The following is a 133475-nucleotide window of genomic DNA, read 5'->3' as shown; positions in this document are numbered from 1 at the left end:
AAAAGCCTCAGATTGCAGGGCTCTTAACTTGGGGGCCCTGGATCCTCAAGGGTCACGGATAGAGCTTTGTGGGTCTTAGGAGCAGGGATGGGGAAAACATTGCATCTTCATTTTCCCTGACCTTTACCTGAAACTTAGCATTTCCTTCAATTATGAATGCATACAACAATGTGTGATTTTGTTCCTTCTAGAAGTCACAGATATTTTCATATCACATAAGGCGGCTGGGGACATCTGAAAATACCATCTCTGCTTATCACTATTTCAAAATTATGGTAGTTAATAGATCTGTCACTAGATCTTGTTATTTATTAGGAAGCACATGCATCATTAGGACAGATTTGTAAAAACTATTTCAAAGTAAAGAGGGCAACAGAACTGCCATATATGGTAGGGTTTGCAATGCACATATGACAGCTCAGCTCAAAGCATCTTTGCACCTCACCTTCTTTTCTGTTCCAACTGGCTCCCGCAGCTCCTGCCCGCCCCCGGGGAGGGTACAGCTGGCTTCTTGCCCAGCCCTGGCGACCTCACTGCAGCATTGGGCTGACTGAGCGGCACGTCCATGCACTGGCAGCAACCGGGCTGGCCTTGTCCAGAGGGATGAGGCACAAGCTCTCTGCTGGGTGTGCTCCCAAACCTCTCCCCTGGAGAGTGAGGACCTTCCCAGCAAATCTTTTGCCCTGCTCTTCCTGCTCCCCTGTTGTCTGAGCTGGAAGGCTTTCCACATCATCATCTTAGTCTCTGGAGAGAAATTCCCTCATGTTCCAGCACTTGCCTTCTCTGCACTGTGGAATGCACCACTTTCTCTTCTTCTCACAGAGGAAAACAAGCACCCGCTAGGGCCAAACCCTCTTCGAGGCACCAGGGATTGATTCATCAGTGAATACCCATAGGGGCAGACGTGTCTCTTCCTTGTAAGGAGGCTGGCTTTAGTCCTCTGTGTCAGAAGGGATGATCTAGGAATTTAGGAACTTCTTTTCTCTCACGACAAAACCTATTTTCCACAATTGCTGCTGTGGAATTAAAAATCCAAGTGTGCCCATCAAAAGCTGAACACTAGGGCGGTGCAATGGTGGCTCAGTGGCAGAGTTCTCACCTGCCATGCCAGAGACCCAAGTTTGATTCCCAGAGCTTGCCCATGCAAAAAAAAAAAAAAAAAAAAAACTGGACACTGAGTGTTTTGCTTTTTCTCTGCATACCACTTACATCACTTCCAGTGCTCCCTGAGGTAAAGAGTGAGAAGGTCTCATACTGGGAAGCATGAAGAAGAAAACTGCATTGGTATTTTGAAGTGCATGTCCATGATCATGTGTGGTGTACGTTACCCTGGGCTAGTGGCTGTTCTCGGTGCTTCTACGGAAGATCTCTCTATTCCTCACAGTAGCCTGGTGACTGGTATGGCTGCCTCCATTTTTCAGACAGAGAATCTGAAATAATGCAGAGCCCTCATATCTTCTGGGCAGGTCTGTGATGAGACGTTAATGCATCTCAACCTGGAAGTCAGGAGATGGGCTTCAACTTGGGCGGGCCACTAAGTCAGAGTGACGTCGGGACGGCCGTCCTGACCGCTGCATCTCAGTTTTCTCGTTGTTCAGGGTTAGACCCCGAGGGGGCACTGCTGGTACCCTGCCCAGATCCCCTTTAAGGACAGGTGCCCCCTCTTCCAGCTGCTGGGAGTGTCGGCGGCTGAAGACTCATCTATGGACAGCTGCCCTTGAGTGGATGAATGGGAGCTGCTAGCCCTGAGGTAACCCCATCACACTCCTGGGTCAGCCTGTGGCCACTGACTGCTTGATATGGAGTATGAAAGCCTGGCCTCTGCCAAAAGGGAGGTGACGATGATTTGGTGTCATCCATGCTCCAGAGCTCCCTGTGGGATCAGGCAGAAGCTAAACTCTCCAGAGGAGACCACCACATCCTTGCTTAGCTCCTTCCTCTGCCCTGTCTTGCTTCTTTCGCTCCCTTCCTCCTCAGAGCCCTTCTCTAACAAATCATGTGCACCCAAATCCTCTTCCAGGAACCAGGCCAAATGCTGCTTTTTCTAGGCTAGAGGGCAAGGGGGCCCATCCTCTTGCCGTGGGCTGGGGCATGAACTGGGGAGCTAGGCTGCTGGAGATGAGGGTGAGGACATACACTCAGAAAAGGGGGTGTGAGAAGGGGATGGGATATGCCTGAGCTTCCCTGGCTGGCTCATTGGCTTAACATGGAGTCCAAGTTGTATTTCTGGACCAAAACATAATGGTTCTATAGCATGCTGTGCTGGTTTGAAAGGGTGTATGGACCCTAGAAAAGTCATGTTTTAATCAAAATCTCTTTTCATAAAGGTAGAATAATCCCTGTTCAATACTATATTTTTAAAACTGTAATCAGATCATCTCCCTGGAGATGTGATTTAGTCAAGAGTGGTTGTTAAGCTGGATTAGGTGACGACATGTCTCCACCCATTTGGGTGGGTCTTGATAAGTTTCTGAAGTCCTATAAAAGAGGAAACATTTTGCAGAAAGTGAGAGATTCAGAGAGAGCGGAGCAGAATGACATAACCACGAGAAGCAGAGAGTCCACCAGCCAGTGACCTTTGGAGATAAAGAAGGAAAACGCCTCCCAGGGAGCTTCATGAAACAGGAAGCCAGGAGAGAAAGCTAGCAGATGATGCTGTGTTCGCCACATGCCCTTCCAGCTGAGAGAGGAACCCTGACCGTGTTCGCCATGGGCCTTCTCACTTGAGAGAGAAACCCTGAACTTCATTGGCCTTCTTGAACCAAGGTATCTTTCCCTGGATGGATGCCTTAGATTGGACATTTCTGTAGACTTGTTGTAATTGGGACATTTTCTCAGTCTTAGAACTTTAAACTAGCAACTTATTAAATTCCCCTTGTTAAAAGCCATTCTATTTCTGGTATTTCGCATTCTGGCAGCTGGCAAACTAGAACACATGCCTATCAGTGTAGGCTCTCATACCATACGGCAGGATTCTGTCGCCTTCTCCCCAGTTGTCATCCACTCTAGACTGTTAATAATGCAGGGAACAGGGCTGGTATGATTATGATTTGTGGGATCTAGTACAAAATGAAAATGTGGGTCCCCTTGATCAAAAATCAGGAAAAAAGTGCTGTTAGGTGTACTAAAATATAAAGTGTCCTTTAGGCTATTTAATGTCATTTTAAGAAAAATAAAGCACTTTATTAGCATGAATTTTACTGTTTACCTTTCTATTCAGCAATATGAGTTTTAAATGCAAGTGTGAGAGCATTTAACTCTGATGTGGACTCACTGAAATCACACAATTTGCATTTTGTAACTCATACACGCACTTGTATTTCATTCTTGTCAGAGCAGTGGAAACACTGCACAAAACTAATTCAACTATTTTTTATTTCACTCTTTATTCCTGCAAATTCTACCAATACTTCCTGCCCTCTGCTTACTCACAAGTAGGGACTGAAAAAAACAAAGGAACTGTGGGTTGCCCTAATTTTCCCTCTCCTTCTCTGTCATCATTTTCAGTCTAAGTGGTTGGCTAATTCAGGGAAGCAATGCAGATATGAAAGGATCTGATGGGGATTCTTTTTTTCTCACCATAAATATTTAATAATTTTCATATATCATAAAAATTCATATTTTCCATTTGTAAATTTTTTTACATTTAAAATATATTATGAAATATTTCAGACAAATGTTTTTTTATTTTTTTAAAAATATGACAACAAAGAAACACAAACATTCTTATATATGATTATATATTATCATTCCATTCTACAGTAATTCACAATATCATCACATAGTTGCATATTCATCATCATGATCATTTCTTAGAACATTTGCATTAATTCAGGAAAAGAAATAAAAAGACAACAGAAAAAAATACATACATACCATATCCCTTTCCTCTCCTTTTTTTTATTTTTAAATTGATGATACATAACCACATACAAACACAAACATTCTTATCATAGGATCATTCCATTCTTGTTATATAATCAACAACTCACACTATCATCACATAGTTGTATGTTCATCATCATGATCATTTCTTAGAACATCTGCATCAATTAAAAAAAAAGCAATAAAAAGAAAACAGAAAAAAACTCATACATACCATACCCCTTACCCCTCCCCTTTACCAATCTCCAGCATTTCAATCTACTAAATTTATTTTAACATTTGTTCCCACTATTATTTATTTATTTTTAATCCATATGTTTTACTTATCGTCAATAAGGTAGACAAAAGGAGCATCAGACACAAGGTTTTCACAACCACACAGTCACACTGTGACAGCCATATCATCATACAATTATCTTCAAGAAACATGGCCACTGGAGCACAGTTCCACATTTTCAGGCAGTTCCCTCCAGCCTCTCCATTACAACTTGACTAACAAGGTGATATCTATTTAATGCATAAGAATAACCTCCATGATAACCTCTCGACTCTTTGGAATGTCTCAGCCACTGACACTTTATTCTGTCAGACAGTGCTTTTTGTGAGTAATCATTTGTTATCTATCATTTCAACTAAAAAAATTTATTGCGCTATCTTCATACACCATACAGTCCATCCAAAGCATACAATCAGCGGCTCACGATGTCATATAGTTGTGTATTCATCACTGTGCTGGTTTGAAAGAATTATGTACCCTAGAAAAGCCATGTTTTAATCCTGATCCAATCTTGTGGGAGCAGCCCTTTCTTCTAATCCCTATTTAGCACTGGGTTTGGAGGCTTGATGAGATTATCTCCATAGAGATGTGACTCGCCCAATTGTGGGTATTAACCTTTCATTAGAGGGAGATGTGACCACCCATTCCGGGTGGGTTTGATTGGTTTACTGGAATCCTTTAGAGAAAGGAAGCATTTTGGAGAAAGCTTGAGAATAACGAGAATGATGAGACAGCCACGAGACCTACCAGAGTCCACCAGCCAGAGACCTTTGGAGATGAAGAAGGAAAACGCCCCCGGGAGAGCTTTATGAAATAAGAAGCCTAGAGAGACAGCTAGCAGATGACGCCATGTTTGCCATGTGCCTTTCTAGTTGAGAGAGAAAACCTGAACTTCATCGGCCTTTCTTGAGTAAAGGTAACCTCTTATTGGTGCCTTAATTTGGACATTTCTATAGACTTGCTTTAATTTGGACAATTAGAACAGTAAACCCACAACTTAATAAATTCCCCCTTTTGAAAACTGTTCCATTTCTGGTGTATTGCATTCTGTTTTTAGAACATTTGCATCACTCAGAAAAAGAAATTAGGAGAAAAACGGAAACAAAACCCATACCCCTTAGCCCTCCCTCTCACTGACCACTTGTATTACAATATACTCATTTTTTTTACCCCTTATCCCACTCATTTACAGATGAGTAAAAAATAAGGATTAAATAAATAAATAAAAAATAATAGAGTAGCCTCCAAGATAACCTGACAACTCTGTTTGAAATATCTCAGCCACTGAAACTTTATTCTGTTTCATTTCTCTTCCCACTTTTGGTCAAGAAGTCTTTCTCAATCCTATGATGCCAGATCCCGACTCATTCCCAGGAGTCATGTCCCACATTGCCAGGGAGATTCACACCCCTGGGAGTCATGTTCCACATAGGGGGGAGGGCAATGAGTTCACCTGCCAGTTGGCTGAGATAGGCCAATCTGAGCAACAAAAGAGGTTATCTGGGTGTGACTCTGAGGCATAGTTACAAGTAGGCTTAGCTTCTCCTTTGCAGGAATAAGTTTCAAAAGGCTGAGATCCAAAATTGATGGCTCGGCCTATTAATTCCCCAGAATACGAGATATCATGAATTCCCCAGGTGGGGAAGTTGTGAGAATGCTTGTGAGAATATCAGGAATTCCCCAGGTGGGGAAGTTGAATATTTCATTCTTTCTCCCCAGTTCATCCAGGGGGATTTCCAAGTACATTTTTTATTCTCTGCAAAATTACACTGGGATGTATCAGGGTACCACATAGTATAAACCAACAAGATCTCACTTACTATTCAAGAGTCTATGTAATTAATGGTGTTTGAATAAACTGACCATACAAGTTAAATTAGATAGTGTACTACTAAAAATACGAATTTTGCACCAAATAAACATCTCTCCCTTTGGTCTCACACAGAGGGTGAGGTTTTAAAATATGGACCATATCATCCTCTACCCTGTATTCTGATTTACCTTAGTCCTGTCCAGATCAACTTCATTCACATCTCTAGTTAAAGTCGGATCACTTTTTCAACTTTTTCTTAACAGTTGCTGTATGGGGTAATGCTGACTTTCATAGCTTTAGGGCTCTAACTCTGAGTCTCAGGTGTTTCACAAAGTTCCAGGGAATGACCACTTCTACACAAATAGTTCAGCATCTCAGGATCAAGAAATAACAGTTACAGCTCTGGAATAGATGCGACTGCTATGAGAGCTTACAACCTAGGAACCTTTGCAATAGGCCTTAACCTGATAACCTATGCTCTTGATTTCACTTCTTTGAGTTTGTATATTATATATAGTTAGTACATATGAATGAGGCATGATAATATCTTTCTTTTTGTTTTTGACATTTCATCCAATACTATCTTCAAAGTTAATTCATCTAGTTGCTTGCTTCACAACTTTATTCCTTCTTGCAGCTACTCAGTAGTCCATAGTATGTACACACCACAGTTTCCCCTTCCATTCCTTAGTTGATGCACCCTTAGGCCACCTTCTGACGGGGCTTCCTGACTGTGCATGTTTAGGGGAACACCGCTGCCTTCTTTCTGGGATCAAAATAACATTTATTTTGAACAGAAAACTTGACCTCTCAGGATTGTCAGCATCACTTAGGCGCAGACATAACTAACACGCTTACCTTGTACTTACTTTGAGTTTCACTGAGCTCCCATGCATCCTGGGTTCACTGGGATCATCTGCTCATGGGGCATCAAATATGGGATATGCCAATGGGATGGCATATTGCTCAGATCTCCTCTGCTCACCTGCCTGCTCCATTGTCCTATCGGACTTCATTTACAAAACACAAGTTCCAAGATAAAATGATTAAGACTTTCAAGACAGTGGCAGCACAGCTTTAAACCAAATGCTGAGTGTGGGACCATGAGCAACCATACACAACCACACAGGTTGCACACCCATGAAGCCCACCCGGAAAGATATCAACAAAAGTGGCGATTTATCCATCACTTCTGTTCTGCCAAGCACTTGGCAAGCCTGCTTGCTTTTCTCTCATTCTGCTTAACACAAGACTTTAATTAGCACTTGAATTAAATTTATGGGACATGCAATGCAACATAAACAAACCTTGCTGTGAAGGATAATAATATTGGAGTGGTGTGTTCTAATAGTTTATCAAGATGGTGATGCTTCTTTTGTTAGGGTGCATGGATGGTGAACTCTGCTGTAATTCTCTTTTGTGGGTATAGCTTGCTTAGAGAAAATAAAACACAGACAACAACAAAAATAACATATAGAATCCCAACCAAAAGTCAGAGTGACTAAATCCAGTTTGCTTTTGTCACAAAAGCACTTGTTAATGGGAAAGTAACTTGGACCAATTTTAAAAAGTAAATGTATATATATAATTAGCTGTGGGTATCTGCTTACAAAACATCCAGTATCACCCACAGAATGTTGTAAACCAGTACAATGGAGCAGATCCCGTTACGGTGAGGGTTACAGCCTATCTGGATAATGTGAACTGGAGCCATCTCAAGGTTGCAGCACTCCACCACTACCCGCCACCGAAGAGCTCACTGCTGGGGTGGTTTGTGGTGCAGGGCTGCAGAGAGGTCACGGAGATCTGGAGGGCAGGAATGGATCTCTGCAAGTTTTTTGGCATGTATGGTGAACAGGGTGGTTTCTAAGACTTCTTTGGGCTGGGGCTTATTCCCTCAACTTTTCTTGATCAGCACTGAAGGTGGGGCAGTGAGTCTCACCCGTGAAGAAGTAATGGGGCTGTTCCTGCCTTTTCTGAACTCTCGGTCAGGAAGTCAGACCTTATTCTAGTTTGCAAGCTGCCAGAATGTGATACAGAAACGGAACAGCTTTTAAAAAAGGAAATTAATTAGGTTGCAAGTTTACATGTTCTAAGGCTGTGAAAATGTCCAAATTAAAGCAAGGCTATAGAAATGTCCACTCTAAAGCCTCCAGGGAAAGATATCTTGGTTCAAGAAGGCCGATGACATTCAGGGTTTCTCTCTCAACTGATAAGGCACATGGTGAATATGGCAACATTTGCTAGCTTTCTCTCCAGGCTTCTTGTTTCATGAAACTCCCCGGGGGTGGGGGTTGGGGTTTCCTTTTTTCATCTCCAAAGGTCTCTGGCTGCGTGGGCTCTAAAGCTTTTTCCCAAATGGTTCCCTCTTAAAGGGCTCCAGTAAGCAAACCCCACTTGAATGGATAGAGACAGTTCTCCATAGAAACCATCTAATCAAAAGTTACCACCCACAATTGGGTGGGACACATCTCGAAGGATAATAAAAAAGCTCCCACCCAGCAATACTGAATGAGGATTAAAGGGCATGGCTTTTCTGGGGTACACAACAGATGAACCTATTCTGCACAGCTCAAGAGGGAAAAGCACAGCCAGCTGGTGTCATCAGAGCCATGGATTTTTTTTTGTCTTGTTCTGACTGCCTTCTTTTATTTATTTTTTTAATTTCCAAGTATATTTTAACAAGTAGTTATACAACAGATTTTAAAGTTGGATATGGGTTATAGGTCCACGATTTTTCTTTTTTTTCTTTTCTTCTAGCTGCTCCAAAGACATTGGAGACCAAAGGAAATATCAATATATGAATTCAGCAGTAATATTCATTTAAGTCCTACCTTCTCTAGCATACTCGTCCTTCTCTCTTTTGTGAGAAAAATAACATATATACCAAAACCCCAATAAATTTCAAAGTACATTGCAACAATTAGTTGCAGAACAGATTTCAGAGGCCAGTGTGTGTTACAATTCCACAGTCTCAGGCTTTTATTTCTAGCTAAGGTACTGGAGACTAAAAGAAATATCAACATACTGATTCAGTACTCATAGTCATTTGAAAACCCGAACTTCTCTGTATAACTCCACAATCACCTATGACTCTCTCTCACTCTTTGGTGGCATTTGGGCAGAGCCATGGATTTAAAAAAAATGTATTAGAGAAGTTATAGGTTTACAGAAAAGTAAGTTTGTGTTGTACAGTCTTATGTTTTTGTTTTTACTTTATTTTAGTAATATATATACAACCTAAAATTTCCCCTTCTAACCACATTCAAATATATAACTCAGTTCTGCTAATTACTTTCAAATGTTGCACTACTGTCACCACTATTCATTATCAAAATTTTTCCATCACCCCAAATAGAAACGTTGGTACAATTTAAGCTTTAATTCCCTATTTCTTACCTATAACCTGGCCCCTGACAAGCTATATTACAGTTTCTGACTCTGAATTGGCTTATTCCAATTATTTCATATGGGTGATATCATACAATATCTGTCCTTTTGTGTCTGGCTTATCCTATTCAACATGATGTCTTCAAGGCCCACCATGCTGTCGCATGTATCAGCGCCACATCCTTTTTTATGGCTGAATAATACTCCATTACATGTTTGTATATTTTGTTCATCCATTCATCAGTTGATGAACATTTTGGCAATTGTGAATAATGCCACTATGAACATCCGTGTGAAAACCACGGATTTTTTTTTCTTGCCTCTTTCCCTTACCATCCCAGGAGGCAGAGCCAGGAGAAGAGCTGTTGGACATTAGGATTCTGGAGCTCTGTTACTTCTTCCCATAGGAGAAAAGGAGCATTAATAATTGGAAATGCTTCTCACAAGTGAATTTGTTAAATGAGTAAGTCAAATTCTGCTTGTGGATGAAACCAGAGTCACACAGACGTGAACTTAAATCCCACTTCAGCTCCCCACTGGACCATGAGCAAGTTACTGAAGATTTCTATGTTTCTGTTTCTTCCTTTACAAGGTAGAGGTAATTCTGATATGACTCCTGCAAGAGTCCTTTGAGTGAAACAATGCTGTGGCTATAATCCAAATATCCTCAGGCCCTGAAGAGTGAAGAGGGGTATCTGGGTTACCATGGCTACCCTGCACTAGGCATTTTCACTCACTGCCACTTTGCTCACAGCCTCGGTGCTTCTTAGCCCCACTCTTATTAGTACACAGATCAGCCAGTTTTCTTCTGCTCCTCCATGCACCTACCTAAAAACCCCTCAGTGTATATAACTGCTTTACTGATAAGTGGCCAGCTGGTGGTAGGAGGGTCAGTCTTGCCTTGTTGGCTATCCATCTCTGGCCTCTGCTGTGCTCTCTCTGTTCCATTTGGTTCTAAGAGGGGAATGGCTTCTTTGCCTCCATTCCACAGAGCAGCACTAACCCCAGGTTGTGGTGTGTAAATCATCATCACCAACAATTTGCTAATAATCCAGCAGGGTTATTGGATAGCCCAGGGCAGAAAATCTCAAAGTGTGGACATGTAATCACTTTAAATTCCTTGGCCACTTCTGCTACACTCCCTCCCCTCTTTGGCTATTTTGAATCCCTTCTGCCCACCTGCCACTGTTTCTAGAGCTCCCTCTTCCTAGCAAGACACAGTTCATCTAAGAAACTAGATCAGAATATTCGTGTACAGAGGTTGAAGTGGAGAAGGTCTTTTCTGGGCCAGAGATTCCTCCTGCTTTGACATTCCTGGGAAACCACCAGCCCCGTGGTTGGAATGGTGAGTGCGGACCAGAGCAAAGAGAGGTAGAAAGGATGCAGTACATTTGTAAGCAAGCTAAAAATCAGATATTCCCTTCTTAAGAAATGTGAAGTGGCGAGACGGAGTAATATAAATGAATTAGAGCCAATTTACGTGACTCTATAAATAGTATTAAATAAGCTTGTAATCACACACTGTTCTGTAAACCTTATTTTTATGATATGACAAAATTTGGATGAATCTGTTTAAGTGACAACAATGTCAGAATCACATTCATACCTAAGGTAACTTCCTATGCTGACTCAGATCAAATATGTATGAAACTAAACAGAATAGTTGAAAACAGGCAGGAAACCACACTCTCACCCCAAGTGGAATGCTTCATTTAAGTTAGAAAACGTTTGGATGAAACTAAGCTGCTTATGTCAAATGAGCTCAAAATATATTCTTCTTAAACCTAACTATTAATAGGGAGAACAAATCGAGTCCACATTAGACGTTTTATGTGAATTCAAACTCAGTATCATTCATTCATTACAAAAGAAGTTTCCTACTTATCACTGGAGCTAATGCAAGCTCTCAATGATACCTGATTAAGATGAATTTGGGTCTAGCTAGTGAGGAGTGTAAGTGAAATCAAGCTCAGTATAGCTTCTCTAGGATTTTGGTCCTGCCCTGTGCCTTTACCATCGATCTGAAGCTTGCACTTCGGCATGGCACTAGCCATTAGCCCTCGGAACAGGGCGTCGACCTGAATTTTATGCCGGAACTGGGCGGGGCACGGGAGGGACCGGAACTCAGACCAAAACCTCAGATTTGGTCCTTAACCTTAAACCTGGACTTTGGAACTGGACTTAGACCTTGCATCTGGGATTTTGACCTGGACTTTGGACCTCTACCTGGTCTTCTGCCTTGGACCTTTATTTTAGTCTGCTGAGCTGCTCAAAGCAGATACAATGGGTTGGTTTTTAACAACGCAAGAGCCTGTTCTGAAACAGAAATCCCAGAGAAGAAAATACAAAAAAGACCAGGGGGCCAGGGGCCAGCGTGTAAGGCTTCCAACCTCCAGGGGCAGAGGGAGGGCTTCGAAAATGACTACAGAGGAAAGTGCTGGAGTTGAAGTAAGGCCTAAAGAAGACTGCTTTGTCTTCCCAGACTGTCTCCCAGTAATTAAAGAAGAAATGACCCCGGAAGTTCGCCGGCAGTGCAGCATTATGGAGTCTAAACCCAGGAAACTCAGCTTTCCCACAGCAGGAAAAACAAACAACAACAACAACAACACAAACAGTGCGAGAAGACGCCTAGCAGGCGGAACTGGGGACCAACGAGACACACCAACCGGAAGCGGGTTTTTCGTAATCGCCTGCACCGAGGGGCGGTACCGGAAACCGTCTGCGGAAGCTGCCGCTGAGGATTCTGGGGGAGTGTAGTTCTTGAGGCAGACCCGAACTTCTGTCCCGACCTACGGGATGTTTGCATGGGTATTTTTAGAAAAGAGAAGGGAGAGGCTGTCGTCACAATGGCCATTATCGGTGGCTGCCAATGGGAGGCGCGGGCAGCGAGGGTTCTGGGGACTGTAGTTCTGACATAGATCCGCGGTCGATGGCTGCCTAGATCTGTGCCACCGTCCTTAAGTGGCTCTTGTGAGTGAGGCCCACGCGGTTCCTTGGCCACAGGGTATTCTTCCCCGCGCGGGAGAGAGAGCCGGGAAAGCCTGGGCCTAGGATAAGGGACCCGGGTAGTGTACAACTGGTGGGGGAAGTGGGATGGTGAATGGGGTCCGGGGCCGGTTAGCGGTGTCACGCTGTGGTGGTGCGAGTTCGGAATTTTGGGTTTTTGGAGGAGGGACGCTCGACCTGTTCATTTGGGGCGGGGAAATGGGGTTAACTCAACGGGGAATCTCTGTGTTGCTGGGGGCCTACACGGGCCCCAGCAGCTTTTCATCCTGGTGTTGGATTCCTAGGGCTTTGCCAGCTGCTGTGAAAACAAAAAATGATGTTAGCTACCATTTATTGGGCAATTGTTCTGTGCCAGACACTGCACTTTACTATTACTTCAGTATTTTATTCTTTCAACCAATTTGGAAGTTAGAAATCAAAATGACAGAAGACGAAAAATTACAGAAGACGAAATAGTGTATTATAAAAGTTAATCTTCTATAATGTGGCTGGGATTAGGATTTGGAGCATCATCAGTTATCAACATTCTGCTGCTATTCTTGTTTCATCAATGCCCCACTCCCCTCATTTTCTGTTTAATCCCAGATATCTTTTCACGTATAAATACTATAGTGTATCTCCAACAGATAGCTGTTTCTTTGAAAATATAACCAAATATTATTATCATATTCAACAAAATTAACAATAATTCCTTAATGTCTTTTTATTACCCAGTTTGTTTAAAACATTTCCCATTTGCTCTGAAGATGTCATGTTACATTTCAAACCCTAACCATTCAGTAAGTGTGGGAGGGAGAAATCTGGAATTTAGCAAGGCAAATTCTACCTCTCCCTTCATTTTCTCTTTACCTTTGCTGGTGACTTCCACTCCTGGTCACAAACTGGAATGCTGAGGCCTTATCTCCTAGTTCTTTCTGAATTTCCTATCAATTTTATTATTACTGAGTCCTCTCAATTCTCCCTTGACATACTCCCTTTTCTTTTCCTTCCTGCTTCATCTTACCCTGTGCTACCCAGATTTTTTCTCTTTTTCTACTTTCTTCTCACCCCTCTCAGTTGTTCCTTTGAGGCAAAAAATAATGGGCTCCACCTATTGATTTGGTTGTCTCTACTGCTTGTGAGACTATCAGAAATTCTCCAAATGGGGAAGTTGAATATTTCCTTTCTCCTCAGTGCTCCAGGGAGACCTTGACCACTCATTGTTGAGTGAGATAAAATGTGTATTGTCTTAGAGAATACATATTTCATCATGAGCAGAATGTTGATAGAAAATACGGACGTTGAAGACACTTCTGGCAAGGCTTTAGAAGACAATGATGAATATGTCACTGGAAATTGAAAGAAAAGTGTTTTGGCTTACTAAAGCTGCTGGAATGCAATATTCCAGAAATGGGTTGGCTTTTACAAAGAGAGTTTATTAAGTTACAAGTTTACATAAAAATGTCCAAATAAAGGCATCAACAAGAAGATATCTTCACTCACGTGAGTGAAGATATCTTCTTGTTGATGTGGCAGAAAACTTGGCCAAGTTGAGTTCTGTTATTGGATGGAAGGCAGGACTTAGAAGTGATAAACTAGACTGTTTAGTTGAGGAGATTTCCAAGCAAAGTGTGGAAGGTGAAGCCTGGTTATTCCTTGTGGCTTATAGAGAAATGAGAGAAAGCCACAGAAAGAACCTGGAAGTCAAAGGAACCCAGAGGAGAAAGAAGACATTGCCATGTGACATAAAAGCAAAGGCCAGTCCAGCCCCAGAATACCACAGTTTTTGGGAAGAAATCAACTCCTTGTTGATGCCTCGATTATGGATGTCTTCCAACCTCAAAACTAAGAATCAGTAAATTCCCATTGGTTAAGTCAACCCATTGCATGGTATTTGTTTTAGTGGCAAGGAAACTGAGACACATAACATGCCTGGATTTCCTCTGGTGGAGTTATCCTCAGCCTCTTCTTTAGCACCGGCATACTTTATGCATCCATAGTCTGTTCTGTGCTACAGTAGCTTTCTGAGGGTCAGAGAATTCTTCTTGCTCATCTTGGGTCACTGACAGTGCCTGACACCTAGCTGGACTCAGTGGCTGACTATGAAGATAGAGGTGTCCCACTTTCTGGCTGGTTGATTCATGTGGGGGAGTCAGGAGAGTTCATATTCAGAAGAAGGTTAGGAGCATTATTAGGGAAGGCCCAAACTTCCAAGTTAGTGAATGTGAACTTCATTCTGTGGTCATTAGGAAACCTCTGAAAATTTCTGAGCTGCTTGAGCATGATTTTTCCCCTTCACTATTACTCCATTTCTCTGCTCACCTTTGAAGCAGAATACCTCAAAAGAGTTGTCCACACTTACTGCCCCCAATTTCTGCCCTCCCATTCTCTTTTAGAGCTACTCTGATAAGACTTTTGAAGCCCACCTTCCAGAATCTGTTCTTGTCAAGTTCACCAGTGACCTCCACAATTCTAAATCTAATAGTCATTTGGTGTCAGATGCTGTCATTTTTTGACAGCAGTTGCCACTATTGATCTCTTCTTCCTCCCTGAAACACATTTTACTCCTCCCACTCTTACCACTGGATTCCATTCCCCTCAGTATTTGTCACCATCTCATATACTGTGTATTTTATTTTCTCTGAAGAGCTAACAAAATCAATCCCCTTTTATTGAAAGCCAATCCGTCTCTGGTGTGTTGCATTCTGGCAGCTAGCAAACTAGAACAGATTTGGTACCAGCAGTGGGGTGCTGCTGCAGTTTGCAAGTACCAGATATGTTGGAATGTTTTTTTTGATGGCTAAGGGGAAGATTTTGGAGGAACTGTGAAGAGAATTATGGCGAAGTCCTGGAGTGTTGAAGAGACTGTTGGTGTAAATGGAACCACTGCCAATCTGGACAAAGGGGGACACAAAGGGGGCAAATTGGAGTTTCAGAGTGAGAATTGTGGAAGCTCGGATCTGAAGCCAAGAATCCTTGGCCAGGGGAGTGAACCCACCCATATACATGGAGAGGGTGAGTTTGCCCTGAGGGCAGAGAATGTCTCTCATCTTGTTGCAGTGGAAAAGTTGTGCAGCCTCAGGCCTTGGAAAAGGTACAGCATGCCCCTTGGGGACTGGGGAGAGCCTGGCTGCCACCACATGGCAGCCTGGAGAGGGTGGAGCTAAGAAAAAGGTGGTGTCAGTGTTCCCCGAGGTTGATTTGGAAAGAGGCGGGCCTCTGCATAGGTCCTTGGAAAGGGTGGGACTGCCACACTCTAAAGCTGAAGGATAAATGACTTTCAGACTTTGAAATCCAATGGTGTTTGCCCTGCAGGTTTTCCTTCCAATTTCTTCCTATAGATCCTGTGACTGTCCCTCCTTTGCATATTGGCACCAGACAATTTGTTTTGAGATTCACAGGTCCACAGCCAGAAGAGAATTTTTTTTTCACCTTAATATTGTTTAAGGTGATGTGTGTAGTTGCCAAGTTAACAAGGGGTGGACATGTGGTAGTTAGAGTCAGTTGTCAACTTGTCCAGCTGAAGGCACCTAGTTCTGTTGCTGTGGACATGAGCCAATGGTACGTGAACCTCATCTGTTGCTGATTACATCTGCAGTCGGCTAGGAGGCATGCCTGCTGCAATGAATGACGTTTGACTAAATTGGCTGGTGCTTAAATGAGAGAGTGCAACGTAGCACAGCCCAAGCAGCTCAGCATACCTCCTCTCAGCACTCGCAGCTCAGTCCAGGCCTTTGGAGATGCAGAAGGAAATCACCCCGGGGAAAGTTGTTGGAACCCAGAGGCCTGGAGAGAAGACCAGCAGAGACCATCCTGTGCCTTCCCACATAAGAAAACCTCAGTTGAAAATTAGCTGCCTTTCCTCTTAAGAACGAACAAAATAAATCCCCTTTTATTAAAAGCCAGTCTGTCTGTAGTATGTTGCATTCCGGCAGCTAGCAAATTAGAACAAATATATACTCTTTTTTGCTTTGGACTTCTTTAGAACATGTTTTTGAGATTCATGTATGTAGTTCTGTCTCTCCTGGTGTGGATGTTGGATTGTTTTCAGGTTTGGACTGCTCTGAACATTCTTGCCTGAGTCTTTTTGTGGACATTTATTTTAGGTTCGATAGCTAAATTGAACCTAATAGTGGGATTGCTGGGTCACAGGGTAAGTGTATATTTAACTTTATAAGAAACTGCCAGTTTTTCTCCAAATATTTACCATTTTACACTCTCAGTTCCTGATGTGCCCCATTTTTGCCACCATTTGATTTCATTCTTTTTGTTTCTAGTCATTCTAATGTGAATGTGAAATGGTATCTCACTGTGTTGTTGTTGTTTTGGCATGGGCAGGCTCCAGGAATCGAGCCTGGGTCTCCGGCATGACAGGCGAGAACTCTGCCTTGCACCACCGCTCACTGTGTTTTTAACTTGCCTTTCCCTAGTGATCAGCAATGTTGACCATCTTTTCATGTGCTTTTTGGTTGTTCATATTTCTTCTCTTCTGAAGTCTATTCAATTTTTTGCCCATTTTTAATGGATTATCTCTTTATATATATCTTGCAAATATTTTCTCCTAGTCACTGACTTGCCTTTTCATGTTCTTTATGGTATCTTTTGGAGAGCAAAATGAAATCTTTTATTTTTTTCTTTCACAGTTACTGGAATTTGTGTGTTGTTTAAGAATTCTTTGCCTACCCAAAGTCATGATTATCCTATGATTTTTCCTAAAAGCTTTAAAGTTTTAGCCTTTTTATTTAGATATATGCTCTATCTCAAATTAATTTTTGTGTGTGGTTTGAGGAGGAGCAGAGATTATGGATTAAGCTTGCTGTAGCACCATTTGTAAAACGACTCTCCTTTTACTAGTGAATTGCTTTGGTGCTTCTGTTGAAAACCTATTGACCATATAAGTGTGGTCCTGTTTTTGGACAGTCTTCTTTTCCATTAATTGTTTTGTTCATTCTTATACCCATACCACACTATTTTGACAACTGCGACTTTATTCTGTTTTGAAATCGCATGCAGCTTTGTTCTTTCTTTTCAAGGTTGTTTTTACTGTCCTAGGTCCTTTACCGTTTTCAAATAATTTTTTTGAATCAATTAGCTTATTTATACAAAAAACCCACAAATCTTTGAGACTTGGTTCTATACATCAATTTGGATAGAATTGACATTTCAAGAATATTAATTTTTTTTCACATTTTCCCTATCCACAAATTTGGAATATCTTCTGTTTATTTAGATCTTTACTTTTTCTAAATAATAATTTTTAGCTCTCCGTGTGGAAGTCTTGTGCATCTTTCTTTAAATTTATTCCTATGGATTTTTATGTTTTTTCCATGCTTTGAAAATGTCATTTTAAATTTAATTCTCTAATTGTTTGTGACATATTTAAAAATACAACTGATGTTTGTGTATTGACCCCTCATGTCCTGCCACCTTGCTAAATTCACTTATTTCTTCTTTTGTTTGCTTTGATGTTTTGGATTCTAAGGCAGTCATGTCAGTGCATGTAAAGACAAGTTTATTTCCAATAGGTACTTGGTTTAATTAGTTTTCTGTATACCCTTCCAGTATTTCTTTATAAATGCATGCATATACACATATCTATCCCCTTTTTTCTAATGGTGTATTTGGTTAAAGTGAAACTTTTAATTTATACGTAGTAAAATTTTAAATCCACATCTTTTCATTAATGGCTTCCGAACTTTGTATGTTCTGAAATAGGTCTGACCTTCCCTCAGGGTCCTGTTTATGTTCTACATGTTTCTGTTTTACTTTCCTGACTGCTAAAAAAACAAATACCATAAAATAGATTGGCTTAACAACAGGAATTTGTTGACTTTTGGTTTTTAAGCCTTGACAGCTTGCTTCCTTCTGGAATTGATATCTTCTGGCTAGCTGGCTGGCAGGCAATCTTTGGGATTCCTTGTCTCTTCTGACACATGGCAATGCATGGCAGCGTATTGTCTTCCAACTTCTCACTGCTCCCCATGGCTTCTCCTTCTGTGCCTCAATTTTTTGCTTATTAAGACTTCAGCCATATTGGATTAAGGCCCACCCTCATTGAGTTTGGGCGCAACTTCACTAATTACATCTTCAAAGGTCCTATTTATAAATGCGTTCATACCCACAGGACCAGGGCCTTTTGTTGGGGATGTGACTCAATCCCCAACAGTTTCTGAGTGTTTCTAGTTTTGTTTCTAATGTTTAGCTCTTATTCCACCTGGAATTTATTTTTAGGTAAGGGATGAGCTAAGAGTCTAACTTCCAATTGGATAGCAGCTTGTCTCAGCCCTTTATGAAGAGATCATCCTTTCCTCACTGTTTGAAATACTATTTTTACCAAAATCTCAAATATACATGGGGCCTTACTGGACTTTTTATTCTATTCTGCTCACCCAACTACTGCTGCAACTTTATTTTCTGTGACTTTATATATTTTTCCTTTTTGCTATAAAATAAAACAGATACATAAAACCACATACATAAAACTACAAACAGAGATACATAAAACCAGATAAAAGAGATGTATAGTGAATTAATATAAAGTGAACACCCAAGTCAAGAAATTGAACTTTGCTGGTTCCCTCACCAAATGCTCCTCCATTTTCCCCATCCCAATTACAGCTTTCCCCCCTCCCTTCTAAAAGTAACCTTTTCCTTGAGTTTCTTTAAGTTTCAATCACCTGAGTACACATTCTAAACATGTAGCGTAGTCTTACTTCTTTTTCTTCTTTTTTTTAAACTTAATTAAATGTATACCCAACTATATTTTAAGACTTTTAATCTACAGTTTCCTCTTACATTTTTTTTCCCCTCTCCTTACAGTTTATCTGTTGAAGAACCCAGGCCATTTGACATGTAGAACTTCCCACAGGCTGTATTTTGCTGATTATATACTATTAGTGCACATAACTATATACCTTTGTCTTTCCCCTAAATTGGCTGTTGGATGTAGTGCTTTATCAGACTTCGGTTCAAGCCCTTTAAAAAGACTGTAAGTGATGTGTTCTTTTATCAGGATGCATATTATGTCTGATTTTTTGCTTTTTCTTATATTAGCAGTTTTTTTATATTTAGCGCCTAGATTTAATAATTAATCTAGGAATACAAAATGATGATATGCTAATTCTACCATTTTCATATATTATCTGGAATAATATTATTCCAGATACTTCTACTCTTCTACTCTTTTCTTTCCCAGTGGCACAGTTCATATAGGGTAGGAGGTTGACTGCTTGAATCTTTTTTTTTTAAATTTATGTTGTTTTCAAGACAACGAATTGATTCCATGTCATTAGAAGGTGATTTTCTTTTAAAATATTATGAACTCATGGATATAAACACATTGATGGATTTCAGTCTATCACAAATCTTTTTCTTATTGAAGCTGAAGTTATCCCATCTTTGGTCGCTAAGAGCCTCTTCTAGTTAGTTCATAAATTCTTTTCATTTAACGCTTGAAGTTTTGTAACCATCCCTCCCCTCCCTTTCCCTTCCCTTCTCTCCTCTCCCATCTGCTTGATTAGACTATCTCTTTTTCCTAGAACATTTCTTCTTGCCTGAAAAAATGGGTTTACTTATCTCATCCTCTAATAGCAGCTTTCTTTTTATTTCTTTGAGTCTTCCGTGATAGCATCTTACTTTTTCTGTGCTGAGTTAGGTTTTTCCTGTCTGTATCCTGCCTGCAGGTGTAGGACCATATCCTTTATTTCTGTGTCATAGGCACAGCCACAAATCCTGGCACAGTGAAATTCCAATCAATAGTGGACACCTTAGCTGGGTGAGAATGGGTTCCCAGACTTGGGTATGCGTCTCTGACTATCCCATTGAGCTCAGGAGTGACCACGTGACTTGATTTGCTAATGAGCTATAGACAGAAGTGTTACTTTTTTTTGGGGGGGGGTGCATGATTCGGGAATTGAACCCAAGTCTCCTGCATGGAAGGTGAGCATTCTACCACTGAATAACCCTTGCACTCCAGAAGTGTTGCTTTGGGTAGAATTTTTAAGAGACTGCATGTGGTTCTCCACTTTTTATTTACCTCGGTTTGAAATACTTTGTATTCCACTGGCCATGTTCCATATAGAGGCTGTGCGGTTAGCCTCTATTTTGGAGTGAAGATGTTGTGGAACTCAATTACAGTTGATGCAAGATGGGCACAAATCCCGAGGGAGGAATAAACCTTCATTACTGAGGTTTGGGAGTGGGGTAGGGTGGTGTTTGTTACTGCACAATAACCCAGTCCATCCTGACCCGTGTAGACCCTGCCTCCACTTACTGAGGCTCCTGTTTTCTTCAGTATAAATTTTGTATCCTATGGACACCTGGTCACTTTTTTTTTCTTGTAATCATTTGTTCACTAGGCCTTATTTTAGGCACTAGTAAAAAAAAAATGGGTTGGAATGAGAACCTTGGATTGCAGGCTTGGCTCTCAGTAGCTGTGTGATCTTAGGGACAAATAAACTAACTTCTTTGTGTCTTGGTTTCTTCTTCTGTGAGGTGAAATTCATAGCAATATCTAACTCTTGGTTATATTGTGAAAATTAATAAAACTCTGTGCTTAGTGCAGTACCTGCTCTATAAATGTTAGCTTCAGATGCTAGTGTTCCTTAAGAGGAAGAGATCCATATATATCAGCTTAAGCTAAACTGTGTTGCAGTAACGTGTGACCCCAACATATCGGTGCTCCCTCAGCTATCTCACCTTAAACCCAATCTTATTCCTCCTTTGTAGGTCGACTCTGGCTTTGCACCATGAACTTCAGCAGCACCCCCTGTTGGGAACATGCACCTCTCTAGCAAGAGAAATGGAAGAGTCAATCAGTGCTTCAAAGTGGCACTAGCACTTTCCCTCACGTTTCATGGTCTAAGACAAGTCACAAAGCCAAGCCTGATGTCATGTGCAAGGAAATACAATCCTTTTATAAAGCAGCAGATAACTGGGAGAAATAAAATCTGCCACAAAGGCTGATTTTATTGTAATCACTGATTAGCAAAATGTCTGAGAAGCATTTCTTCTTGCAAGAAGCTCACATTCTAGTAAAAACAGTCATTTAAGTAGAAAAATTGCATTATGGAGTGATTAAGGTAAAATGCTCAGGTTGGACAGAAAGGTGTCTAAGTGACACAAAGTGTCACAAGCTTTGCCTGTGGTGTTGGGGGATGAGTCAGGAGGATTTCTTAGGGGAACCCCAGCTAGCTTTAAAGGAGTACTAGGCAGCAGTGGTCTATGGTCATTTGGGCTGAGATCCTGGCCCGTGGTGTCTGAGAAGTTTCTGAAGGTGGCATGGCTTCTGTCACCACCTGCCTCCTCTGGATCATATGATTGGAGGACTTTGGATTAGGTCCATGGGACACATATGCACGGCTCTTATAGGGACATGTGGCACAGACACACACACACACAAATGGAAAGAGGGGGCTATCTTTGCAGACATTATTTTTAGGCTTGGAGTGATAACTAAGAGACTCAGTTCAGACACCTCAGACTCCTCAGGGTACAGAGACATAAGGAATTGAATCTACCTGGAACTTTGGGCTAAGGACAAAAGAAGCTGGGGGCTCCATGCCCTATTTAGTCTGGAGGGAAACTTTCAAAGGCCTCTTCTCCACAGGCATTATGCTGTATTCTGTCTTTGCTCTGACTCGGGCTCCAGGTAGCAGAGACTGAACTGGGATATGGAGCTTGCATCTGAGGTGCTGGAGCAGTTGGGGGAGGGCTCTGAGTTTTGGGAGGTAAGGGACAGTGGCAGGGGACAGATTTGAGGGTCTGTAGTCTGTAAAGGAATGAAGTAGAAAATTCAGGGAACCCTTGTAGACTGAGACTCCATGTCTGATGAATGAGGTAGGTGTGAGGGGACAGGATCCTTAGAGAAGGGGCCGTAAGTTTAGGGCACACAATAAATGACATCAAGTTGCCTCTCCATCGCACGGGTCCTGGCTGCATGGAAACAAGATGGGCTTTTACAAGTAAGGTTCGAAGAAGTCACCCCAGGTAACAGAAGTCATCTGGAGATGACTTAATTTCCAACTGGACCTCTGGCAGAATTTCAGGGTGAACAGTGGGAGGACTCTGGGATCATAACGTTATCAGATCCTTCTGCCTTGAGAGAGCAGGACTGGGAGAAGATTTTGCCTTCAAAGAACAGGGAAGATGTGGAAACCATGAAGAAATGGACTCAAACGCGTAAGGCAAAAGGTGAGAGTTGTTGAGGTTCTAGAGAGGTGAAGAGGGGTATCAAAACTCTGGTTTTAGGTGGGCCATGGTGGCTCAGCAGGCAGAGTTCTTGCCTGCCATGCCAGAGACCCGGGTTTGATTCCCAGTGCCTGCCCCTGCAAACAAAAAGAAAAAACACCCCAGTTTCAAGTGAGAATACTTTAGTAGCCATAGCTGTGTGAAGTGGCTACTCCCTTCCAGCCTAAGGCTCAGAAAGCTACTGGGGAGCATTATGGGAAGCCTAGTTTCTCATGGCGTCTTTTTCTTCCCCTAGGTTTGCCTTCTAAGGATACCTACTGGTCCTGAGAGAAGAAGGAAAAGCCTGAAATATTAGTGAGTTGGGTTTACCTTATTTTTTTCTGGAATTCTGGCTCATTTCCCAGAGTATAGGCCTATATTTTCTTTCTTGAGGTGAGAAAATATGATCAGCCTTTAGGCAATTTGTGCCTCGTGTCAGGTTCTGTATTAGGTATTTTATAATGGTTACTGCATGCACACTTTTTAATTTTCCTTGTTGAAAAATATATCCAAAATTAACATTAAGAATCCAGAGAACTCTAAAACATAGGGAATATTTTTGAAAAACTGGAATTATTGGAAAATTTAAATGTATTGTTAAACTTCAGTCTATATCCACTTACACATACTATCTAATATCATCTTGTATACTGGATGTCTTTTTAGCCTTTTATTGTTGAACTTTTCAAACATGCATAGAAGAAGCGAGCATAGTAATAATAGATCCTCATCTACCATCATCTGATTTCTACTACCATCTGTAACGGCTAGTCCTGTTTCATCTCTACCCCTCACATTTCCTTCATTGGGTTATTTTAAACAGATTTCAGACATTATATTATTTTCTCCATAAATATCTTAATTACAGGTATATCCCTAGGAAATAAGTTACATAAAAGTGAACTTGAAGCCACCTACCAGGTGTCTCTGAGTCTGGTGGAAAGGATGTAGGACTTAACCCTTCACTCATGAGAAACATTGTCATACAAATAGATTATGTACATATGTCAATGTTTTATATAACTTGATAAGGAGCAATTAAGTATGAAGACCCCCAAAAGAGTTAGTTTGCCTAGTCCTTGAGGAATCTATGGATAGATAGATAGATAGATAGATAGATAAAAGATATGAATAGGAATGAATGAAGATGAAGATGAGAGAAAGCCTAATTTTTTCTGGTCTGTAACATGGGGTTGGGGCAGAAGTAAAGCAAGCTATCTGTACTGGCTTTCATCCAAACTTTGTTTAATTCTTTTCATCAAAGTGAAAAGAGTATAAACTCCCTAAGTATTTATAATGTGAAGACATTTGTGTGGATTAGAGTAAGCTGGGAGGTCTCCCTGAAAGTATTTAAATTTGAACTGGTCCTTAAGAATATGTAAATTTGAAATTGTCAGAAGAAGTAGGAATGATGTGTCCAGGTAGAAATTATCATGATTAAAACTGTGAAGTAGACCAAATATAGGGCATGTGCAGGCACCTTTGAAAACCCAGACCTGGATTGAGCAGGGAGACCAAATTTCAATAGGAAGAGGTAGGCTTTGCTAGTCAGGACGTGCCTAGTGTTGGCAGGCCTGGAGTGGTGATCTGAAGCATAGAGACAGGCTATAATGTTTTGTCAAAGGGGAAGGATGATAAATGTGATGGTCAGGTTCTGGTATCAACTTGGCCAAGTGATTATGTCCATTTGTTTGGTCAGGCAAGCATTGGCCTGATGGTTGCTGCAAGGATATTTTGTGGCTAGTTGATAAACTGGAAGGCCTGGTGTTTTAAATCATCAGTCAGTTGATTGCATCTGTGGCTGATTACATCTGTGATCAACTAAGCCATGCCTCCCACAATTATATAATCCAGTCAGTTGAGGACTTTTAAGGAAGAAGAGAGACTCTTCCATTGCTTTTTCAACGTGAGCCTCTCCCGTGGAGTTTGTCCACTCCCTTCATTGGAGCCGCCAGCTTCACAGCCTGCCCTACTGATTGTGGACTTCTCCATTGTCACGGTTGCATGAGACACCTTTATAAATCTCATATTTACAGATATCTCCTGTTGGTTCTATTTCTTTAGAGAACCCTAACACAGCTTGGTAGCAGGAGTGGTTCTTGAGAAACAGAACTTTAAAAATGGGTTTTTACAATTGGTTTAAAAACCAGTCTATGGTGCCCCTAGACTCAGAGGCACTAATAACTCTGTTTCCAATAATCAGGATGGCACTGACAGTCCATGCGGTGAGCTGGCAAAAGAGATATTCAAAATATCGCCATTAGATTCTGCTAATTGTACACTTATACAAGACAAGGCTCTGGGTGAGAATGTTTCGACACCTTTACAGAATTTTGTGGAATTAAGAGGTATGATGATGTTGGCTGGTTGTTGTTAGATACACTGGATACAGTGATGAGGGAAAGGGATGAGCTAAACACTTCAAATTTGCTCCTTAACTGCCGTCTGAACAATGTAAAAGTTCCCATGTATGCCCTGAAAGAAAATCTGATTTCCTGTGGTCACAGACTTGAGATCTCTGAAAACTAGACATCGCCTCATTGTGCGAGTAGCAGGTTTACAATGTAAACTAAAATCTCAACCTTGCAGGGTGTCTGCTGTTAAAGTAAGGGCTTTTATTGGGAAAGAATGGGATGCTGAAACATGGGTGGTGCTATATGGCTTGATAATGTTGGTGATAGGGAGACAAGATCCCTGGAATCTGCTGAGCCTTTACTAGATAGACTTGTATTGGACTACCCTGAGTAAAAAGCTTCTCAACCTCCAGCCTGCCTTGAGGAAACAGTTTCTTGGCCTCCAGTCTCCCCAGAGGAGTCTGCCATCCAAACTCCACCTAACAAGATTAATAATGCCTGCTAACCTCCTTTGGGGAAATAGCCCTCACTCTGTCTGGAGCAACTAATCCTGTTTCACCATATGAAACTGCAACAGGATGCCCTGAGATAATTGGCTTGAAAGACACTTCTATTTTTTTTTCATGACTCACACCTACCACCCCTCTTCAAGATCTATAACTAGGCTAAAGTTCCAACAGGCCCTGAAAGGTGAGGTACAAAGTGTGATCCATGAGGAGGTACATTATACTCCAAAAGAACTGCATGAGTTTTCCAATTTGTATAGAAAGAAATCAGGGGAATATGTGTGGGAATGGATATTATGGGTGTGGGATAATGGTAGAAGGAATCTAAAGTTGGATTAAGCTGAATTTGTTGATATGAGCCCAAATGCCCATGGTCCACACTCCTGCCACATTACTTTTTCTTTACCAGATCAGAGCTATGGCTTCTTGGGGAGTTCCTTATAGTCGACTGAGGAAGAGAAATCAGGCCTGGTTTATAAATGGTTCTGCATGATATGCAGGAGCCACCCCAAAGTGGACAGCTGCAGCACTACAACCCCATTCTGGGATAACTTTAAAGGATAGCAGTGAGGGAAAATCCTCCCAGGGGGCAGAACTTCAAGCAGTGCACCTGGTTGTTGATTTTGTTTGGAAGGAAAACTGGCCAGAGTTGTGTTTGTATACTGACTCATGGGCTGTTGCTAATGGTTTGACTGGATGGTCATGGACCTGGAAAGACCATAATTGGAAAATTGGTGACAAAGAGGTCTGGGGAAGGGGTATGTGGATAAACCTTTCTGAGTGGACAAAGAATGTGAAGATATTTGTGTCCCATGTGAATGCACACCAGAGGGTGACTTCAGCAGAGGAAGGTTTTAATAATCAGGTGGATAAGATGATTTGTCCTGTGTGTACATGTCATCCTCTTTCTTTCGCCATTCCTGCCATTGCCCAGTGGGCTGATGAACAAAGTGGGCATGGTGGTAAGGATGGAGATTATGCATCCTTGGATGCATGGACTTGGATACATGCAAGCAACATGGACTTCTACTCACCAAGGCTGACCTGGCTATGGCCACTGCTGAGTGCCCAGTCTGCCAGCAGCAGAGATGCACACTCAGTCCCCGATATGGCACCATTCCCCAAGGTGATCAGCCTGCTACCTGGTGGCAGGTTGATTATGTTGGACCACTTCCATCATGGAAGGGGCAGCGATTTGTTCTAACTGGGATAGACACATAGTCCAGATACAGGTTTGCATTCCCTGCACACAGTGCTTCCTCAAAAACTACCATCCATTGACTTACAGAAACCCTTATTCACTATCATGGTATTCCACACAGCATTGCTTCTGATCAAGGAACCCATTTCACAGCAAATGAAGTGTGGGAATCGGCACATGCTCATGAAATTCTCTGGTCTTACCATGTTCCCCATCATTCAGATGCAGCTCGGTTGATAGAATGGTGGAATGACATTTTGAAGACCCAATTACAGTGCCAGCTAGGTGGCAGTATCTTGCAGAGCTGGGGTAGTGTTCTCTGGAAGGCTGTGTAAGCTCTGAATCAGTGTCCACTTTGTGGTGCTGTTTCCCCCATAGCCAGGATTCACAGCTTGATAATGTAATCAACTGAAGGCTTTTAAGGAAGAAGAGAGACTCTTTTACTGCTTCAACCAGCAAGCCTCTCCTGTAGAATTTGTACAGACCCATCATTGGAACTGCCAGCTTTCCAGTCTGCCCTACAGATTTTGAACTCTTCTATTCCCATGGTTGCATGAGACACCTTTATAAATCTCATATTTACAGATATCTCCTGTTGGTTTTGTTTCTCTATAGAATCCTGACTAACACAATAGGAAATCTGGAAACATGATGTGGATGACAAAGGAGAAGCATCAAGGTAACTAGGGTTTCTGTGGCCCAGGAACCAGGCAAAATATCAGGTATAACAGTGCAGATTGTTGGGGGTTCCAGCTATTGGAGAACCATTTATTATCTAAATGGTCTTTCGAATACAGAATTATTTGCAAGATCAGTTACACTGAAATTGCTTAAAGATTTTGCTTATAATTTTGATTTATCTTAAAATATCCAACGCAAAGCCAATTGCCTTTAATTACCATTGACAGTTAAGGAAGCCCAGGCACATGTGTAATTACCCAGGCAACATGGCTAATAAGAAATAACTTTATAGGAATTAGAGAGTTAAAATTGTAGTTTTATTATTATTAGTTTCAGAAAAGATCTTCAGTGCAAAACTATTTATACTCTTATTGTGTTTAATTTCATCTATAATTTTTAGTTTTAAATATTAATCTGCTTTGTATAGCCCTCAGATGTTACTCTGATCAGGTCCTAATTCATGAGCTTTTCAGCCTGGGAGCTCTTCTAGTTAAATGTGGCCTGATTATTTTCAAGTTAAACCCTACAGAGTTTCTTGTTAGAAAGACTGAGAAGTGGATCATTAACTCACAGAGAATTAAAGTTTGTAAATCATATCATTTCCCCCTTATGCACTTTGACCTGCTATCATTATTCTCAAGATTGAGCATGCAAAGCTCAAGAAAGCCTTCCTCTCATACCACGACTTGTGTTACCCCCCACCCAACCAGGTGAAAGTTGTTGTTGTTTGCTTTTAATTTCATTGAGATATATTATACATATTGCCGAGTATGCAGTTCAAAAATATTTTCAGTTAACTTTCAGAAAGTGAACACAGCCTTATGACCAGCATGTAGGTTAAGAAGCAGGACATTGCCACTTGTGAGCATTACACAGGTGTAAACCCTTCTAGTTATCACTTGCCCAAGGATAACTCTGTTCTGACTTCTTACATCATAAATTAATCTTGCTATATATTTTTTAAAATAAATGCCATCACATAGTATGTATCTGCTCAACATTACAATTATGGGAATCACCCATATTGTGGTATGTATTTGTACTTCTTTCATTTTTCATTATAGTTTCTTTATATATGCAAATACAAGAGGCCCAAAATAGCCAAGGTGGGTGCCCTAGTAATTAGGATGGTGGAGTATTGGGACAAGGATAGATAAATAGACCAAAGGGACAGAGGAAAGAGTCTACAACTTGACTCACACATATATGGTGGCCTTATTTATAAAGAAAAATGAGTGTAGTGCAGTGTGGGGAGGATGGACTGTGAAAGAATTGATGTGATTGGTTACTGATCATGATCAAGTCTTAGTGATGTGTGGACTGAAGAGCTAGCAGCAAAGTTTGCGCATTATGCATTTACTCACAGTTATTATACCATGTAATTGAAATTTGAACTGTTTTGTTGGGGAATTGGTGTTATTTAACTAAACTATGGTAACTGAAATTTGTGCATGTCGGAACTGTGCAAAGTGAGGTGTGCCTGTACTTAGAGCAGTTTAATTTTAAGTGGTTCCTCGAGAAAAGTTTTGTTTTTAAGATTAAATTATCCATAAATTTCCCTTTTCTATAATATTACTAATGCCATTCCCTGCCAACTATTTTGCACCACTGAGGTACGACTCTGCATGATTAGTGAAGCATTAGGGGATTTGTAAAAATGGTTGTTAAAATACATAGACAAAGCTAGGGATTTTACAGATCTCACTTAGTAAACTGTACTCTTCAGAAATGCTCATTCCAGACCCTGTTCACTCCTACTTTTTTCTGTAGTTGATGCTTTCTTCCATTTTGTACTCTAAATCTTCATCTTCCTTATGCTCAGCACAAGCCCCACTTCCATGATGCTTTTTTTTTTTACCTTCTCCAGCCCATTCTCCACTGTCCTATCTATGAAATCCTCCATTCCCAAATCCTCAAGGCCTCTTTCCTGAATATTGCTTGATGTTTTCAGATTGATTTACAGATAATTTATCCAATGAAATCATAAGTGTTTGAGGGCCAGGCATGTGTTTTTGTGCATCAGTTGTGTTACTTAAAAAGCCAGGTATACATAGTCATGCCCAGAAGAACCTGATATGGAGCACCATGTACTCTGAAAAGAATTACATCAGCCTCTAACATATCCAGGCTCTCCATGCCTACCAGCTGCACTGCCCTCACTGGGTAAGTTGATGATGGATTGCTGTGCATCAATTTATTGTTTGTTCTAGGTACTAGTTACATTCTAGGATGTAACTGTGGTTTTTCACAGCGGCAGAATGGAAGAGACTGAGCTCAAAGCAGAGAAACTTATCCAAAGAAGTGATGCTGGACAATTATAGGAATCTGTTCTCATTAGGTAAGGATTCAAAAAAATAATAATAAATTCAGTAGATGATTGACCACTATGGGTTTATGGTGGTCATAACTAGCACTCTGGTTAGGATGGAATGAGTCTATATGAAAGATGCAGTTAATCTTGATGGTTTCAAAGCTCATTGGTCAGGCCAAAGTCTTCAGTTAGGTCCAGTAAAAGTCTGGGGCCAAATAAACATCATCATTTATCAGTGTCAACTGGATAGATCTAGTTTGATAAAATGCACCATCCAGTTTTTTTTTTTTACCTGGGCAGGTACTGGGGATCAAACCCGGGGTCTCTGGCATGGCAGGCGAGAACTCTGCCTGCTGAGCCACCATGGCCCACCCCACTGTCCAGTTTTGATATCTCTAGAAAGGTACTGTTATGAATAGAATATTTTCTTATACACTGATTTGGAAAAAACAGAAAGAGGAACAGGTTTTGGGTTGGTTTGGGGCATGAAGTGCCAGAATCCTGAAATCAGAATGTTTTTTTCTTGTCTACTGCTGAATTCACACTAGCTAATCAAGAACCTAGCATTTAGGCATTTTCTTATCAGTACTTGTTTATGGATGAGAAATCCAAAATGTAAGATTTATTTCTTATACAGTCTCTTTAACTACCAATTGAGAAATTATTCCCTACATTTGGAAGCCCTCCAGACTTGTAACTTTTTATGTCTTTCAGTCCTTTTCTATATTAAGAAAAGTCATGAAAGAGATTTCCATATAGGTCATAGAGACTATTATCTCTAAATAGTAGCAGAGAATTGTGGGCAGTATATATATCAGTGTAAGTGGTTTAGTTATATATCAGTCTGTGGTTGAGCTCATTTTAGTAGAAGGAAAAAGCTAACTATAACTGAAGCTGTTTGCAAAGCAGAATGTTTCCTTAACATTCTAGTCGGAGTGACATGTAAAATAGATTTTTGGTATGAATTTTCTGGATTGTAATAGAAAATTCAGTATAAAAATGGAATATAAGGGAATGACTGGTGGGAAACACTCTGTACTGTACATATGTTATCAATTACAAGTGTGGTAGTAGGACGCTATCTGTGATAAAACAAGGCAAAATAGCCTGGCAATCCCACTTACAACTTAACTGCTCAGACTAAAAACTTTCTCTTCAGCAGAACCAAAGTCAGAAATCTACCCTGTGCCTCCTGCCTTCTTGCCTTCTCCTATCAGCAATTCCTCAGTCATCATGTGCTTCAGCTTTTCCCAGGCTTATGTGCAGAAAATCACTTTTATCCAGATAACCACTTCCATCCAGAGGATTCCAGCCTGGTGTATCAGAAGCCACAGGAGAAGCAGTATTGTGATAAAAGCTGCTGGAGTAAAGACACAGAAGGTCAAGACAGAGAAAAAGGCTCCAAACCACTGTGTGGTGGGACCTCAGAACAAGAGACTTCAGGGACATTCTCCAGCCTACCCCCAAGGCCAGTCAACAAGTTCTAGAGAAAGCAGCATAGTGGAAGAAATACAGCCCACCTCAGCCCACAGGATAACAGCCTGTGGTAACAGACAGGGATTGAATGACTTAGAAACGTCAAAGAATTTTGAATCAACCAATCAGACTGTAGCTCTGTGTGAATTAGACTGTAGTTGAAAATCGAACTTCATTACAAATCAGGGGACCCTCTTAGAGGGAAGCCCTGTGTTTGCACTGAGTGTGGGTGAGGCTTTAAAGATAAGTCAGCCTTCATCAGACACTATCAGACCCACTCAGTGGAGAAACCTTATGTGTGCAGTGAGTGTGACTGAGGCTTTAGCCAGATGTCAATCCTTAATCACCAGAGGATACACTCAGGGGAGAAGCCATATGTGTGCAAGGAGTGTGGGCGAGGCTTTAGTCAGAAGTCAAACCTCAACAGACACAAGAGAATACATTCAGAAGAGAAGACTTATTTTGTGCAGGGAGTGTGGGCAAAGCTTTAGAAACAAGTCAATCCTCATGAGACATTAGTGGACTCACTCAGGGGAGAAGCCCTATGTTTGCAGTAAGTGTAGTCAAGGCTTTAGTGAAAAGTCATCCTTCATCAGACACCAGAGGACACACTCAAGGAAGAAACCTTATGTGTGCCGTGAGTGTGGACAAGGCTTTAGTGATAACCAAACCTCAGAAAACACCAGAAGGTACACTCAGGGAAGAAGCCTTATATGTGCAGGGAATATGGTGAGGCTTTAACCAGAAGTCAAGTCATCAGACATGAGAGGACACACTCAGATGAGAAGCCTTATGTGTGTAGGGAGTGTGGGCGAATCTTTTGTGATAGGTCGACTCTCATCATCCATGACAGGTCACACTCACGTGAGAAGCCTTATGTGTGCAGGGAGTGTGGGCAAAGCTTTAATCAGCAATTACTCCTTCTCATTCACCGGAGGACACACTCAGGGGAGAAGCATTATGTGCGCAGGGAGTGTGGATGAGGGTTTAGCCAGAAATCAAATCTCATCAGACACCAGAGGATGCACTAAGGGGAGAAGTCTTGCAAATGCAGGGATCGCGGACAAGGCTTTAGCAGGAAGTCACACTTCATCTTACACCAGACATCCAGGAGTAGTCTCTATTGTGTATAGAGCATGAGTGAAAAGTTCCAGAGGGTGTCAACCTTGGTCAGGCACCAGAGGACATATTTGGGAAAGGAGCCAAGTACAGAAAGTGTGGGTAACTCTAGCTCTAAGTCACCATCATTTCACAGAAGAGGACATACTTAGCTGAGATGTATGTAGGACTGTGGGTAAGGCTTTAGCAGTAACTCAGCACTCACCAAACATCCAACAACATACTTGAGGAAGAAGTGTCATGTGTTCAGGGAGTGTTGGTGAGACATTAGGCAAAAAAACAAATGTGATCAGTAACAGGTGGCTCACTCAGAGAGACGCTTTTGGTTTGCAGGGAGTGTGGGCAAGGCTTTTGTGATAAAGCAGCCTTCTTCACACACCATGGGATGAATTCTAATGTGAGGATGCTGTGGAGCTCTTCCCAGACAACATTTTCAGGGCCACCACGTCTGCTGCTGGAGACAACTGCTGAAGGCTTGCAGGTGAACTCCACCCTAGCAACAGCTACATGGAACTACATAATCTGGCACTATGCACCTTTCCAAGGAGTGGCTACTGGCCAATGACTGGTTGATATGGGGAGACAAAACCCTAACCCATGACTCAACTGGGACAACTCCAGGGGGTATTCCCAGTGGTTCAGAGCTCCCCATAGGACCGAATGTCTCTCCGTATTGCTGGCCAGCTTCTTCCTCCATCCAGTCCTGCCCTTCCTCTCCAATAAACTATTCAGTTCTCCATCTCATCAACTTTTCAACAAATCCAGTCCGTGACATCATAAGTGTACAAGGAGTGTGAGGTTTTGGTGATAAGTCATCCCTTGACAAACCCCAGAGAACACAGAAGAGAAGCTGTCTGTGTAGAGAGAGAATGAGCAAGGATTTAGGAAATTGGCCTCTTTATGCACCTCATTATACTTCAGAGAACAGCTTGATTGGGAGTTGTACCTAGGCAGGGAGAATGTGAGATGCTTTAGCAGTAAGTTATATCTCATTTTGCGCAAGAGGACATATTCAGGTAGAACCCATGTGGGCAGGACTGTGGGTGTAGGTTGACCCTGAAGTTCCTCCTCAACAGACATGAGAACAGTCTCATACCACAAATCACTACTTTACCCCCCTCTAAGGGGCTTCAGGGGTGGTCTCCTGCCCCTCCCCTACCTCTCCACTCAGCATGAGAGATAATTGCAGATAAATTGGCCACTTTGTAATTAAATTTAATAGAAACTGAAGTAGTAGGCTTTGTTTTGATCTAATATGGTATTTGTTTATTTTCGTGCACCTGTTCTTTCCCATATTTTGTTGTCCTTTAGTTTTAGTAAAATTTTCTTTAATAAGTTATAACTCAGGCTGTTTTCCTCATTCACCTATTCAGAAAGGTACAAGGAATTTAAATTTGCAACCTAGATTTCCTGAATTCATTCAACCCTTGAGAAAAAGAGTTCCAAATCAATCTAACATGTTTATTGGAGAATCTGATCATTTGTAGAGCGTAGAGGGAGAGGAGTGATCTAGGATCTGGAAACTGATGTTGGGGGAAGGGAGGCAACTCCCGAGGTCTCCGGGGGCTGGGTTGCCTCTTCTCCTCATCGATGACTTTTTGTTATTACCTTCTTCCTTTGACTTCTTTGGAAGCTTTCCTCCCTGGTTTTCCTTCCTACTTTCTAGTCTCTTGACAACTCTGCGTGTCTGGATTCTGACCTCCATGTCCTGGGACAATAATTGTACACTGGAGAAGGTCTGTGTGAATTCCAGTGATTTTGTTTGCTCTAATGGAGTTTGCCAGGTTTGTAAAATGGACTTTAGGCTTTGAGAATCAGAAAAAGGACAGTATTTTTTTAAAGCAGTTTTATTAAGATATATTTATACATGATATGGTTCATCTGAAGTGTACAGTCAGTGGCTCTCAGTATTATTATCACAGAGTTGTGTATTCATCACCACAATCAATTTTAGAAGACTTTCATTACTCCAGGAAGAAAAATCTATACCCCTTATAACCCCTTATTACTGACATGTGGCATTGGTGTTGTACATTTGTTACAATTGATGAAAAAATGTTAAAATGTTACTGTTAAGTATAGACTATAGTTTACATTAGGTGTATTTTTTTCCTCATATACCGCCTATTATTCACACCTTGTAATGGTGATGTACATTTGTTCTAGCTCATGAAAGAACAGTCTTATATTTGCACTATTAACCACAGTCATCATCCACAGCAGGGTTTGCTGTGTTTTACTGTCCCATGTTTTATCCTCTAGCTTTCCTTCAAGTAACATACACGACTCTCAACTTCCTTTTTTAACCACATTCACATGCATAATTCAGTGCTGTTAATTACACTCACCATAATGTGCTACCATCACTTCTATCCATTTCCAAACATTTACAATAAGCCTAACTAAAAATTGTGCACATACTAAGCATCAGCTCCCCATTCTCTGCTTTCATTCTATCTCCTGGTAACCTATTGTGCCCGTTTGAAAGTATTATGTACCCCAGAAAAGCCACGTTTTAATCTTGATTCAATCTTGTCAGGGCAACCTTTTCTTTTACTCCTGATTCAATACTGTAGGGTGGAAACTTTGATTAGATTATATCCTGGAGATGGTGGCACGCCCAATTGTGGGTGTGACCTTTTGATTAGATGGTGGGGTGACTCCACTAATTCCAGATGGTTCTTGATTATTTATTGGGATCCTTTAAAAGAGGAAACATTTTGGAGAGAATTAGAAATACAGAAGCCTCAGAGCCAACAGAGAGAAAGCTGACAAGAACTTCAGAGCAGAGCTGACACAGAAGCCAACATGTGGAGAACAGAGACATGGATGTTTAGAGATGCTTGAAGCCCAGCACATGTCACCATGAGATGTTAAGCAGGCTGTGAAGTGGACAACTCTGATGAAGGGTCTGGACGAACTCCACAGGAAAGGCTCACTGGCCAAAGCAGGAAGAGAGACTATCTCTTCTGAATCCTCCTTAAAAGCCTTCCAGTGATTAGATTAAATGTTACTTATTGTAGAAGACACGCCCCTTGGCTGATTACAAATGCATTCAGCTGTGGATGCAGATGACGTAATCATGATTTAATTCTATGAGATGTCCTCATAGCAACAGACACGCCAGCACTTGCCCAACCAGACAAACGGGCACCACTGCCTGGCCAAGTTGGCACATGAACCTGACCATGACAATAATGTACTCAAGGTTCATCCATTTATCACATACATAAGGACTTCATTCCTTCTTATAGCTGAATAATATCCTGTTGTGTGTATATACCATATTTTGTTTACCCATTCATCAGTTGAACTAGCACAATGTTGAATAACCTTCATGACGGTGGGCATCTTTATCTTGTTCCTGATCTTAGAGGGAAAGTTTTCAGTATTTCCCATTGAGTGCAATGTTAGCTGTGGGTTTTCATGTATGCCTTTTATCATGTTGAGGAAGTTTCCTTTGATTCCTATCTATCCAAGTGTTTTTATCAAGAAAGGATCAGATGCCTTTTCTGCATCAATCAAGATGATCATGTGGTTTTCTCCCTTCAGTTTGTTAATGTGATGTATTACATTAATTGGTTTTCTTGTGTTGAACTATCTTTGAATACCAGGGATAAAACCCACTTGATTCTAGTGTAGAATTCTTTTAAAGTGCTGTTGGATTCAATTTGCAAGTATTATCTTTATCTGGCTTTGGTATTAGGGTGATGTTGACTTCATGGAATGAGTAAGGTAGTGTTCCCTCCTCTTTAATTTTCTGGAAAAAATTCTGGAAGAGTTTGAGCAGGATTGCTATTAATTCTTCTTGGAATGATTGGTAGATTTCACCTGTGAAAGCCATCTGGTCCTTGGCTATTCTTTGTTGGGAGGTTTTTGATGACTGATTCAATCTCTTGTAATTGGGCTGTTGGGGTCTTCTCTTTCTTCTAGAGTCAGTGTAGGTTGTGTTTCTAGGAATTTGTGGATTTCATCTAAGTTGTCTAATTTGTTGGCATAGAGTTATTCATAGTATCCTTTTAAGATCCTTTTTTCCCTGTAGTATATCTCCCCTCTCATTTCTGATTTTATTTGCATCTTTTCTCTTTATGTCTTTGTCAGTCTAGCCAAGGGTTTGTCAATTTTGTTGATCTTAAAGAACTACCTTTGGTTTTGTTGATTCTGTCTCCCTTTTTAAATTCTTAATTTCATTAATTTCTGCTCAAATCTGTTATTTCTTTCCTTCTGCTTGCTTTGGGATTAGTTCACTATTATTTTTCTAGCTCCTCTAGGTGAAAGGTCTTTGATTTTAACTGTTTATTTTTTGTAAAATGTAGGCTGTTTTAGTTTGTAAGCTGCCAAAATGCAATATACCAGAAATAGAATAGCTTTTTAAAAGGGGAAATCATTAAGTTGCTAGTTTATAAATTCTAAGGCCATGAAAATGTTCAAATTAAAAGCTAGGCTATGAAAGTGTCCCATCTAAGGACTCCAGGGAAAGATACCTTGGTTCAAGAAGGCCAATGATGTTCAGGTTTTCTCTCTCCGCTGGGAAGGCACACTAGCTTTCTCTTCATTGGCTTCTCTGGGGCTCTGTCTGTTCTGTTATCTCTGCCAGTTCTGGTAGCTCTTGTGGTTCTCTAGCTTTTTTTCAAAATGGTTCCCTCTTAAAGGGCTCAAGTAAGGAACCTCACCTTGAATGAGTGGAGACGCATCTCCATGGAAACCATCTAATCAAAGGTTACCACCTACAGTTGGGTGGGTCACATCTCCATAGGAACAATAAAGAAGATTCCACCCAGCAATTGGACATGGCTTTTCTGGTGTACACAACATATACAAACCAGCACATAGGCATTTAGGGTTATAAATTTCCCTCTCAGAAATGTCTTCACCGTATCCCCATTCATCTTGAGATATTTACTGTTTTCTCTTGCAATTTTGTCTTTGACTCACTGATTGTTTAAGAATGTGTTGTTTAACCTCCATTTATTTGTGAATTTTCCAGTTCTCTGCCTGTTATTCATTTACAGCTTCATTCCATTATGGTCAGAGAAAGTGCTTTGTATAATTTCAACCTTTTGAAATTTATTGGACTTGTTCTGTGACCCAACATGTGGAAATTCATGAGCACTTGAGAAGAATGTATATCCTGCTGTTTGGGATTCAGTGTTCCTGTACATGTTTGTTAGATCTAGTCCATTTGTCATACTATTCAAGTTCTCTGTTTCCTTATTGATCCTCTGTCTATTGAGGAGTGGTGTATCGAAGCCTCCAACTATTATCATAGAGATGTCTATTTCTCCCTTCAGTTTTGCCTCATGTTTTTTGGGGGTACATTGGTTGGGTGCATAAGTATTTATAATTGTTATTTCTTCTTGGTGGATTGCCCTTTTATTAATATATAGTATCCTTCCTTGTCTCTTATAACAGTTTTACATTTGAAGTCAATTTTGTTCAATTACTATAACAACCCCAACTTCTTTATGGTTACTGTTTGCACAGAATATCTTTTTCCAACCTGTCATTTTTTCAACCTATTTGTGTCCTTGGATTTAAGTTGAGTCTCCTGTAGACAGTATGTAGATGGATCATGGTTTTTTATCCATTCTGCCAGTTTGTGTCTTTTGTTTGGCAAGTTTACTCCATTACCATTTTAATGATTATTACCATAGAGTCAGTACTTCAACATTGTATCCTGTGATTTCTATATGCCATTATCTTAATTTTCTTTCTCTTTTTTACCTTTTTAGTTACCCTTACTGATAATCTTCATTTCCACACTCTCTTCTAAACCTCTCTCCTGTCTTTTCCTTTCAGCCTGCAGAATTCCCTTTAGTATTTCTTGTAGAGCAGGTCTCTTGTTGATGAACTCTCTCAGTTCGTGTGACTATTTTAAACTCTCCTTTTTTTTTTGCTGTTCTTTCTCCAGTTCTTCCAAGTGGATAGTTAATTCCTGCATTTTTGCCTTTTCTTCTTTTCTGATATAGGCATTTAGGGCAATAAATTTCCCTCTTAGCATTGCCTTTGCTGCGTCCCATAAGTTTTGATATGTTGTGTTTTCATTTTCATTCGCCTCGAGGTATTTACTAATTTCTCTTGCAATTTCTTCTTTGACCCACTCGTTGCTTAAGAATGTGTTGTTGAGCCTCCATGTATTTGTGAATTTTCTGGCACTCCGCCTATTATTGATTTCCAACTTCATTCCTTTATGATCCGAGAAAGTGTTGTGTATGATTTCAATCTTTTTAAATTTGTTAAGACTTGCTTTGTGACCCAGCATATGGTCTATCTTTGAGAATGATCCATGAGCACTTGAGAAAAAGGTGTATCCTGCTGTTGTGGGATGTAATGTCCTATAAATGTCTGTTAAGTCTAGCTCATTTATAGTAATATTCAGATTCTCTATTTCTTTATTGATCCTCTGTCTAGATATTCTGTCCATTGATGAGAGTGGTGAATTGAAGTCTCCAACTATTATGGTATATGTGTCTATTTCCCTTTTCGGTGTTTGCAGTGTATTCCTCACGTATTTTGGGGCATTCTGGTTTGGTGCGTAAATATTTATGATTGCTATGTCTTCTTGTTTAATTGTTCCTTTTATTAGTATATAGTGTCCTTCTTTGTCTCTTTTAACTGTTTTACATTTGAAGTCTAATTTGTTGGATATTAGTATAGCCACTCCTGCTCTTTTCTGGTTGTTATTTGCATGAAATATCTTTTCACAACCTTTCACTTTCAACCTGTGTTTATCTTTGGGTCTAAGATGTGTTTCCTGTAGACAGCATATAGAAGGATCCTGTTTTTTAATCCATTCTGCCAGTCTATGTCTTTTGATTGGGGAATTCAGTCCATTAACATTTAGTGTTATTACTGTTTGGATAATATTTTCCTCTACCATTTTGCCTTTTGTATTATATATATCCTACCTGACTTTCCTTCTTTCTACACTCTTCTCCATACCTCTCTCTTCTGTCTTTTCGTATCTGACTCTAGTGCTCCCTTTAGTATTTCTTGCAGAGCTGGTCTCTTGGTCACAAATTCTCTCAGTGACTTTTTGTCTATAAATGTTTTAATTTCTCCCTCATTTTTGAAGGACAATTTTGCTGGATATAGGAGTCTTGGTTGGCAGTTTTTCTCTTTTAGTAATTTAAATATATCATCCCACTGTCTTCTAGCTTCCATGGTTTCTGCTGAGAAATCTACACATAGTCTTATTGGGTTTCCCTTGTATGTGATAGATTGTTTTTCTCTTGCTGCTTTCAAGATCCTCTCTTTCTCTTTGACCTCTGACATTCTAACTAGTAAGTGTCTTGGAGAATGCCTATTTGGGTCTAATCTCTTTGGGGTGCGCTGCACTTCTTGGATCTTCTTGGTAATTTTAGGTCTTTCATAAGAGTTGGGAAATTTTCAGTGATAATTTCTTCCATTAGTTTTTCTCCTCCTTTTCCCTTCTCTTCTCCTTCTGGGACACCCACAACACCTATATTTGTGTGGTTCATATTGTCCTTGAGTTCCCTGATACCCTGTTCAAATTTTTCCATTCTTTTCCCGATAGTTTCTGTTTCTTTTTGGAATTCAGATGTTCCATCCTCCAAATCACTAATTCTATCTTCTGTCTCTTTAAATCTATCATTGTAGGTATCCATTGTTTTTTCCATCTTTTCTACTTTATCCTTCACTTCCATAAGTTCTGTGATTTGTTTTTTCAGTTTTTCTATTTCTTCTTTTTGTTCAGCCCATGTCTTCTTCATGTCCTCCCTCAATTTATCGATTTCGTTTTTGAAGAGGTTTTCCATTTCTGTTTGTATATTCAGCATTAGTTGTCTCAGCTCCTGTATCTCATTTGAACTATTGGTTTGTTCCTTTGACTGGGCCATATTTTCAATTTTTTGAGCGTGATCCGTTATCTTCTGCTGGCGTCTGGGCATTTAGTCAGATTTCCCTGGGTGTTGGACCCAACAGGTTGAAAGATTTTTCTGTGAAATCTCTGGGTTCTGTTTTTCTTATCCTGCCCAGTAGGTGGCGCTCATGGCACACGTTTGTCTGCGGGTCCCACCAGTAAAAGGTGCTGTGGGTCCTTTAACTTTGGAAAACTCTTGCCGTGGGGGAGGTTCGCCAGCCGAAGCAGCTTGGGAGAGTGCCAGCCGGCCCAGGGGTCCGAACGCGGGGAGGGTCGCCAGCTGCCGCAGCCCGGGATAGCGCCCGTCCGAATTTCCTAGTCGGCCTGGGGCACCAAGTGTGGCGGGAGGGCGCCAGCCGCCGCGGCCCGGGAGAGTGCACCATTCCTAGCCAGACCGGGGAGTCATGTGTTTGGAATGGACCCCCCCGGTCACCCTTCTCCGCGGCCTGGGGATTTCCGATCCAATTCTCTCAGTTGGTCCGGGGGGCCACGCATGGTGGGAGCGCCAGCCGCCATGGCTTGAGGGGACCGCCTGCCCAATTCTGCCAGCTGGCCCGGGAAGGAGGAAGGGAGGGACTCCGGCCGATTGCCGCCCCGCCTGGGGAAGCCAGTGCCCCTCGGCGATCTCACCGGAGCAGGTTCTCTCAGCCAGTCAGCCGTTCCAGGATGGGGTACGCTGTCTTTTTTTATCTCTGTCATGGCTCTGGGAGCTGTTCTGTATCGTTTCTACTCGCCTAGTAGCTGTTCTGGAGGAGGAACTAAGATCCGCACATCTTACTAAGCCGCCATCTTCTCCGGAAGTTCTCTCCCTTATTTTTGAAGGACAGTTTTACTAGATAAATATTTATAGGCTAGCAGTTTTTCTCTTTCAGTACCTTAAATATATCACACCACTACCTTCTTACCTCTATAGTTTCTGATGAGAACTTGGAACTTAATCTTATTGCTGTTTCCTTGTATGTGACAAATTACTTTTCTCTTGCTGCTTTCAGGATTCTCTCTTTATCTTTGGCATTTGACATTTTGATTAGCAAATGTCTTGAAGTGGGTCTGTTAGGATTTATTCTGTTTGAAATATGTTATGTTTCCTGGATATATATATTATGTCCTTCATAATGTTGGGAAATTTTCAGCCATTATTCCTTAAATATCCTTCTGTCCCTTTCCTTTCTCATTCTGAGAAACCCATGACATGTATGTTTGTGTGCTCTGTGCTGTCATTTAAATCCCTGAGACTGTGCTCAGTTTTCTCCATTCTTTTCTCTATCTGTGAGATTTTCATTGTTCTGTCTTTTCTGTCTTCTAGTTCACCAATTTTTTCTTCTGTCTGTTCAAGTCGTTGTATGCCTCAAGTGCATTTTAATTTCTTCTTTCATCCCCACAACCTGTTTCTTTTTATACTCAAATTCTTTATGCTCATACATTGTCTTCTTAATATCTTCTCTTTCTTTAGTCATATTTTCCTTCATCTCCTTGAACTGATTTAGGAGATCTGTTTGAACATCTTTGATTAGTTGTCCCAAGTTTTGTGTCTCTTCTGGAGTTTTAAGTTGTTCTCTTGACTGCTTCTTATCTTCCTGCTTCTTAATATGACTTGTAATTTTTTCTGTAGTACAGGAACTGATTATCTTGTTGTGTTTACTCTGAAGGTCAGTTTTTTTTTTTTTTTGTTTTTGGCCTAGGGTTTTATTGTTGGTTGGCTTTGTATTAAGTTCAACTTCTTTGATGCTTAGTTCAACTTATTCTAGACTTTTAACATAGCCTGTATTTAACTGGTCATATTTTTTTTTCAGCTCTTCATCTGATTCTTGTTCTGTATATGTGGCACAATTTTTAAGATTGCATTTTTTGTGCAGTTGTTTTACCTCTAGGAGAAAGCTTCCTTTCCTCTGCTCCTTCTCTGGGGTCTTCTTCTGTTCTGTTTTTGTTTTGCCTCTATAGTTTTTTAAACTCCTTTCATTGTCTCTAGCTGCTTTTGCCTGGAGGGCAAATTCTGGGAGGAGAGTTACCCCAGAGAGGAATAGGGTCAGGGACCCACAAAAGGGGCACAGATGGGTCCAGAGTGCCTGGGGAGGGGATCAGAAAGGATAGCAAAATTCTTTTTGATGCCTCCCTGTCCATCAAAGAAGGGGGTAATTGAGGGAAGTCCCTAGTCCCCTCACCATGAAGTCAGCTTTCCAGTGGATTCTCAGTTAACTCTCGTAGGCAGAAAGTGTGTGCAAGTGCCTGGGAATGTGGCTCCCACCCCTTGCCACTTTTACACTCAAGTCCCTTTGCCAGAACTGTAACAGCAGTACTTTACTTCTAGTCAGAACTGGAGGCCATTCTTTAGTAGGACCGGATGGCTTATTTAGGACACTAGATCAATGATCTCAAACTCAAATGCCTGTGGCATCTGGACAAGACCTAGTAAGAGAGGACCCAGCCAGATTGGTTAGGAGAACCAATTGGTTTGGAGAACTGGGGAGTTCAAACTCAAGTAGTTTCATGTATTCTTCCTGATCTCATCACTCGTTCCACTCCAAAAAAGTCTCTGGGCCTACCCCTTCTTAGCCTTTTCATTTGACCATCCTGATACCCTGTCCCCTTCTTTGAGCTGTGACCTTTCACTCAGAGCTCACCATCATTCTTCCTCACCTTTAGTTTCAGAATTGTCTTTATCATTATGATTTTGCTGGGTTTTCTGAAAAGCAGCCGTGGATTGTGAAAAATTAATGTCAATTTTAGTATGGAAATGTTTGATTTAGTGATCTCAATGGTGTGGGGACCTGACAAAAGAGCTTGTCAAAATACTTCTACTGGAGGGTAGCAAGGCTGATACCTTGTGTAATGAGCCCTTTTGAGAGCCATCTGAGGGTCACAGAGCAGATGTGGGGAAGGGAGACAATAATCGTGAACAATCTGACATCAAGTGGTTGTGGAATCAGGTATGGTGATTCAGCTCTAACCTAAATTTAAATATTGGTGCATATTTTTCTTATATATGCAAAATAAGCATATATAAGTTTTGTATCCATTTTTTTCCTAAAAGAAAACAGGATTCTTGGCAAGCGCAAGATTCTTTCACAGTATAGTCTTTTTCTGTTAGTAAATGTCATACTGTGCTTTTTTAGTTCCTCTTCCTTCCAATATGCATAATATATATATATGGGATAAAATCCATATTCTCATTGTGTTTAGAGTGTTTTTATGTAGCCCTGTACCTTATTCTTTAATTTTAATACAGCAAATTGCTTTGGAGAATAGCCATTCTCAATCTTTTCACTTCTCCCACACAGAAGTAATGCATAAATTGACACCAGCTTTGGTTCTGAGAATTCCCTTATCTGAGGTTAGCTGAAACTGTCAGCTATTTCTTTACCACTCAAAGAGATATATAAGGAACCTTTTTAAACCAAATACAAGACCCATCTACAGACCCATTCCCAAACTTGAATATGCCCACCTAGGACCTGTCTGTATCTCCCCTCTACTCCTTGGAAATTACTGTTAAAAACCACTGCCCCTTCAAGTAGGCCAGCAGAAGAACCTGGAAACATGCCAATCTGAACTCAAATCCCACTACTTAACATTACTGTGTGAGAGTGCAAGTTTTTATAATTATTTTAAATTTCTTTTTGGTTTGCAAAGATGGTGGTACCAATCTCTCCCATCCCAGATGCTCTTCCTATCAAGACCTGGAGTATTTTTCCATTGTAACTGGTCTGGCTTTGGAATCTGATTTTATCATAAGAAGTGGCAGATGTTGCAGAATTTCTGAGGCTAGGCCTCTCTTGCTGCCCTGAGACCATCATGTGAGGATGCCTGGACCGTCTCACTGCTGGAGAATGAGAGGCCATCTGGAGAGAGAGGTTCAACTGATAGTTAGCACCAAACACCAGATGTGGGTGAGGCTACTAGGATTATCCAGCTCCAGTCAATCTGCCAAATAGTCACATGAGTGTCCCCAGGTAAGAGCAACAGAAGACTCACTATTCAACCACAGGATCATAAGATATAATTTTGTTTTAAGGCACCAGTTTGGGAAGGGGAAGTTGCTATACAGCAATAGACAACAATTTCATAGTAGTAGCTAATGGTTAATTGAATGCTTTCTCCATGCCAGACATGGCACTAGGTTTCTTAATTGCATTCTCTCATTTCATCCTTCCAGTATTGCCTGTCAAGTTGGTAATATTATCTTCATTTTACATAAGCATAAAGATGTTAATTAACACACGTAAGGTCACCCAGCACTGAGCCCATGCTTTAACTACTAGGCTATTTGCTAAACGTTTAATTCTGTTGTCCCAGACTATACTGCAACCCATCATTTTCACTTTCTATCTCCTAAGCAGCCACCATTTGACTAAATATCATACATTCAGTAGGATTTACTGCTGTCTCCTATGGACCAGAAATTGTGCTAGGGACTGAGTATAAAAGTGAATCACGGTGGTATCTTGGTATCCAAGTTAAGCTGAAAACACACATACACACTCACCCCTACCTGGAATACGGGTCAAAAACACTGAGTGCCAATACAGGGACCTCTGAGTTACTATTAAGAGCTATTTTGCCAAATACATGCTATTGCCAGGCACTCTTCTGAGCATTTAACTCTCACACCTTCTGTGGGAGGCATGTTGTTTTCTTGTGTCTGTCAACCTGTAGATGAAGAGATAAAGGCTCAGAGATGAAATGTCTTGCCCAAGGTTTCACAGCCACGAGGTGGCAGAGTCAGATCTGGAATCTAGGCCCTTCTGGCTCTTTAGCTGTTCTCTTGCCCAGAAGTCACCCTGTGTTAGAAGACATGCATCCATGCATGCATTCAAAAATATTTACTTAGCATATGCTAAGGCCAGGTAATGTTATTGGGATATAAAGCCTCCGCCCTCATGGAGCTTATCTTCTAGTGAGAAAGACAGACAATAAACCAAATAAATAAGTGTATAAAGTAACAGAGTGGTAAGTGTTGAAAGAAAAATAAAGCAGGACAAGGGAAAAGGTAGGGAAAGGCTCTCTGAGGAGGTGTGAGCAGAGACCTGAAGGAAGTGAAGACCCCAGCAATGGGAATATCTGAGGTGGGAGGGGGAGGGCAAAGCCCCTGAGACTCAAGATTTCCTTGCTGGGTTTGAGGAACAGCAGGGAGACCAGTGTGGCTGGAGCTTGATAAATGAGGGGAAAGTGGAAGGAGATGAAGTTGTAGAGCAAGGCAGCAGGATTTCATTGCACATGTACTGGGAAGTCATTTGGAAGTGGAGAGCAGGGCAATGAAATAATCTGATAGAATCCCAGTTTATCATAGAAGGATTCCTGAGGCTGCTGTGAAAGCAGAGAGACCAGTTAGGGGGGCTCATTCAGCGATCCAAGATTGATGATAATGGCTAGGGCTGTGGCGGTAGCAGTGGAGGGAGTGAGGAGAGTCAGATGCAAGACATTTCGAAGACAGAGCTCACAGGATTTGCTGATGGACTGATTATGAGGTGGGAGAGAAAGAGAGGAGTCAAAGATGCTTTCAAGTTTGTCATTTTGATTTTTTAACCTAAGCAATTGTGTGAATGGTGGTGTTGCCTCTTGTGAGATGGGAGGCATGTAAGAATTAAGAATTAGAATTCTTAATTCTAGGAAGAGAGGATAGAATTAAGAATTCAATTTTCAAAATTTTAAACTTAATATCCATATTAGGCATCCATATCAAACAAGAGGCTGGATATAAAAGACCCAAAGTTAAATGAAGGGACCAGCGTTAGAGGAATACACTTGAAAGTCATCAGTCTTGGGACTGCATGAGAGTCATTCATTCAACAACAGTTATTGAGCTCTTATTTTGTGCTAAGCAGTGCTCTAGGCACTGCCAAAGAGAACAATACACAAAGAAACCCCCTACCCTCACAGAGCTTATGTTCTAATGGGGGTGGGTAAGCTAAGTAACAAAAATATATAGTATGTTAGATGGCAATAAATGCTAAGGAGAAAAATAAGGCAGAGGTGATGGGTGGAAAGGTATTTTTAAACAGGTTGGCCCAGGAAGTCCTTACTGACAAAATTTTCTTTGAGCTTAAGCGTGAAGGATGTTTGGGCATGTGCTGACGTACATGCCCCCTACTAGGCCTGTGGGATGAGCATCCCTGGCAGCCGCAACAGCAAATGTAAAGGCAAGAGAACGTGAAGCAAATTCACGGAAAAGGCAGAGAAGGTGTGTCTGGAGAAGGGAGAGGTAGGAAGAATCTATTACGTAAAGAGAAGGGGAAGGCAGATCGAACAGGAACTTCTCAAAGGTTCTCCGAGAAGTCCAAAGCTTGAAGCCCCGCCCCCGTCCGGAACGCGCGGCGCAGCACGGGAGCCGGAACTCAGCCACCTGGTACCGGGACCGGAAGTGCATTTCTACCCGGCCGCATTTTAGTAACGGCTCCATTTCCTGTAGCGGCGGCGGGAATCGGATCGCTGTCGGGCGTCTAGGCCTCTGCAGAGGCCAATCCGGCGGGAATCGGGACCATCGGGAACCGCCACCATGGTGAGGGGGCGCGGGCCGGCGGCGCGAGAGTCTCCGAGTCTGTATTGGAGTGAGGGCCGCGGCTGCGCGGGGGGAAGAAGTCATGGGTTGGATCTGCTAATGGCGGTGAAGGCCCGAGCCGCGGCCGCTGGGACCGGGTAGAGGCGACCTGGAGCCTGCAGTTCGGCGTGGTGGGGAGTGGAAAGTTGGAACCCAGGAATGCAGGGTGGGGGGGAGCGTGTAACCGCTTCTCCCGAAACCGCTATAGCTACAGTGCCTGGGACTTGGTAGCCACTAAGTAAACTTGCTGCATAAGTATATGTCCGGGCTTTCGGCGCCGGCACCAGGAGCCGGAGGTGGGCCAGGGAGGACCGCGGAAAAGGCTCAGACTTGTGAAAGAGGGTGAGGGGCGGAGACCGAGTTGCGGCGTCCGGTGTGGGGTAGGGCGGGGAGTTGTGGCCCGAAACAAAAGATACTTCCCGGGAGACGTGGATGGGGAAGAGGGAACGGGAGAGTGAATGAGATTATTTGGAGGAGTTCAACTCACTTATTTAGTATATCTGTACTGAGTGTCTGACTTCTCAGGTTCTGGGGCTACAAATTGAAATGTGTCACCGAGTTCGCATATCCTTGGGGACACGGATAATAAATAATCATAACACAGTGTAACTAGTTCAGCGTTAGGCAAAAGTAACGGCGCAGGTTGATGCGGGGTAAGAATGCTTTCGGGAATGGATGATTCCTGAGCAGAGTCCTAAAAGATTTGTCAGAATCTTTTCCAGCAGAAGATGGAAGGAAATACTATATAGACTGGGAATTGCAAGAGCAAAGGCATGTAGGGTAGCATAGTTAAAAGTTACTGGGGGTTGGGGCGGGGCGGGAGAGGGGAGGAGGAAAAGGAAGGAAGAGGTAGAAGATGAGACTGGAGGACGTGGAAGGAGCCTGGTTACTAAAGGCCTTCGTGCTGCTTTATTCTGTTGGTGATGGGCATGTCATTGAAGGATTTTAACTAGCAAAATGACTAGACTCTGTGTTTAGAAAGATTACTCTAGCTGTTTTGTATTGGGTGAGATTTGGAAGCAGGGAAACCTGCTCGGTTACTGTTTGGAGAGTTGGTTAAATGAATAATCACTGGATTCAGGCCGACTGGGTTCTAACAGCTTCCCAGCTGTGAGACAAGGCAAGTTACCATAACCTCTCCTAGCCTCGATGGCCTCATCTGTAAAGTAGAAACAATAAGGGGATCATTTTGAGGATTAAATAAATTGACAGATATTTAGTGCTTATCAAGCATGTAATACACAGTGAACACCCAATAAGAATTAACTGTTAGAAGGCTGGTGAATGTTTCCATAAAGGTTTAGCTCCTTGTGATTAGAACCAGTTGAAAAGGTTATGTATGGGAGACAGACCCATATAACCAGGGGTCTCCCAGGTGGCACAGTACCTTGGTGGAGTCAAGGCTCTGAACCATGCATTTGTAAGAAGGTTCAGGACGTTGTCCTGGTGTGGGTTCAGGTAAACAGCAAGCACAGTGCCCACGACAAGAAGACACCCAATAAATAGGATGACTTCAGACTTGCCCCACATCAGACTGATGGGAGACAGATACCCAGATCAAATACCAGGTCATTTGTTTCTTGAAAGAAATCTGGAGGTCACGTTAAAAAGCAGAAATTTGTTGGGTTAATTTAGAAATAAAGTGTAGCAAGTTACATATTCTCAAAGGTCATTATGTGCTCAAATAGATTAGTGCTTTGGCTACCAGAAAATTTCCCTCTCTCAGAAGCACTTGGGGATTTCATACTCCTAACCTCCACGCTGATGAACTCCTTAGTGATAAGTTTCTTGTTGATTGGATTTCAGCCTTTTTATCACCAGTCCTATTCCAACTCTTTACTCTTTTTTTTTTTTTTTCTGGATGGGCAGGTTCCAGGAATTGCACCCGTGCCTCTAGCATGGTAGGCAAGAATTCTGCCACTGAGCCACTGTTACACTGCCCTCTCTGTCTTTTTAATCATATGGGTGTTCCATAGCACTTGGGTCAAGTCTATAATCTGCACAGTGGCAGATTATTAATCTCATGATGAGTAGATTTGATTGGTTTGGGCAATCCTGTACTCTAACTCCTGAAACTCTGATAACAATAATGCAGTATGAGAAAGATTAACTTTGAGGGGAGAATAGCAAAGCAGTGGGCATAGGTCAGGGCTGAAAACGGGGGTAAGATGGGAGAATTCAGGGAAAGGTCTATGAGTAGCTGGCAGCTGAGAATCTATTGAGAAACATAGGTGCATAGAAAAGAAGGCCTGACCCAGCTTCAGGAAGGACCAGGACCAAATGGGTGGAAAAGAGCTTGAATCTCATCCCCATTGATTTCTCCCTGCAGACTGTGGGCAAGAGCAGCAAGATGCTGCAGCACATCGACTACAGGATGAGGTGCATCCTACAAGATGGCCGCATCTTCATTGGCACCTTCAAGGCTTTTGACAAGCATATGAACTTGATTCTCTGTGACTGTGATGAGTTCAGGAAGATCAAGTAAGGAGGGGGCTGTGGGGCAGGGGGAGGTTGAGGCGGAGGACATTGGATGGGTGGGCCAAGTGACAGGTGCTGCTATAACTTGCCAGTTCCTCTCTTCCTGCGTTCACATTTTAGAGGGCAGACTTAAATGGGGTTATTGGACACTAAGAAATCTCCTTCCTTAGCGCCCAGCAAGCCTGAGTTCTAGTCTAGCAAAATAAAAGTTGTGAGGAGGGCTGCTAGGTTTTTGTTTCTCTGACCTTGTATGCCCCTGAGTACTGGGGTAAAGGGCTGTCGTGTTCTCCCTACAGGTGTGTAAGGGGGGAGAGCTTGATTTTCTGGCCTCATTGCCTATTTGTAAAGCTGTAGCCTAAAGGGCTCTCCCAATGCAGCCTGGTCTGAAACTGCTTTAAGAAGCCTCTGACCCTCTTCAGGGTAAGTGCTCAGCTCCCCATGTGGGTTTGGGGCCAGTGATTTTTGTTGACATTTTAGAAATAGTTGGAGACGTTTTCATCAGTTACTGGATGACTCCCTTTCCCGAAGAGGCATTGATCTTAAGCTTCAGGCCCATGAAAGGATTTGATCTAGTTTTCTGTCCTATTTTACATACAAGGCATCTAGAGGCCCAAAGAGATTATGTGACTTCCCTAGTCATCCAGCTCTCCAGTTGCATTCAGTGTCCAAACTATGTTGTCACCTGCCTGTGAATTCCCTTTGGATCTGTTGTTTTCTTTTGTGATAAGAGACCTAGAAGTGCAGGACAAAAACTGGTAGTGACTCCTACAGTTCCAGGCACATATTGGGGGTGGGTGGGGGTGGGGCCAGCATGGTTCCCTTTTGTTTTTTTAAGTAAAATTAATTTTATCCTAATAAAAAATATTTATTAGAAAAAAATATTTTTTAAATACAGAAAAGTATATGAGAAAAAGATTTAAATGCCCACAAGAGTTTTTTCTTCCCTCATGAAATAGTGATATATGCTTGCTATAAAAAAAATTAGAAAATATAGATAAACCAAAAAGAAAAAGGGAAAATTGCCCATCCAGAGAAAACAATTGTTAATTTGTAATCATTTTATAATCAGGCTATTTGGGATTCCTTTTATTTTTCAGTTATTGGGTGTTGTTTTTGTTTTGCTTATTTTGTTGTAGTTTTTATCCCAATTTACACTTATATTTTGTGTTCATCCTTTTCTTGTTGTGTTTGGAAATTGCTGTTTTTGCTTGTGCTTTTGAGAACCAGGTGTAATTTTTATGTAACGAACGCTTATCTTTTCCTTTATGGCTTCTATTTTGATGTGAGGCAAAGTACAGAATTAGAGGTCTGTGGGATTGAATTGGTACTAAAAGGATGCTGCATGGAAGTAAGTGGGTGGGTGGGACTCACCTGACTTGGGATTGTTGAGGCTACCTCCTGACGTGGGGGAAGCCTTAAGCTGAAGGAAGGAAACAATAGCCAAGAGGACTTCCCTGAAGGAGAGGCTTTCCCAGTTGCTATAGGATAGTATTTGAGCCAGGGCTGGGCTTTCTTGACTCTTGTCCTATTTCTTGGTGTGTACATCCTTTGGCATGGTAGGAAGCAGGCTGTGTCATGGGAAAGCATAATGTGCTATTTGTTAGGAGGTGTAGTATAAAGCAAATCTTGGAGGCCCCTAGGCAGGTGAACTTGAACTTAACCCTCTAATGCTTTTTTTGTTTTTGTTTGTTTCCTTGAAACCTTTCTTTAGGCCAAAGAACTCAAAACAGGCAGAAAGGGAAGAGAAGCGTGTCCTTGGTCTGGTGCTGCTGCGAGGGGAGAACCTGGTCTCAATGACAGTAGAAGGGCCTCCTCCCAAAGATGTAAGTCAGCGTGGGGTGCCGGGGAAAGGCCAGGAAGCCCTGAAGAAGGACCTGCCATGAGCCAGGCTCTGTGCTGGGTTGCATGTCTTCACAGTGCTCTTGGGCAGCCTCTGGTAAAAGGGTTTTCACCCTCTTTTTACAGATAAGAAATGGAATCTTAAAGAGGTTATCCTGCCAGTGAGAGTGGCGATAGGAAATTAAATTTAGATATTTCTAACTTTAATGCCCCTTTTCTACCTATCTGCTTCCTCAGTTGATAAACATAGTGAGTCAGCAGAGCAGGTGTCTAAGACCATGAGGGTCAGTTCTTAGGTGACAGTGAATTCTAGCTGGACTAGACTTTGGAGTTGGTCAAACTCCAGACAAAATGGAATTCATATATTTTGTTTCATACACTTAAAGAATAGCTAATATTTATTGGGCATCTGTGTGCAAGGTGTTGCCACACAAGTCAAGAATTTATTTAATCTTTATAACCATCTTTTGAGATAAATTACTCCTATTTTATAGTTAAAACAAACTGGTTTAGTTACTTGCCTAAGGCTTCACAACGGTAAGTGGCGAAGCTGGAATTTGATCCCAGGAAATCTTGGTTCCTTAAACACTATGCTTCTTTTAGAAATATATCAGGCTGTAGAGAATCTAGCCAAATTTGTTTTCCCTTACTCATTCTAAAATATTGTTAACCAAAATAATAATTCTCTTGCCATAACTTTTAATTTTTATCTATATATGTATATATTTATCTGTTGAATATATCCAACCATATAACATGTATACAATATTTTGTTCACTTAACATTTTAAACATTTTTCCAGTTGCTCTATAATTTTAAAAAATCATGTTAAGGACAAAGATATTTTGTCAAGTGAGTCATTTCCTTTTTAAAGACTCTTCATTGCAAGCATTTCAAATGGGCAGTGTCTGCAAGGGATGTTACCATGTTTTTTGGTTCCAATCATATACACATATTTATAACTCATGGTACTTATTTGCAGTGGAGTTGGCTACTTAAGCCTGCTGTAAACCTTCATAACCATGGCCAGTTTTATCATAACCTTATTTGCAGATAAAGAAACTGAGTGCTTGCATCTCAGGATTACTTGTCCATGGTCACCCAGCTAGTGAATCAGGGTTGGGACTGAATCTTATGTCTCTGATGTCAGAAGAAGTATTTTTATCTACCACCCCATTCTGAATGGAGCCCTGACCCTTTGCTCTAGATTTAATTTTCATAGGAGTACATATAGGTGCCTGAGTTCTGGCACGTTTCTGCTTCTTGGATGATAGCTAGGCACATAAATTTGGGTAAAGGAGGAATGGTGTTAGCTCATAAACATTGTCCCCCAGTATGTGTTGTTTTGATGCCTGTAAATCTCAGAGGTGCTCTTGGCAATGGTATTTCCAAAGTGTACTTAAATTCTTTAGGCCACTGAGCCATCTTAGCATGTTTCTTTGTTTTTCAGACTGGCATTGCCCGAGTGCCACTTGCTGGAGCTGCTGGAGGCCCAGGAATTGGCAGGGCAGCTGGCAGAGGTATTCCAGCTGGTGTTCCCATGCCCCAGGCTCCTGCAGGACTTGCAGGGCCAGTCCGTGGGGTTGGTGGGCCATCCCAACAGGTGAGGAGTTAGGGGAAGGACACCAGCTTCTGTTGGCTAAAATAGAGAATAAAGGGGGTCCTGAATGACCAGCCTATAATTGTTAGGCTATCGGTGTCTCTGTGCTTTGTATATGGCCCTAGGATCAAGCGAACAGGAAAATTTGGCATTGTAGAATATATTGGTACTATTAATTTAAAGAGCCAATGTTTTAGCTAATGGTATTCAAACAAATGTTTTCATAGCAACATTTGAAGTATATTCTCTTGTAACCCCTGGTCAGTCATATTTGAAAATACAGGTGACTTCTCTAAGTTGAATTGGGCATCATTGACTCAGGCCTAGAAGATGGGAAGTGGCACATGAGCTTGATCTTCCTGCAGATGGTTTTGGATAGGAAGTTTGAAGATGTGAGATGTAGCTTGAGGGCTTTGATGTTTGCTCTTTATTTTTTTTAAACTAAGTTGGGGAAGGATGGGGGCCATTGCACAGTGCCATTCTGCCTAACCCTGTCCCCTCCTGTGTCCTCTTAGGTGATGACTCCACAAGGAAGAGGCACTGTTGCAGCTGCTGCAGCTGCTGCCACAGCGAGTATTGCAGGGGCCCCGACCCAGTACCCACCTGGTCGTGGGGGTCCTCCCCCACCTATGGGCCGAGGAGCCCCCCCTCCAGGTGAGAAGCCCGTAATGGGACCAGTGCTAATTAATACAAGATGCCTTAGCTGGATTCATGATGACATGTAACCTTTACTGAAACCGATGATGAGTTTGTGTAATTAAGCAGGATTACTCTGAGATCCAGCTGGGTTGGTTGACCATGGAACTAGCTGAACAGGAGCCATTGGGAGCCTCAGCTCTTTGGCTCAAGTCCCAGTTAGCTGGAAGGGTGGGATGGTCCATCTGTCCCAACTTAGTGTGCAGTTATGATTCCTGCTACCTTGAAAAAATGGAGGCTGAGTTACTTCCTTGGGTTTTTTCTCTTATAGGCATGATGGGTCCACCTCCTGGAATGAGGCCTCCCATGGGTCCCCCAATGGGGATCCCTCCTGGACGAGGGACTCCAATGGGCATGCCCCCTCCGGGAATGCGGCCCCCTCCCCCAGGGATGCGGGGTAAGTGTCCATAGCAGTGACCTTTGCTTTCTTCCGTAGAGCCTTGTTGGGATGGGAAATGGGAGAGATTGGATTTTAGCCATATTCTTTGGGCTTTTAGGCCTGAAGCTTAGGGAGATGACCTCTTAGAGAGCAACTTTGGAAAGGAAAGAGGGAATGAGCAGTTTAAATTGGCCTTAGCTCCCTTCTTAGAACAGTTAGAGTATAGCCCTTTAGCCAGAGTGCTTTCCAGTATCCCATGCAGTGTCCTCAAGGCTCTGGAATAGTCTTTTCTGAAGGTCTCCAAGAAGTCTTAAAATTGCCTCATGCCCTTAGGTTTGATAGTGTAGTGATTAAGAGTGGGCTTTGAGTAGATGTGCATGTACATCTACTTTACTGTTTGTTATGTATTGTTTGAGAAGTGCTGACATAGATCAGCCCCTTCATTTTGTTGATGAGGTAACAGGCCCAGGGGGAGCTCATTATCCAGACTCCCAGCCCGGTGTTCTTCCTCCAAGCCATACTGGCCTCCAAGATAACCCATGGCCAAACTTGGTGACCCCTGTGTCTCTGGTTCAGGTTTTCCATTCATGGGGTTGATAAGCATAAGACCAGACCATCAGCCCCAGCTAAGTCTCTAGTTAGCGTTTATCCCATGTATATCCCTCTGATCATTTGATAACTGCAGGGTGTGGGAGGCTGGGGCAGGGCTGGGGATTTGAATTCTAGATCAGGCACTGACTAAACTTCTTACTCTTACTTCAGGCCTTCTTTGACCCTTGGCCACAGAGTTATGGAAGTAGCTCCACAGAGGCGTGGGCCCGATTCCCCAGGGCCACGTTACCACAGACCTGTTTGTTTGTTATGCTGTTGTTCGCGGAGTCTCACCGGATTGTCTGGTTTCCCTTACAGGGCCCCCTCCCCCGGGAATGCGCCCACCAAGGCCCTAGACTCATCTTGGCCCTCCTCAGCTCCCTGCCTGTTTCCTGTAAGGCTGTACATAGTCCTTTTATTTCCTTGTGGCCTGTGAAACTAGTTTATAATAAACTCTTAAGACAATATTGTAAGTGCACCTAGGTGTGTTTGTGGTGGTTTATTTTTAGGAAAAGCTTTGATATGTTGAGTGCTTAATGCACTCAAGAAGGGTTGCCTTGGTGGACCAATTAGCTGTAATCTCAGCTGCTTCCCTTAGAGAATATTTTACTCACACATTTGTAGAGATACAAAGTTGAACTACACTGGGACTTTCACCTGTCAAACTGGCAGACACCAAACAGCTTGATAATACTTCAAATCGGTTGAAATAAACACTCATATGCTGTTGGTAAGGGACGTGAATAGGTACAGCCTCTTTGGAAGGCAAGGTGAAAATACATTTACATTTTGACTGGCATTTTTATTTCAAGGAATTTATCTTGAATACAGTCACAAAAGTAAAGGAATGCTCAATAAATAAGGCACAATAAAATACAGAACGTTCAGCAAGATTAGTGTTTAGTATACTGCCATTTTTTTAAGGTTATCTGTACATACATTTAGATATATTGTATGTATAAAATATCAAAACAAAAACGGCTCTCAGTTTACAAGAGAAAAATAACTCATCAATTAGAAAATTACTGGTTCTTTGTAAGAAAAATAATAGTTCCTTGAGTAATACTATAGATTATTTTGTAGCTGAAAAAGTTTGAAGTGGATGTTAAAGATTATATTTAATCTTGTTGGGAGAGGAACGATTTTGGTATCTCCCAGTAAAACACATGTACAGATAACCAGACCGGTCTCAGTCTTTGGGTTGTGAGACTTCATGATTTCCACCTACAAGTCTATTTAGTTGATGAGGTGGTCACAGTGGTACTCTAAAACTTAGGACTTCAGACTTCAAGAGTACAGAAATAGGTGAAGTCACTGCTCTTTGGTTTACTGCGGTGGGAAGGCAATTCTAATGGTCTTAATGAAGGTTTAATTTGAAAGTTGGCAGCATATCACTGAGGTTCACGGAAATAGCTTGCCAAGACTTTTTGTGGTGGGAAGGATTTATGGGTGGAGTAAAAGGCTGAGCATGGATGAAAGGAGGTAGTGTGTTTAGTGGGATCAGGATATCAGTGAGGTGAGCTTGGCAGCTTTTGGCAGAAGTGTGTTTGGCTTAGATGTATAACTACCTTGAGTAACTGAAACTGCAGAGCAGGACTGAGCCAGTCCTCTGGCTAACCTCCCAATGATGTGATAAGACCTAAAATGGGTTTGTATTCTAAATCTGGCCTGGAAGGCAGGTATTCTTTTTAATCACAAATAACAAGCATATTAGGAAAAATAGTGGAGTCCTATTACCTAGTGGTTAGCAAAATGAAAACCCTATGGATCAAATTGTTTATCCTTTAAAACCTTTCCCTTAAAATCCTCTTGAAGAGTGGAATATATAAATAGAAAAATCTTAGACACATCTACTCTTGAGAACCACCGACTAAGAGGGAACATCAGACATCTGGCCATTCCAGTTTTTAAGGTAATGCTCAAATCTCTCTTGAAAGGGGTTTGGGTAGAGAATTCTGGTGTGCTCTGATCTGCTGTGGATTTTTTCCTTTCCAGTTTTCACATTAAGCCTCTATAACCTCAGTTCACGTTAGTAAACTGGTCTGTGGCTGTGGAGACTCAATGAGATAACAGGATAAAGGAATTGGCTCACTGCAGGTTTACTGCTGGATTTCGATTTAGATGCTGCTTGGCCATACCCCCCTGTATGCTATTATACTTTGTTCTTGTTCTTCTTAAAAGCATTTTAATATATAAACGTGCTTCTTAAAGAACTAGAAAGCAAGCTATCAGAGCCCTAAATACCCCAAACATTTGATACTAGCCTTTTGTCTCATTGGGTTTTGTGATCTTGCTATCTACTTAGTTTTCTATTTCTTTAATGTCGAAAACATACCTCCTCAATCTTTGCAAACATAATGACTAGTATTTCATCAAGTGGACATACCATTGTTTATTTAAGCAATCCCCAGTAGTTGGACATTTAGATTACTTAGTTTGATGTGATGTGTTTGTTACAGTGATGACCACATCTGTATATAAAGCATATTCTAAATAATTATAAATGGAACTTCTGAGTCAGAAGATACAAACATTTAAAAAATAATTTTCTTAAAACAAGTCAATTTTCCCTATTACAAATCAGGCACAACTACACTTCACTCCTCAGAATTGAGGATTATCATTAAGAGGTAAACTCTAGTTTGACAAGTGAAAAATGATTTATTACTGTATTTTTTGTGTTTCAAAGGAGGGAAACTTTAAAATGCTATTTCGTTTTTGTGTATTATTATTTTAACTTTTGTGATATTTTTCCATGTTGCTACATAACTCTCTGTCATGATTACTGGGTGTACATCTAGTAGGCATAATATAATATGGTCATTCACCCTATTTTGGGAATTCAGAAGAGTTTTCATTATTCTTTTTTAGTGCATGGTCTGGGAATCAAACCCAGGTCTCCTGTATGAAAGGCGAGCATTCTACCACTGAACCACTTGTGTACCTAAGAGTTTTCATTATTAAAAATCAGTCAATGATGAATATTTTGTGTGGACATATTTTTTCTTTGGATTTCTAAATTTTTAGGAGCAATATTCATGATTCAAAGGCAGGCTCTGAGGGAGAGGCTCATTTCCTGAACCCAGGCATGTGCGATAGACGAGGAACTGGCCAATTGGAATGTGAGGAAAGGAGCCTGGTTTGCAGGGGACAGGAATGGAAGGGAGAGTTTTTACTATGCCATTTAGAACCCTTTTAAATATTGAACTGTGTGGGTGCATTACCTACTTTTAAAATACATTAAAAAATTTTATATGCTGTAATAATGAATGTACTTTTAAAAAATCCACCAGGAGGCAGCATTACTCTGTCAGGAGGAAGGCAGCTGAGTCTGGGCTCACTCTTAGGCATGGGTGCTGGGATTGTGAATTGTGTTTTTTCTTCCTAATTTTCTATGTTGTCCTAATTTTCTACAAAGATCTATGCTGAAATAAAAAAACACTTTAAGTAAAGTAGGTAGTATCAAGTCTGCCCCTTTTTGGCTATATGGCTATATTTCTGTATATGTAAGTAAATCCTAAAAATAGAGTCACCAAGGAAGGAAGGGTTGCACTTAAAATGCTGGTAGATCTTGTTCAGTCTGGTAGTTAAAAAATTCCTTGGTTTAATTTGCACATATTTAGTTATAAGAGATCAATTATGTTTCATATATTTAAAAGCCATTTATATTTATTTGTCTGCAAACTGCTTCCCTTCCTCTAGGGAAGGAAGGGCAGGGAATCTATCCATGTTCTTTCCCACAGCTCTGTGCATTCAACCCATATTGTTGAATGAATGAATGAAAAAAAAAAAAGCAAACTTTTTTGAGTCCATCCGTTAAATGTTTCCTCTATAACATGGGATGTCTTATCGTTGCCCCATAGGGGGTGATATTGACACTCTCCATCCCCCCAAATTTGGCTGAGTTGTTTACACTGATGACTCCATCCACACCCCAAGAGACTATGAAAAATTTTTTATTGATATAACCAGGCTTTATTTTATTTTTCTAGTTCTTGAGGTGAGAGCTTAGATAAGTGACTTGAGACTTTTCCTTTTATCTAATGTAAACAGTGATATAAATTTCCCTTTCAGCACCGCTTTAGCTTTGCCCACAAATTTTGCTTTTCATTTCATCCAGTTCAGTCCTTGTTTGATTTCCCTTGAGATTACCTCTTTAACCCAGGGATTGTTTAGAAGTATGTTGTTTAGTTTCCAACTCTTTGGAGATTTTCCTGTTAACTTTCTGTTTTTGATTTCTAGTTCAATTCCCTTGGGCTAGAGAACACATCATGTATGATTTCAATTCTTAATATTTTTTTGTGTATTTTCTATCACGAAATTCAATGATTTTTCTTCCCCCATCCTCTCTGTTCTGCTGTTTATTTCATTCATTAAGGTTTTTTTGGGGGGTGGGGGTGGGGGGGGTGCATGGTCCAGGAATTGAACCTGGGTCTCCCACATGAAAGGCGAGCGTTCTGCCACAGAACCACCCGTGCACCCTTGAGTTTTAAAATATTAGCCGTTGTCTTGGGTCATTGTTTTAAAATGTCCATTTCTTTCTTTATATTTTCTATTTCTTTGCTGAGTGCTTACATATTTTTGCTGGGATTTTTCTTTATTTTCATTTGACTCATGTATATTTGTAGTTGCTCAGTGAAGCATTTTTGTGATGGTTGCTTTAAAATCTTTGTCAAATAATTCTAATATCTTTGTCACTTCAGTGTTAGCCTACTGATGGTCTTTTTCATTCTATTTGAAACCTTCCTCGTTCTTGGTAGTTACGATGATTTTCGATTGAAAAACAGATTTTTAAACTGTTTTGCCATAAGACTCTGGATCTTATTTAAAGCTTCTGTTTTAGCTGGCTTTGTACTGTTGATGGACATGTGGGTTGTTTCCAGTTTGACCTATTGCAAGTGGTATTGCTGTGAACAATCTTGTATATATATTTGATCCATTTCTTTGCTTATATCTGGGTATAAGATTACTGAGTTACTGAGTTTGAGAATTTTTAATTTTAGTAGTTGCAGGCAAACATTTTTCCAAAGGAGTTTTATTTAGACTCCCACCAGAAGTCTTTAAGACTTCTTATTGTTCCAAATCCTCATCAACATTTGGTATTGCCCAGTCTTTTGAGCTGAGCTATTCTGGTAGATACGTAGGGGTATCTTATTATACTTTAAATTTCATCTTTTTAAAGTAAAATTCAGTGGTTTTTAAAATTTATTCACAAAGTTGTACAATCATCATCACTATTGAATTCTAGAACGTTTTTATCACCCCCCAAAAATTCTGCTCAATTACCCCTCTTCCCCTACTCCTGGCAACTATGAATCTACTTTCTGTCTTTATAAATTAACCTATTCTGGACATTTCCTATAAATGAACTAATACAAAATGTGGCCTTTTGTGTCTGACTTCCTATGTTTAGCACGTTTTCAAGGTTCATCCATGTTGTAGCATATGAAAGTATTTCATCCTTTTTATGACTGAATAATATTCCTTTCTATGAAACTATAACATTTTGTTTATCCATTCATGAATTGGTGAACATGTTCATTGTTTCCATTTTTTGGCTATTATGAGTAGTGCTGTTATGAACATTAATTCACAAGTTTTTGTGTGGATATATGTTTTCGTTCTTTTGGGTATATACATAGGAGTGAAACTGCTGAGTGATACAGTAATTCTGTTTAACTTTTGAGGAATTTCACGATTGTTTTCCGAAGTGGCTGTACCATTTTACAATCCCATCAGCAATTTATGAGGGTTGTGATTTTTCCCCATCCTGGTCAATACTTGTTATTGTACATCTTTTGGATTCTAGCCATCCTGGTGGATGTGAGTGGAATCTTCTTGTGGTTTCGTTTGCATTTTCCTAATGACTAATGGTGTTGACCACATTTTTGTGTGCTTATTGGCTATTTGCATATCTTTGGAGAAATGTCTAGTCAAATCCTTTATACATTCTTAAATTGGGTTATCTTCTTTTTGTTGAATTTTAGTTCTTTATATCATCTAGATATTAAATTCTTATCAGATATGTGATTTGTAACTATTTTCTACCATTCTCTCTTTTCTCTTTGTTGATAATGTCCTTTGATGAACAAAATTTCTTATTTTGATTAAGTTCAGTTTATCTAATTTTTCTTTCATGGCTGGTGCTTTTGGTGTTGTATCTAGGAATCCTTTGGAGGTCCTTACCCTGCCATTCTGATGATGTTTTGGGAATGATGAAATTTTATATCCCCTTTTGTGATGTGTCTTTTAAAGTCTCTTGCCCATTTTTAAATTGAGTTATCCGTGTGTTTCTAATTGATTTTTAGACATCCTTTGGATGTAAGCCTCTGTCAGTTTTATGGGTTACAAATATCTTCTCTCACTTTATAGTTTGTCCTTTCATTTTCTTAGAGATTTTTTTTGATGAACACAATGTTTTAAATTTTAATGTAGTTCAAGATATTAATCTTTTCCTTTATGGTTAATGCTTTTTTGGTTTCCTAGTTAAGAAACATTTCCTACTCTATGGTAATACAATTTTTCAATATTATCTTCAGTGTCTTGCCTTTCACTGTTATATTTGCTGTCCCACCTGGAATTGATTTTTTGGTATGATTGGGATAGAGTTTGGATTTTCTGTTTTTCCATGGATCTTCAACTGACTCAAAATCATTTATTGAAATGACCTTGACTGATAGCTCTGAAATGCTTCCTTTATTATAAATCAAGTGTTCATAATGTAGGTCTGTTACTGCCTCAATTCTATTACACTGATCTTTTTGGGTCTGTAAGTACTTCAAGATATTAGTTACTATAGCTTTTTTTTTTTTTTTGGCATGGGCAGGCACTGGGAATTGAACCCGCGTCTCCAGCATGGCGGGCAAGAATCTGCCACTGAGCCACCGTCACACTGCGCTACTATAGCTTTTTAATAAACCCTGCTGTCCAGTAAGAGTAAGTCTTCCTACTTTGCTCTTTTTATTTAAAACTGTCTTGGCTGCTTTTGGCCTGTTACATTTCTATCTACATTTTAAAATAGATAGATACATGGACAGATACAGATTTTTACTGAGGTTGCGTTGCACCTAAAAATCACTTTGAAGTCTTGTAATCCATAAACACAGTATAGGTCATCTTTAGTTTTTCTCATTAATATTTTATAATTTTCTGGGTAGAGGTCTTGCACATCTTTTGTTTATTTCCAATTATTTTATGAAATGGTATCTTTTAAAATTTATTTTCTGATTTTTTGGTTGCTGGTATATTAGTCTTAAAAAAATGTTAGTCTTATATCCAGTAATCTTACTAAATTCATTTATTAATCCTAATAATTGTCTGTAGAATTCTTTTGGATTTTTTTTATAACATATATATAATCATATTGACTGTGAGAATAATGACTGTTTATTCTTTTCGCATCTTTATCCTTTTTTATTTCTTTTTATTGCCTTTTTGCACTAGGGGTCCAGTACAACAGAAGTAATGATAACGGTCATCCTCTCCTCATTCCCAGTCATTCTTTTTCCTTCCTGTCTCTAAGCACACAAGAAGTGATGCTGAAATGAAAACTGAAGTGCGTCACCACACCACCTCCTCATGTGCTAGGACATCTCTGAGGCCAGGAACTACCGGAGCCCAGTTCTTTTCTGGAGATAGAAAGTTCCGCATCCCCCCTGGGTCTGTATGGCTCAAAAGCTCGAGCCATTCCCCATGTGCAACTGGGCTGGCAACTCAGTTGGAGGGGGAATGAGGAAGGGCTGGTCTCCAGGCTGAGCTGCATTGCTTGACCTGGTCCTGACGCTGGTGAGGGGAGGGAGAATCCCCAAATTTGAAGGTTTCTTGGGAGGTCTTGTATCTTAAATTGGTTTCATTGCTGATACTTCATATTTCTCCTCTAATCAGGTTTAAGTATTGCCTTCTCCAGGTACACAGTCTGCAAGGCCTGTTTAGCCCCTGCATGCACACATGCACATGCATCTGAGCTTGTCATTGGCCATTCTAAATGATAAGGATGTTATGCCCACCCTGCCTTAGTGATCAGGGGAACTACCCTCTTTGTCATTCCATAGAGACACTGGGGAAGTGTCCCAGGCAAAGGTAAGGAAATTTACCCTTTGGTGGTTTTGCACATGGGCTCTGGGGCTAGATTGCCTGAATTTACCATCAGTTCTACATTACTAATTTATTAACCTGAGAAGATACTCAAACATCTCAGACTCAGTTTCCTGATTCATAAATTGGAGATACTAACACTATCACATGGCACATAATAAGCACTCATTAAGAATTATTATTGCTGTTATTATTATTATTAGATAATATTAACTCCCTGACTCATGCCTATTTTTGATGCAAACCATCTTGACAAATAGCAGTAGCCCATCCTAGACTTTCACTGCTTCCTGAGAGCCACTGAGTAGCTGACTTCATCACCGCATCACCACTACTACCTCTGCCTTGCTTCCTTCAATTTAAGAAACAGCCTTGTTACACACTCTGACCAGTGGATAGGGCAACAAGGACCTTTCCGAGACCCAGTCTTTTTGGCCTGCAGGAATTTCAAAGATGACTAGAGCTGGAAGCTATTGGAGTGGTCAGGGTTAAAGGTGTCTGGTGCCGAGGGCTCAAGCTGGAACTTCGTTTTAAATTTGGTCTGGGGCCTGCTCACGGCTTGGCCTGAGCTCAGATTTAGGCTTAATCCCAGACCACGATGTAATCTGGTGTCAGAGCACAGTCCTGGAGCAAGGAGCTGAGTCAGTTCTATGGGAAGGCCGGTAAATTACAACCAGTGGGCCAAATGTGGCCCACTGCCTGTTTTTTTTCTTAAAGGCTCTCATTCTTATTCTGGGCTCCCCTGTGTTTGGATTGTTTAAATGATCTATCCAGACAAGTTGAGTTGGATAATGTGCTCCAGAAAATTTAGGTTCTGGACAAAAGAAACCTTTCTTCCTTTGGTCTTAAAGAGTAGGTGATGTTCTAAAATACAGACAATGTATTCCTTACCCCTGTGTTCTGAATTACCTTGATGCTGACCTGGTTGGCTTCTTTCTTATCTCTAACTACCAGCTTATACATATATAAAACAGCCTCTCAAAATCCAGAAATAACAATGACTTCTCCAGACTAAATATGACTGCTATAAGAGCTTACAATCTAGGCCCCTATTCTCTTATATTTTCTAAATGAGATCATACAATAATTGCTCTGTTGTTTCTGGCTTATTTTGCCTCAACAAATGTGCCACAGGTTCATTCATGTTGTTGCATGCCTTACAACTTATTCCTTTTTGTAGCAGCACAATGTTTAAGCATATGTGTACACCATTGTTCTCCAGTCTACTCAGTCAGTGCATCCATCAGCCACCTCCATCCATTGGCATCATACATAACACCCAAAGTCAACAGTCCATCAACACTCTCAATTTTAGATAATTTCATTGTTCCCAAGAGAAAGAAAACCAATAAACATACCCTCACCAAATAGAAAATCCAAACCAACCCCTAACTCTTGTCCCTCCTCCTATTATGTACCCCTGGTATTCTGGTACTGTTGACATTTTCCTGGTAAGCATAGTCCAGAGCATGCAATTGCAGTTTCCCCCATACCCTGAAATTATACATTCTTTGTACAAGATTCATACCTTTGCAGTAGTTAATACAAAAACATACTTATATTTGCACTGTTAATCGATGGGACAAATGAGCCTATACAACTCCTTTTGATCATATTCACCTTAAATACAGTAATATTACTGACAGACCCACTAGTGAACCACATTCACTTCTATCTATTCCCTTACAATTAAGTTCAACCTCATAAGCTAACCATTTACCCATCTCTAGCTTCCATGTATCTCTTGGTCCCCTATATTCTATATTATCAGCCCCTGATTTTACCTTTACCATGGTCATAAAAGTGGAGTCAAACCGTATCTATCCTTTTGTGTCTGGCTTATTTCACTCAACATTATGTCCTCAAAGCTCATCCATCTTGTCATGTGGTTCAGGACATCATTTCATCTTATTGCTGCATAATATACCGTTGTATGTATATACCACATTTTGTTAATCCACTCATCTGTTCATAGGCACTTGGATTGTATCCATTTTTTGGCGATTGTGAATACTGCTGCTTTGAATATCAGTGTGCAAATTTCTGTGTCACTGCTCTCAGCTCGTCTGGGTATGTATCAAGTAGTGGTATTGGGGGGTCATAAACTCGATATAAACTCAATATTTAGTTTTCTGAGGAACCACCAGACTGTCTTCCATGGAGGCTATACAATTATACATTCCTACCAGCAATGTATAAGTGTCCCAATTTCTCCACATCCTCTCCAACATATGTAGTTTCCTGTTTGTTTAATAGCAGCCATTCTTATAGGTGTGAGGTAGTATCCCATTATAGTCTTGATCTGCGTTTCCCTTATCGCTAATGAAAATGAGCATCTCTTCATGTGCTTTTGAACCATCTGTATTTGCTCTTCAGAAAAATGTCTATTCATATCATTTTTTTCACATACTCTGGATGTTTACTATAAACATTTAAATGACAGAATTATTTAAGCATTTTTGAAAGAAATATGTCAGGTAGTTTCTTTGATCTGAACTGGAACAAAAGTGTGGTAACTCTTTTATATGTGTGTAACCTCGGTAATATTACCTATGTACTGGATAAAATAATATGATTTTCCCACAGACAGGCTTCACCAGGACACTATCAAAGCCAAACTCAACACTGTGTGATCAAGTTTTAAAGGCATCATTGTAAATGATAAAGTCCTTTCATACATGCCAAGTGTATTGTGGTTGAACCACTTACCAAGTAGCCTTCTGTAGTATAATTTGACATTAATCATATCAGACAGAGAAAAGAATCCACAGAATTATCTCCTTATTTCTCAATTGAAATACTTGACTTGGTTTAAATAATCTCAGTCGCTTTTTTTTCTAACTTTTTTTTTTTATTGTGTAGTATAACATATATACAAAGCAAAGAAATAAAAAAGCAACAGTTTTCAAAGCACTCTTCAATAGGTAGTTACAGGACAGATCCCAGAGTTTGTCATGGGCTACCATACGATCCTCTCAGATTTTTCCTTCTAGCTGCTCCAGAATATAGGAGGCTAGAGGGCTTAGATATTTTTTTATAATCACAATTGACTTTTTTCCTTTTTTTTTTTTGGTGAAAAATAACATATATACAAAAAAGCTATAAATTTCAAAGCACAGCACCACAATTAGTTGCAGAACATATTTCAGAGTTTGGTATGGGTTACAATTCCACAATTTTAGGTTTTTACTTCTAGCTGTGCTAAAATACTGGAGACTAAAAGAGATAACGATTTAATGACTCAGCATTAATATTCATTTGTTAAATCCTATATTCTCTGTATAGCTCCACCATCAACTTTGATCTTTCCATCCCTCTCTTTACGGGTGTTTAGACTATGGCAATTCTAAATTTTTCATATTAGAAGGGTCTGTCACTAATATGGGGTAGGGAGATAGAACTATCTGATATTCTGGAGAGGCTGGGCCCTCTAGGTTTCAGGACTTATCTGGATCAGGGACCCATCTGGAGGTTATAGGTTTCTGAAAAGTTACCCTAGTACATGGAAACCTTGTGGAATCCTATATATTGCCCTAGGTGTTCTTTAGGATTGGCTGGAATGGTCCTGGTTGGGGGTAGGCAGTTATGAAAGGTAGCAAGGTCTACCTGAAGCTTGCGTAAGAACAACCTCCAGAGTAGCCTCTTGACTCTATTTGAACTCTCTCTGCCACTGATACTTTATTAGTTACACTTCTTTTCCCCCTTTTGGTCAGAATGGGATTGTTGATCCCACAGTTGCCAGGTCTAGATTCATCCCTGGGAGTCATCTCCCATGTTGCCAGAGAGACTTTTACCCACGGATGTCATGTCCCATGTAGGGGGGAGGGCAATGATTTCACTTGCAGAGTTGGGCTTAGAGAGACTGAGGCCACATCTGTGCAACAACAGAGGTCCTCCAGGAGTAACTCTTAGGCATGCCTATAGGTAGTCTACGCTTCTCTGCTACCTACATAAGCTGCACAAGAGTAAGCCTCAGGATTGAGGGCATGGCCTATTGATTTGGGTGTCCCTAAAGTTTGACATAGTATCAGGGGGTTTTCTGATGATAAGGTTTAATAGTTCCATAGTCTTTCTCCCATCCTTCAGGGGACTTTGCCAATATTTTTTGATTATCTGGTTAATATACTCTAAGATATTCCCAGGCATTACAATAATCCATACAGGATTAAAGGACCTCTTTCTTATTCTGTGCTCTCTGTGTTTCAGTTGTTCAAATGAGATATACAGATAGGTTGAATTAGATTATACATTACAGAAAATTTCAGTTCCAGATCAAATAAACCTTTCTCCCATTGATCTCAAAGAGTATGTGTGGTTCTAAAATATAGACACTGTCTTCCTTACCCCTATGTTCTGAATTACTTTAACCCCCAGCTGTTCGGCTTCATTCTTATCTCTAAATATCAGGTTATATATATAAAACAGCCTCTCAAAATCCAGAAATAATAATCACCACTCCAGACTTAATGTGTCTGCTCTAAAAGCTTACAATCTAGGCCCATTTTCTTATAAGCATTTTCTGAAGGTGACCATACCATTGTTGTTCATTTGTTTCTGGCTTATTTTGCCTCACCAAATGTCCCACATGTTCATTCACATCGTTGCATGCCTCATGACATTGTTCCTTTTTGTAGCAGCACAACCTTTGTTCATAAATGTACACCATAATTGACCATTCTATTTCTCCATCAGTGCATCCTTCAGCCACCTGCATTCCTCGGGCATCAGGTAGAGGGCCCAAAGTCCACAGTCCATCAACATTCTCAATTTTAGATAATTTCATTGTCCCAAGAGACAGAAAACCAATAAACACACCCTCACCAAATAGGAGATCTAAACGTCCTCTTAATTCTTGTCCCTCTCCCCAGTATTTACCTCTGTTGTTGCTGTGGTAGTGCTGATGGTTTCCTTCTGAACATAGCTCATAGCATGCAATAGCAGTTTTCCCCTTGTACCCTGGACTTAAATAGTCTTTATACAAGAATCATATCTTTGAAGTAATTCTTACAAAAACTCATTCATATTTCTAGTGTGAGTCAGTGCGACATGTAGGTCTATACAACCCCTTCCAATCTCGTTCATCTTCGATATGATACAATTACTTCTAGACCCACTAGAGAATCACCTTTGCTCCTATCTATTCCCTTACATTGGAGATCAACCTCATTAGCTAGAACTAATTCTAGTCTCTCTGTATCTCTAAGACCTCTGTATTCTGTATTATGAGTCTCTGATTATACATTTATGCTGGTCATAAAAGTGGAATCATACAGTATCTGTCTTTTTGTGTCTGGCTGATTTCACTCAGCATTATGTCCTTAGGACTCATCCATCTTGTCACATACTTCAGGATGTCATTTTATCTTACTGCTGCATAGTATTCCATTGTATGTATATACCACATTTTGCTGATCCATTCATTTGTTGAGGGGGTTGTTTCCATCTTTTGGCAATTGTGAATAATGCTGCTATGAACATCGGTGTGCGAATTTCTGTTTGTGTCGTTGCTTTCAGCTCTTCCGGGTATATACCAAGTAGCTATTGCTGGGTCACAGGGCAGCTCGATATTTAGTTTCCCAGGGAACTGCCAAACAGTCTTCCATAGTGGCTGCACCATTGTACATTCCCACCAGCAGTGCACAAGTGTCCCAGTTTCTCCACATCCTCTCCAACATTTATAGTTTCCTGTTTGTTCAATAGCAGCCATTCTTATAGGTGTGATGTGCTACCTCATTATAGTCTTGATCTGCATTTCCCTTATAGCCAGTGAAAATGAGCATCTGTCTCTTCATGTGCTTTTGAGCCATCTGTATTAGCTCTTCAGAAAAATGCCTATTCATATCTTTAGCCCATTTTATAATTGGATTGGTTTTTTTTTGTTGCTGAGTTGTATGATTTCTTTGTATATACAGGAAATCAAACCTTAGTCTGACATATGATTTCCAAATATTTTCTCCCATTGAGTTGGCTGCTTCTTCACCTTTTTTGACAAAGTCTTTTGAGGTGGAGAAGCATTTGATTTTGAGGAGTTTCCATTTATCTATTTTTTCTTTTGTTGCTTGTGCTTTGGGTGTAATTTTAGGAAGCTACCTCCTATTACTAGGTCTTGAAGATGTTTCCCTACGTTTTCTTCTAGAAGCTTTATGGTGCTAGTTCTTATATTTAGATGTTTGATCCATTTTGAGTTAATTTTTGTGTAGGGTATAAGATAGGGGTTCGCTTTCATTCTCTTGGTTGATATCCAGTTCTTCCATGCCTAATTATTGAAAAGACTATTTTGTCCCAGTTCAGAGAATTTGAGGGCTTTGCCAAAAATCAGCTGATCATATATTTGGTGGCCTATTTCTGTACTCTCAATTCAATTCCATTGGTCAATGCTTCTGTCTTTGTGCCAGTACCATGCTGTTTTGACCATTGTGGCTTTATAATAGGTTTTAAAGTCAGGGAGTATTAATCCTCCCACTTCGTTCTCCTTTTTTAGGATGCTTTTAGCTATTCAGGGTCTCCTTCCCTTTCAGATCAATTTGGTAGTTAGCTTTTCCAAATCTTCAAAGCACATTGTTGGAATTTTGATTGGTACTGTGTTTAATCTGTAGATCAATTTGGGGAGAATTAACATCTTAACTATATTTAGCCTTCCTATCCATGAGCAGGGAATGTCTTTCCACCTATTTAGATCTCCTTTGATTTCTTTTAGCAATCTACATAACATTGTACAAGTCCTTTACATCCCTAGTTGAGTACATTCCTAAGTATTTGATTCTTTTAGTTGCTATTTTGAATGGAATTTTTTCCTTAACTGACTCTTCAGCTAGGTCATTGCTTGTGTATAGAAATATTACTGATTTTTGCACATTAATTCATAATCTACCACCTTGCTGAATTTGTTTATTAGCTCAAGTAACTTTGCTGTAGTTTTCTCAGGATCTTCCAAGTACAGTATCATGTCATCTATAAATAATGAGAGTTTTACTTCTTCTTTTCCAATTTGGATGCCTTTTATTTCTTTGTCCTGCCTATTGCCTAGCTAGAACTTCTAGCATAATGTTGAATAATAGTGGTGACAGTGGGCATCCTTGTCTTGTACCTGATCTTAGGGGGAAAGCTTTCAATCTCTCTCCCTTGAGTACGATGCTGGCTATCAGTTTTTTCATATATTCCCTTTATCATATTGAGGTAGTTACCTTTGATTCCTGTCTTTTGGAGTGTTTTTATCAGAAAAGGATGCTGAATTTTGTCAAATGTTTTTTCAGCATCAATCGAGATGATCATGTGATTTTTCCCTTTTGATTTGTTAATGCTGTATTACATTAATTGATTTTCTTGCATTGAACCATCCTTGCATTCCTGGTATAAACCCCACTTGGTCATGGTGTATAATTCTTTTAATGTGCTGTTGGATTTGATTTGCTAATATTTTATTGAGAATTTTTGCATCTATGTTCATTAGGGAGATTGGCCTGTAGTTTTCCTTTCTTATAGCATCTTCATCTGGTTTTGGTATTAAAATTATATTAGCTTCATAAAATGAGTTAGGCAGAGTTCCTTTTTCCTCAATTTTTTTGAAAAGTTTGAGTAGGATTGGTGTTAGTTCTTTCTGGAAAATTTGATGAAATTCCCTTTGAAACCATCTGGTCCTGGGCTTTTCTTTGCAGGAAGATTTTTGATGACTGATTCAATCTCTTTAATTGTGATTGGTTTGTTGAGATCTTCTATTTCTTCCTGAGTCAGTGTAGCTTGTTTGTGTATCTCCAGGAATTTGTCCATTTCATCTAAGTTGTCTAGTTTGTTGGCGTATAGTTGTTCATAGTATCCTCTTATGATTTATTTCTTCAGGGTCTGTGTTAATGCACCCCTTATCGTTTCTGATTTTGTTTATTTGCATACTCTCTCTTTTTTTCTTTGTCAGTCTTGCTAGTGGCCCATCAATTTTATTGATTTTCTCAAAGAACCAACTTTTGGTTTTATTGATTCTTTCTATTGTTCTTTTGTTCTCCCATTCATTTATCTCTGCTTTAATCTTTGTTATTTCTCTTCTATTTGCTTTGGGGTTAGTTTCCTGTTCTTTCTCAAGTTCCTCCAGGTTTATTGTTAAGTCCTTGATTTTTGCTCTTTCATGGTTTTTAATATAGGCATTTAAGGCAATAAATTTCCCTCTCAGCATAGCTTTTGCTGCATCCCATAAGTTCTGATAACTTGTATTCTCATTTTCATTCATCTCCAGATAGCTGCTGATTTCTCTAGCAATTTCTTCTTTGACCCGCTGGTTGTTTAAGAGTATGTTATTTATTCTCCACATATTTGTGAATGTTCTCATTCTCTGGTGGTTATTGAGATCCAGCTTCATCCCACTGTGATCAGAGAAAGTGCATTGAATAATTTCAATATTTTAAAATTTATAAGACCTGTTTTGTGCCCCAGCATATGATCTATCCTGGGGAATGTTCCATGAGCACTAGAGAAGAATTGTGCTTTGGGTTGCAATGACCTATATATGTCTGTTAGGTCTAATTAATTTATCAAGTTATTTAACTTCTCTATTTCCTTGTTGATCTTCTGTTTGGTTGTTCTATCTATAGAGGAGAGTGGTGTATTGAAGTCTCTTACTCTCATTGTTGAAACATCTATCACTTCCTTCTATTTTGCCAATGTCTGTCTCATGTACTTGGCACTCCTTGATTGGGAGCATAAACATTTATGATTGTTATATCTTCAATTCACCATTGATCCTTTAATTAGTATATAGTGTCCTTCTTTGTCTCTTATGATATCTTACATTTAAAGTCTATTTTGTCTGATAGTATAGCTACTTCTGCTTTCTTTTGGTTTCAACTTGCGTGGAAGATCTTTTTCCATCCTTTCACTTTCAATCTATTTGTATCCTTGTGTTTAAGATGAGTCTCTTGTAAGCAGCATATAGCTGGATTATGTTTCTTAATCCATTCTGCCAATCTGTATCTTTTAATTGGTAAGTTTAGTCTGTTAACATTCAAAGTAATCACTGAAAAGGCATTTCTTGATTTTACCATCTTATCTTTTAAATTTTATTTGTCAGATCTATATATTCTTTTCCCTCTTTCTCTTTGTATTCTTTAAATTACCCTTAGTGGTACTCTTCAATTCTATGCCCTCCTCCAGACCTCCCGCTCCTACATTTTTTTTTTTCAGCTGGCAGAACTCCTTTTAGTATTTCATGTAGAGCTGGTCTCTTGTTCACAAATTCTTTGCCTGTGAAATCTTTCATTTCTTCCTCAATTTTAAAGGACAATTTGGCAGGGTACTGAATTCTTGGCTGAAAGTCTTACTCTTTCAGGATCTTGAATATTTCATACCACTGCCTTCTCACCTCCAGGGTGCTAGTTGAGTAGTCTGAACTCAGTCTTTGTTCTAGTTTGCTAGCTGCCAGAATGCAATATACCAGAAACAGAATGGCTTTTAAAAAGGGGAATTTAATAAGTTGCTAGTTTACAGTTCTAAGGCCAAGAAAATGTCCCAATTAAAACAAGTCTATAGAAATGTCCAATCAAAGGCATCCATCCAGGGAAAGATACCTTGGTTCAAGAAGGCTGATGAAGTTCAGGGTCTCTCTCTCATCTGAGAAGGCACATGGTGAATGCAGTCATGTTTTTTTCTCAGCTGGAAGGGCACATGGCGAGCACAGCATCATCTGCTAGCTTTCTCTCCTGGCTTCCTGTTTCATGAAGCTCCCTGGGAGGCGTTTTCTGTCTTCATCTCCAAAGCACTGGCTGATGGACTCTCTGCTTCATGGTGCTGTAGCATTCTCTGCTCTCTCTGAATCTCCTCCATTCTCCAAAATGTTTTCTCTTTTATAGGACTCCAGAAACTTATCAAGACCCACCCGAATGGGTGGAGACACATCTCCCGTAATCCAATTTAACAACCATTCTTGATTGGGTTACATCTCCAGGGAGATGATCTAATTGCAGATTCAAACATGCAGTATTGAATAGGGATTATTCTGCCTTTACTCGAAATGGGATTTTGATTAAAATATGGCTTTTCTAGGGTCCGTACATCCTTTCAAACCAGCACAGTCTTATTTGATTTCCCTTGTATTTATTGGTTGTTTTTATCTTGCTGCTTTCAGGATTTTCTTCTTCTCTTCACTATTTGACAGATTAATTAGTATTTGCCTTGGGAAAGGCCTATTTGGATTTATTCTGTTTGGAGTTCTTTGGGTTTCTTTGACTTGTATATATATGTCCTTTATGAGGGTTGGGAAGTTTTCCCCAATATAGCCTCAACTACTCTTTCTAGCCCTTTATTCCTCTCTTCTCCTTCTGGGACACCAATGATTCTTATATTTGTGCACTTTTTTTGGTCTATCATTTTCCTGAGTTCCCATTCAATTTTTTCCATCTTTTTTGCCATTTGCTGTTTTGAGTCTTTGAAGTCAATTAGCCTGTCCTCTATGTCACTTATTCTTTTTTCTGTCTCTTCAGTTCTGGTGTTGTATGCCTCTAGTATGTTTTGTATTTGGCCAACAGAATCTTTAATCCTTGTAATTTCTGCTATTTTTCTATTTATTCTTTCAAATTCCTCTTTGAGCTCTTCTACTGTCTTCTTGATCTCCTTTATGTCATTTGCTATTCCACTTATTAAGCAGAGTTGTATGAATATCTTTAATTAGTTGTTCCAATGTCTGTGTCTCCTCTGGTGTTTTAATTTGGTCATTAGGCAGGGTTATGTCTGTCTGCATTGTGATATGATTAGTGATCTGCTGTCTTTGTTGCATGTAGATATCTTGATTGATTTTCTTTGGGAGTTGGTTTCTTTTAGTAGTCTAAGGCCTTGTGTTTGTGGGATGGTTGTATAGCAGGGAGCAGGGCATGGGGTGGGACACTCAGTACGGTGATTTGTTTCAGGGCAGGTATGGGTGCAGGTTGGAGATGTTACACTGGTGCTTGTGAACTTGGCGCCCAGTGGCCAGGGAGGATGTAGCTGTGCGGGTGCACCATTCTGGGGGGTGTAACCCTGGTGTGCACTGGTCTAAGGCATGGGCCCTTTGTGCGCAAGCATAGAGCTGTGGCAGCAAGTCAGCATTACGCCTTCCTGGTTTGGGGGCAGATGTGACCCAGCTGTGCAGGTCGGTACTTTCTCAGAGCTGGGAAGTGAGGCTGAGGGCTGTGTGCATGCGAGGTTCTAGGACTGCTGTAAAGTGCAGTTTCCAGAGCTGAATAACATGATTGGGGGCCCATGTGCACGCATGAGCCTGGGAGTGCCGTAAAGGGATCAGATGCACTGAGCTCAGGAAGGGCGGGGTGAGGCTGTGCGACACTGTGGAGGGGGGGGTAGCCTAGGTATGGAGATTAGTGCATGCAACCTTTATGCGCTGGTAACAGCCTTCAGGGAACAGGGAGAGGGAGGTAGTGCTCAGGAAGGGTGCAGGAGAGGTGGGTTGGGCTGCACTTGGGGTGGGGGTGGGGGCCAGGTATATGCAATGGGGGCTGGTGGGGTGGGGGTGCCTGGAGCACAGGGAATGGGGGCAGGTGACAGGGTTCAGGTGCATGGGCTGTGGGGTGAGTCACCGGTCACAGGGCTGCACTGGTGAGGGTCGTGCACCCAAGGAACACAGCCTGGCTTACTTCCTAGTCTCGTGTACCCGTCTGTGCACTCCCGCGGGCTCCACGGCTCCATGCCTTCATTCCAGGCTCCAGGTTTCTGCCTCTCAGTTCCTTGACCTCTGCAACCAGGGCTGCTGCATGTGGTGCAGAAGGCTCTTGCAAGTCAGCCACACTCCCGAATTGCTGCCTCAGTCACCCTCTTGTCCCTTCTCTAACTTTTCCGTGGAGCAGGGCTAACCTCAAGCTGCTCTATTTGGCCATCTTTCTGGAAGTGTATCAATACTTGATTCTTTTAGTTGCTACTTTGTATGGATTTTTTTCTTTACTTGACTCCTGGGTTAGCTTGTTGCATGTGTATAGAAACATTACTGATTTTTGCACATTAATTTTACAACCTGCCATCTTGCTGAATTTGTTTATTAGCTCAAGTAACTTTGATGTAGATTTCTTAGGATTTTCCAAATATCATGTCATCTGCAAATTATGAAAGTTTTACTTCCTCCTTTCCAATTTGGATGCCCTTATTTCTTTTTCCTGCCTGATTGCTCTTACTTCTAGTACAATGTTGAATAATAGTGGTGACCGAGGGCATCCTTGTCTCATTCCTGATCTTAGGGGGAAAGGTTTCATTGAGTACAATGCTGGCTATGTTTTTTTTTCATATATGGCCTCTATCATATTGAGGAAGTTACCTTTGATACCCACCTTTTGAAGTGTTTTTACCAGAAAAGGGTGTTGAATTTTGTCACATGCTTTTTCAGCATCAATCGAGATGATCCTACGATTTTTCCCTTTCAATTTGTTAATGTGCTGTATTACATTAACTGATTTTCTTGTATCAAACCATCCTTGAATTCCTGAATAAACCCCACTTGGTTGTGGTGTATAATTCTTTTAATGTGCTGTTGGACTTGATTTGCTAATATTTTGTTGAGAATTTTTACATCCATGTTCATTAGGGAGATTGTTTCTTTAGTTTCCTTTCTTGTAGCATCTTTACCTGGTTTTGGTGTTAGAGTGATGTTAGCTTCATACAATAACTTATATAGTGTTCCTTTTCCTCAGTTTTTTGGAAAAGTTTGAGCAGGATTGGTATTAGTTCTTTTTGGAATGTTTGATAAACAGCGGAACTGAGTAGTTGCAATAGAGTCCCTCTGACACACAAAGCTTAAAATATTTATTATCTGGTCCTTCACAGAAAAAGCCATGCTAAAGGCAAGGAAGCCCCTCTGGTTGTGGGAAAACCCGGATTCCTGAACTACATCAGTGTCAAGAGTCTCCCTTAAGGTCCAGGTGGAGTTTAAGAAACCAATAGACTTGTAATGGATGCAGTAGGGGTCCAAAATGATTGGAGTAAAGGGTTGTTTCTGGGTTCCCCAGGTCCACCTTTCTCAGTCTTAGACTCCCCCACTCTACTCTTCCTTTGTTAAAGGCACTGTCGGGGTATTACCCTAGCAAGTGACAGGAATCCTTACTTGCACATTTTTCTTGGCAGTTTCCAAAACCTCATTCCCACCCCCACTCTCCTTTGGGCCTCTGAGCTGTCCTCTCTCAATTCCCCACCACAGCTGTCTCTAACTGGCTGCGGGGGGGCCTCTGCTTCCGCCTGGAGCTGAAATAACCCGTGGGGCCAGTTTTGTCCTATTAAAGTGCTACCTCAACAGCTCAGAGGGCCTAAGGGCCAAGGAGATGCACTGGAAATAGCTACCGGGCAGCTGGCCCTCCTCACTCTTAGCTACTTTCCTCTCCCCAGACACACATGGAGAAGGGGCTTCTTCTGTTACTTCAGCCCCCAGGGACCTACCTGCTGGGTAACCCTGAGAAAATGTCTACCTGCTCTGTATCTCCAGCTACCCCTTTACATAGAATCAGCGTCAAAAAACCTAGGTTTATATAAATGATGCATAGGGATAAGAAAGAGAAAAAATTCTATAGTGTACAATAAAGGAAACCTAAGAATGAGGGTTACAAGTAGTAAAGAACCTTTTTTTTTTTTAATTAAAATTTTTTTTTATGTTTTCCCACATGATGGGGCCTTGTTTTGCATGCCGATAAAGAACTACATAAATGAAGCTAATATAGTTAAAATCGGCTTGCCTACCCATTGTAGAAGTAGGTTCTTGAAAGTTAAAATTTAAGGCACCCCCAAAGAAGAAGGAAATAAAATGAAACACATTTAAACAATGCAGCACCCTGTGAAATGTCAAATGAGTCACTCCTTTTACCTTGTGGGTGGGCAGGGAGGGAACAATAAATGGGGTTGGGCATATCAAACTGAAGTGTGACACCTTAATTTGCACTAAAACAATGTAGTGGGTATAATTTGATAGCTGTATTTCATTAGATTTAATTCCTAGGCCAAAAAAATTATTTTTATTGTGCAGGTTAAGGTTCAGGCATGCATTCTGGCTCAAAATGATTGAAAGTAATTTAAATTGGTGGGAGAGCAGCATGTTTGCATCACATAGACTGAGTCTGGTATTCATTAACTATGTTGCACCAGTTTGTGTTGCAGTTATCCAATTCGAAATGGCCCTGCATTTACGATTTCTTTCTTTTTTTTTTTTTTTGCATGGGCAGGCACCAGGAATCAAACCCAGGTCTCCGGCATGGCAGGCAAGAACTCTGCCTGCTGAGCCCCTGTGGCCCACCCTAAAATTCCTTTTTAAATTTATGGATAACATTTTTAAGAATATAAGATATAGATCTTCAACAATTGCAGAAAGTGAAGAAGACATGATTGCCATATTTCAATGTTTATTCCCAATCAACATATCACCTCCTAAACTTTCTTTTTTTTTTTTTTTGTTCAAAGCATGATCTTAAAGCTATGTTTAAGTGGAAGGATGTAATGCAGGGCTCCTACACTGTAATGGCACATGCTGGTGGCCCTCTGTGCCCCAGATACATGCACACAGGGTGCAAGTTCAAAGCTACAAAGTGAAAGCTGTTGTGCTGGTTTGAAAGGATGTATGTCCCCTAGAAAAGCCATGTTTTAATCTAAATCCCATTTCATAAAGGCAGAATAATCCTTATTTAATACTGTATGTTTGAAACTGTAATCAGATCATCTCCCTGGAGAAGTGATTTAATCAAGAGTGGTTTGTTAAGCTGGATTAGGTGACGACATGTCTCCATCCATTTGGGTGGGTCTTGATAAATTTCTGGAGTCCTATAAAAGAGGAAACATTTTGGAGAATGAAGGAGATTCAGAGAGAGCAGAGCAGAATGACATAACCACGAGAAACAGAGTCCATCAGCCAGTGACCTTTGGAGTTGAAGAAGGAAAATGTCTTCCGGGGAGCTTCATGAAACAGGAAGCCAGGAGAAGAAGCCAGCAGATGATGCCGTGTTCACCATGTGCCCTTCCAGATGAGAGAGAAACTGACTGTGTTCACCATGTGCCTTCTCAATTGGGAGAGAGACCGGGAACTTCACTGGCCTTCTTGAACCAAGGTATCTTTTCCTGGATACCTTAGATTGGACATTTCTATAGACTTATTTTAATTGGGACATTTTCTTGGCCTTAGAACTGTAAATTAGAAACTCATTAAATTCCCCTTTTTGAAAGCGATTCCATTTCTGGTATATTACATTCCAGCAGCTAGCAAACTAGAACAGTTGTCTTGGAGCCTCTTCATTTCATTTGTTTAGCTTTTCTGTTATTTTTCGCTACTTTACATGTATTCCTGTGAATCAATCCTTGTTAAATTAACCCGTTACTTTTCCTTCCATGTGTATTTTCTTACGTACTGTGAATGTGAAAATCTAACTGGTACACTTGATCTTGTGTCCATATGAAAGTACAAGTCATTATTATTTGGATTGCCTGAACAGTGTATCCCATGATGATGAAGGGAAATGGAGAGATTTTTTTCTTTTAACTCTACTGGTCAGAGATGATGCCATATCTCTCCATTTTTCAATGCTACATATTTAATCTGCAACAAAAATGTCAAGCCATAACAACCTTTTCATGTTTTAATTTATCACCTTTGCATTGCAGAATACTGAATAACTGTTTTTATTAAAAAACAAACAAACAAACAAATCTAGGTTTGTAAACAGAGCCCTAGGGCTAAGGAAGCCTAAAGGTCTGACTCATTAAATGCACCCCTTGTCTGCATTCTCCAGGTCTCCCCACATTGTGCAGATTCCTTAGAGAAACGACTTCACCAGCGCTGTTTAATGGACATCCCTTGGCCACGGGGTTCATCCATCAACACTGTGTGTTTACCTGACCCTCCTTTTGCAAAGACCCAATATGTAACTTATACCCGCTTGTGTTCAGGTCCAGGGATGTTTCCCCAGATAAGCCTGCTCTATTGCTGCTGTTCAGATTATTTAAAATATATGGTTAATTATATATCCTTTGGCTGCCTAGAAAATTTCAGAGCTGAATTCCAAGTTCAAGGCAGTTACCTTCAGAGCCTGGTGGTATGACACTAAGTGCATAATTGTACATAGAATAAGCTGCAGGGAATGCTTTGTGAAATCTGTACTGCACAGATCCTAAATAAAGAAGTAAACACTGGGGTTGCAGGGCGTAGCTGGGCTGGTCTCATGAAATCCCTGATGGCAGTAACTAGATCACAGTAACTAAATCTGAGGGGCTGCAGATTTTAGGGGAGGGCAATCAGGTTTAGTGGCCACTCCTTTATCTTCTTCAGCTTCTTCCAGGCAGCAGCAGCCCCTCAGGCCCTGGACCGGTCTTTACATTGAGGACTGTCCCCCATTGCTTTGACCCTAATGATTTATAGGAACACGTCTTTGGGGTAAGAGTCACATGATGTAAATGGCACATGGATGGGCTCCAAACCTGCCTCTAGCTTGCCATGGGACCTTGTGCAAGGGTCTCCCCTCTCTGTAAAAGGGGATGTTTGGGTTTCAGCGCCAATGATTTAGCATTCTCTGTTAGGGCTGAGGGAGGTTTCTTGGGTCTTGATATGGTCAAGGCATTTGAAGAGCTGAGAGAGAAGCAAGGAGAGGCCAGGGGTTCTGCCAGGGTGAGAGTGAACAGGCTGTGTAGAAGTCAGAGCCGGGGGAGCTGGTGTCAGCCCCTTAGCCCGGAGGGTATGAGATGCATGTGGTAGGGGTACCCCAGGTTGTTACATCATCCATACTTGTCAGGAAGTTTTAAAGGTTCCTAAGTCCAAATCCTCATTTTAAAGATGGGGAAACTGAGGCCCAGGAAGGGAAGGGGCTTGCCCAGGTTCGCAGCAAGGCAGAGGCTGGAGCAGGACTGGAAGCCAGGCATTCTTGCTCTCCCACGTGCAGGACAAAGAGGCGGGCAGGAGGGGGATGGAGCCCTCTCTCCCCCACCCCCCACTGGTCCTTCTGACCCTCACTTGGCTGTGGCCACCTGGATAATCACAAAGCCCTTGATGTCTGGGAAGTGGGAGCTGACGAGGTCCACCTGCAGCTGCCGGGGCCCGCTCTTGGAGGGGGTGATGTCGAACTGGACCGAGGCCCTCTCTTGGGGCTCCAGGTCGGGCACCCTGGAGGGTGGGGGACAGGGAGAAATGCACACCATCAGTCCTCTCTCCTTCCTGAGCCTTGGCATCCACATCTCAGCAGCCTGCGTCCAGCTTAATTCTCCCCACGTTCCACTTTGTGTCTTTCCATCCAGCCAGGCTAGTTTTCTCCTGTGCCCTAAACAGCCCTTAAGCTTCCCTCCTGTGAACTCCATCTGCTCCATTCCTCCCACTGAGGACTGCCCTTCCCATCTCAGTTACACCCAAGGCCCAGATCAAGTTTCTCTGCTCCCAGGAGACCCTTCTTGACTATGCCAGCCATAGAGACCTCTGACTGGGCAGCCCTCCGTCCTTCTTGATACCTAAAGAGCTTCTTTAGTCATCATTTAAGGATCAGTTCACACACCATCTTCATTGGGACTTCTCTCAACCCCCCATCCAAAGGGTGACGCTATTCCCCTGGGCCTTGGGCATCCATTCTTCTGTTTGCACAAGTCACAACATAGCTCTTTGAAGGAGACCATCTGCCTCTGGGAGCCCCTTTCCAGGAAGAACAATATCTAGCATTCCCAACAATTCACATGTGGTCCATAGCATAGGTCAGTATAATCAAGGGCCATATTAGAATGAATGAGTGAGTGTGTGAAAAATGGATAAAAGTTTGAGTGAGTGAATGAATGAATGTGGCAAATAAGTAAACGACTGAACAAAGGAATGAATGAAGGGATGAATGAACAAGTAAAAATGAGTTGGGTCAACAAATGAGTTAAGTAAATGAATGAGTGAGTAAATACATGAATAAAAGAGCGAATGAATGAGTGAAAGAATGAGCAAGAGAGTGGGGGATTGACTGAATGAATAAGTAAACAGATAAACGAGTGAAAATGTGAATGAGTGATAACTTCCAGGGATTCAGAATCTCTCCTGCATCACTCCACTCCATCCCAGCAGCTTCTCTCTGGCCCATCCCATCGGGAAAGCAGTTCTGCCCCAGGCCAGCACTTACTTGATGCTGAGCTGTCCCCGGAGAAGGCCACTGCCCTCCACCATCAGCACAGAGTCCTCCATTCTCTCCAAGAGAGGATTGACCACCATCACTTCCACCGCAACTGCCACCCCCACCACAGCCAGGCCCAGCACCTGGAGAGACAACACCCATGAGCCATGCCCTTCCTTGTACCCCAGGGAACCCACTGTCCTGGCTCCGTTAGAGGTTGGGACATTAATCACATCTATCCCCAGCCTCCACAAAACTCTATCCCTGAGCGCCATCATGTCCATCCCCCTGCCTCCACACAACTCCTCTCTACCCTCAAGCACTGCAGCTGGAGCTCAAAGCACAAAACCTCTCCCAGCTCTGAAGGGGACCTGCTAGGAACAAGGTGGTGGGTTGGGACAGGGGTCACCTTGATGGTGATGTAGTCCTCCAGAGTAATGTCCTTCTCTACCAGGAGCTTCTCTCCTTTGGTGACAAGGCACATGGCAGCCAAGAGGATCTTCTTGTCCTCTGTCAGTTCTTCCTTATACTGAGAGTAAGATATAGTGACTGGGATCTTTTTCTCTGGAAAGGAAAGCAGAGGTGGGAATTGGGGGTCCAGTGATCTTCTTCAACAGTATTCAGAAGGAGGAAGGGAACCCCCAACAGATAGTTTCTGGACCTTAAAACCATCCCGCAATAGGCATTATTACCCTCAGATCATAGGTGAAGAAACCTGAGGCCCAGAGAGGGTAGTTTTTTATCAAATTCATGTAACAAGTAAATCAAGGAGCCAAGATAAGGTGGGATTCAAATTCAGACCCGTCAGCAACCACAACACCAGAACGTATTTCCAAGGTGTCCTAGAAGTGTTTAAGTCTATCAATCATTCATCCTATCAGGAAGTCACCCACTAAGTGTTTACTGAGCATCTAGTATGTGCCAGGTGGAGCGAAGTGGGAAGCCAGAGGCCAGAGGAAGTTGGCTTCTTCCTCTCACCTTCTCCAAATCCCCCCTCTTCACTAAGACCCAGACTCAGTCAGACCACCCACTTTGGAAGGTCTTTGCCGATACGCCCTCCAGTGACCTCATGCCTTCTGTCCTCTAAGCTCCCAAGGCCTGGCCGTGTCCTCTCTCCCTCTCACCAGCCATGAATACCCCACCTGGGTATTCTCTTCCTGTGAGCATGGGTCACCACAGGCTTTATCTGGCTTCCAGTCATACTTGGCTTTTGTGACCACTACATTAAAAAAATATATTTGTGGCCTTGTAATGTAGCCTTTCTGGTTTGCCCCAGGCCCTATCATTCCCTACCCTCCTCCCACCACCGCTTCCTTTGTTTCCTTCTTGCTTTTCAAGGCATCTGAATTTGCACATTATAGAAAAGGTCCTAAAAAGACAAGGACTTGGCCCTACTCTCTGTTCCATGTAGCAAAGGTCTGCTTTTGATTTAAGGGTTCCTTTAGGCTGGTGGATCACTGTTGGGAGAATCCTTGCTACAACATCAGCAATAGTTAATAATTATAAAGCTAGCTTTCACCGAGGGCTTACAGGGTGCCAGGCTTTGGGAGCACTTTCATGGATCCACTCATTTAGACTCCACAAGCAGGTATTGTTATTACCTCCAGTTATAAGAATATTATAAATACATGCATTTATAATATATGTACATATATTCTTTATAAGAATGGAAAAATATTTGGAAGGACACAACAACCTAATCATGGTTGCTCTAAGGAGAGGAACTGGGTGACAGGAGGGCCCAAGGGAAAAGAATTAATTCATTAAACCAACGTTTGTACTTTGTGCATTTTTGTATCATGTGCATGGGTTGATTGCTCAAAAATAAATGATACGTTTTAATATTCATGCTGTTTGGCCCAGTAATCCCACTTCTGTGGATCTATTCTAAGAAAATAGTCTAAAAAACAAATGGAATTTTTTGCAACAAGATGTTTACTTTAGTGTTATTTTAATAACAATAAGCTTATAATTACCCCAAAGAAGAGAAAATATGAAATAAATTACCATATATTATTTCATTTAAGATTTCACATCTATTAAAATAATGTTCATGAACAATTTATAAAAACATATAAATTAAAATAAAATGTGAAAAGACCACGGCACTATTAAATATTTGCAATATAATTAAAACATGTTTTCAGAAAAAGCAAACATGCATAAAAATATGCGAAGGAAAACATATTAATATTTTGAAAGCGGGTGGTAGGGTCATGGTAGAAAAAAAGGACTTTTCTCTCTTTTTCCTTGTGTTTTCTTAATCTTTAATGAATATATATTTTCTTTATTTAAAGTGAAACAATTGCTACAAATCAAGGGAAGCATACGTTAATGAATATTTCATTATAAAGTGTTATGCTGTGATTTACATTTTGTGAGAAATAAATGACAAAAACACTAAAGATGTGTGTGACACTTCCTCTGCATGTTTTAACACCTTGTCAAAATACACAAGAATCTCTGATTAGCCAGAAATTTGCCCAGAGGAACAACTTCTCTGTTTAACTGAATCCTTAGAGTTCAGAAAGGTACATGAAAGAAGAGAGAAAAACGGAAGTAGGGGTAAAGGGGGGGGGGGGAGAGGAGGAGAAGGGAGGGGAGGGGAGGAGAGAACGGAGGGGGAAGAGAGAGAAGAGAAAGAAAACTAGAAGAGAAAGGAAGAATATCCAAATGGTATAAATTTAGTCATAGATGAAGTGTTATATACTCAAAGATCATGAGAAAAAAATCTTGAAATATTAGAAGGATAATAAATAATGGGAATAAGGTTGCTTAAAATGATGCAAAACCCTTAAAAAGGACTGAAGCCATCCCAAGTTGCGGGGATATACTATTGACGAATTTTAGGCAAATGTACCATTCCTCACGTTAAGCAAACTGGCATGTGCTGACCTGATCATTCCCGCCACAGCCTGCGGACAGGTGCTGAATCAGCTGAGTTCGTGTGCTTTGAACCCTGGTCTTGCGGCCTCCCTGCCTGTGCCAGGGGCTGGTGTGTGTGTGTGTGTCTGTGTGTGCGCACTGGAAGGGGTCCCGCCCCCCTTCACTGAGGCTTTGGACTGTACTTCACCTTTCCTGCAGAAGCCGGCTGTGGGTGGGCGCACCACCGCAGGTAAAATTCTCAAGATGGGGTCTGCCTGGCATACAAAAGCACTTAAAAAAAAACAACAACCAAACCGCCCTTACGGGTCCCCCCTTTCGCATAGTTCACCTGCAGCCAGATGGCTTCCAGAATGTTTTGGAGTTTTAGAAAGGTAACACAAGGCACATTCTATATAAATTATAAAAATATAACATTTCTTATAAATACGATAAAATACTTTATATATTATAACATATATAAACACCTGCTCCCAGCAAGCGCTTGTTTGACATGTAACCATTCATACCAATGGGGACAGAGTGTAGATGGCCTCACACATCAGGTTTGCCACCAGATGATTGTGGACTTTCACTTAGCCCCTCCGAGTCTCAGTTTTTGCATCCGTCCAGTGGGGACAAGAAGCCCACAAGCGAGGCACTGAGCACGATGCTCAAGGGTGCTCCCCCACCTCCCTTTCCTGGAAATGCAGGATCCCGGGCCGCCCTCTACCCCTCCGGGAGAAGGCCGCGCCGACCAGGGGCCGCTAGGCGGCGCTCTTCTTACCTTCCTCGGGTCCCAGCCTCACTGCGCGGGATTCGCGCAGGATCTCCGCCACTGGCTTGCGGGTGTAGAGGATGGTGGCGCCGCTCAGGTTCACTCGCACACGCTGGGCCCGGGAGGTGAGGTTGGCCAGGCACAGGGCCAGCTTCAGGTCGTGGCCCAGCACGGGCGGCTCCAGCACCTTGAACTTGCCGGCGATGCCGGGCTTCGCGGCGGGCCCCAGGAGCTCATCCCGCCCCAGCGCGCGCCCGCCGGCCCTGCGGCTCCGCGCCCTCCTCCCGCAGGCGTCCACGCTGAGCAGCCGCCGCACCGCCTTCCTGTACACCTGCCTCTCCTTGCGGGACCCTGCAGGGCATCCGGCACTGTCAGGAGGGCGCCCTCTTTATTCCCCGCCGCCTGCCCCTGCCCCGTGGCTGCTCTGTCCCCCTCTTTTCTCGGCACCCGGCTCCCCCTCTTCGATTTACCACCGCTGTCCGAATTGAGAGCCGGAGAGCCACGTGCAGACCTCGGAATACTGTATCTGGCTTTCAGACTATTTAAACAGTTTTAAAATCACTTGCCAACGTGCCCAAATCAGGGGGTTTCATATAAAGGTGCCCATTTCCAGCTTTTCTGGCGAGTAGGCCCGAGTCTCGCAATATAATAAACACTTTGATAGGTTCACCTGTGTTCCAGGCACCATAACTTGAAGCGCTACAGTTGAGGTAGCTATTATGATTCCCACTTCACAGATAAAGAACCGGAGGCACACACAAGTTAAGTAACTTGTCCATCACACAGCTGGTAAATGAGGGAGCCAGAGTCTAAACCCGGGCAGCCTGGCTCCAAGTGCCATGTTTTTATTCATGCTCTCCAAACATCTCTCTACATGGCAATAGTGGGCTGGAGCCCAGGGGCAGCTGCTTTCTCCGGACAGGGATGCACTCTCTGGTTCTCTGCCGTCCCGACCGACCCCTGCAATGCCTACCAGCCTGCTGCGCTCACAGGGTGCTATCTGCAAGGCTCTTGAAGATATGCTGAGAGACTTCAGGGTGCCCCTCTAGCTCAGGCCTCTCTTTACATCTCCAGAGTGGACAGGGTATACAACTGGACAGCCTCCCCAGGTATCCCATAGGTATCTCAAATTCAACCAAACATGCCACCTACTGCAGCATTCTCCATCTCTGCAAATGCCTACATCACTCATCTAACTGTACAAGCCAGAAACCTGGGTGTGTACTTCCACCTTTCCAATTTGGAATTTATTTCTTTTTCTTGCTTAATTGCCCTGGCTAGAACCTCCAGTACAATACTGAATCAAAGTGGCATGCATGAACATCCTTTTTTTTTTCTTTTGATCTTTGTGGGAAAGCAGTTCATTCATCTTTCACCATGCAGTATGATGTCTACTATGGGTTTTTAATAGATGCTATTTATCAGGTTGAGGAATTCCTAATTTTTTTGAGTATTTTTATCTGAAAGGGTGTTGGATTTTGTGAAAGGTTTTATTCTGTGCCAATTTAGATGATCATATGTTTTTTGTCCTTTAGTATATCAGTATAGTATATTACATTAATGGCTTTTCAGATAGCTAACCAACCTTGCATTCCTGGATAAATCCCACTTGGTTGTGGTGTGCCATCCTTTTGGTAAACGTGGTAGGATTTGCTTTGCTAGTATTCTGTTAAAGATTTTTCCATTTATATTCACAAGGGATAGTGGTCTGTAGTTTTATTTTCTGGTGATGTTATCTGGTTTTAATATCAAGGTTAGACTCATCTTATAGAATGAGTTGAGAGGTATTCCTTCCTCTTCTCCTCTTTGGGAAAGTTTCTGAGAGATTGGCAATAATTCTTCTTTTACAATCTTTGAAGGAATTCACCGGTGAAGTCATCTGAGCCTTGCCTTATCTTTGTGGGAAAGTTTTTTTATTACATATCAATCTCTTGTTATTGGCCTGTTCAGATTTTCTATTTCTTTTTGAGTCCATTTCAGTAGTTTGTGGCTTTATAAGAATTTGTCCATGTCATCTAAGATATCTTTTTTTTTTGGCATACAGTTGTTCATTGCATTTCCTTATAATCCTTTTTATTTATGTCAGGTCAGTAGTAATATATTTCTTTCATTACTGATTTTAGTAATTTGAGTCATTTCTCCTTTTTTTCTTGGTCACTCTAACTAAAGGTTTGTCAATTTTGCTGATCTTTTCAAAGTACCAACTTCTGGTTTCATTGGTTCTCTCTATAATTTTTATATTGTCTATTTCATTTACTTCTGCTCAATCTTTCTTATTTCCTTCCTTCTACTTGCTTTAGGTTTTATTTGCTTTTACTTTTGCAGTATCTTCCAGTGGAACATGAGGTTATTAATTTGATCTTTCTTCTTTTTAAATATAGATGTTTACAGCTGTACATTTTTCTCTCAGCACTGCTTCAGCTGCATCCCACAAATTTTAGTGCACTGTATTTTCATGCTCATTCAGCACAAAGAAATTTCCCTTGTGGTTTCTCCTTTGACCAACTGGTTATTTAGGAATGGGTTAATTCCCACTTATTTGTGAATTTTCCAAATTTGTTTTGTGGTCGATTTCTAATTTCATTCCATCGCATCCAGAGAACATACCTTGAAGGATTTAACTCCTCACAGATTTATGGAGGGTTGTTTTATGGCCTAGCACATGGTCCTTCTTAGAGAATGTTCCTTATCCACTTTTGAAGAATGTATATCCTGCTGCTGTTGGATGGAGCGTTCTATAGGGATCATCTGATTTTAAATTACAAATCCTCATCTCCTCCCAGCAAGTGCCTAAATTCCTTCCCTGCTTTATTTTTCCTCATAATATGCATCACCACCTGATACATTATTTGCTTACTTTTAGCTGTCCCACTAGACTGTCAGCTTTAGGCAAGGATCTTGCCTTAAAGGATTTTGTTTTCTCACCGAGTGCACAGCATACTGCAGATGCTCAACAAATATATGCCAATAAAAAGAAATGTGAAAATGTGCTTCATGTATCCTGCAGCTTCATATAAGCCAATCCTGCAAGCAATAAAGCAGCTTCTAGAAACAGCTCAAGCTCTTCATGGCATTCAAGGCCCTTTGCATGCTGTTTGCCTCTAGTCATTTATCCTGCAAACATGCATGGAGCAGCTACTGTGTGGCAGACATGGCACTACGACCTGGTGTGAACAAAACAGTCACGGTCCCTAGTTTTCTAGAACTTTTCCATCTAGTGGGGAGCAATTAACAAAGATTCAAGCAAGCATCTAATTGTGATATGTGCTTAGAAGGCAGCCCACAGGCTTCTGAAACCCCTGGTTAGACAAAGGCTTCTGCTAGATTGACCCTGTCACTTTGCTGTGACCTGTGCTAGCACTGCCTTCTCCTGCTGTCCTTTGGCTGTTCTGCACCTCGGCAGCCTGACGTCATCACAGTGCACTGAGGCTGAGTCTGCTTCCTGTTGACTCCTGACCACTCTCCCCTGGCCCACGGAGGAGTGGAGAAGCAGAGTACTTGGCCTTTGGGAGTACACTAAATGCAGGGAGGGAGGGAGAAGGGCACAGCAGAGAAGAAGGGAGGGAGGCTGAGACTGTGAAGGGGTTTTTGTTGGGCCCAGTCAGCTGGTGTTCACTCTGCCTCAGCCCCAGCCCCATGTGGCCGGCCAGGCCCTGGTCAGCAGGTGCTCACTCTTCCCCCACAGGCCTATGGTAGACAGGTCTGCCAGCCTTGCTCCCCTGGCAGCAGCCTTGCCGACTAACATCCCAGCTCCATGTTCAGTCCCTTGGCCTGAGGGTCAGCAGGAGAAGCTGCCTTCCTCCACCCTATCCCTGTAGCCCCTGAAGCTGAGGGCAACCAGCATGTTTTTGTACACACAGTTTCCTTAGGATGCCCTTTCCTTCCTTCTTTGGCATCTGGGTCATCTCAGAGCAAACCCATGGCATCAGCAGCTCTGAATCTTTGGGCTCTAGTCTTGCGTCCTGGTAAGGCAGACAGAGCAAGGACATTCAGATGGCCTGAGCCCTTGTTGTCGCTCCGATAGGATGCTATGGCTTCAAGGTGCTAACGACTTGAGTCTGCAGTCAGGATGCATAGGACCCCATCTTCCTGGAACGCCTTCCCAATGCTTCCCCTCCTCTCTAAAGCGTACTCCCTCCAGGGTTCCATTTGTCTCACTCCCTTCCTGCCTCCCGTGCTTTTCTGGGCTCCTTCAGTCTTCTGGTCTTCCCCCAACTTAGTGTTGATCGACCTGCACTGTCTTTATGCTGCCAGCTTAGCAGACTGAGTCCTCTGGGAATGTCTCTTTGCACATCTGGCCTCTGAAGCATGCCTAGCACTCAGGAGGCACAGTGTTTCAGAGCACGTAGTGCAATGTAGGACATGCCTGGGCACTCAGAGAGGAGAAGGGGCAGTCTAGCACAGGGGGAGGGAGGAGGCTCTGAGAATAGACTGTCTGGCTGGGATCCCCGCTCTTCTAGGCTTTGGAAACTTGGGGAAGTTATTCAGCCTTCCTGGGTCTCAGTTTGCTTATCTATGAACGTTTTTTGTTTTTAATGAGAATTAAATGAAATAATGCATGGACAGTACTTGCCACCAAGCTTGACGCATCTTAGGTACGGCTATCGTCATCATCATTACTACTGTTATTATTATTACTCTAGCCATGAAATCACTTGGCCTATAATAGGTGCCAATAAATAGCAGATATTATTATAGTAAGATACTAGCAGCAAATTATAGAGTGACGAGCATGGACTCTGGAACCAGAATCCTCACTTACTAGCTGGTCAACTTCCCTCCCTGTACCTCTGACTTCCCTGTAAAATAAATGTTATACTTTACAGGCACATGATAAGTGATTCATAAGCACTTGTTAAATAAAATAACTAAATAAAATGTGAAAACAACTAGCCTACAGTAGGCCCTCAGTAATGGTGACTGATATTATTGTCATCCGCTAACAGGATGTTGATTTTTCGTATGGCCATGTCCACAACAGAAGGCAAAAAGTCCTAGAGACCCTGCATTCTAAGTTCCAGAATCCAACCTGGGGAACTTCTGAGGGCGGTGCCAGTCCAGAAGAAGGTGTCCCACCTACCACCCCCATCCACAGCCCCCACCCCCACCCCAAGAGAATATTAGAAGAGGGCTAAAAGAGGAGAGCAGCACCATTCAAGGATGCACCATGTTCCTAGACAAAGGAACTAAGGAAACGGTAGCAGTGAGAACTTCACAAGAGTCAGTGTAAATTCTGGGGATGTCAGCAACATTTACGGTTCGGGGATTGGCTGGTAAAGTTTGTGGGTGGCTATGAGAAGGGGATGTTAGTATTTCATCCCTGCAGGATGTTGGAGGATCTGCCTCGCTTACCAGACCATGTATCACCTGAGCAGCAAGAAAAGAACCAAAGGTGGGGGACAGGCAGTCAGACCTCTCTCCCCGACTCCCAACGACCAGGTCTCAGTTCCCAGCCTCGGAGCTGCACATGGGATGTAGAAGAGTGTAGAGGTCACAGTTTTGGACAAACCACTGCAGAATTTGGGGGCAAAAATTGCTATGCATCAGAAGGAAGCCTTGTGATTGACAACTGGGGTGGGAGGGGGATGAGCTGAAAGAGGGGGCCTCAGAGCTCGAGAAATCAGCAGAGCCTGGGAAACAGCCCAGGAGTGAGCTCCGACTGCAGCAGGTTGTAAAGGTCTCATCGAGCACAATAGAAAACGGGGGAGCAGGATGACCCCCCATCAGGCTGAAGGCCTTTGCTCTCTTCTCTCTTCCTCCTCATGATCTAAAACCCCAGAAAAGTTAGACCAGTGGTTCTCAACCTTGACTGAACACTGGAATCACCTGGAGAGCTTTAAAAAGTTCCTGATGCTGGGTGGGTCCTGCGGCCTAGAGACTGTGACCTAATGAGGGAGAGGAGCCGTCTGGCCTGCTGTGGTAGGTTAAATATGGCCAAAATACTTCCCACTTTCTCCCATCCAGAGATGGAGCCTGCTTCCCACTGGTTGCATCTGGGCTGATTTGTTGGCTTTGACAGAAGTGACGCTGGGTCAATTCTGATCCAGGCTTGGAGAGCCCTTGCATCTTTGGTCCTCACCGTCTGGGAATTCTGCTACATGGGAACAGGTCCGGGCTAGCCTGCTGGGGGACAGGCGGGCACAGGAGCCAGCCCAGCTGAGCACAGCCCAAATGGCTGACCCACAGATCCCTGAGCACATATGAAATGACTGCTGATCAACATATATAATGAAAATAACTCCCCGGGGCATTCCACTTTGTACCCAGGTCCGCAAAGCACTATGCCAGAGAGCAGAAAAGGGAGCTGTGGGGCACTCAGAGCAGACTAAGCCCCTTGCCCTGCTGCAAGCTCCCAGAGCCGCTGCTCCAGCTCATGCTGAGCAGAGGGGAAGGAGGCGAGCTTTGACTCAGCTGGAGCTTGAACTCTTAATTAGTGGGATGGCACTTCTAATAAGCAGAAATGGACACTGCAAAGGGACTTCTTACTCAGCAAGAAAAGGGAACGTTAAAGTACAGCTAGGAGCAACTACTGGAAAAAAATATATATAACTGCCTTGTGTTAATACTCCAATAAATGCAGGTTCTTCCATAAACCATTGGCCATAACTTAGTGACCCCAACACAGGGCCTGGGCAATAACAAGTGTTACCCATGCTGCTATGAGTACTATCATTTTGAATCATACACTAGCCCAGGGTCTCCTAGGTGTTCGATAAATAATACCTGTTTCTACCTATTATTATAGGTAGTAACGATTATTATCATATGTAAATATACCCAATACAGGGCCTGGCGTGGAAAGGTAAGCTATTCTTACGTATGGGAAATCTAACACAGGGAGGTACTTAGCAAACCCGGGATGCCATTAGTATAACCCAAGTAAATGCACTGGGCTCAAAGCACAAAGAGCCAGACAGACGCTGCTGGAGCATCAGCACAGGTGGCAGGGGCGGCCGGATGGACGCACCACTCCTCTCCGCAGCAGCTGAGCCACCCGGGGCAGCCTCAGGCCCCGGGACCGCCCCTCTTACCTTCCGGGTACTTGTAGAGGTCCGTGATGTCCACGCGGGAGTCGCTGCCCACCGCCTTGGTGCTAATGCACCTCCCAACCTTCTTCGTGTCCGAGTACACGCGCTCGCGGCCCTCTGCCTCGTGCCACAGCCAGGTGACGTAGTCCGCGTTGACCTCCGCGAACACGAAGGGGCCGTCGTGGGCCAGGTGCACGTCGCCCTCCCGGATGGCGGCGACCGAGGCCGGGCCGCAGCGGAACGCGCCTGGGCGGGCGGGGCGGGCGTGAGCAGCGGGGCTGAGGGGGCCGCGTCTGGGGGGACCCGCCGGGCCCAGCCCCCTACCTTGGCTCTCCTCCTGCGGGGTGGCGTCCAGAACCTGCCAGCCATTGTAAGAGGGGCCCAGGTCCTGCCGGGCAAACCAGCTCTCGTTCCAGACGTGGAAGTTCCTGCGACACAGAGAGGAGGGGGCGCGGTGGGCCAGTGTCAGGCCCTGGGTGACGGACGGGCTGGGGCTGGGCCTCAGGGACGTCTCCGGCAACCGAGTTCATGAGCAGCTGTCATGCACGGTTCTCTATCTGTGTCTCTATCAACCACGTCTGTTCAAATCTACCAAGAACCTGTTCAACATACCAGAAATCCAACCGTGAATCAGACCTGAGCCTCCCTGTCCCGCAGCTTAACATTTTCACAAAGGAGCCAGATGGGAAGACAGCCAAAATTAAGTAAGCAGATAAATAAAACAATGCAAGTCACAATTAATGCTGTGAAGAGCAAGAAGGGGCTTGAGGTGGAAATCACTATTGAGGATCATCTTTACATAGGTGGCATCTCAGGTGAGACCTAAATGAGAAGAGTGAAGGGAACAGTGTTTCAGGTAGAGGGAATAGCATGTGCAAAGGTCCTGAAAGACCAGAGAAAGCTTAGTGTGGAAGGGACAGAAAGCATTTATCTCTGGAATATGACTAAGCTTAAGTAGGGTTCAGATTATGCAGAGGGCTGTAGGCTGTGGTAGCTCAGATTTTATTTTAAATTTTCTGTGGTCAAGATGAGAACATGAGACTAGGAAAAGTGCCTCACTTGCCTAAGGTCACACAGTAGGAGAACACATCCTGTTTGCATGATGTTGCACTTTTACAGCTGGTCCAAAAACTCTTAAGGAGGGAATGTTTTTGTTTGGGAGGTTCCCTTGATAAATATTTGGGAGTAAAAGGGAGGGCGTTGGCAACCTGGGGGGTGACAGGCCTGGACATCAAAAAGGAGTGTATGTTCTGCGTGAGGAAAGGAGAAGAATATGATTTTCCCCCCATGTTCCTCCAGGTAGAGGGAGTGAAGAGAGCCTAGAAGGGGAGAACAAGGGGAGAGAAAAGAGAAGGAAGGGAATGGTTTGAGGCTGGAGTCCAGATGAGGGAAGGACCCTGGACATGCTCCCCTGGGGTGGCTGAAGGACAGGGAAGCTGAGGCTGTCTGCATTTTGGTGCTGTATTACTCTGCCATCTCCTCTAATCGTTAGAAAGCTGACCCTATTGAAAAAATGCTTTGGAAGTGAACAGACAAATTTGGACAAGGCTATTCACCGAAGCCTTCTTGGTAAAAGCAAACGTTTAGAGGCAACCTCCTGACCTCTGGGTTCAGCATCCCAAGACTCTCGCATCTCAGAAAAGCAGTCATGCTGCTTGGGCTTTCCCCCCTTCAGGGCGCCACTCGCTCCTCCTAGAATTGCCTCAGGAGAGCTGGGACCCTGATCTGGGCCTGCCCCTCCCCGGCCGTGGGCTATGCTACATCTGCTGGGCCTCAGGGAACCCTGTGGCCTGGTCTGGGGACCGGGACCCACCACATGCTGTCTTCCGTCATCTCCTCCAGGGTCCGCCCAAAGGAGTCCACGTATTTGTCCACACTCAGGTTCCTGTCCGTGTTGTGAGCCGAGTTGAAGTTGGATACGACCCGCGTGGCGATCCCCAAGCACCTGAGGACTGAAGAGCAGGAGGCCGAGTGGCTCCAGACGTGGGCGGGGACCCCAGGCTCGGGCAGAGGGGCCTGGCCCCCTCCCCAGCAGGCAGCCGCCTCACTTCCAGCCACAGCTCCCTCCCTGTCTCTGCTTGTCTGTGGACTTTGGCAGGGCTGAGCCTCCGGTTCTGCTCTCAGAAATGCTACCTCTTTGTGCATCCTCTCAGGACTCTTCTGGGGACACTACTGCCACCTCCATTATAATGAACCCTGAGGCTGGCAGGGCCTTTGGGGTCATATGTAATACAACCCTTCACTTTCCAGAGGGGAACCTGGCCTGGGAACCTGGCCTGGGGGTCCACAGGACTAGTCCAAGGACATACAATGAAGGAGAAGCAGAAAGAGATAGGACTCATTCTGCAAAATAAAAGATCAAAAATCAGGCAAATGAATGACCTGGGTTCTTTCATCATAAACCAGATGTCTATTTCTCCATCACAGATAAAGAAAAGCAGATTGGGGGGTGGGGGTGGGGGTCTATGCAAATCTATGTAAAAACATGCAAAATGAAGGAACAAGTTCCAAGGGGCTGGGGGACTCTTTCCCAGGTACCTGTGCACAGGACTCCAGCAAAAACCCAGCACTGGCCGTATTTGACGGACTTGTACCTGCCCTTGAACCACTTCTGCAGGATGGCCACGCTGCCTCGCCAGTGCAGTGGGCTCGTGCCGCCGCCGTACTTGCCCTGCCATTGGCCTTGCAGCACGCCCTTGTCATCGTTGCTGTTCACCTGGGCAGAGGGGGGCATGGTCCCCTGTTCACCAGCAGGCGGGGCTTCCCCCCGGGGCCGCCTGGCTCCGCTTCTGGAGTGTCACCATCATTCAATCATCTGCTTTGGAGCCCCCAGTCATTTTGGGCCACTCCTTATTTTTGAGTTGTCTAAAAATGGGGGGGGGGGGCATCTACTGTCTTAAAATACCTACTTTGGGGTACCATTTATTATGTTCAATGATCTTCCGCTTGGATGTTCTGTTGTTTAAAATGATCTACAGCTTTAGCGCACTTCCTGTTTTTCAGCGAGCGACCTTTTGGGATTGTTGGTGATACAATAATGCTAGCGACAGCTCACATTTAAGCCTGATGCCTGCTGTGTGCCTGAGGCCTTTGGCCATATAATATGAGCCTGTTTCAGGCTATGACGTAGGTTCTATTAGTTGCCTTTTTCTCAGAGGAGAAAATGAGGCTCAGAAGGGTTAAGAGACTTGTTCAAAGACACACAGCAAGTCAGTAGAAGGGGTGAACTGTGAATTCAGGACTTTGTCTAGGGAGCCTGTGCTCGTTTTCACAGGACTTCAGTGCTCTTCTTTCTGGATTGGGTACCTGCTTTTGGCAATCTGTGCTCCAACACATCTCCAAAATTTTGAGGCATTGAGTATCAAATGTGATAAAAGGAGCTTGGCTTGGTTTTGGAATCTCAGATCCCACCACCTGCGTGTGGGGGAGCTAGCGGTCACTCTGGCTGCCTTTCAGGGAGGAAGCACGGTGACCTGGAGGGTGAGGGGCTGTGATGCCTGCTGTTTGCTTCCGGGCTGACATGGGACGCTTTGACCAATGATTGCGGTAGAAGCGATGCTGTGCCAGATCTTATGAGACTGGGAGCCCACTTCCCATCTCCTGGAACAATTGCCTGGGGAGAACCTGCTGCCGTTTTAGGAGGCTGGTTACCCTGAGACAACCATGCTGTGAGGAAACCCAAGCTAAACAGAGGCTGCATGGAGAGAAAGCGTGGGGATGGCTGGGCCCAGCTGCTCCAGCCATCCCAGCCCGGTGCCGGACATGAGGGCAAAGAAGCCATCTTGGACATTCCAGCTGCAGCGGACACAACGTGGAAGAGAGCCAGGGAGTGGTTGCCCACCAGAACCAAGGCCTCCTCACCATCCCACACACCTATAGCCAAGTGGACCGCCCCACCTTGGAGGGACAACCTTCCTCACAGCGCCCTGCCCAAGCTCCTGATTGGCAAAACTGGATGCGTGGTAAATGGCTTTTTTATACCACCGAGTTTGGGGGTAGTTGGTTACGTAGCAGTAGAGAATCAAAAAGAGGGGTGACATGGGAAGGACCATAGTGTGTGGCTGTGGGATTGGCTAGGGGTCCCCCAGGGTGGCAGGGGCTCCTCACCATGGCACTGATGACCCTGCTGACGTAGATGGGGTCGTGGCGGTGGGACACATCGGTGGCTGGGTTGTCCTGGTAACTGGGGTTTCGGTCCAGAATGGCGAGGCAGATGTTCAGGATATCATCCTCAAACTGCTGCCAGAGAGGTGTGCTTAGAGGCGTATTCCAGAATCCACCTGGACCCTCGCCCCCTCAATCACTCAAGTCTGCGTGGAGGGGCTCACCCTAATCTCACTCCCCAAGGGTATCACCAAGTCTCAGAGACTCTTTTTCAAAAAGTCTGGGAACCAGAGGCTCAACCTTTATCATGGCCCTCCCCTATTCAGTAACCCCCCGTGGCTCCCCATTCCCCACAGTAAAGTCACAAATACTGGCGGCTCTCAAGCCATGTCTACCTCCTTGACATGCTCACTTGGTCTACATGATGTTTTCAAGTAAGTTTGAGTTAGCTGATGATGTTTAACAAATGGGAGGACTTCTACATAAGAATTAGGATACCTGGGCTCACTTTCTCACCCAGCAACCATCAGCGGGTACAATCAGGGTTATGCCATAGATGGACCCTAAACTCCAGTATGTCATCCCTTCCCAGCCCCTGAACGCCAGCCAAATGCGTGCAACCTCTGAACTTCTCAGCCTCACGTTCTAAGTCCTGCGGCGGGGCTGGTCTTAACCTACCTGTCCAGCCTCCCTCCGTGTTGGGCCCTGGAGCTCAGGTGGGCAGAGCTCAGCAGACCCTCAGATGGCTGCTACACTGCCCACATCCCCGTGACCTGATCCTGCCCAACCTTGGAGACCCACCTCCCCGTATCATGCAGGCTTCCTTGGTCCCCAAGGTGGGATTTTCTTTCACCTGCGTCTGAACTCCCTTTGCTCCATTACTGCCACATTGACTTCTCTGATGCCCCCCCCCCGGCTTTTTTTTTTGCATTGTAACTATTTATCAGGATCAATCGCTCTTAAAGTGTGGTCCCAGACCCGTGACATCAGCAGCCACCTGGGAACTTGTTAGAAAGGCAAGTCCTTAGGCCCCACCACATCTGCTGCATCACAAACTCTGGGAGTGCGTGTGTTACTAAGCCCTCTGTGTGCTTTTGATGTACAACAAAATCTGAGAAGCACTGATCTGTGCTGTTTATCCTTCTGCAAGAGAACTGACCCTCTCTGTTTCCATACTGTGTCCAAAGCACATCCCCTTCCTAAGGACCCAGTTACAGGCCCCGGCACAGTGAACAGATGAATGAATGGATGGATTTGCTCTAAGAACCAGCTCGGTTTGCCCTGCCTGGGGGGGAGTGGGCGGACAGGAAGGCTCCGGGGCTGGCTCTGCGCATGGCCCAGCCCCCATGCCCCGACGGGCCCCTGGAGACCTGCCCATAGTTCCAGCCTTGGGCTCGGATGTGCTTCTCCACGCCCCGGAAGATGACCCCGCTGTCGCTGAGCACGTACTCCTGTCTCTCTTCCTCCGAGGCCAGAAACACGTCGTCCTCTGAAAAGTAATCATTTAGGCCCTGGTGGGCTGGGGCCATGGCGGGAGGGAGGCAGGGCGGGGGTCAGCGGCAGGACAGTGCTTGGAGGCTGAAGTGGGCAGTGGCGGGTGAGAGGGGCTCGCTGGGCTTCCTCGCTGCCTCCCTGCCCGGCCCCTGACATCTAACCCCATCCATCACGGCTGGTCTTCCAGCAGGCAGGGTCCAATCCCCACCCAGACCAAGACTGAAGGATTTTATGAGTCCAGATACCTTTGGGTGACCCGCTTTGATGTCCACGGCAGCCTCATATTTCTTAAGCATTACTAAGAATACCGGGCCTGGCTATCCTTTACCGAGGCCTTGCAGATTGCAAGCATTAGCTCTACGAATTCTTATCCTAAGAGGGAGGCACCGTTATTGTTCCCATTATCACAGATGAGGAAACTGAGACTCAGAAGTGACTTATCAGAGCTGGGGTAGACCAAGGCCTGCCTGAGCCCCAACCCAGGCCCCTGCCCTCCCCTGCGTTCTCCTGCCCATCAGGCCCCCCTCATGTCAATTTCTGCACCCAAGAAACCCCCTGGTTCCTGCCCCTCTGGCCTGGGCTTCTTGGTAGCACCTGGTGCCTCTGCCCAGTGCCCGCCCCACCCAGGTCAGGCCCGTCTCTGAGGACAGCCTTGGACCCAGCAGCTCCTACCTGGGCACCATGGGTTGAAGAGGAGAACGAACGCGCCCAGCTTCCTGTCGCTGTGTTTGCGGCGGGAGGAAGCCCTGGCACTCAGCCGGTAGCGGCCGATGACCGCGTCGGGAGGACTGGCAAGGCTGACGGTCAGGGTGTTCCCCGTCTGAGCCTCCTCCACCACTGCCCAGCCGCTGCCCACCTCCGGCTCCGATGTCTGGAACACGGCTTTGGTACGGAGGGCCTCGGAAGCCTGGGGGCCTGGCGGAGAGGAGAGGGAATCGGCATCCAGCGGCTCCAAGGAAACCCAGCCCTCGAGCAGAGGAAAAGCGATGGGCTGGCAAGTCCAACGTGCACCCCTGGATGGGTGGGCTGTTGGGGAAGAGCTTTGGCTGCGGCACAGAGGGCCCGAGGCGGAGCTGGAGCAGCCCAGCCGTCCTGGCTCCCGGCCCATCCCCTGAGCGAGATGCGGCTCCTATGCCCTGAATAGCCTAAAGTGGAAAGCTAAGCTTGAGTTTCCAAAGTGCGGGAGGATTTCCCACGCCCTCCCAGCGCCCTAGAGTTCCTGGGGTTCCCGGGGTTCCCGAGAGGTCGTCTTGTCCGTCCCACCACCTGCAGGCAGCACCTTCCAACTAGCCCTGGAAGGCTGTCATCAGAGGCCTCGGGGCCAGACTGATGACAGCAGGGCCTCACTCGGGTCGGGTCGGGGGCCACGAGCAAGGCTCTCCGCCAGCCGAGCGGCAGGGGCCCGGGCGGGGCGCGCCTACCCGTCTCCACCGTGAAAAAGAGGGTCTCCTCGGCCTCCAGCGCTCTGCTCAGCTGCAGCGTGAGCCTGAACCTCTGTCCCCTGCGGACCACCAGCTCAGGGCCCGGGTACTCCTGCGTGTGGTGGACGGCCCCGTTCCTCGGCCGCTGCCAGTCCACCTCGGTGACTTTGATCCCTGGGCGGGGAAGGGACAGGGAGAGAAGGCCGCGCTCTGGGTATGTTTCTCCTCCAGCCCCTGGCTCGCCGTCCCAGTCACGCCATCCAGCAACTATTGATGACAGATAATCTCCAGGCTGAGCTGATGCCTGTTTCCCGGGGCTCTATGGGAGAACAGGACAGCGGTGGGTCTGCCCTGGAGAGACAATGGCTGGGAGCACAGCCTCTGGGGTGCAGCTGCTCTGGGTTTAGGGGCTCACCCACCTTCTAGGTGACCTCCCTGGACCTCAGCTTCTCCCTCTGTAGGATGGGAATAATGGCACCTTGTGGGGTGCTTGTGAGCATAACTGCACCCCCAGAACACAGAGCTTAATGCATGTTATTATGTTCCAGATATGCCTATAAACAGCAAATTACCATTTTGATACATGCTGACAAGGAAAAGAACATGGAACTGAAAGAACATATGCCAGACGGGCTTGACCTGGTCAGAAGGGCAACAAGGAAAGCTTCCTGGAGGAGGTGGCATTGAAAATGAGTATTAAATTGTATGGGGAGGTGTCACGAGAGAAGATGTGGATGACATATCTAGCCTTAACCCAAGTGTCTTCTCCCTTGGTCTATTCAGGGTTCATTATTCAATAAATATTTATGGTGCCTGACTATGTGAAATAGTCTGTGAAATAGACACGGTCCAGCCATCAGGGAGTTGACAGTGAGCGGAGGAGGTCAGCTCTAAATTAGATAGATCTCAAATGGCTGACTGCAAGCTTTGCGAAGTTCTCCAGGGGCAAGGGCCAGGGAGAAAAGGTCCAGAGAGCGGGGGCTGTCCACCCGCCCCTAAGCAGGAGCCTTGGCGTGGACAAAGGTGGGAGGGAGTGTGGGGACCCCTGAGAGAAAGCCAGTGAGGCTGGAGGAACTCGCAGGGACCAGACCCCCAGGGCTTGGAAGGGGATGAGGGGTCAGGCCTTTATCCTCAGGACGTGGGAAGTCACTGACGTGCTCTAAGCAGGGGCAGGAAGAGTGCCTTGCAGAGATCACGTGGTGCTGGGTGGAGGACTAATTAGTGACATCTGATGGGGTGCTTTAGGAAGCAAAGCTATTAGCGCTATCTATTCACACACCTGCTCCCAATCCTCTGCCGGATGTCCCATTGCCTGTTAGAATCTGTGCAAACTCCTTTGCCTTGGCCAAAGGACCTTGCAGGATCTGGCTGCTTTCCCTCCCCTCCCAGCTCTTCTCTCCTTTGCTCTGGTTGTGTTAGACCCTGCCTCTCCATCCTCCTGCCCCACGCCCTACACATGCATTTTCCTGCCCCAGGCCTTTCATAGGGCCCCTCCTGGCCAGAGGACCATTCGTTCCCCTTTTGAGAAAGTTTCTCCCTCCTTGAGCTCCTAACTTTGTCCGATCAGTGACTAGGTCTGGAATAGTAATAATAAACTTAATGATAAGAAAATCTTTGCACATATTCAAAGGTTGATGCTGCATAACAAGCCATTCCCGCTTTCCAGATGCAGTCTCCAGCTCCCTGGGCTCCCAGCTTCTACCCTTGGCCATCCGTTCTCAACGTGGCAGGCAGGGGGCTCCTGCTAAAACCCAAGGTCATAGCACTTGACTCAAGCTCTCCAGTGGCTCATCTCACTCAGCAGAAGTCGAGGTCTGTGCAATATCCCATGAGGCCCTTTGTGATTGGGCCCTTTAATGTCTTTCTGGAATCTTCTGTTTCTCTCCCTCTCCCTCCCGCCTGTCTGGCTGCAATGACCTCCTCACTTTTATTCCTCGAGCCTGCCTGGCATGCTCGTCTTGGGGCCTTTGCCTGGGCCGTTCCCTCGGCCCGTAGGGTAGAGTCACCCTGAGTGTAAGTGGTGGAGGTGGGATTACAGCCAGCCCGGAGTCTGTGTTTGCAGACCCTAGACTAAGCCACCCTGATTTTGGAACCCACAGGAAGCAAAACCAGCAGTCCTAGGCACTAAAAGTCAGCCTGGGCCCAGCCCATGGCATCAGAGCAGTAACTTGTCTGGGTTGCGGCCTGAGAGCACTGGCCCAATTGTTTTGCTTTCTAAAGACCCCAGTACCTTTGCACGACCTTCTGGTTGGGAGGTGGGGTGCAGATTGTATTTTCCAAACAGGGTCCTGACAATCCCTCCCACCCCACACACTTTTCTTACAGCATGACTTTGACACTTTGCTCCCTAAAAATTGGGATACGGATTTCCTTTGCGGAATCTAGGAGGGCTCGTGACTCAAGCACAGTGACATTTTGTCACTTCCGAGGCTAGGTAATAAAAGTTGCCACAGCTTCTGCCTGGTTCTCTCTTGTTCTTGGAACCCAGCCGCGACACCAAGGCCTCTAGCCCATGGTCCGCCGAGCTCCCAGCCGACCCCCAGCAGCAGCCTTGACAGCCAACCTGTCACGGAAGCCTCGGGTCAAGCTTTGGTGCTGACACCACATGGGGCAGACAAGTGGTCCCTGCTGAGCTCTGCCCAAGGCGGGTGTGTGATGAAAGAATGAATGTTGTTTTTAAGCCGCTGTGTGTTGGGGGTGGTTTGTTACACAGCAATAGATAACTGTAGCTGGGAGCCCCGTGGAGTAACTGAGATGGAATTATCTGAAAAGCCTGGTGGGATCATGACTCGAAGTTAGATTTAATTTGATTTAAATAGTAACAGAAAATGTGACATATCTTTTGCATCCAACTTTGTGATTATTAATCCATACCTGCTGAACTTATCATCATGAAATTCTCGAGTCTGGAGAAGCCTTTAGGACCATCTCCAATGGTGGCACTCAGCTCTTCTTTCCGACCTACAAACCCTGGCTCAGAGGCTGGTAGGAAAAGCCACCCCCCTGTCCCCCTTTGTGGCCTGGCAAAGGCAGCTCTTTAAAGTCCTGGTTGGTTTACAAAACTGGGGAGGAGGTAGGCAAACGCACGTAAAGAAAATCTTATATAAGGAGGAAAATAATGATGTCCCTAAGTGCTTGCCTTTTGAAGTTCAATATTTCTGGATGGTTTTGATAAAAAGAGGTTGGTTTTGACCAAGGTCTGCTGCCAGTATTATATTATATTTCATTATATTATATCCAGATTCATTTCGCCGCTCTGATTTTACAATCCTTCCAACTCCAGACAATGTATTCAATCATCAGGTTGAAATCTCTCTTTGATAGTCTCCTACACAAATCTAACTGAACATGTCCAAAAGAGCTCCCTCTGTGTTTTCCATTAGTATGGTAACTTCGTTACATTTAATGAAACAATGTTCTTATAATTATACTATTAACTACAGCCCATAGTTTACAATAGGGCTCACTGTTTGTATTGTACAGTTCTATTGTTTTTTATTTAGTTTTTTATTCTAGTAACATATCTACAACCTAAAATTTCCCCTTGTAACCACATTCAAATACATCATTCAGTGATTTAATTAAATTCACAATGTGTGCTACCGTTACCACCATCCATGACTAAAACTTTCCCATCACACCAAATAGAAATTCTGTACCAATTAAGCACTAACTCCTCGTTCCCCTATCTCTGTCTCAGCCCTTTGTAACTGTAGTGTAGTTTCTGACTCTATGAATTTGCTCATTTTAATTATTTCACATCAGTGAGATCATGCAGTTCTTGGCCTTTTGTGTCTGGCTTATTTCATTCAACATGATATCTTCAAGGTTTGTCCACATAGTAGCATGTAACAGAATTTTGTTCCTTTTGTACGGCAGAATCATATTGCATTGCATATATATACACACTTTGTTTATGCATTAATTTGTTGATGGAAAATGGGGTTGCTGCCATCTTTTGGCAATTGTGGGTAATGCTGCTATGAACACTGGTGTGAAAATATCTGTTCGAGTCCCTGCTTTCCATTTTTTTGGGTATATACCTAGTAGTGGGATTGCCTGGTCATATAGTAATTCCATACTTGACTTTCTGAGGAACTACCAAACTGTTTTCCACAGCAAGTGCACCGTTTTACATTCCCACCAACAATCAGCAAATGTTCCTATTTCTCCACGTTCTCTCCCACACTTGTTATTTTTCATTCTTTTTTTTTTTTTTGTATGCCGTATGGTGGAATCACATTTCATTCTTTTTCCATGTGAGTAGCCTGTTATTGCAGCACCATTTTGTTGCATTTTTGTTTGTTGGTTGGTTTTTGTCGGTTTCTTTGTTTGGGAAGTGAATGAGCTGGGAATTGAACCCGGGTCTCCCGCATGGCGGATACAAATTCTACCACTGAACATTCCCACCCCCTCATTCTTTCTGATAGTAGCCATTCTGGTGGGTGTGAAATATTGTCTCATTGTGGTTTTGATTTGCATTTCCCTAATGGCTAATGATGTGAGCATCTTTTCATGTTCGTTTGGCCATTTGTGTATTTCTTTGGGGAACTGTCTATTCAAGTCTTTTGTCTGTTTTTTCACTTGAGTTGTTTGTCTTTTGTTGTTAAGTTGTAGGATTTCTTTGTATATTCTGAATATTAAGCCGTTAACAAATATGTGGTTTCCAAATATTTTCTCGCATTGTGTAGGTTGTCTTTTTACTTTCATGATGAAGTCCTTTGATGCACAAAAGTTTTAAATCTTGTTGAAGTCCCATTTCCCCATTTTTTTGTGTTGTTTGTGCTTTTGGTGTAAACTCTAAGAAACTTTGCCCAACGCAAAAGTCCTGAAGATGCTTCTCTGTTGTCTTCTAGGAGTTTTATAGTTTTGGCTCTTTTATTTAGGTCTTTGATCCATTTTGAGTTAATTTTTGAATATGATGTGAAGTAAGGGTCCAGTTTCATTCTTTTGCATATCCAGTTTCCCAGAACGATTTGTTGAAGAGACTATTCTTTCCCCATTGAGTGGACTTGACATCCTTGACAAAAATCAATTGGCCATAGAAATGAAGCTTTATTTCTGAACACTGAATTTAATTCCATTGGTTTATATATCTGTCCTTGTGCCAGTCCCATGCTGTCTCTGATTACTGTAGCGTCATAATGAGTTTAAAATTGGGTAGTATGTCTTCCAATTTGGTTCTTTTTCAAGATAATTTTGACTATATAAATGTGATAATTGGCTTTTCCATTTCTGCAAATAAAGCTGTTAGAATTTTGGTTGGAATTACATTGAATCTGTAAATTGTTTGGGGGAGAATTGACATCTTAATAATATTTAGTCTTCCAATCCATGAACATGGAATGTCCTTCTATTTATTTAGGTTATCTTTGATTTCTTTTAGCAATGTTTTGTAGTTTTATGTGTACAAGTCCTTTGCAACCTTGGTTAGATTTATTCCTAGATATTTGATTCTTTTAGTTGCTATTATAAATGTGTTGGAGAAGCCATAAAATATCGCTATTGTTGGAGAAGCCATAAAACATCGCTGACATGGCTGCCGCGGCTGACGCAAGGCAACACGAAATGGCTAACCTGAAATCTGCCCTCCACCCTAGCAACAACAGTGACCAATTCCGGTAATCTGCCCTCCAGCCTAGCAACAACGACCACCAATCCCAGCCCGACATGTGTCCCTGCATGCTTCCCAGCCTATATAAGTCTGTGCACTTCCTGAATAAAGCAGACGCCTTCCATTTTCCCCCGAGGGTTGTCTCCTGAGTCGCGTGCTGTGTGCCTGTGTGACTGACTCAGTACAGCCCCTTACCCCCAGCCATCAGCTAACCAGCCATCAGCTACCCCACATAAATGGATTAAAAAAAATCTTTTTCAGTTTGTTCATTAATAGTGTATAGAAACACTCCTGATTTTTGCATGTTGATCTTGTGCCCTGCCACTTTGCTGAACTTTTTTTATTAGCTGTAAAGTAAATTTGTTGTTGATTTTTCAGGATTTCCTATATATAGGATCATGTCATCTGCAAATAGAAAAGTTTTACTTTTTTTCCAATTTGGATTACTTCATTTCTTTTTATTGCCTAATTACTCTGGCTAGAGATTTCAGTACTGTGTTGCCTGACCTCGCCTTGGGGTGTGTGGTTTACACCCAAAGGACTATTATGTCACATAATAATGCTATATCTCCACTGTGCTGCAGGCAGGTGGGCTAATCTGTCCTCATCATCCTCAGTCTGGGACCCAGGCTGGTAGAGCGCCCACCATCTGGAGATCACCCACCACTGGTCACACACCTGACCCCAGTCTCATGTTCTTTATTTCCCTTCAACCCAGTCAATTCCTGATCATCATATTTGTGACCTCAAGCCTTGTAGGGTCTCAAGCCTTCTCAGGAAGGGTAACTTGTTTTTCTTACCCCAGAATGTTTTAAGAAAACTCTGCAGGGTAGGGAGAGAGTGGAATCCTCACTCCAAGCTTCTGTTTCTCCCTCCCAGCCTTAGGCTGCCCTATATTTAGGATACTCCCCTTCTTTGTCCAATCCACCATCAAGTGCAAATGGCTCCACCTCTAAAACATGGCCCAAGTCCATCCACGTGGTCTTGATCTCCACCACTTACCCGCTGGGACCAAGCTACTGACATCTCTCGTCAGTAAAGATGTCTGCAAGGCCTCCTAACGGGGCTCCACTCATCAGAAGTCTGGACTGAGGCTATGGAATGAATTCATGGAAAAAGCGAATTCTAGCCTGGCCTAGAATCATGATTTGGGAAAAATGACTGAGCATATGAGTGGAAACTTCTACAGTTGAAACCTTGCATCCCAAACTCAGGAGCTCACTTGGCCCATGCTGTAGTGAGTAAACAAGGACTATGGGGGGCGCCCCTGTGTGGCGGGGTCCAGAACAAGAGGGCCGGGGCATGTTACCCTTGGACTTGCCAATCCTGACATTTCAAGGTAGAACTGAAGCTTATACATCAAGTTATCCTGTGTGGAGAGGATCAGACCATTCAAGGCCCTGGACTTTGAACTCAGGTGGCCTCTGGTTAGTCTGAAAACACAGGCAGGAATGCCCATTTGCCTTATATATAGGACTGTCAAGTACAATACCAGAAGAGCTGGAAGCATCCTTAGAGTCCCAGGTCTCCATTTTACTGTCATAGAAACTGAGACCCAGAGATGAGAAAAAGGTGACTTCTGGCCCGAAGACACCTTGATTTTGTAGCCCACAAATTCACGTTGCTCCTTCTCAAGTCACAACCTATGCAGGGACAGGCCGGAACAGGATGCAGTTGTTTCTTTAGGGGATGAGTCAGGAGTGGGGATGAGGTTATTGGGTAGTAATTATCTGACCACTGTATGCTCCAGGGCAGTGAACAAGGGGGGTTTGGGGAGGGTTCCTGGACCTTGGGTCATGGGATCAAGCCCTGAGGATTCCTTGTCACAGCCCCAACCCAACTCCCCACCGCATTGAGGCGTCTTCATCCTCACCACAGAAGGGCATGAAGGAGTTGGCTGAGTCAAAACTGTCCTGTGATAATTCAGTGATTATCATTGTTATCCCTGAATCTCTCACAACTTTCTCCCCACAGTCATATTCCCTAGGTAAGTTCTTGGGGGGGTGCTTTATCATACTCCCCAAAACTTATACACCCCTGAGAAGCAGCTCATCTACTCCCCATATGTTAGAAAGTCCTTCTTTCTGCTGAACCAAGGTCTTTCTTCTTGCAGCTTCCATTCCCCCCATTCATCCGTGCTCTAGCTCTCCATTACCCCCATAGGATACATCTTCCGTTTGCTCTGTGGTGGTTTTGCAGAGAAAGTACTGAGAAATTGCAACCTCCTACCCTCAACTCTGCCCCTACCCCATCACCTAGGAGGCTGCTCTGGTCCCTGTGTGGTCTGCCTCTGGGGCTGTTTCTTTGGTGATCTAAGTCATCTACACTTGCCAGCATCTCACTCCATGACTTAGCATTTGCAGGATGAAGGTTAGGTCTGGGGTCCAGGATTCTGCAGGGTGAAGGCATCTGTTCTGGAGATCACAGCTCATTTCTGCCCTAACCACTCTCCCCTCCAGCCCTCATAGGGAAGCGGAAGGCTGTTTTGCAAAGGCGAGCAGCTCCCAGGTGTCGAGCAGCCCAAGGCTGGGAGATGGATGTGCACACGGTTGGTTTTTCTGGATCTTTGTCAAAGTAAACCAGACCTCACCTCCTCCAAGTGCTCAGCTCCATTCTTCCATCTGAGATTAAGACCTTTGTCCCTAAGCAGTCATCCAGGATGCTGTGCTGTAGCTCTTCATTTGCACATCTCTCTCCTCCACTGCAGGGGTCTCTGTGAGGGGTCTCGTTCTCTCAGGGTTGCTAGAGCCTGGCTCAGAGCGCAGGGTCCAGGGCCCAGGAGACGCTCAACCAACGTTGGTTGAAAGAATGAATGACCATCCCTGTCTCTTGGCAGGAGGGTGTGTGAAGGGAAATGCTCGCTAGCTTCCCGGACCCACCCTGAGGTCACTGCCCACACCCATTGCTGGCCATGCCCCGGCCTCCTCCCGGCTGCCAAACCTTCACAGCCTCCCCGCCCACCCCATAATCCCTCTCCTCAAACTGTCGCATTCCAAAACCTGCCCTTCCTCCCTTCCACAAAGCCACGGGGCAGGAGGAAGGGGTGGTGTATGAGCCTCTCCCTGGACACTGAGCCTCGGCCCCGGCCACTGACTTGTTACCAGCTCGTGTGTGACCTGGGGTAGGTCACTTCCTCTCGCCAGGCCTCATTTTCTGTAGAATGGTCTAGAAGGGCTCTTACAATCTGGATAGTCTGTGTGACCAGAGTAAGTGCCTCTGATGCCTCCAGGTCTCCTCTTAGCACCCTCTCCCACCCCCACGCCCAACAGTGAGTTGATGTGAGGGTTGTCACCCTGCCCCTGGGATGGATGGGCTGGATGCTGGTACTCCCCACACACCCCCAGTGGATAGCAAGGCTGTGAGGACAGGATGGAGGACAAGTGGTCAGCGCTTGGGCCTTCACTGCAGGGATATGCAGGGTGAGCCCCAGCCCTGACCCCAGGCTCAGGGCCCCCAGGTCAGAGGCTGCACCCACCAGGCACAGGGAGGAAGGGATGCGGGGGGAGTGTGGCCGTTCTCACCCCTTCCTCCATCTACCCAGTCATCCCGAAGTCTCGTGGCCGCCTTGCCTCCTCCCCCCGCCTCCCTCCCTGCAGAGGCCGACATCCTTCCCTCTCTGCACAGCCATCGGGAGCCCCGGGGTCGCAGGCACACACCGTGCTCAGACCCAGGTTTTGCCCCTTGTTGGCTGTGTGGCCTTAGGAGGGTGACTGGCCTCTTTGAACCTCAGTCTCCTGGTGAAAATGGGGGTGTTGAGGGGACCTGGCTCCTCGCGTGGTTAGGACTGAACAAAATAACTTACCTAGAGTACTTAGAACAATATCTGTTACATACTCAGTAAATGTGAGTGTTCTTAATATTATATTACAATTAGTATTTTTATAGGACCTCTGGGCCGCCATTCCAGTGCACTTCCAGTTCATATCATCCTAAATCTTTTAGCTGTTGTCTGCGGGGTCCTGGACAAGTTATGGGACCTCTCAGAGGTTCAGATTTCCTTCCCTGGAAACTGGCCTTTCTCATGGGATTTGGGGGAGGACTAAGCAAGGGAATGGTTATAAACAGTGTAATGATAAAATGCATCACCTAAACCAGGAAGTTTGAAGAGTGAAGGGGGAAGCTATGAATGAACATGCTAAGGCAACAGGTTTATACAAGGGTGAATGGTCTCCTCACTTAGAAAGTACTTGGCTCACTGCTGGGTTCCCAGATAGAAGCTCAATGGAAGGGTGTTTTTCTATCTTTCCCTCCTCAATTCTTACACACCTTTTGCTTGAATGACTGCATGGCCCAACAGCAAGAACATTTTCCAGCTCATCATATTCAATCCATCTTGCTACTATGGAGAAACTGAGGTTCATAGAGAGGATGGGATCTTTCCTATTGCATGAGGGTCAGCTTGTCCTTTCTCTGATCAAGAACCCTCAAATCCATGACCACTACCCTGGCATTCAAGGTCCCTCACAGTCTGGCCTGCCCACCATGCCCATCCTTGGCAACCTGATCTTCTCTCCAGCTCACTAGCTCACCAGCTGGCTCCAGGGTCTGGTCTAAGAAAGAGTCCTATTTGGAGGGAAGGGTATATGCACAGAAGATTGCTTCTCACCCACCCAATGCCATCCCTTGCCCTCTCCCCCAGCCTGTCTCAGCTGTTCATCTCCTGCCTGATAGCAGAGAGCTGAATGATACTTCCCTCACCAAATCTCTGTCTGGGGTTGGCACCCAGTGAGGTGGAGCCCATGAAGCTCTACCCAAACCAGTGACACCTCCCTGACTCTAGACTCAGCATAATCGGTTTTTAATGGGTCCCATTATGACCTTCTCCTTAGTGTACATCCTGGACACCTGATTTCCATTGCAAAATATTAATTGGGGAGTTGCCTAGGGCTTTCCTGGGGCCACTGCCCAATCTCCCTTTCCTTCCGTTCATTGCGGAAGCTGCTATTCTCTCTCGCTAGTAGGCAGGAGCCCATCAATTCCAACCTGAGTTCCCAGCCAGGGCCAACTCTACAGAGTGTTCTGCTCAATTCTTAGACTTTCTGAGAAGCAACAAGGACAAATGGGTCTCATCTCATTTGCTGACACGCATCAACTGGCAAGGGCTCCTTGAAGAATTACATTGAGGAGAACCCTGGCGCCATGTCCAGGCTCTATAGGAAAGAGCTGTGGGTCAACTAGTGATGTCAGCCATGGGCAGTGCTGGGGGAGGAGGAGCAGGCTCTGGCCCCTGCCTCCACCCAGCACCTGGGCTTTCACCTGTCCATGCATAAGAAGCACTGGAGGTCTGGCCTACTGCTCTGGAGAGCAGGTTCTCCCAAGAAGCCAAGAGGATGCAGAAGACCTGGGGATTGAATTTAATCCAACAAATAATTGAATTATAGGCTAGGCATGATGGGTCCAATGCTGACACTTTATAGATGGAGAAACTGAAGCTCAGGAAGAGGAATAGCCACCAGCAAGTTAGTAACAGACCCAAGATTGGAGCCTCCATTGCCCATCTCATGCCTAGGAATCTTTCTTGGGGATTAGACCTGGTACTGTCAAGTCGAAGACTGGTGGTGTATCAAGCACTGAGAGAAGAGGGTCTCCCTAGGTGAGCTCCACAAAGCAGATCCTGAAGCAACCAAAATCGATCCTCTCCGAACCAGGCTAAGAGGAGAGAAGAGACCCCAGCTCCCAAAACAGGCAGCCCTGTTTCCAACAGGAGTTGGCCTGGTCCTCAGGGGAGCAGAGCCATCCCAGGAGCCAGAAGAGCCCAGGATGCCCTTCAGTGTCATCAACTGCCAGGGGGAAAACAGGAAGAAGCAGCTAAAATGTGGCAAGGAAGTTAAACCTCCTGCGTTTGAAAGTCAAAAAGTAAACAAGATTTGACGCATAGAATTATCACATGACATGGAACAATTGAAAATAACAGACACAGAATTAGAAACACTCTTTAAGGCCTTAGGAATTCAGGACCCCTCCCCTGCAGGTATGGTCACACTGGAACCCCGAATCTGGCACATGGTAGGAATGAAACATAAGATTGTTGGCTAATGGGCAGGTTCCTGGGGTGTGTGTGTTTGCGTGTCTGGGGGTGGGGGGTGGGGCGCAGGGTGGTAGTTTGCTGCTTCCTGTAAGGGGACCTTGCGGGGGGGCACATTTTCTGAGTCTACAGTTTACAAAGCCCCACATGAGCTGCTCTGTGGAGCACAACATACTTAGTCTCATCCTCACCCCAGGCCTATGAGATAATTTGTACTATAACGCCCATTTTACAGAAGAGAAAACTGAGGCAGCAGGGGCAAAGTCTCTTTTCACTTCCTCAGATAGAGCTCTGCTTGCCTCCAAGCATGGTCCTTGGGCTGGCAGTTACGGGACAATGCAGCCTTGGACCTTTCCCCTTCCCACCCAGCCCACAAGCCCCAGCTCTGCCCAGAAACATTTTTGGATCCACGTCACGCGCGTGAGAAGACCCCGGCTCCTCTCCGCTTCCTTGTCTGCTCCCACCTCCTCCACCCAGCCAGGCCTATGGAAAAGGCCTGGCCCCGAGCCCAGAAGGAAGCACTTGAGTCTGGCACCCTCTCCTTCCAGCTGTGGGCCCCCATTCTCTAACATCCTAAGAATCAATGATCCAAGTTGTGCTCTTGAGATAAGGACACCCCTTTTCTCAAAGCTCCGCTTGGGGGCCCTCGAGCCCAGAGGCCCTAAGCCCCTGCCCACTCACCTGCCATGCCAAGGCTGGACTCCCTGCCTCCTCAGTGCCGTGTGGGTGGGCAGTCAGGACGGTGTGTAGGAGCAGCCAGCCAGACCCACGTTAACAAGGAAAATTTCGTAGGCAGGATAGTAAGAATTCAAAATAGAAGGCGTGGCCCTTCTCCACGCAGCGATGATACCTATGAAACACCTAATCACCTAATTACCCTGGTTCACTTCTAGAAGTTGTCCAATGGGGGCGTGGCTTCAGCAAACTGGTGATTGGAACACCCAGTTGAGAGCTGTGAGAGAAACTGAGGCCCAGAAATGTCACAAGAGGTAGAGGGGGGAGCGAGCGAGAAGCGTGGGAGGGAACTAGGAATTAAGGCCAGCCAATCTTAGGGCCCCCAACAACCCTCAGAGGAGGAGACAGAAGTTCAGAGTGGTGAGCCTCGGGTATATGGTTCAGAGGCAGGAACAGACTTAAGCCCGCCCAGGCCTGAGTTTGAAGACCAAGTCCTCCCCTTATTCACTGTGTGACCCTGGCTGGGTCGCCGGTCCTCCCTGAGACTCAGTAAACTTACGAAAATGATTCCCCTTCAGTAGGGCTACTGTGGGGTGGGAGGTGGAGGGGTCGAGACCACTCAGGGACAGAGCTTGGCACCCCAAGGATGTTTCCTGAGCCTGACCCACCTTCCCTCCCCAACTTGAGTGGCTCTTGCACCCTCCTGCTATCACTAATGATTCGGAATTTGGACTGTTCCTCAGAGTTTGTCCACCCCCTCCAGGTATGCAAACTTTCTGGCTTGGGGCTTCTCCTGAGCTGGAGATGGTGGGGCCGTGGGGATGTCATGTTCTCTTGCCTCTGCCCTGGAAACCCGGAAGGACCCTCAGTCTGGCTTGTCTACTGGACGTCTTGCAAAGCCTCCCTGTGACACTCTAACTGCCAGGAGTGACATCAGCCTAGCCTCTGTGGGGGGAGCAAATAAGAAAAACAGGACCCAGCTCTTTGGTTCAAAGGCAAGATTAATCTAGGCCCTTTGACTATGCGAGCGGGTCCAGTCTGGAGCTTGAGAAACCTGGGGGCTCTGTGTCATGGGGCCACACCCCTCCTCTGAAGCTCAGCTTCTCCTGGAAACTAAGGGCTGGATTATTCATAAAGACCATTCTAGCTCAGAGTTCAGGACTCAGAGACCCTGGGATCTAAGGTCCTGTGTGTAATGAAATAGAGGGAGTTGTATTCTTACGGCAGCTGGCAGGGAAGGCCCTCTCTGCTGGGGAAATGCTTCTATAGGCTGTCTTTGGGGCTCTCAGAGCTGGGTGGGAGCTGGGAGAGAAGGCAAGGAAGTGGGAGGGGGTAGAATCTTGAGACTGGGAGGGAGAGGCAAGCAGACATTTGTGAGCTGGGTGCTTTCGGGTGCGACCGCTCCCCGTGGTCACCCCAAAAGACAGGAGAGTGTATAAAAACCTGAAGTGTTTGATGTGGTTGGATTTCTTATAGAAAGTGGCAAAGGGGTTGAGTTCTGTGTGCTGGCTGAAGGCAGGGCAAACGTCTTTAATGAGCTATTTTCAGACCCACATTGCCTTATAATTACTGGCATCTGGCACCGCCCAGGGGCACTCCCCACCCCCGCGCCCCGCAGCCTGCTGCTCCAATGGCCGGGCAGATCCTGGGCCCTCCCGAAGCTGCTTTTCTGCCTGTGCTGGGTAAGGCTCCTCCCCACTAATAACAGACTTGTTCAGGGCCCTTTTATCTCCTGTCTAAGGGTTTCTTAGACACAAGTGCTCAAAAGACTGGGCATTCAAAAGCCCCTTCCCCTCCAATCCAAACAACAATCTATACCTGGATTTAGGGGAGAGCAATGAAGTTGTGGGCTGGGAGCCAGGAGTCTGTGGTTCTGTCTTCTCTGGGCCACACTGGCTGTGTGACCCTTGGCAATTCACTTACCTTCTCTGGTCCTCACTGTCCTCATCTGTGAAATGTGGGTGCAGGGTAAGTCTTACTGGTTCCAACATTGTCTGGTTGTAAGTAATCAGGCTGGAGGTGACAGACAGCAGCCAAAGGCTGGGGTAACTCAGCACCCCAATGTTAGCATCTGGACCAGTGCCAGGGATCTGGGGTGCTCCACAAATTAAAATCTCGCCTGTGGAGTATACAAATGCTTTAAAAACTGTATTTCTGACTATAAAGATGATACATACTCATGTAGAAAATTTAAGCAAGTCAGAGAAAGAAGCAAGCATGGGTGTTTATCGCTGCAAATGTGAAAATTGTTTTACCTCAATTGCACTGTGCATAGAAGCTGTTTTGTAACCTGCCCTTTTTGCTTAACCCTTTCATAGCACAGAACACAGACATGCATTATCATTACATGCGGCTTCTCATGTGAATTTATCATCATTTAGTTAACCCTTCTCAAACTGATTGGAGTTTATATTGTTTCCAGTTTTTTTTTTTTTGCCCTATAAAAAATGTGCTGATTTGTGGCATATATTTTCGTGTACTTCTCTGGCAGGATTATTTCTGAGACATGAGATTGTTGAATTGAAACCTATGACATGTTGATACTTGAATGTATTTTTCAAGGCAGCAGTCCCCCATCTAGAAATTTGTCTGACAGATGGACCCACACGTTGTGTTCAAAGGTGTGTACAGGGGTATTGATTGCAACGCTACTTGTTATAGGAAGATTGTATCAAACAACCCACATCTCCATTAATGGAGTAAATAAATTACAGTTCCTTCATGCACTGAAATACAATGCAACTGTTTAAAAGGAAGATACCAGTTGATACATATTGTTCTGAAAGCATCTCCTAACTACCAGGAAGTTAAAAACAAATGTGAATTGTAAAAAGAGGAAGGTGATAGAAACCAAAAGTTGAGGAGAAAATTGAGTTTTGGACTCAGGACTTTTTTTTTACTGTGGGTATATGTTATCTTCTCAAAATTATCGTTTATAAAATAATAAAATTGTGGCATATTTTGCCAAAATGTCCTCTAGATACACACATATTCTCAAGCACCATTTTTATTCCGTGACACCCCTGGTCCCGGCTCCGTGACTCCTCTCTGCCTTAGGGTCAAGTTTGGATTCTTTATCACGGCCTTCATGTCCCCTGGTAACTCAGGCCTGATTTCCCCAAAGTCTTTTTGTTTCTCTAGGTGAATTTCCTGTCTCAGATGGGCTCAGCAGCAGCGCTCACCCCATCCCCAACCCCATCAAGGCATGGAAGTGCCGAACAAGCTGCTTTCAGAAATCACATTCTCTGACCCCAAATGCTCAGGTGGGAGACCAGGGTCAACAGTCGGATTCAGGAGTCTAGAGTTTAGGATGAGACTTAGTGCCCAAGTGACGCCCAGTGTATGAATAAAGCTTAGAGAGGTTCCCTGCATCACAGGTTTGGTTAAGAACTTGGCCCTGGAGTCAAACTGCCTGGGTCAAATTCCATCTCTACCACTCAGTTCACTATTGGCAATTAAGTTAACCTCTCCATGCCTCAGTTTCTTTATGTGTAAAGTGGGGATAAAAGTAGCTCTTATGTCATGGGGTTGTTGTGAAAATTAAATATTAGTACATGTGAAGCACTTAGAATAGGGCCTAGCGCATGGTCAACATGCATTAGTTATCATTACTTTTTGTTTTTATTTTCTGTATTGTTCACATTTTATGCATGAATTTGTAGTATCTTTAAAGTCCAGGGAAAAACCAACAACAGTGAAGCCTTTTGCTCCTGCCTTTGCCCATGGCTCAGTCATTACCAGGACACCCCTGGAAGGCCACCTTGCCCCAGCCCACCGCCTGAATCCCAGCTCCTCCCCCTCCCAGGAAGCCTCGCCACGGGCTTGCCTGTTAAGCTCTCGCCCGTATGCCCATCTGTCTGTCTGTCTGTCCATGCATCCTGGACTGCAATGGGTTGTCTGTTTCCTTCCCGTTTCAGACTCCTTGACTGAAAAAATTCTCGAGTACTCAGTCAGGCCCCTTGTGCTCCCGCAAGCTCCCCTGCATGCAGCTCTAGATCTGGAAAGAGTTTATACCACGGTGCTTTCTTGTGCTCCCGCAAGCTCCCCTGCATGCAGCTCTGGATCTGGAAAGAGTTTATACCACGGTGCTTTCTTCTCTGAGTGTGTGAGAGAGAAATCGGGGCGTCTTGATGGGTGGCGGGACGCAGGGAGCTGGCCTTTCTCCAGGCCCACAGCTGCAGACGCCTCAGCGGGGATGGGCTGGTCACGTGCTGCCGATACCAGCAAAGCAGGGACACCAAGCACAGTTTTTAAAAATAATTTAAAATTTAGAAAAAAGCAAAGCAGTCACCTTGGGGAAAATAAGAATGCTGTTGGGGTTACTTAATTTCAAGCTTGCTATTGTTTTAATTATGTGGGGTCGGGAGGGCCCCCTCATTTTTGTGAGGACTCAGGGCGTCACCCTGACCCAGCCTTGCAGTGTCAGGGGCTGAGCTGTGAAGCCATGGGTCAGAACTTGGCTGCTCGGATTGTGGTCCCTGGAACAGCAGAGCTGACAGCACCCAGGAACTTGCTAGAAGCAAGGACCGTTGGGTTCCACCCCAGACCCCTGGAACCAGAATCTGTGTTTTAACAGTTCCCAGTGTGATTCCATGCACATTATAGTTTGAGAGGCATTATCTAGAGCAGTGGTTCTCAAAATTTGGGAATTCATGAGGTCAGAATTATTTCAAAATACTACCAAGATGTTTCTTGGCTATTTCACTTTCATCCTCGCAGGAGTGCACGGCGGAGTTTTCCAGAGGCTGCATGATGTGGGATATTGCAAAAGAGTGAATGCAGAAGCAGGTACGAGAATCCAGCTGTGTTCTATTCCGTCATCACAAGCCACCTTGCTTATGCTCCCCCCACCACCCTGTTCATTTCTTCACTCATTCTCCAAAGAGATTTGCAGAAAAGATGTAAAACAATGCCACTTTTACTAATATTTTTTGTTTGGGGAAACAGCTGTTTTTCATAAATATATGTTGTATGCGAAGATGCAATGGGTTTATTATTTTTAGGTGAATTGATGAATAAATATTTTCTAACTTTCTTAGTTTTAAAATTGAATTTGATCAATATCTATAGATATAATTGACACAAACAAGAGCTCTTGGGGGTCCTCCATAATTTTTAAGAGTGTATGAGGCTATGGTGTTTGCGGAAGGCGGGTCTGGAGTAAGCTTTCTCCTCTGGGACTCCAGCTCTGTCCTTTAAGAAAAACCCACAGGCCCACCCAAACAGAGTAGGGAGCCCGAGGCTGTGGTCTCATGAACAGAGGAGGTTGCTGAACTGCCCATTGGCAAATTCCAAGGTGTCAGCCATCAACTGGGCATATGATCCCATCTGTGCTCACCGACCTGCATCGCCTACACTTTCTTGACAATTCATTCTCACCGGACAGTGAGTCAGAAATTCTAGTTGGGTGGCAGGCCACCCCTTCCCTCTCTGCACCTTTGCTTCCCCAGGCTGTAAAATGAAAGATGATACTGCTCTCCTCCTGGCAAAGCCATCAGGCAACTAATAAAGGCCGGTGACGCTCTAACTCATCCCTACTCATTTTGATAGCAATGACTGCGGTTTCATAGGCAGCCAAGGGTTCAAATTCTGGAACGAGGGTGCACACCCAACCGGAAGGCAAGATGCTCTTTACCATCATCAGCAGACTTTTTTATTATTTATTCTTGTGGGGCAGAAACTATGGGGCAAGCCAGGAGCTTAGAAGTGGCTTCATTCCTGCTACCAGTGACCAAGTGTTGGCCTCTTCAACCGAATCTCCATAGTAGGATGGTGTGAAGCCACAAATAGTGCAGAGCTTGCCAGATTCTGCTTTGGGTGCTCAGGAGTCATCTTGCTTATGATCCCCCCGTTTATTTATTCATTCATTCCTTCTAAAACCTATTCGACAAATTCTCCTTTGTGCCTACGAAAGGGCAAATCCCTGTGGAGCCTACAGAGACATCAGTGGCTGTGACACTTTTTTCTCTCAATGTCTAGATATCATCTGATTCTAGATCTTCCCCTTTGTTTGATTTGGCTCACTCATTCTGCAAGAGGGATAGTGTTTTGGAAACATTTTCAGCTGCATTTCCTGTAAATTCTGTTGTCGGGGGACTCCCTACCCGCTGAGGACAAGCCGTTCAGAGCTTCAGGGCAGGTGTGTGGGGGAACAGTGATAAAGGGGCCATTGTTCACAGCCTGAATGGGTTTGGGGGGTTTTATTTTGGTTTAGTTCCTTAAAAGACAATGGTCTTTACAGCTGGATATTGCCAAGAAAGAGTTCAGTGAACTTTTAAAGTTCCACTAATGAGCAGGAGCCATGCCTGATGGACTTGGCCATCAAATTACCATAAACCATGGCCAGAGGTCACTGGATGTGCCATTGAAGGGAAATCCTTTCCATCCCAGAAGGGAGGAGACCCACCTCTTCTGGCCAGTGCACTGTGGGCACTATGAGCTGGAAGCCCAGGAGCGAGAAGCAGGCTGGTGCTTGCCTTGACCTCACCACCTTGGACCAAACTTCCAGAGATGGGTAGGTGGTGTTAGCTACATAGTTTGGGGAGAAAGCCAAAACGGAAAGGACTTTTGCCAACTAATCTATGGTGGGAAAAAACAGAACTGTGACTGCCTTATTGGGGAAAGTGGGAACAGGGATTGACTGGGAAGGGGCATGTGGTAGTTTGAATTATGCACCTCCCAAAAGATTCATGTTCTTAATCTTAGCCTGTATTTCCATGGGTGTGAACCCACTGTAAATAGCACCTCTCTCTCTTTTTTTAATATAAATATTTATTGTAATTTGTCTTTGTTTTTCGGTAAAATGATTGCCCATTTTATAACTGGAATATTTGTTTGCTTATTATTTTTTTACAAGACCATTGTACATATTGTAAATAGTTTGTGCAATTTGTTTTGATTTTTTCATAATCTTATGCATTTATCATACTCTAGTTTAAAATTTTTTTATATCAATCTGTGCTGATTTGAAAGGAAGTATGCCCCCTAGAAAAGCCATGTTTTAATCAAAATATCATTTTGTAAAGGTAGAATAATCTCTATTCAATACTGTATATTTGAAACTATAATCAGATCATCTCCCTGGATGATGTGATCTAGTCAAGAGTGGTTGTTAAACTGAATTAGGGGACGACATGTCTCCACCCATTTGGGTGGGTCTTGATTGGTTTATTGGAGTCCTATAAGAGGAAATATTTTGGAGAATGGAGATTCAGAGAGAGCAGAGAATGCTGCAGCACCACGAAGCAGAGAGTCCACCAGCCAGCAACCTTTGGAGATGAAGAAGGAAAATGCCTTCCGGGGAGCTTCATGAAACAGGAAGCCAGGAGAGAAAGCTAGCAGATGACACCTTGCTCGCCATGTGTCCCTTCCAGCTGAGGGAGAAACCATGACTGTGTTCGCCATGTGCCTTCTCACTTGAGAGAGAGACCCTGAACTTCATCGGTCTTCTTGAATCAAGGTATCTTTCCCTGGATGCCTTTGATTGGATATTTCTATAGATTTGTTTTAATTGGGACATTTTCTCAGCCTTAGAACTATAAACTAGCAACTCATTAAATTCCCCTTTTTAAAAGCCATTCTGTTTCTGGTATATTGCATTCCAGCAGCTAGCAAACTAGAACACAATCTTTACAATTGCAGTGATTTTTTATCCTATCTTTTTTCTTTTTTTGTCACTGATGTTTTCTTGTACTATTTCTGAGATCTTATTTTTTATATATATACAGTTGAATGAAGTAGCTAATTTTATTCTTTCTGAAAATGTCTACTCAATGTTCATACCATTTATTGGACTAATTCATCTTTTTCCACTGACTAAAATGCCATCTTTATCTTATATAATATGTTCATATATCTCTGGATGGAATTTTTCTAGATTATGGATTTTGTTCCGCTGGTCCTTGTCTGTTTCTTTTCTTATTTTTCAGAGTCACCATTAAAATTTTGTACATGTATTTCTCAAAAAAAGATCATTTTGTAAGGTTTTCCCCCAAACATCTCACTGGTATTCTGATTTGGTTGCACAGGCTTCATGGATTAGTTTCGGAAGATGACAGCTGTATGACACTGAGCTTTCCTAGCATAGAATAGGTTGCGCTATTTCTCAGTCTTTTAAAATAAACCTCAGAAGAGTTTTCAAGTTTCCTTCATATAAGCCCTAAATGTTTCTTTTTCTCCTTTGAACTCATCTTTACTTTGATCGCAAAGATACAATTTACTTAGTTACTTCACATTTTATTTGTTCCCACTTGAAGTCTCTTAACTTGCCATGTTAAACATTGCCTTCCCTGTCACACTGTTGTGCAAGAACCTAAAAACATACGAACTGTCAACTAAAATAGTACTTTTTACAGTATTCAGATGAGTGCATTAAAATAATATTGATTTTTAAAAAGGCAAGTGCATTAATTGGCAAGACATCCAATTCCCTTTCTAATGAAAAAAAATGGTGTAAAACAGGTGAAACACTAAATGCCAAATGTTAGGTTCTCGAGAACAATTGTTGTGGGAAACTTATTTTCCCAAAGTAATTTTGACCCAAGGACACATATGTAGCCATTATTGTACAGGATATAAAGGAAGGTACATAAAATCAAACTACATTATTTAGGATTTGTTTAGTAGAATAAATTGGAATCTTTAGAATCCCAATCCTAAAATTCAACACAACTGCTGATGATTTTCATACTCTTTCTCCAGATTTTACAATAAACATTTATAGTGATCACACTTTCCCCATTATATGTCAGATGTACTTAGAGTCTGTGTGAAAACGATCCGTCTTTAGTATGTTCCCATGCAATCCATGGCACATGCTTAATATATGCACATCAGGATAATGAAATATATTAGGAAATTATTCATTGATTTCATAAGGCTCTTAAAAAGAAAGCAACAATTATAGTTAAGTAGTTAGTTTGGGTTGTTGTGAATCAGAAACACCCACACACCAAGCAGATATATTAATTTTTTAAGTTATTGAGAATGCTTCCTCTGCTAGCTCAAAATCAAAATTAAATTTGAGATAGTTTATTGAATCATCACAAATCTGGATGCATGTGACACAGTGAAAGAGAGATGGGCTTGGGGCATAAACACCTTTAAATTTACAAATTCCAATCAGTAACATATAGTCAAATCTACAGACTAAGTCAACAGGCAAATATAAATGAAAGACATCGACAAAGTGGGCAAAACCCAGCAGTTATTAGACTGAAAAGCCTGGGAATTATGCCAATAGTGACATTTAGAAAAATTCTCAGTATTAGAAAATATCAGATTTGATTCAAAGGGAACTTCTCCCCAAATGCAAATAGCAAAGTATGGGAACCATCCTTTACTCAATAAGATAATAATAATAACACAATTACAAAAGAATGAAATGTGACCCTGCCATACAGCATACACCCAAAACCAAAACCAAAAAAAAAAAAAAAAAAACCCCAAACAAAATGCAAATGCAATTACAGGAATCTTCCTACACAATTTAGGTAATGTAGTGCCAAAGTATATTCCTTTGCATTTCTGCCTTTCACTCCCCATATGATGAGATTGATGATCATAATTCCAAAGACGAGGATAAAAATAATGATGCGCAGGGTTTTTCTGGATTTGCACTGGTAATCTGCCACCCTTGACAGCTGTTGGTTTGCTTGCTGAATGTGTGCTCAATTTCTTCTACATTGGCGTCTATACCGGCTACCACATCTCCTTGTTCATGAGTCATCATTCACAAGTCTTTAAATATTTCACTGATATCCACAATATGAGCTTCAAATTGCCCAATAGAAGACTCTTTCTTACGAATGAGGTGGAGACTATCCTCTGTCATTTCTTCACCCTGTGTCTACACTTGAGGTTGAGTTTGGCTTCTCCAGAACACAAGACTCATGTTTTTTAACTGTCCTCAGGAAAACCACCAGACTCTCTGGAGCTGACTTTGACTCAAGCCACAAAGTCCTCTCTCTCCTGAGGTTGCCTTGAATGTTCTGAAAGCTTGTCCGTGAGGCTGAGAATTCAGCCACCAAGCCAGCCTTCTCTAATCTCCTTTGCAGCAGCTCACTGGGGACAGCTCCGACCCTTTCATGTATTTATCAGTCTCTTTGGCAAGTTGGTTAGTATGCGGCTGCTTCTGGTGCCTCAATTCGGGAGAATCTTGGGGTGCTCCGAGTTGATTCAGGGTCCTTTTTTATTTCCACAGAACACGGTGTGATCTTCTCAATGTTGGAACAGAAGGATGGGGCCAGCTGGGCGGGGTCCCCGCGCATTCCCAGAGACTGAGATAGGGTTGATTGACTTATCAATTTCATCAGACGCTGGGGGGCCATGCCATCGTTTCTCTAAGCAGTCACCCCGCCCTGCTCTGCAGCCTTCTCCTCCTCCAGCCTCCCGAGGGCGCCTGGACAGCCCTGAATATTTCTTACAAAACATTCCTAGGTTGATGTTATGTTGTTGCTGTTGTTTTCCCTGGTATTGTAAAGGGGATGTTTTCTTAATTCAGTTTTCTGTTTATAGTTGGTATATAAGGAAACTAGTGGTTTCGATATGTTTTGCAACAAGGGAATTTTCTGAATTCTCTTGTTTCTGTTTTTCAGTCAATTCCCATGAGTTTTAATGGTACACAATCATATCATCTGTAGATAACAATAATTTAATGTCCTCCATTTTAATTTTTCTAGTTCTTGTTTTTTTTTTATTAATTAAAAAAAGAATTAACAAAACAATTAGAAATCATTCCAATCTACATGTACAATCAGTAATTCTTAATAACATCACATAGTTGCATATTCATCATTTCTTAGTACATTTGCATCGATTTAGAAAAAGAAATAAAAAGACAACAGAATAAGAATTAAAACAATAATAGAAAGAAAAAAAAACAAAAAAAACAAAACCAAAAAACCTATACCTCACATGCAGCTTCATTCAGTGTTTTAACATAATTGCATTACAATTGGGTAGTATTGTGCTGTCCATTTCTGAGTTTTTATATCCAGTCCTGTTGTACAGTCTGTATCCCTTCATCTCCAATTATCCCTTCTCTCTTTTTTTTTTTTTAATTAACGGAAAAAAAGAAATTAACCCAACATTTAGAGATCATACCATTCTACACATGCAATCATTAATTCTTAACATCATCACATAGATGCATGATCATCATTTCTTAGTACATTTGCATTGGTTTAGAAGAACTAGCAACATAACCGAAAAAGATATAGAATGTTAATATAGAGAAAAAAATAAAAGTAATAATAGTAAAATCAAAACAAAACAACACAAAACAAAACAAAAACCTATAGCTCAGATGCAGCTTCATTCAGTGTTTTAACATGATTACTTTACAATTAGGTATTATTCTGCTGTCCATTTTTGAGTTTTTGTATCTAGTCCTGTTGCACAGTCTGTATCCCTTCAGCTTCAATTACCCATTGTCTTACCCTGTTTCTAACTCCTGCTGGACTCTGTTACCAATGACATATTTCAAGTTTATTCTCGAATGTCTGTTCACATCAGTGGGACCATACAGTATTTGTCCTTTAGTTTTTGGCTGGATTCACTCAGCATAATATTCTCTAGGTCCATCCATGTTATTACATGGTTCATAAGTTTATCTTGTCTTAAAGCTGCATAATATTCCATCGTATGTATATACCACAGTTTGTTTAGCCACTCTTCTGTTGATGGAGATTTTGGCTGTTTCCATCTCTTTGCAATTGCAAACAACGCTGCTATAAACATTGGTGTGCAAATGTCCGTTTGTGTCTTTGCCCTTAAGTCCTTTGAGTAGATACCTAGCAATGGTATTGCTGGGTCGTATGGCAATTCTATATTCAGCTTTTTGAGGAACCGCCAAACTGCCTTCCACAGTGGTTGCACCCTTTGACATTCCCACCAACAGTGGATAAGTGTGCCTCTTTCTCCGCATCCTCTCCAGCACTTGTCATTTTCTGTTTTGTTGATAATGGCCATTCTGGTGGGTGTGAGATGATATCTCATTGTGGTTTTGATTTGCATTTCTCTAATGGCCAGGGACATTGAGCATCTCTGCATGTGCCTCTTGGCCATCCGTATTTCCTCTTCTGAGAGGTGTCTGTTCAAGTCTTTTTCCCATTTTGTAATTGGGTTGGCTGTCTTTTTGTTGTTGAGATGAACAATCTCTTTATAAATTCTGGATACTAGACCTTTATCTGATATATCATTTCCAAATATTGTCTCCCATTGTGAAGGCTGTCTTTCTACTTTCTTGATGAAGTTCTTTGATGCACAAAAGTGTTTAATTTTGAGGAGTTCCCATTTATTTATTTCCTTCTTCAGTGCTCTTGCTTTAGGTTTAAGGTCCATAAAACCGCCTCCAGTTGTAAGATCCATAAGATATCTCCCAACATTTTCCTCTAACTGTTTTTGGTCTTAGACCTAATGTTTAGATCTTTGATCCATTTTGAGTTAACTTTTGTATAGGGTGTGAGAGATGGGTCTTCTTTCATTCTTTTGCATATGGATATCCAGTTCTCTAGGCACCATTTATTGAAGAGACTGCTCTGTCCCAGGTGAGTTGGCTTGACTGCCTTATCAAAGATCAAATGTCCATAGATGAGAGGGTCTATATCTGAGCACTCTATTCGATTCCATTGGTCGATATATCTATCTTTATGCCAATACCATGCTGTTTTGACCACTGTGGCTTCATAATATGCCTTAAAGTCAGGCAGCGCGAGACCTCCAGCTTCGTTTTTTTTTCCTCAAGATGTTATTAGCAATTCGGGGCACCTTGCCCTTCCAGATAAATTTGCTTATTGGTTTTTCTATTTCTGAAAAATAAGTTGTTGGGATTTTGATTGGTATTGCATTGAATCTGTAAATCAATTTAGGTAGGATTGACATCTTAACTATATTTAGTCTTCCAATCCATGAACACGGTATGCCCTTCCATCTATTTAGGTCTTCTGTGATTTCTTTTAGCAGTTTTTTGTAGTTTTCTTTATATAGGTTTTTTGTCTCTTTAGTTAAATTTATTCCTAGGTATTTTATTCTTTTAGTTGCAATTGTAAATGGGATTCGTTTCTTGATTTCCCCCTCCGCTTGTTCATTGCTAGTGTATAGCATTTCTATACATTCAAAATATAGATTTTTGAATGTTGATCTTGTAACCTGCTACTTTGCTGTACTCATTTGTTAGCTCTAGTAGTTTTGCTGTGGATTTTTCAGGGTTTTCGACGTATAGTATCATATCGTCTGCAAACAGTGATAGTTTTACTTCTTCCTTTCCAATTTTGATGCCTTGTATTTCTTTTTCTTGTCTAATTGCTCTGGCTAGAACCTCCAACACAATGTTGAATAATAGTGGTGATAGTGGACATCCTTGTCTTGTTCCTGATCTTAGGGGGAAAGTTTTCAATTTTTCCCCATTGAGGATGATATTAGCTGTGGGTTTTTCATATATTCCCTCTATCATTTTAAGGAAGTTCCCTTGTATTCCTATCTTTTGAAGTGTTTTCAACAGGAAAGGATGTTGAATCTTGTCGAATGCCTTCTCTGCATCAATTGAGATGATCATGTGATTTTTCTGCTTTGATTTGTTGATATGGTGTATTACATTAATTGATTTTCTTATGTTGAACCATCCTTGCATACCTGGGATGAATCCTACTTGGTCATGATGTATAATTCTTTTAATGTGTTGTTGGATACGATTTGCTAGAATTTTATTGAGGATTTTTGCATCTGTATTCATTAGAGAGATTGGTCTGTAGTTTTCTTTTTTTGTAATATCTTTGCCTGGTTTTGGTATGAGGGTGATGTTGGCTTCATAGAATGAATTAGGTAGTTTTCCCTCCACTTCGATTTTTTTGAAGAGTTTGAAGAGAATTGGTACTAATTCTTTCTGGAACGTTTGGTAGAATTCACATGTGAAGCCATCTGGTCCTGGACTTTTCTTTTTAGGAAGCTTTTGAATGACTAATTCAATTTCTTTACTTGTGATTGGTTTGTTGAGGTCATCTATGTCTTCTTGAGTCAAAGTTGGTTGTTCATGTCTTTCCAGGAACCCGTCCATTTCCTCTAAATTGTTGTATTTATTAGCGTAAAGTTGTTCATAGTATCCTGTTATTACCTCCTTTATTTCTGTGAGGTCAGTAGTTATGTCTCCTCTTCCATTTCTGATCTTATTTATTTGCATCCTCTCTCTTCTTCTTTTTGTCAATCTTGCTAAGGGCCCATCAATCTTATTGATTTTCTCATAGAACCAACTTCTGGCCTTATTGATTTTCTCTATTGTTTTCATGTTTTCAATTTCATTTATTTGTGCTCTAATCTTTGTTATTTCTTTCCTTTTGCTTGCTTTGGGGTTAGCTTGCTGTTCTTTCTCCAGTTCTTCCAAATGGATAGTTAATTCCTGAATTTTTGCCTTTTCTTCTTTTCTGATATAGGCATTTAGAGCAATAAATTTCCCTCTTAGCACTGCCTTTGCTGCGTCCCATAAGTTTTGATATGTTGTGTTTTCATTTTCATTCGCCTCGAGGTATTTGCTAATTTCTCTTGCAATTTCTTCTTTGACCCAGTCGTTGTTTAGGAGTGTGTTGCTGAGCCTCCACGTATTTGTGAATTTTCTGGCACTCTGCCTATTATTGATTTTCAACATCATTCCTTTATGGTCCGAGAAAGTGTTGTGTAAGATTTCAATCTTTTTAAATTTGTTGAGACTTGCTTTGTGACCCAGCATATGGTCTATCTTTGAGAATGATCCATGAGCACTTGAGAAAAAGGTGTATCCTGCTGTTGTGGGATGTAATGTCCTATAGATGTCTGTTAAGTCTAGCTCATTTATAGTAATATTCAGATTCTCTATTTCTTTGTTGATCCTCTGTCTAGATGTTCTGTCCCTTGATGAGAGTGGTGAGTTGAAGTCTCCAACTATTATGGTATATGAGTCTATTTCCCTTTTCAGTGTTTGCAGTATATTCCTCACGTATTTTGGGGCATTCTGATTTGGTGCGTAAATATTTATGATTGTTATGTCTTCTTGTTTAATTGTTCCTTTTATTAGTATATAGTGTCCTTCTTTGTCTCTTTTAACTGTTTTACATTTGAAGTCTAATTTGTTGGATATTAGTATAGCCACTCCTGCTCTTTTCTGGTTGTTATTTGCATGAAATATCTTTTCCCAACCTTTCACTTTCAACCTATGTTTATCTTTGGGTCTAAGATGTGTTTCCTGTAGACAGCATATAGAAGGATCCTGTTTTTTAATCCATTCTGCCAATCTATGTCTTTTGATTGGGGAATTCAGTCCATTGACATTTAGTGTTATTACCGTTTGGATAATACTTTCCTCTAACATTTTGCCTTTTGTATTATATATATCATATCTGATTTTCCTTCTTTCTACACTCTTTTCCATATCTCTCTCTTCTGTCTTTTTGTATCTGACTCTAGTGCTCCCTTTAGTATTTCTTGCAGAGCTGGTCTCTTGGTCACAAATTCTTTCAGTGACTTTTTGTCTGAGAATGTTTTAATTTCTCCCTCATTTTTGAAGGATAATTTTGCTGGATATAGGAGTCTTGGTTGGCAGTTTTTCTCTTTTAGTATTTTAAATATATCATCCCACTGTCTTCTAGCTTCCATGGTTTCTGCTGAGAAATCTACACAAAGTCTTATTGGGTTTCCCTTGTATGTAATGGATTGTTTTTCTCTTGCTGCTTTCAAGATCTTCTCTTTCTCTTTGACCTCTGACATTCTAACTAGTAAGTGTCTTGGAGAACGCCTATTTGGGTCTAATCTCTTTGGGGTGCGCTGCACTTCTTGGATCTGTAATTTTAGGTCTTTCATAAGAGTTGGGAAATTTTCAGTGATAATTTCTTCCATTAGTTTTTCTCCTCCTTTTCCCTTCTCTTCTCCTTCTGGGACACCCACAACACGTATATTTGTGCGGTTCATATTGTCCTTGAGTTCCCTGATACCCTGTTCAAATTTTTCCATTCTTTTCCCGATAGTTTCTGTTTCTTTTTGGAATTCAGATGTTCCATCCTCCAAATCACTAATTCTATCTTCTGTCTCTTTAAATCTATCATTGTAGCTATCCATTATTTTTTCTATGTTTGCTACTTTATCCTTCACTTCCATAAGTTCTGCGATTTGTTTTTTCAGTTTTTCTATTTCTTCTTTATGTTCAGCCCATGTCCTCTTCATGTCCTCCCTCAATTTATCGATTTCATTTTTGAAGAGGTTTTCCATTTCTGTTCGTATATTCAGCATTAGTTGTCTCAGCTCTTGTGTCTCATTTGAGCTGTTGGTTTGTTCCTTTGACTGAGCCATATTCTCAATCTTTTGAGCGTGGACAGTTATCTTCTGCTGCTGGCGTCTGGGCATTTATTCAGATTTCTCTTGGTGTTGGACCCAGCAAGGTTGTAATATTTTTCTGTGAAATCTCTGGGTTCTGTTTTTCTTATCCTGCCCAGTAGGTGGCGCTCGTGGCACACGTTTGTCTGCGGGTCCCACCAGTAAAAGGTGCTGTGGGACCTTAAACTTTGGAAAACTCTCGCCGTCCTGGGGGTTCGCTAGCCGAAGCGGCTTGAGCCGGCCCGGGGTCCGAACGCAGGGAGGGTTGCTGGTCGCCGCAGCCAGGGAAAGAGCCCGTCCGAATTTCCTAGTCGGCCCTGGGCAACAAGCGTGGTGGGAGGGCGCCAGCGGCAGCGGCCCGCCCGAGAGAGTGCACGTTCCCCGGGAGTCACGGGTTTGGAAGGGGCCTCCCCCACCCGTCACCGTTCTCCGCGGCCTGGGGGTTTCCGATCCAATTCTCTCAGTTGGTCCGGGGGCTGCGCGTGGTGTGGGCGCCAGTCGCCTTGGTTTCAGGGGACCACCTCTCCAATTCTCCCAGCCGGCCCGGGAAGGGGGAAGGGAGTAACTCCGGCCGCTTGCCACCCCGCCCGGTAAGGCCCGCGCGCCTCGGCGATCTCACCCGAGCTGCTTCTCTCAGCCAGCCAGCCGTTCCAGGATGGGGTACGCTGTCTTTTTTATCTCTGTTGTGGCTTTGGGCGCTTTCTGTATCGTTTCTACTCCCCTAGTAGGTGTCCTGGAGAAGAAACTAAGATCCGCGCGTCTTACTAAGCCACCATCTTCCAGGAAGTCTCTAGTTCTTGTTTTTCACCTGTATGTAACTGCACTAGTGCAAGCACTTCCAGAGCATGGCAGTGATGACATGTGGTCTCTTTGACATCCTCCTGACTTTAATCCACTTTTCTCTGACTTGGAGCACATGGGCAAGATTTCTCAGGATTTGTCCCTGTCTGTTTTCCCTTTGTAGTGCTTATGCAGTGAGAATATTATTAAAGCATTGCCGTTTTCAAAGACTGTTGCACACATTTCATGTGTTTGTGGCTGGGGCCAGAGAAGGTTCTTATCTAGTGGGCTAGTTTGAAACTTTCATACCCCCAGAAAAGTCATGTTCTTTTAATCCCAATCCAATTTTGTGGGGGGCAGATCTATTGACTGATTGTTTCCACGAAGATGTGACTCACCCGATCGTGGGTGACTCCTTTTGATTAGATTATTTCCATGGAAATGTGACTCTGCCCATTCTTAATTAGTTGACTGGAGTCCTTAAAGGAGCCGACATAGAGAGGCTTAGTGAGGACCCACAGACACTTAGAGAGAAAGCCACTGGAATTAGAAGCTGAAAGCAGTGAACTGGGAGCAGGGAGCAGCAGACGCCTGCCAGGTGCCTTCCCAGCTGCCAGATGTGTTCCAGGTGCCAGCAGCCTTTCTTCAAAGTCAAGTTATCTTTCTCTGGATGCCTTAATTTGGACATTTTCATGGCTTTAGAACTGTAAATTTGTAACCTAATAAACCACCTTTGTAAAGCCAATGCATTTCTGATATTTTGCATTCTGGCAGCATTAGCAAACTGAAACATCTCGTACTGTTCCTATCTTCCAAGCTACGTAGAGGGAGGTGATGACCCAACTTCCCTCTCTCATTCAACCTCAGAAATGACACCCTGCTATGGAGTGGGTGCCTCCCACATGGCAGAGCCTTCGCTGGGGGCATTACATTCAGTGGCACAGTTTACTCTCATACCAAGCCTAAGAGACAATACTATATCCTTAATCTGCTGATGAGGCTTAGAAAATCACCTGTTTTAAGGTTAGTGTTGGAGACTTGAAAGTATAACTCTCTGTCTCCAAAGTCCACACTCTTTCTGCTGCATCTGCCTGCATCTCATATAGCTGATGTAAGGAATGTGCAAACTTCTGGGTGAACATGGAAGAAGCAGTGATGAATTCTGTTCAGGGAGAGCCCAGAAGCAATGCTTCTACTCCTGAGGATGGGCACTGAGGAAACGTAACTGATGTTTTGAACTCATTTCTTTTTTCAAACAGTTTCTTTTGTAAACCCAGTTTGGTGGTGGGATTTATTGAAGCACAGAACAGAAAAGACATTTGCTGAAAAGTATCCCAGGGATGTGATGTGGATTAGAACCGTTCTGGAGGCCAGAGATCTGAAATCAAGGTGGCAGCAGGGCCAGCTCCCTCTGAAGCCTCTAGAAGAGGATTGCCCCTTGTTTCTTCCAGGTTCTGGGGGTCCCTGGGGCTCCCTGGCTTGTGGCAGCATAACTTCTTTCTCTGTCTCTGTCTTCACATGGCCTTCTCTGCTAGGACCTCTTGAAGATGCGATTTTAGTTAGGGCGTGGTCCAGCTGAATGAGCATGGCTCATAATATGACTACTGGAGTCCTTTATAAGTAGAAGAAGTGCAGACAGAGAGAGAAAGTCATGGGGTGGAGCCAGAAGCCAGAAGCCAGTGGGAACCCAGCAGAGAGAGGAGAGGACATCAGCATGGGATGGGGAAGCCAAGGAACCCAAGGACTGCCAGCCAGCCAGCACGCTACCAGCCTCGGGAACAAACAAGCCTTCCCGCCTCTGAAACTGTGAGCCAATACATTCCTGCTGTTAAGCCAGCCTGTTGTGTGGTATTTGTCTAAGCAGCCTGGAAAACAAGGATAGGGTGTGAGGGAACATTCTGGAATTCATCAAATGTGCATTTAGGATTTGTATACGCCATTGTACATAAATTTAACATCGAAGAAAAAATATCTGTAACCAAATTTTGAACTCTAGCAATGGTAGGTTGCTGAAGTATTTAGAGGGAAGTGTACCAATGGCTGCAATTTACTTTGAAATGCTTCCTAGAATAAGATGAAAAGGTGGGTGGATACATAGGTGATAAAACAAGTGTGGTAAAATGTTAATGGTAGAGTGTAAGTGGTACGTTCGTAGTGTTTACTATAAAATCCTTTTTGCTTTGCATATATTTGAACATTTTCATAATAAAAATTCGAAGCAAAAGTTTTTTTCCCTTGTGCGATATCATGCTGTCTAGCTGCCCAGCTCCCCCGCCTTTTTTTTTATTTTTGCACAGGCAGGCTTTGGGAATCAAACCCAGGTCACTGGCATGGCAGGCAAGAATTCTGCCACTGAGCCACCATTGCAATGCTCTGTCCACCCCCTTTTGAATGACCTTACTATGCTTTTTCCTTCAGTGAAAAAAAAATTTCTTTCTATTGGAGGTAAAATTCATGTAACACAAAATTCACCATTTTAATTATTTGAAAGTGCATAATTGAATGACTTGCAGCACATTCTCAATGTTGTACAACCATCACTCGAATCATAGAGCACTTTTGTCCCCCTATAACGGAACCTCATGCCCATCCAGCAGTCTGGCCCCATCACCCTTTCCCCGGCCCCTGACAACTTTCAGTGTCTATAGGATTTGCCTATTCTGAACAATTCATACAAGTGGACTTCTACAACGTGTGGCCTTTTGTAGCGAGTTTCTTTCATGTAACATATTGTTTTCAAGGTTCCATGTTGTAGCATGAGTCAGTATATCCTTCCTATTTTATGACTGAGTAATAATCCCTTTGTATGGATACACCATATTTTATTTATCTGTTCATTAGTTAATGGACATGTTGGTTGTTTCCGCTTTTCGGTTACTGTGAAAGATGCTGCTCTACACATTTGTGTATGACTTTTGGTTTTCCCTCACTATGTTTCATGAATTTCCATCCTTGAGAGTTTCACCATGCAAAGATAGACTACAGAAAACTCAAAGCCCAGGCTCCCTTGCAACTGGGATGTTTATCAAATAAGACTCAAACAAGCAAGACTCTAGCTTAGAAGTGTGCAGCCTGATTCCTTGCACAGCCTGTGTTTGCTGGCATGGGCGGTGGCAGAGGCCAGCAGTTTCCTGTACTTGCAGGACGAGTGCCTGCCCCAGAAGTGGCATTGGCCAGGCAGGAGTGGGGCATCAGTGGTGTCTGCTGTTACTTCTTCAGGTCAGTTCTGGACATTATTCTTGGAAGCTGAGTGTTCTCAGTGATTCTGTGCCCTCTATCTTTTAAAGAAAGTCCTTTTCTGGTGGAAATAGCAGATGCAAGAGAGGATGCCCAAGATGTGCGCCTGGAACAGGCCTCCCTGCATGGCAAGCAGGGCTCCAGGTGTTCCCACATGCTCCAGAGAGGGGATCTGGAGATGCTGAAGGGCCCTGGTGGTCACTGGAAAACTGGGATTGGGATGGAAACCTGGGAGAGCAAGAAGTCCTCAACTGGAGACAAATGGCTGGAACCACAGCCTCCAATCCTGGCAGCTGGCCAGATGGGACCAGGCACACATCAGCCATCACCAGTCAAGGACCAGAGCAGAGAGAACACATGGGTTCCAAACTCCTTTATATGGGTTCCAAACACCCTGGACCCCCCCCCCCCCCCAACCATCGCCCGCCATGCAATCCAAAGAGGAGGAAAAGAAGATCTGAGGGTCTGAGCATTCACACAGCAAGGGCTGCATCATCACTAAAGACCACGTGGACTGGGAGAGTCCCAAGTGCGATTGAGCTGAATTCAAAATGTTTTTCCTGGGACCCAGCAGGACCAGGTGTCATAAAGATTATATCAGTCATGGAAATTTTGACAGGCAATTTTTCTTTTGCTCTTTTGAGAAATTGTGATGGCTACTTCCTAAGTACCAGGTGCTGTTCTAATCTGCTTCTTACTTATTATTAGTTTCCAGGATTGCCCCCATTTTTCAGAAGAGGAAACTGAGGCTTAGAAAGGATACATTATACTTCCCTGGGTTACAAATATGATAGTCGATGGAGTCCACATTTGACCTTGGGTAGTCTGAGACCAAAATCTATATTCTTGGCTATGCTGTCAGGCAGCGGATTGACTTTCTCTACCACTAGTCTTTCTTCTGTTTCTTCATTTCCTCAGTAAGCAGTCAGTGCTCCCCTGGGCAGAATTAGGCACCAGGGTAAGTGAGTGAGTGCTTGCCATGCTTTTCCTTCTCTTGTCGAGTTATTGCTTTGTTCAAGTTCCTGAACTTCATCCTGCCAGTCACCAAACATATATCTTAGTGCCGACTTTAGGCAAGGCGTGGAAGACGGGGTTAGACGCCCTTCTGCCACAGGTGTCGCCTTATTTGGAATCCCCCCCCATTCATTCATTCATTTATAAACTGTTCATTAACACCTGCACCTGCTAAGGTAATAAATAGCAGGTATGGAATGAAAATGAATAAGACCCAGTCCCTGGCCTCAAAGGAGCTTAATGTCTAAAAGGGAGATAAAAAAAAATACACAAAAGAATTATGAAAACATGGTAGAAATGGATGGTTTCTAAGAAACACATACACAAGAGCTGTGTTAGCTCAGCTGGGAGAGTCACTGCCAGAAAAGGTTTCCAGGGGAATATAATAAAAGCAAATTAATCCTTCTGAGAACACGATGTTTTCCCCATGAATTCCGAATGTTTTAAAAATTAAATCTCAAGTGATTCAGTTGCGTAAAATACTCTCATACCCAATTTCCAATCTTTTCTGCCCCCAAAGCATTCTTCCGACTCTCAAAGGAGATGAAGAGGGAATAAGAAAAGGATAGAATAAGCGCAAGAGGCCTCCCGTTCTGGCTGCATTCAGGGCAGCACAACTTGGGGTGCCCCAGGCCACCCACACCGAGAAGCCGGGCACGAAATCCCCTCCCCAAGGACAACAGTACCTCCCTGAGAGCTTTGCAGAACACAGGGGCGAAGGGGACTTCCAGGTAAAGATGCTGTGGTGGATGCTTACAGTTATTTCCTAAAACTCACCAAAACAGCGGTGAAGAGTTTCTCTGCAAAAAGCATAAATGCACAAGGATGGGAGAACTTGGGAGAAGATTGGAGCCCAACTTTAGAAGCTAGAAAGCAGAGGGTAGAATGGCGAATAACTTAGCAGATCTGAAAACAACAACAACTCTTCCTAAGCTGACAATGAGTGAAAACAAATCCAATATTCATTGTAGGATCCCCCTCAAAGCTCTGGAATCCACAGCAGAAGATACGTCCATAAAGGGAGGTTGGGATGGAAGGACTTGTGGTAATGAAATAAGGGGAATTGCTTGGAAGTCTGTTTGAATGAAGTAGTCGATCCCAGATCCCCTCCACCCCCACCCCCCTGTAAGCTGAATAGCTTTTTCTTTCCTCCAACGAACACCTGGAGCTTTATTTTTCAGAGGGAGTAAAACAGAGGGGCTCGCGGTTGAGGACAGCAAGTAGAGTTGGGGGCTGTGGCACTGTGCTGGAAACTGGGTTGATAAAGGGACGTTTACATGCATACCAGATGCTGAGACACCCCCACTTCCTACCCTTACTGCTGGCAGCTGAGAGGAAACCTGTCTCAGGAGTCCGGCCAGTTCAGGAGTAAAGACTTCAAGACACTGACATCAGAGTTTCCAGTTTCCACAGCTAAACAGTCCCCCAATCACCCTACAATGAACTAGCCCCACCCCCATGCTCTCAGAGCTTCCAATTAGCTTTTTAGTTTACTCTTCAATTTGAGCAGACAATTCTTACTGGACATCTGAATAAAGTTTCTATCATGAAAGAGAGAGGGAAAAATAAACATACTGAAACAAGAAGCTTGGATTAAAAAGTCTGTTTGGGGAGAAAAAAATGTAAGGCAAAAACATCCTTGAACCTTCTCAAGGAAAAGGGGAAAGAGTGAAATGAGGCAATGTGTCAATGGCTGAGAGATTCCAAATAGAGTCGAGAGGTTATCCTGGAGG

General features: G+C 43.1%; 3 protein-coding genes and 1 pseudogene across 4 annotated transcripts; 2 read left to right on the top strand and 2 right to left on the bottom strand.

Moving 5' to 3' along the window:
- The first annotated feature begins 12201 nt into the window (after window positions 1–12201).
- On the top strand, window positions 12202–32969 carry ZNF343 (zinc finger protein 343). Its single transcript, XM_077112322.1, is given in 8 exon segments — window positions 12202–12335; window positions 21078–22541; window positions 22834–22892; window positions 27254–27317; window positions 29571–29657; window positions 30790–30810; window positions 30813–31081; window positions 31083–32969. Coding segments are annotated over 5 exon segments (951 nt in total). The 5' UTR covers window positions 12202–12335; window positions 21078–22541; window positions 22834–22892; window positions 27254–27286; the 3' UTR covers window positions 31626–32969.
- A 13491-nt stretch (window positions 32970–46460) lies between these two features.
- Window positions 46461–54703, top strand: SNRPB (small nuclear ribonucleoprotein polypeptides B and B1). Of its 2 annotated transcripts, none has more exons than XM_077112310.1 (7): window positions 46461–46603; window positions 48972–49123; window positions 50832–50943; window positions 52410–52562; window positions 53075–53213; window positions 53527–53652; window positions 54544–54703. In XM_077112310.1, exons 1-7 carry the CDS (start codon window positions 46601–46603, stop codon window positions 54579–54581), a joined length of 723 nt encoding a protein of 240 aa, XP_076968425.1. In that variant the 5' UTR covers window positions 46461–46600; the 3' UTR covers window positions 54582–54703. The 2 variants fall into 2 exon arrangements, with proteins under 2 accessions (XP_076968425.1, XP_076968431.1); XM_077112316.1 differs by having other exon boundaries at window positions 46462–46603; window positions 54397–54703.
- A 21983-nt stretch (window positions 54704–76686) lies between these two features.
- Window positions 76687–110613, bottom strand: TGM6 (transglutaminase 6). The gene is made up of 13 exons (XM_077112303.1): window positions 110383–110613; window positions 98063–98236; window positions 97314–97556; window positions 96518–96636; window positions 95151–95279; window positions 93582–93759; window positions 92857–92995; window positions 91368–91471; window positions 91047–91289; window positions 84025–84366; window positions 80785–80939; window positions 80385–80518; window positions 76687–79402 (listed from the first exon to the last, which is right to left on the bottom strand). The coding sequence occupies exons 1-13, from the start codon at window positions 110387–110389 to the stop codon at window positions 79249–79251; spliced, it is 2121 nt and encodes a 706-aa protein (XP_076968418.1). The 5' UTR covers window positions 110390–110613; the 3' UTR covers window positions 76687–79248.
- A 9227-nt stretch (window positions 110614–119840) lies between these two features.
- LOC143680311 (syntaxin-7 pseudogene) lies at window positions 119841–120704 on the bottom strand (annotated as a pseudogene).
- Between the last annotated feature and the right edge of the window lie 12771 nt (window positions 120705–133475).

This window comes from Tamandua tetradactyla, chromosome 1, assembly GCF_023851605.1.
Source record: "Tamandua tetradactyla isolate mTamTet1 chromosome 1, mTamTet1.pri, whole genome shotgun sequence".
NCBI classification, from domain to species: Eukaryota; Metazoa; Chordata; class Mammalia; order Pilosa; family Myrmecophagidae; genus Tamandua; species Tamandua tetradactyla.
Note: the sequence above shows the minus strand (reverse complement) of the source record. Positions and strands in the feature narration are given on the sequence as shown.

Bases quoted from the DNA above. Each gene is read 5' to 3' on its own strand.
- SNRPB (XM_077112310.1), top strand. The intron at 49,124-50,831 runs GTAAGGAGGGGG...ACCTTTCTTTAG, and splicing joins GATGAGTTCAGGAAGATCAA to GCCAAAGAACTCAAAACAGG. The intron at 52,563-53,074 runs GTGAGGAGTTAG...GTGTCCTCTTAG, and splicing joins TTGGTGGGCCATCCCAACAG to GTGATGACTCCACAAGGAAG.
- TGM6 (XM_077112303.1), bottom strand. The intron at 93,760-95,150 runs GTGAGGAGCCCC...CCCTCTGCCCAG, and splicing joins GCAGGGTCATCAGTGCCATG to GTGAACAGCAACGATGACAA. The intron at 80,940-84,024 runs GTAAGAAGAGCG...TTTCCTTTCCAG, and splicing joins GAGGCTGGGACCCGAGGAAG to AGAAAAAGATCCCAGTCACT.